Source organism: Hemitrygon akajei, chromosome 12 (assembly GCF_048418815.1).
Source record: "Hemitrygon akajei chromosome 12, sHemAka1.3, whole genome shotgun sequence".
NCBI lineage: Eukaryota > Metazoa > Chordata > Chondrichthyes > Myliobatiformes > Dasyatidae > Hemitrygon > Hemitrygon akajei.
In genome coordinates, this window is record NC_133135.1 from 54855285 (window position 1) to 54999463 (window position 144179).

Below are 144179 nucleotides of genomic sequence, written 5' to 3' on the forward strand. Positions count from 1 at the left end.
ACAAGATGATAAGAGGTATAGGTAGAGTATATAGCTGTAGACCTTTATCACAGAGCATAAATGGCTATTACAAAGGGGCATAACTTTAAGGTGATTACAGGATAGCATAGGGGGTGTCAGAGGTAAGTTCTTTATACAGGCAGTGCTGGGTGTGCTGCCAGGGTGGTGGGTTAGGCAAATACATTAGGGGCATTTAAGAAATTCTTAGGCACAAGGATAATAGAAAAAGAGAGGGTTATGTAGGAGGAAAAAGTTAGATTGATCCTAGAGTAGGTTAAAAGTTTGGTATAACACCATGGGCTGACCAGCCTGTACTGAGGCATTATGTTCTATGTTCTAAAGAGGAGCTACATTTAACAGTAACATCAATGTAAGCCCAACTCATTCTTGAACAATTGACACAACCCTGTTCACTAGGGTTTAGCAACACTATGATCACATTGATCACTAAATTAGTCATTTTCATTCTATTTGTGTCCTTTCTTGTAAAACTTCCGTTTATTTATGTTTAATTTGTCTTTTTCTTGTGAATGCTGCTTATCTGATGTTATGTGTATGTGATGCTGCTGCAAGTAAATATTTTCATTGTACCTGTGCATACATGTACCTGTACACATGATAATAAACTTAACTTTGACTTTGACAAGATAGTTGGGATATTCTCGCATTAAAGTTACTATTGTGGTTTCTCCCAGTTGGAGCATCACAAGCCAATGTTCACGTTCACAAGTGAGTGCTATTTGTCCAGCTTTCCCATCTCGCTTACGTGGAAAGAAGCGCGGCCAAATTAAGCTACTTGTCACAATGATTGCCATTGATGTAACATGCTGTCAGTGTATGGGGAAGGGTGAAATGGTGCAAGTCAATGGGGTTTCCTTGCTGTGGAGCAGCTGGATCAGGGCTAGCAATTACAACGTCTAACTCACAGAGGCTGCAATCTTTGTCAGCGCTGCTGATCTGTCAGATGGGGCTGAATGGAACCAGGTACGAACCCCCCCCCCCCCCCCATTCAAAGCATTTATAGTCACATGTAAATCACAAGGAAGTTGTGCAGATTGTCTTAAAAAATTAATTTTCCTCAAAACTATCCACCTTTCCACTATCATCATCCTTACAGTCTTTGTTTTTAACCTCAGAATTTTTTTTACTTTACAGTTGCTGAAGGGGAGAAAAGAATGGCACAATTTATCATTATATATGGCAACTTTCTTTAAATTAGTGATTCGGGATTAGTAAAGAAAAGTTTCTGAGCCAAGTATGCAGTGTATACAAAGTGTTAAATTCGTACTTCATTATCCATTTAATAAACCTCTATTTACAGAGTGTGCGCATTACTCTCAAGGCCATCAATCACTGACCATTCCCTCATCACCCTTTTCAAAGGTGATGCCAAGCCCCCTGAATTGCTACCATTCTTCAGGTGAAAAAAATTCCACAATGCTCTTTATTCAGGAATTCCTGTTGTTTGATTTGCTGATGGTGGGATTCTCATTCATCTATTATCCTTTTCCTTTTATCTGGTGGTGTTCAGGAGCTCCTGTCATTTTAGACTTGGTAGATGACTACAAATGATTTTGTAAATGAAACCCAATGTGTGCATATTGTTAGTTTGAGTGTTTAGGGTTGTGGTTGTACCAGACCAGTCAGGCGGGGTGCATTGTGCAGGACAGTGTTGAATTTGAGTGTCGCTGGTCCTGCTTTGAAGGCAATTGGACAATATCTAAACACATCTGATGTACCTTGCAGATAATGAAAAGGCTCTGAAGACTGAGAAATTGAGTTGCTCATGAATAGCGTGATCCCAACCTCTGAAAAGTTCTCGTGGTCATTGTACTTTTGTGCCTCATCTCGTTAAGTTTCTAATTAATGGTTGTTCCCAGTCTGCTGATGGCAAAAGGCCTTGCAGTAGTAGGCTGATGAATGCCAAGGGTAGACTATCAGAATCTCTGTTGTAGACCACTGTGTGAATGTTAACTGTTATAAGCCCATATCTGAATGCTTCATAGGTAAACATTGTGAAAATATCAGTCATTTCTGACCTTATGATAGAAGGAAGGTGATTAATGAAAAGCTGAAGATGCTTAGAACTCCTGTCCTGAGGAACTCCTGCACTGAGGTCCTCGAGTGGGGTGACTAACTTTCAGAAATCACAAATATATTCTCTCAAGAGTCCAGCAAGTGAAAAAATTTGTTCTTAATTGCCATTGACTTGCTCAGCCAAAGTGCTTTGTGGTGTCTAGAATGCACAATACAATTCTGCAGTTCCGCTCTTTCATTTGCCTTTTTTCTCATAGTTATGAAAAGATCTGTCTGAATCCAACTGGTCCTAGCAAAAGCTTCCTGCATTTGAATTAAACTTTCCATTTCTTAAATCTGTTACTATTCTGTGTGACATGATAAATGACCACCTATTTGGATTCCATCATTAATCTGATCATAGAACTGTCACATTTGCAATGCAAGAAATCATTGTGAAATTCTGCAGGGTTTGGCCTGCAGCAGATATGCCGGGCTGAATCTCCATTCTGTAGGAGCAATTTCACGGAAGAATAATTGCTTCCAAGCTAAAGGACTGAATAGATGTATTGTTATGGCAATAATAGACGTCATTGATTTAATTGGGGATCTAGATCTTGTCACAGTCATCTGCATGACTTAAAACTAACATTTGCTTGCAATTAAACCTCCACATGACACGTAATTTTCAAATTTTCTAGCAAGCACCAGAAGGATTCATCTGAGAATCTTCCAATTTATTCCTTGAGAACCACAGAAACTTAAGCTTTGTAAATCAGAGTGATGCCAACATGGAAATTTGTAATTCTGAAATACAAGTTATCATTTATTTGGAAAGGTCTAGTCATTAAGAGCACAAGAAACAGAACCAAGTGCAGACCATTTGGTCTGCCAATGTTTGCTTTAACATTCATTGAGATTATGGTTTAATCTTTAACTCGGTAACCCTTTATGTATTATGCCTACAATTGTCCTTAATAAAACAATCCTGCCCATCTCTATATTGAATATGTTCAGTAACAAAGTCTCTGCCCTCTTACATTGTTCACTCTAAATATTTCCCACCTTCTGAGTAAAGAAAAACCTTCCTATCTCTATTCTGAATAGCTGCCTCCTTATTTTGAGACTTGGTTCTTGATACCCTACATGAGGAAACATTATCACAGTATCTACCCTATCAAGCCCTATAAGAATTTTGTACAGTATGGTTCATTCAATCACATTACAGTCTAATAAATTCCAGGGATTATAGACTCAATTTGTTTTATCTCCTGTAGAACTAAGTCTTCCTTTCCCCACTCCTTCCCATCCCAGGATACAATCTAGTGAACTTTTGTTACACTCACCATATTAAAACTGCATCTTTCATAGATAGGGAGACAATACCTGAATATTCCACTTACAGCCTCACTGGGGCCCTTAATGCTTTCACTAACATGGTTTAACTTCTGCACTCAAATTTTCTTGCAACAAGGGCCAAAATACTGTTTATTTTCCTAAGTGCTTGCTGTACCTGCTGGTAAACATTTATAGTGTTTTACCGCATCCCTCAGAGTGCCAATGCCTCTCAGTCTAATGACATCTGTATCAAACACTCAGCTTTTCCATTTTGTTTTTGTCTGTTTTTGATTGATTACTTTTGTATTCTACTTCCTCTTTGCTTACCAACATCTTGGTGCTCTTTTGCTGAATTCTGAATGCTTTTTTCCATCCCCAGTCTACTGCTGATCCCTTTTTTTAATGTAATATCAATTTTAACTTCTTTTGTCAGCCTTGGCCAGGCATTTTCCTGTTTAATTTTTGTGCCTTAAAGGAGTATAGAATTGTTTTAGCTGTGTATTCATTCTTTAGCTGTTAGTTGCTGGTCATCCACTGTCACTCCAGCTTAATATTTCCCCAATCTAAGCTAACATTTCAGAATTCATCCCTTAGATTCAGTGATTTAGATGGAACTAAATCACTTTAATTCTTGATATAAAATTTATAATTACTGTTCTCTTTTTACTACCAGCTCTCAATTAAACCTTTGATATTGCCTTTTATAATACTGGATCTGCGATTACCTGTCCCTTGTGGACATGGTTTCATAGTTATTAGCTTGGACAAAAGTAATACAATGTCAGGCTGCTGTTAATTGACTACAACTCAGCGTTCAACACAATTATTTCCTCAGTTCCAGTCAACAAGCTCCAAAACCTGGACCTCTGTGCCTTCCTCTGCAACTAGATCCTTGACTTCCTTACTGGGAGACCAAAGTCTGTGTGCATAGAAAATAACATTTCCGTCTCACTGACAACCAACAGTGGTGCCCCTCAAGGATGCATGCTTAGCTCACTGCTCTACTCTCTCTACACCCACAATTGCGCGGATGGGCACAGCTCAAACGCCATCTATAAATTTGTCGGTGGCACAAATATTGTTGGCAGAATTTCAGATGGTGACAAAGAGGTGTACAGGAGCAAGATGGGGAAGGTGGCTGAGTGGTGTTGAAGCAACAACCTTGCACTCTCTATCAGTAAGACCAAGGAACTGCATGAGGTCCTCAGGAAGGGGAAGCCGATGGAGCACACGCCAGAACTCATCGAGGGATCAGAAGTGGAAAGGGTGAGCAGTTTCAAGTTCCTGCATAACAATATCTCTGAGGATATATCCTGAGCCTAATGTATTGATGCAATTACAAAGAAGGCATGAAAGTGGCTATATTTCATTAGGAGTTTGAGGAGAATTGGTGTGTCATCAAAGACACTTGCAAATTTCTACAGATGTATTGTGGAGTGCATTGTGACTGGTTGCACCACCATGGTGTAAAGGGGCTACGGCACAGGACCAGAAAAAACTGCAGAGAGTTGTAAACTCAGCCAGCTCCATCATGGGCACTAGTCTCCCCAGTATCCATAACACCTTCAAAAGGCAATGCCTCAAAAAGATGGCATCTATCATTAAGGCCCACTGACACCCAGGGCATGTCTTCTTCGTATTGCTACCATCGCAGAGGAGGTATACGAGCCCGAAGACACACACTTCAGGATATTTGGATACTTGGGAGTGTGGAGGAGCAGAGGGATCTGGGGGTACATGTCCACAGTTCCCTGAAAGTTGCCTCACAGGTAGATAGGGTAGTTAAGAAAGCTTATGGGGTGTTAGCTTTCATAAGTCAAGGGATAGAGTTTAAGAGACGCGATGTGATGATGCAGCTCTATAAAACTCTAGTTAGGCCACACTTGGAGTACTGTGTCCAGTTCTGGTCGCCTCACTGTAGGAAGGACGTGGAAGCACTGGAAATGGTACAGAGGAGATTTACCAGGATGCTCTGGTTTAGAGAGTATGGATTATGATCAGATTAAGGGAGCTAGGGCTTTACTCTTTGGAGAGGAGGAGGATGAGAGGAGACATGATAGAGGTGTACAAGATATTAAGAGGAATAGACAGAGTGGATAGCCAGTGACTCTTCACCAGGCCACCAATGCTCAGTACAAGATGACATGGCTTTAAGGTAAGGGGAGGGAAGTTCAAGGGGGATATTAGAGGAAGGTTTTTCACTCAGAGAGTGGTTGGTGCGTTGAATGCACTGCCTGAGTCAGTGGTGGAGGCAGATACACTAGTGAAGTTTAAGAGACTACTAGACAGGTACATGGAGGAATTTAAGGTGGGGGGTTATATGGGAGGCAGGGTTTGAGGGTCGCCACAATATTGTGGACTGAAGGGCCTGTAATGTGCTGTACTATTCTATGTTCTATGTTCAACATTTCAGGAACAGCTTCTTCCCCTCCACCACCAGATTTCTGAATGAACACTATCTTGGTATAGTTTTTTTTTGTTTCCCCCTCTCCTTTTACACAACTTACTTATTAATGTTATCTTTTTTATATATACTTGTTGTAATTTATAGTTTTTTATTATTATGTATTGCGATGTACTGCTGCTACAAAACTGCAAATTCATGATATATGTCAGTGATATTAAAGCTGATTCTAATCCTGTGCCAACAATCACTGGTCGAGGTTCAATATATTGAATAATATATTATAATTATAATTATAATCAACCTGTTCATTTCTCGCCGTCGTCTGTAAGGAGTTGCATGTTTCCCTGTGACCATGTGTTTTCTCCAGGTGCTCTGGTTTCTCCTCCACATTCCTAGGATGTACAGTTAAGGTTAGTGAGTTGCGGGCATGCTATGTAAGCGCAGTGACACTTGCTCGCTGCCCCCTGCACAATCTTTGTCTCTGTTGGTCCTTGATGCAAATAACAACTATCACTGTATGTTTCAATGTTCTATACTTGTGAAAAATTAAGCTAATTTTTCATTAATCTTGTTTATTTCTCAACATACTAACCTAAAAAATCATCTCAAATAAATTTCATGGATTTATCCTCCAAAGATCTTATTGTTTTTTATATTTTTATCACATTGATCCGTCTGTCTTGAAATAAATGCTGTCTGCTTTCAGATAAAAAGCAGTCAGTTTTTTTACAGATTTTTCCCCCTTTTCTCACTCTAATTCTAGTGTCACTCTTGGGTTTATCTGCACCATCCCTTCATCACTTTGATTATCATTACCTATTTCACAACCTTGCTCTCTGATCTTATTCTCTCTATGTAATTCTCCAACTTTCCCCTCACCAGAAATCTTCCCCACAGCCAAAGTTTTTGGGTTACTTTTATGTTATTTTTAGTTCAAAAGAGCTTTGGATTATAAGAGCAAGCATTTATAAACTTTTGAGTGTAGTTTAGACATTCTCTTAGAGTTCAGAAACACTTTGATTACTTCCAGGAGCCCATTTCATGTTTCTTTTTCCCAGAAGTTTATTTTTACAGCTCGGTGTTATCATGAAGAAGACAAATGTGCTCTTAATTAAGTGTATCGCCAGGATGCAGTAGATTTAAAGTTTCTTTCCCTTGTAACTCCTTCATCTTGTAGAGACAGATACTTTTGAGACAATATTCAATGTAACAAGAAGCAGCTTTATAGATTATATGTGATTGAACAGAGGTAATAGTTGCTGTAACATCCAAAACAAAGCAAGCGTTAGCAGCTCCTTCATGTTTGTTTTGGCCATCATAATTGCTGATTTTTCCCTTCTAAATGTTCCAGACAGGTACAATGCAAGTTCGGTCACCTCCCTTTGCAAAATCTGTGTCTCTCACCTCACAATCTCTCTTGGAATATTCTAAACTATATCGCAAGGCAAAGGTTTACTGCCACAAGCCTAAATCAGAATTAGGTTTATTATCACAGCCTTATTTTGTGAATTTGGTACTTTGCAGCAGCAGTACCATGCAAAGACATAAATTATTATAAATTATATAATAAATAATTTGTAAAAGATTTATTGAGATAATATTCATGAACCATTCGGAAATCTGTTGGTGTAGGGGAAGAAGCTGTTTCCGAATCAGTGGCTCGTGTACCTCCTCACTGATGCTGGTTGCAAGAAGAGGGTATATCCCAGATTGTGAGGGTCCTTAATGATGGATGCTGTCTTTTTGAGGCACTGAGTCCAACCTCTTGTAATCCCCACCAGCACAAGAATCATCCAGGAGCGATAATCCAATCTAATCTAAATGTTTAATTCGGTTATCCTGTCCCATATTTTGCACTATTCTTTTTCTCTTCCAACTGTTTCAATTTCTTTTCCCTGCAAATAGATCGTCCCGTCTTTCTTAGTGGTTATTATTTGTCTGAGCCTGGCACGACATTTATTGCCCATCACTAATTACCCTGAGAGAGCTGTATGGAGTCACTTCATCTTGATATACTGCTCACAACACTTAGCCTTGGAAAGGACCATGGGATTAAGACACAAATCAATGAAAGTAATATGAAATCTTTTCATACCACGAAGACATGCATTTGGGTAGTAACTAGAATGTACTGCTGTGCACAGAACGATGCTATTGTTCTTTTGTCATAGTGATCTCAAGAGATAATCAGGCAGTATCCTTCCTGAGGTGCTGAACTTCATTGTACAGACGTGGATGCATTATGCACTAAAATTACCAGAGAAATTATGCAACTTGCACTAAGTGCTGGAAGAATTCAGCAGGTCAGACAGCACCTCTGGAGAGGAGTAAGCAGTTACAGTCTTGGGCTGAAACTCTTTATCAGGACAGGAATGGAAGAGAGCAGAACAGCATCTATGCTCTGAGTGTTTTTGATGCTGCCTTCATCCAAAGTAGATATCACCCGTTGTTTGTCAACCCAAGCCCTGCTCCAGCTTGAGGTTGCTTTACAATGGGAGTTGTGCATGGAGATCCACACTGACCTGAATGGAGTCCTTTCTTGATACTCAATACCCCAAGAATGGGAAAGAAACATGATCTAATATTTCCATGTTTGGCACCCTGCCTTTGCAATGTTCCACAAGTAGCTGGTAAGGAACTGGTTTTGTATTTCTATACATTTTGTGTGGATTTTTCATATTTTGAAACTTTAATGGAATAAATAAACACACGGCCAATAAATAGGATTTGTGACAGTTCAGCCTTTCTCCAGGCCCTGTCATGCCAAAGACTAAAGTTCCTTGGTGTTTTCCTGAATTTACTAGTAAGCCCAGCATTACTGGTATCAACAGTAGAGACGAGGAAGCAAGATTGTTCAAAAATGCCAGTGCCACTTTGAGTTCAAGGGACCTTGCTCTATGCTGAGTTTACTGCTGAGCTCCACCAACTGATGTGCAAGTGTATCAGGAAACAAAGTGCTGGTGTGACTCTAGAAAGAGTAGAGATGAGCCAATTGTGACAGATTTAGACTTTCAGAATGGTGCTACACAAGCAGTTATTAACCAAAATTAGAATTATATATTAATATTCTGGTGCACTTTGAAGGTTGTGTAATGCATTAAAAAGGAATAGAAGTATGTGGTTTTTGGATTGGAAGTGAGATACCGCAGGGATCTGTTCTTAGGCTCCAGATATGCTCAAAATAAAATAATTGACATTGTGGACTAAAGCAGAATGAAGAAAGATTTCAGAAGGGACATCAGCAAGCTATGTGAATATGCAAGAACACAGCAGATGAAAAATGAGAGATCAACTACAACATGAAAGAAAGGAAAGAGTATATTTAATTAAAAGCTGCTGACTCTGAGAGAGAGATAACTGCTGTCCATGTACGTGAATTATTAAGCTTGTATGAACACCGAGCAATTACAAAGATAAGATAGTAAGTCATTCTTTACTGCCAGAGTGAAGATATATGGCTCCAATTATACAGAGCTCAGTTGAAATTACATCAGGAATAGTGTGTACAGGTCTGGTCTCCTGGCCAATAGTTTAATGTGTGATGGGAACAGCACAATTTTGGTTCATCAGTCGATTCCTCATATGGTGGATCTGCCTTATGAAAGAGATTAAGCAGACAGGGCCTTTAATCTCTGCTTAGATACTATGTATAAAATCTGGTAAAAACAAAGCAAAATATATACAGTATTTTTAAAATTGGTTTCAGTTAATAACATTTAAAGCATTGAAAAATTACACATTGTTCATGATGTTATGAATTTCCATGCATCTTTCCCTTATGTTTGATATAAAACATCATGTTTATATTAACTCATAAAACTACTTTCAGATGAATGACCTTGTTCTGTATTTACATTCCACATAGATGGTTTGCTTTACTATCACTCATATAAGATGAAATGCTACAAGAGCTTCTGCGCTGAGAGGATTATGAGTCTTTGGAAATCTTGTGATATATGGAGTTAGGTAAAAATATCACCATCACTTTTTCACCCCCCTGCCTTTGATATCTGAAATGATACCCTCAGAAACAATGCCATGAGGTAAATGAATATTTATTCCTTATACATTAAAAAACACACAGTACCTGCAACATCTGTGGTAAAATCTCTGTTATTTACTGTATCTTAATCTCCCTGTCAAGTAACCAAGATAAAAAAAAAGGCAGGAAACATATCCAGATAAGATTTCTGACTGTTTTGATACTAGGCTCATGCTTAGCCGACTAATTGGCATAATGGATCTAATATTGATTCCAATCACTGCATTAGTAGCAAATTAAAGAACAAAATTTATACTGGAGAGCTAAGGGAAAAAGAACAAAAGGTTGAGGAGAATATAAAATGAAGTAATATGATCCAAGTACTTTATTGAATATTTTTGTTCTTCTGTTTTGTAAAACACTTTTATTATCATTAATCAGATAAATGGTTTAAGGTATATACAGACAAGCCATGTGGTAATCAGTTACAGAACTCTTGTCTGTGTCAGGAGCTCTCAGGTTAGCTACAGCATGGGTAGGTGCAACAATTCTCCCTCTTAAACTGCTCCGTTTACTCCACATCCACCTATGCTACAGAGATCACCCCACAGTGACTGTCCACTGATAAATGCTTAACGCAGGAGAAACACGCTAGCTTCAACATTTCCCATCAAGTATGAACAAGTTAGTTCAAATAATCTGTCAAGTGTAAAATGGATGAAAACCAGTGGCTATCATCAAGCTAAATTTGAATTTATCATATTTTGAGGCTGACAATCCAAGCAAATCCTTTGTCATAGATAAGTGTGAATGCGCACCAGATAGTGATGCGGACAGGTTAATTAAAGACAGGGGGAAAGTGTTCTGTTTTACTCAAATAGATCATGTAGATTGTAAATGGCTGACAAAACTATCTTAGCCTGCCAGCAATAAACACTAGAAAATGCCTAAAGGCATCATTGGTTTCAGTGTTTGAAATCGATTACTGCTAATGACAGACACAGTGCTGACTGAGGTCCCCGTAGCTTCAAGCTGCTGTTGGACTAGTGAAGTACAATTCTGAAGATGAATGTAGCCAATCTAGTTTACATCAGGTCTAAATGTAATTGGCTACCACGTTGATATATAAAATGCATAATATTCTCTAGAAATTCAAGTTAAGATTTCAATTATATTGGATAAAAATAGCATTTTTAAAAGCCACCTTGATGGAGTAAAGGGATAGGTAAATAGGGGTATAGATTAGAAGGGATTAAAAGACAATGATTAGCTAATGATCAATTACCTTATAGGTACCTTATGTTGGTTGCAGTACAGCCAAAAAGGGAACCTTACCCAGCAACAGGTGATATACCAGACATTGTTCCCTAATAGCGTTAGACATAGGTCTAAGTAAAAGAATTATCTGGTCGCACAAAGCATTTTTGAGGTATAACAAAAATAAATAGGGGAAGGACAGCATTGGGGGGGGTGGTAGAATGTTGGAGAGTAGGAGCAGGTGTCAACATAAGGAACTGAGATTGTATCCAAGCTGGCCTTGGCAGAAATAATTATAACTAACCAATAATGATTTTACATCTAATTGTATCTTAGCATGTGATCGAAACTATTCTAAAACTGTATTAACTCGAGTAATTATACTATTTCCTTTAATGATCGCTGTTATAAATTGTTAAGAATTGTGCTTCGGGGGAGGGCAGTGTCCGGACTGTCTCTTTGGGAGATCAGTCCATAACTTCCCCCATAGCATGCTATGAATAAAAAGTGAAGTTTGACGAAGTATCACATGTTTTATGGTTTTATTGAATTTGTGGTACCTTGCGTTATTGCATCGGGTCAATTGCCTTTGACAACCTACTATACAATTTTAATTAATGCTTATCAAACACTTTGGATATCAGTCAGCAACAACCACATCGTCAGTAAATTGTTCTGTTGATAAACTCTGCCCTATTCTGCTTTCTGTAAAGCCTCACTAGAATATATATTCACCCACCCATGGCTAGACACTTGTAATCAGTTGATGACATTGACAAATATGCTATTTACTATCAAACCTACTAGTTATAGTCTTGAGGTTCACTGATTTTCAACCTGCTTCCTTTTTAGATTGTCTTTCTAAACATTTCTTTGAAGATTCTGCAGTAACTGTGGAAAAATATTTGCAAAAATGCCTATGTTTGAACATTCTATACAATATAGATTAAGGAATTGTGGGAAGAAATCCTTCAACTATATCCATGGAAGACAAACGCCAAAGTCTTCATTTGCTGTCACGATCTCTGTGCCTTAACCATTTGCTTTTCCAGCGTAAACCATGCTTGGTTTCTAGCTTTTCCTGCTTCCAATTGAAAGGTAATTAATTTGAAGTTTTCACGGTGGAGAATGAAACAGAGTTTATGCCTGATTTTTTTTTTATATTCCCAGCATTAGTTTATTTCAGATTTCCAACATCCGCATTTACTTTCCCGGTGAGAAAGGAATCAGACTTAAGATATCCACCAGATGGATAGTGGTAGAGGGCAAATCATGATAATTGCCCTTAACATATCAGGAAAAGAAGTAGGGTTTCCTGATGAGGGATGTCGGGCAGAAACGTCAACTATTTATTCTTTTCCATAGATGCTGAGTCATTAAAACATTTTGTATGTGCTACTCAAGAAAGATAAGATGTATATTAGTTATAATCATATAAGACAACATTAACAACTTCTATCTGAGCAATTTTGAATACTGCAATAGAATAAAGAAACATTTATTGGAAGATAAGTTGAGTATTGCATTTCATGGCAGTAGTTTGCAAGAAGTAAGGGTGCCAAGGTATTAGAAAGAATGTAATAACAGCAACTTATCAAGCACCTTCACAACTCGGCAAAGAATATCTAGAAACATAGAAAACCTACAGCACAATACAGGCCCTACTGCCCACAATGCTGTGTCAAACATGTACTTACTTTAGAAATTACCTAGGGTTACCCATAGCCCTCTATTTTTCTAAGCTCCATGTAACTATCCAGGAGTCTCTTAAAAGACACTATTGTATCCGCTTCCAATACCATCGCCGGCAGCCCATTGCGTGCACTCACCACTCTGCATTAAAAACTTACTCCTGACATCTCTTTTGTACCTACTTCCAAGCACCTTAAAACTGTGCCCTCTCATGCTAGCCATTTCAGCCCTGGGAAAAAGCCTCTGACTATCCACACGATCAATGCTTCTCATCATCTTATACACCTCTATCAGGTCACCTCTCATCCTCTGTCGCTCCAAGGAGAAAAGGCCAAGTTCACTCAGCCTATTCTCATAAGGCATGCTCCCCAATCCAGGCAACATCCTTGTAAATCTCCTCTGCACTCTTTCTATAGCTTCCGCATCCTTCCTGTAGCAAGGCGACCAGAACTGAGCACAGCACTCCAAGTGGGGTCTGACCAGGGTCCTATATAGCTGCAACATTACCTATCGGTTCTTGAGCTCAATCCCACAGTCAATGAAAGCCAATTCACCATATGCCTTCTTAACCACAGAGTCAGCCTGTGCAGGAGCTTTGAGTGGCCTATGGACTCAGACCCCAAGATCCCTCTGATCCCCCACACTGCTAAGAGTCTTGCCATTAATACTATATTCTGCCATCATTTTTGACCTACCAAAATGAACCACCTCACACTTATATGGGTTGAACTCCATCTGCCACTTCTCAGTCCAGTCTTGCATCCTATCAATGTCCCACTGTAACCTCTGACAACCCTCCACACTATCCAGAACACCCCCAACCTTGTGTCATCAGCAAATTTACTAACCCATCCCTCCACTTCCTCATCCAGGTCATTTATAAAAATCACGAAGAGAAGGGGTCCCAGAACAGATCATCGAGGCACACCACTGGTCACCGACCTCCATGCAGAATATGACCCGTCTACAAACATACTTTGCCTTCTGTGGGCGAGCCAATTCTGGATCCACAAAGCAATGTCCCCTTGGATCTCATGCCTCCTTACTTTCTCATTAAGCCTCGCATGGGGAACCTTATCAAATGCCTTGCTGAAATCCATATACATTACTCCTACTGCTTTACCTTCATCAATTCGTTTAGTCACATCCTCAAAAAAATTCAATCAGGCTCAAAAGGCACGACCTGCCCTTGACAAAGCCATGCTGACTATTCCTAATCATATTATGCCTCTCCAAATGTTCATAAATCCTGCCTCTCAGGATCTTCTCCATCAACTTACCAACCACTGAAGTAAGGCTCACTGATCTATAATTTCCTGGAGTATCTCTACTCCCTTTCTTTAATAAGGGAACAACATCTGCAACCCTCCAATCCTCCGGGACCTCTCCCATCCCCATTAGGTATTAGGTAACCTTTGGATTCAGGATTCAGGATTCGGGAACATCCTACCCCCTAACATCCAATTTCTAAATGGACATTGAGCCCATGAACATCGCCTCACCACTTTATTTTACCCTATTTATTTTAACTTAACTATTTAATAGACATATATATACCTAGAGTACTTCAGGTTTTTTTCCTCTAGAGTTATTATGTATTTCATTGCACTGTTGCTGTAAAGTTAAAAAAATTTCATGACATATGCCAGTGATATTAAACCTGATTCTGATTCTGATTTGCATATGGAGACTGTTTCATTGATGTTTCTATATGTTTGGAACAGCTATTTCAAAATGAATAAGCAAAGTAGTTGAACCTGTACAGTAAACAAAATACAACAAATCTGATTCAGCCAGCCATAGAGTCATAGAACATTACTGCACAGAAACACGCCCTTTGGCCCATCTAGTCCATACTGAACTACCAATCTGCCTAGATCCCATGGCCTGAACATGAACCATAGCCCTCCATATCCCTCCCACCCATGAACTTATTTATATTTCTTTTAAATGTTGAAATTGAACCCACATCCCCCACTCCCGCTGGCAGCTCGTTCCACACTCTCACTTCCCTCTTGAATGAAGAAGTACCCCCTTACGTTCCCTTTAAACATTTCACCTTCCACTCTCAACAATTCTAGTCTCACCCACCCTCAGTAGAAAAAGCTTGTTTGCAGTTACCCTTGCTATACCCCTCATAATTTTGTATACCTCTTTCAAATCTCCCCTCATTCTTTTACACTCTAGGAAATAAAGGCCTAACCTATTCAAACTTTCCCTATGATTCAGGTCCTCAAGGCCTGGCAACATCTTTGTAAATTTTCTGTGCACTCTTTCAATCTTATTGATTCCTTTCCTCTTGGTGGGTGACCAGAACTGCACACTGTACTCCAAATTAAGCTTCACCAACGTCTTATACAACTTCAACTTAACATCCCAACTCCTGTATTAATACTTTAATTTATGAAGGCCAATATGCCAAAAAAATCTACCTGTAGCACCACTTTCAAGAAATTTTGAATCTGCCTCCCCAGATCCCTCTGTTCTACTACACTCCTCAGTGCCCTCCTAATTAAGCAGACACATCCTCCTTTGTAACGAGCAAACACGAGGAAATCTGCAGATGCTGGAAATGCAAACAACACACACAAAATACTGGTAGAACACAGCAGGCTAGGCAGCATCTATAGGGAGAAGCGATGTCGACGTTTCGGGCCGAGACCCTTCGTCAGGACGAACCGAAAAGAAAGATAGTAAGAGATTTGAAAGTAGAGGGGGGAGGGGGAAATGCGAAATGATAGGAGTAGACCGGAGGGGGTGGGATGAAGCTAAGAGCTGGAAAGGTGATTGGCGAAAGTGATACAGAGCTGGAGAAGGGAAAGGATCATGGGACGGGAGGCCTCAGGAGAAAGGGGGTGGGTGGGAAGCACCAGAGAGAGATGGAGAACAGGCAAACAACTAAATATGTCAAGGATGGAGTAAGAAGGAGAGGAGGGGCATTAACGGAAGTTAGAGAAGTCAATGTTCATGCCATCAGGTTGGAGGCTACCCAGCCGGTATATAAGGTGTTGTTCCTCCAACCTGAGTTTGGATTCATTTTGACAATAAAGGAGGCCATGGATAGACATATCAGAATGGGAATGGGACGTGGAATTAAAATGTATGGCCATTGGGAGATCCTGCTTTTTCTGGCGGACCGAGCATAGGTGTTCAGCAAAACGGTCTCCCAGTCTGTGTTGGGTCTCACCAATATATAAAAGGCCACACCGGGAGCACCGGACACGGTATACCACACCAGCCGACTCACAGGTGAAGTGTCGCTTCACCTGGAAGGACTGTCTGGGGCCCTGAATGGTGGTGAGGGAGGAAGTGTAAGGGCAGGTGTAGCACTTGTTCCGTTTACAAGGATAAGTGCCAGGAGAGAGATCGGTGGGAAGGGATGGGGGGGACGAGTGGACAAGGGAGTCGCGTAGGGAGCGATCCCTGCGAAAAGCAGAAGGGGGGGGGAGGGAAAAATGTGTTTGGTAGTGGGATCCCATTGGAGGTGGCGGAAGTTACGGAGAATTATATGTTGGACCTGGAGGCTGGTGGGGTGGTAGGTAAGGACAAGGGGAACACTATCCCGAGTGGGGTGGCGGGTGGATGGGGTGAGGGCAGATGTGCAGGAAATGGGAGAGATGTGTTTGAGAGCAGTGTTGATGGTGAACGAAGGAAGCCCCTTTGCTTAAAAAAGGAAGACATCTCCTTCGTCCTGGAATGAAAAGCCTCATCCTGAGAGCAGATGCGGCAGAGACGGAGGAATTGCGAGAAGGAGATAGCATTTTTGCAAGAGACAGGGTGGGAAGAGGAATAGTCCAGGTAGCTGTGAGAGTCTGTAGGTTTATAGTAGATATCAGTAGATAGGCCGTCTCCAGAGATGGAGACAGAAAGATCAAGAAAGGGGAGGGAGGTGTCGGAAATGGACCAGGTAAATTTGAGGGCAGGGTGAAAGTTGGAGGCAAAGTTAATGAAGTCCTTTGTAATCTGTATTTGGTCCAAGACCTCACCCCACTGTTGTGTTTCTCTTATAGACACCGTGTCCATCTCCTGATTAAATATAGACGCAAAAATTCCATTCAAGATTCCCCCTCCCCCCATTCTTTTTTGATTCCTTGCATAGAAGACCACTCTGATCTTCAAGTGAACCAATTTTGTCCTTTGCTATCCTTTTGCTCTGAATTTATCTGTAGAAGCCCTTGGGATTCTCCTTCACCTTGTCTGCTAGAGCAACCTCATGCCTTTTTTAGCCCTGCTGATTCCATTATAAGTGCTCTCTTGCATTTCTTATTCTCCTCAAGTACCTCAATTTTTCCTTCCTACCTATACTTGCTATTCTCTTCCTTTTTCTTCATAACCAGAACTAAAATAACTCTCATACAAAGGTTCCCTAAATCTGTTATCCCTGCCCGTTATTCTGACCACAACATACAAAAGGAGTGAAAAATGGAAAGCTCCAGTATGCAACAACTTCTATTGTGATCACAGTTACTCCAGGCCAGTCCTCCAGGTATTTCAGAGTCAATGCAGAGCTGTGCCGAATTATTCTGTATCTGTAAGACGAACTGTTTTGAATTTTTTTTTCTGGAGCAACAAGATGCTGAAGATTCAGAGAATGCGGAACTTTATGTTCTGCTGAAATATTTGATGTTAAGGGTGAAATACGTGAAGTTTTCACACTTTTCACATTCACACCATCTAATTTGCTGGAGCTAGCCATCTGCACTAATTTTAGCTTTAGTAAGCCAGCAGCACATCACTTTTGAAATACTGTTATCAGCTGCAATGCTTGGCTAGTCCCTTAACTTTCTCAGGTGATTTTTTCAACAGTCCCTCGGGATTATGGATGAGTTAGTTCAACTCTGGTTTACTAGATTCTGATGGGGTTACTGAGGCCAGAGTGGAAACCGTAGACGCTTGTCTTGGTGGAGCAGGAGATACCTGATGGAGTGGACACGTGGATGGTTTGGGGGTTAGTGAGTTGAAGGGGATATGAGCATGTTCAATGGGGGCTGCAGAGGGGTGTATGGGAAAGGGAACAGAAGTGGGAGGATCAAAGATGGATTGCAAGGAGAGGGAGAGGGGAAACCTGGAGGTAAAGACTACTCAGAATTGGAAAATTCAGTGTTCATAACATTAGGTTGGAGATTATCCAAAAGCAAATAGAGTTTTTTTGTCTAGCTTTGCAGCAACATTGCAACAAGAAAGTTTGGCAAATGTGTTTGTGAAGGACACAGCCTGGTTTGATAGCAGTCTTTAAGATAGTTACTATCATTGGCAAGAAAGTGGGCAGCTTAATAATGGCAGGTGTCTCTTTCTAAGGCTATTCCTGACAAAAGCCCTCGTTTGCAGCTGCACCATGTATTGGCCTGATTTGTTTTAACACAGTTTATCAGCTTATTTTCACCCAGCATTCTGATGGCCATTGTTCATACATTCCCAATTCTCAGTTCCAACACAAAATTGGTCAGATTCTTTTCTAGGAATAGGAAAAGCTTATTACATTATTGTAGTTATGTGGTTATATACCTGGAACCAGAAGAGCACAAATTTAAACCTTAAGTAGGAATTATTAATGGATAATATGTGATTAGATGTTAATGTACAAGCTCTGAATCGACTTTAGTGAATGGAACTAAATTTGTAGAATTGTTTGTGAAGCCACCATGATCTTGCAAAGATGCAACTTGATGCTCCTTCAGGTTTACGGCTTTCAATGCTCTCTTGGCTTCTGACAATTCTGAAATTAATTTTTATCTCATTCAGATAATAGGCCAACTCATGCTGACCCTGGCTACAACTCCAGAGGGAGAAGGCTGACTGCATTTTGCTGCAGCTTAAGGAAGTAAGTTCCAGGATTGTACAATGCTGTAGATGGTCTTAATGTATGTTGAGAGACAAATACAGGCATGCATGTTGCTGGTTTCCAGGTAGAGTCTAACAGCAGAGTCCAGCCTGGCTGAGTTTTTTTTCCCATTTTACAAATGCAATCTGCTTCTACAAACACTTCACTAGTCCAACCTGTTTCCTTTCCACTTGAATGCAGATTAGTAGACTTAAGATCAGGAGCAAAAAAAAGTATTTTATTTATTATAATGTATTTAATTATTTATTTATGAACAAATATCCTAATTATTTTCTATTTTGATTTGCTTTATATTTAGAAGCTTGTAGAAATATTTTTTTGTCCCAACTTCAGCAAATGCTAAAGATCTGCTGCCAGATCTGCCTCTTCTCAAAGGTTGTCAGGGCATTCCAGTGAAAACGATTCAACAGGGTATCCACTCGAAGCCTTGCTGTGCCTTACTGGCTGTCTCCCTGGTCCAGATTAGCTGTCCACTTGCTGCCCAGGTATAGGAGGACAGGTAGAGACTGCAGCTTGATTCAGCCCAATACTTCCAAGCAATAAATACTGCAAATGTCATATCTAGTACGGAATATTAAGATCTCTACAGTCATTCACTGGGTTACAAAGGCTTGACTTATGAACATCCCTACATACGACCCGGTTCCTGTAGTATTGTTAAATCAAGATATCTGATCTACATTCATACATTTGTTCCTATAAGTAAAAGAACTAGTTTTCTCTCTCTCTCCACTTTTAGTAATTATCATTTCTTATCAGTCCCGTGTGTTTTTGATGCCATATATTACAACATTTTCAAGCTAAGATTACCATTCTTAGTGAAGTTTGTGGTATTTTCCAGCTCATGTACAAGATTGAATTTTGAATGCCTGTAAAACAAAACAAGCCTGGATGTGACTTGCATATGTCTAATACATCAAATATTCAATGGTCATGTCTCTGAGCAAAATCTATTGACATAAGATCATATTTATGCAAAACATGCCAATCACTTCTGGGGTTCCTGGTCTTCTGATTAATGATGAATGAAAGCTCCACCATTCAATTAAATGTTGTCTTTCTTGAATTTTCACTTCACCTCTCCATCTTGGTTTTGAAACCTTGAATGTATTGAATCAATAAAGTATTTCATTTCTGAGCCAAGTCTAGCACTCAAAGCTTGTGAAAAAGAGTTCCAGATTTTCAATCACATTTTGTCAAAGTGCCGCCTTACCTCAGCTGAGAAAAAACTATTTCTAATTTTTTTTAAATATTTCTCTGTTGACACAGACCCAGCTCAGAAGAGCAATAAGTACTTTGGAATCATCTGCAAGTTCTCCTCCAAGCTGCACACCATACTCAATATTTATCCAGATTGAAGATTGATTATTGTTATTCAGAACATGAATGTAAAGATGAACAAAATAATTGTCACTCTATATCAGATGCAGCATAGAAAAACACAATAAACATAAAAATCACAATAAATATGAATATAAAAGCAACCTTTTAATTGAATTGAATTGAATGATCTTTATTGTCATTATACATAGGTACAATGAAACTCTATTTGGCTTACTCTTCGGCAATTAAACAAAGCGGTAGATAAAAACAAGACAGTAATAGAAAAACGGTATTAAATAGATAAGTAGCAGAAAATAAGTTGCAGCATCACCAGAATATCACAGTAATGCACAAAGTGCCGTTAGTGCAAGTATTTGAGTCCTTGTGTGTGCTCACAGTTTCAGTCATTGTTCTGTGGGAGTGGTGTGATGGAGGCCACAGCTCTGGGGTAGAAGCTGTTCCTCAGTCTATTTGCTCTGGCTTTTAGTTTCCTGAACTTTTTGCTGGACGGCAGCGGGTCAAACAGGGAGTGGCCGGGGTGTGTGGTGTCTCTGGTTATGCTGATTGCTTTCCTCCTGAGTCTGCTGGAATAGATGGTGTCCAGTCCTGGGAGCTCCATCCTGATAATTCGCTGGGCTGCCTTCACCACGCGATGCAGGTCTTGTCGCTCAGCGGCTGTGCAGCTGGCATACCACACTGTGGCGCTGTTGGTCAGGATGGTTTCAATTGTGCTTCTGTAGAAGTTAAGCAACAGCTTTTTTGGGAGTTTGGCCTGCTTCAGCTTTCTGAGGAAGAAGAGTCTTTGTTGTGCCTTTTTTACAAGCAGCGAAGTGTTGGTGGTCTATATCAGCTGTTTTGACAACATAATTCCAAGGAACTTTAGGTTTTCCACACTGTACAAGAAACATTTGTTTAATCTTTTGTCGACTCAGTAATGTCTCACAGAGACAAAGCTCAGAAATGAATCCCTGTTTCACAAATCTGGTGTGAACCCTGTAAACAATATAACCAGTGCATGGGAGCTCAATGGACATAATTTGGGTCTCATTGCTGAAGATGTTGTCCTGAAAAATAAAGGTAACATTATTTTGCTATCCTGCTAGACTTTAATATTTGTAATACATCTCTATAAATACCTCTTCTTAATAATTTTCCTGGTGGGTTTTCTGGCTTAAGAAATATGTTTTGGCAAATCATGTATTAGTTCTTTAAATAGTAGCCAGTGTCTGTCCATCGTCATACTTTTTGATAGAGTGTCCCAGTCAACCACAACCAACTCATCCCTCATTTACATTTAAGACCCTATATTCAGATTGAACTATAGCTATCAAACTTGATTAAAAAATCATATGGTCTTGTTTCCTAATGGCTACTTTTCAAGAATGGCATTAATAAACCCCTTTTCATTACAAGATAATATTTTATGTACTGTAGTCTTTCTCTACTCAGTGTGTTTTGGTCATTTTTAAATTGGGTTATTTGAGTTTCTTGCTCTGTGGTTGCCTGTATGCAGACACATCTCAAGGTTGTATAATTTATATATTCTTTGATAATAAATGTGCTTTGAATCTTTGGATAATGAAAGTTCTTAAATAGTCTTTGCTCTACTTGATTTCTAGTCAATCTTAAGCTGAACAATTACAGATCAACGTGATACCATGTGGATGCTTCTCTTCTGAACTCCCAAATTAACGGTTACAACTATCAGACCAAGTATTGCAAAAAGAAGGCTGGCTACATTGGTAAAGTGACAGTATTTTAACCACATTTTTGACATGTAAAATAAAGCGACAAAGTTTTATTTTTATGCAAAGGGAAAAGAGAAATGACTGGTGAAAACAGCTATACTTTATCACATCTGGAAAAAACACAAATTTGGACTTCAGGAGTAGAAGTAATGAAAAAAGTCAATGTTTATCACAATCATTATAACTTTACATATAAGTACTTCTTTAATTAACCACAAATCAATCCGCTAGTGGTACTCATACCGATATTCTACTGAGTATTTCAAGATATCACACTGACTATATCATTCTCATTCATCTCAAAATATTTATCCAGTCATCCAGATATTTATCCAGTTATTTTCAAGTTATAACTGATACCCAGGTCGGTTTTATTGCAGAGTGTTTGTTTCTTTCTTGTGTTGCTCTGGACAACCTCTAATAATTAGTTTAATTTAACCCCATGTCATCAGTTTAAAATTAAACTGTATTAAACATCCACACATTGGGAATTTATATCTATTGTAAATACTGGAAGTCTGGCAATCATCTAAGTTCTAGCATCCAAAACTGCCTAAGAGCTTTTGACTCCTCAAACAATTCAACTTAGGACAACCTAGTCCTGACGAAGGGTCTCGGCAGTGCTTTTCCTTATAGATGCTGCCTGGCCTGCTGTGTTCCACCAGCATTTTGTGTGTGGTGCTTGAATTTCCAGCAGATTTCCTCGTGTTTGCAATTTAGGACAATGATGAGATCTCATGTGAAAAAATAGTTTGATGGGGCAATAGTTAAGAAAGAGCTTGCTCAAGTTAAAAATCAGGAAACTATTCCTCTTGACAAGATAACGGGACTTGTATCCACTATTTTAATTTACATTTTATATTTGATTTTTAAGTTCCAGGAAATTGTATGTTGTACTACCCAACAAAGAATAGCTCTTGAATTCAGCTATTCAGCTGTAACATTCAAACCCTGTGCAAAGCTACACAAAAGTGCAATGAAGCAATTGCTCACTATTAAACTGATTTTCTTAATTTCCATGTGTAGCTTTATCTTCTTGTGGACAATTATAGCCAAATAGCAATTGGATTGAACTTAATGTTCTAAGGCAAGTGGCTTAATCAGTGATCAGCCATTCATCCTTTTCCCAGGTTGTCAGGGGAGAAGTAGTACAAAGTAGTTTCTGGTGAAGAGAATACGAACAAGAATGGAAAGTCAGCTTGCAGACAAGTATCAAAGTAGCAAAGCACCTAACCCAGTGGACAATATTATGTGCAAGGTAACTCCGTGGTTGTGCAATATATCATTCAGCAGAGGACTATATACGTATATTTTGCAGCTGGAATTGGTTCTGCCCCCCTCCCCATGTTCACCTGGCAGAAGACCGTACACACGTGTATTTCACATGGTTGTATTCTGTATGTGTTTGTTACGTTGTAGATTCGAGGACTGGGCCCCAAGCTGCTGTGTCACCTGGGCGAGATGGCGGTGGGGAGGGGAGATATTGGGGTCGGTGTATTCCACCAGAGGCAGTGGGGTCTAAGCTGATGTCAGTGCTGCCTCCCAAGTGTTTGCTCAACAGACTAAATATTTTGTTGGGCTGGGTTGGGGGTGGTGTGGAGGGTGTCTGGACTACATACATGTATATTTTGTGCGATAAGATTTTAATGATATTCTATATGGGCTTGTTGTCTTCTGTATGTGAAGACTGGGCTTCAAGCCACACCGGTGCCTGGGGAGTGGTGGGTGTGCATTGGGGCCAGAGTGCTCCACCAGAGGTGATGTGGCATGGCATAGGGTTGGTGCTGCCACCTAGTGTTCAATGGTATGGGTTTTGTTCTCTTGTATTGTGTGATTGTGATACCATGTGTGCTTTGTATGATCTTGGTACTGTATAAGATGATGAGAGGAGTTGATCATGTGGTTAGCCAGAGGTTTTTTTCTCACGGCTGGAATGGCTAACATGATCGGGTATAGTTTTAAGGTGCTTGGAAGTAGGAACAAGGGGATGTTAGAGGTACATTTTTCACACAGGGAGTGGTGGGTGCGTGGAATCCCCAGCCAGTGAAGATGGTGGAACAGATACAATAGGGTCTTTTAAGAGATTCCTAGATAGGTACACGGAGCTTAGGAAAATAGAGGGCTATATAGTAGGGAGATTCTAGGCAGTTTCTAGAGTAGGTTACATGGTTGACACAATATTGTGGGCCGAAGGGCCTGTAATGTGCTGTAAATTTCTGTGTTTCTATGTATTAAAGCCTCTTTCTGTTTGTTAAGAAGGTATAGAGCTAAAATTAATCTATGTCAATAATACAAAAAATGCGGAGTGAATCCTAAACTGCTTTACAGCATGATTAAAACATATCTCATTCTTTAAGACTCACGTACTGAAGATAGTCTTTTAATGAATTTTATTATTATATTTCCTTTTATCTATTTGTCCCATACGAAGAACAATATGTTGCACTAACACCGAAGGATGTGCTTTGACTAGTCATAAAGCAAAGTACTGGTCAGAAAAATCTGAGAACACTTGGACAAGTCATAATATTATACTTCAATCTTTCCTTCAAGCGCATTGTTGTTTCCATAGCAGGCCGTGATACAATTAGTCAATACTGTATACTCCCCACCGCATATCTATAGGAGTTTGTCAAAGTTTTAGCTGACGTGCAGAATCTGCACAAACTTCTAAGGAAGTAGAGGTGCTGCAGTGCCTTCTTTCTAATGCCAGTTACATGCTGGACCCAGGACAGATCCTATGAAATGATAATGCCAAGGAATTTAAAGTTGCTGACCTCTGATCGTCTGATGAGGTCAGCCTGGACCTCTGGTTTCTTCCTCCTGCAGGCAATAATCAGCTCTTTTGTTTTGCTGACATTGACTGAGAGGCTGGTGTTGTGGCACCACTCAGTCAGATTTTCAATCTCCGTTGCATATGCTGCTTTGCCACCACCTTCATTTCAGCCCACAACTGTGGTGTAGTCAGCAAACTTTATTATTCATTGGAGCTTTACTTAACCACACAGTCATCAGTGTAAAGTGAGCAGAGCAGGGGCCTGAGCACACAGCCTTGAGTTACATCTGTGCTGATGGAGATCGTGGAGGAGATGCTGCTGCCAATCCAAACTGACTGCGGTCTGCAAGTGAGGAAATCAAGGATCCAATTGCATGAGGAGGTATTGAGGCCTAGACATTCCAGATCTGAGTGAAGAGCCAATGGTATCTGATGTTGACCTATGTTCAGGTGTTCCAAGCGATTGAGTAATATTGTAGCTTGCAAAAGCATATTGATGTAAATAGGTAACCATGTAATCATAGTTAATTATTTACTAACTCTGATTTTTATGGATGTTTTTAAAAGGGAAACAGTGTATTGTGAACTCAGAGTATCAAAGGTGATAGCACATGATGCAACCTTATGTTACACATTAATGTTTTGTTGATACATGTCTTCAAAAATATTCAGCCCCCACAACTATTTTCACACTTTACTCTCTCATTTTCTAAATTTAAAATATATTGAAGTAGGATATTTTGAGCTAACCTACAAAACATCGTGCATCATGTCAAATTAAGAGAAAAAAATTCCAAAACCTCTCAACAATTTACTAAAAATTTACAACCAAACTTGTGAGGTTGAATAAGTCTTCATCTCCTTTGTAATTACTATGCTAACTTCCCTCAGGTGGAATATATTACCAACTCATCCAATTTGTTGTAGAAAATTGGAGGATCACCTGTTTTCTAAGAACATAGAAGAGTACAGCAGAGGAACAGGCCATTCGGCCCACAAAGTCATGCTGAACCAGCTAAAAATCAAATCAAAAACACCCAAACACTAATCCTTCCTCCCTAAGCCATGCCCATTTTCCCTCATCTTCCTTACCAAATGTCTAAAGTGTGCCTATCCAAATGTCTCTTAAAAGCCTCCTGATGTATTTGCCTCTACCATCAAACCAGGCAGTGCATTCCAGGCACCTACAACTCTCTGAGTAGAAAACTTATACCTCACGTTCCCCTTGAACCTACTCCATCTCACCTTCAATGCATGCCCTCTGGTGTTAGACATTTCTACACTGGGATTCAGATACACTCTGTCCACTATATATACGTCTCTCATAATCTTATAAATCTCTATCAGATTTCCCCTCAAACTCCGCCACTCCAGAGAGAACAACCCAAATTTATTCAGCCTCTTGTGATAGCACAGGCCCTTTAAACCAGGCAGCAGGATCCTGGTAAATCTCTTCTGCACCCTCTCCAAAGCATCAACACCTTTCCTGTATCGGGGTGACCAGAACTGTGTGCGGTACTCCAGATGCAGCCTAAAACCAGAATTTTATGAAGTTTCAACAAAACCTCCTGAACTCAATGCTTCGACTGATAAAAGCAAGCATAAGAGTAAATACCTCCTTTCTCTATAAGGTAGATTTTCAACAGACCAAATCAAAATGAAGACAAGAGAGCATTCGAGTCCAGTAATGGAAATGATCATACAGAAGCACAAATCTGGGGAAGGGTACAAGACCAACTCAAAGGCACAAAACACACGTCAGAGCTCAGAGCAGTTCTTGTGAAAAATTGGAAAAAATATGAAACCACAGCCACAAAGACTTTGCAAAGCATCGCTTAGATTAGATTAGAAGATAAAGTAAAGATGTGGAAAAAGGTTTTGTGGTTAGATGAGACTAAAGTGGAACATTTTGGCTTCATCAATAAGTGGTACCTGTGGCATAAATCTAATACTGCACATCAGCCAGGTGACACCGTCCCTACTGTAAAGTATGGTGAAGGTAGCATCACGCTATGGGATGCTTTTCAGCAGCAGAGACTGGAAATCTGGTCATGATTGGTGGGAAGATGAATGCTGCTAAATAGATCCTGGATTAAAATCTCTGCCAAAAAGCTTAAATTGGGGGGGGGGGGGGGGTTCATCTTTCAGCAGGACGATGACCCAGAGCACACTGCCAGAGCAACCATAGAGTGGCTTCAAATGAAGAAAATTAATGTCCTTGAGTGGCCCAGTCAGAGTCCCGACTTTAAGATTCCTGTCCACCACTGCTCCTCTATTAACCTGGCACAGATTGAGCAATTTTAGAAGGAAGAATGAGCAAATATTACTCCATCATGTTGTGCAAAGATGTGGGAGATTTATCCAAAAAGATTACTGGCTGTAATAGCTGTGAGAGGGGTTCAACTAAGTACTGAGCAAAGGGGGATGAATACTTTTGAACTGTTGACATAATTAGTTTTTGAATTTTTAGTTTTTCATGCTTTATAATTTTCCCTGTTTTTTTTGACTCCAGTGAAAAATGAGCATGTGATTCACAACTAACAATTCTCGGTTAAATTGATCACAATCCCTGATTGTAATATTCACTTAGTGAACAATGGGTTGGGGGCTGAATACCTTTACAAAGTACTGTTATTTTTAAAAACCTTTGCAGGTTATTTGATGATGCAGCAGTGTAATTGCTATGCACTCTGACCTTTGTTGCCATGGAATCGTCCATTCTGCTGGATGAACATCTTGTGTTCTTCAAGTCAACATGTAACACAGTACCTGGCCATGCAAGTACTGTCTACTCTCTGAACAATGTGAATGACGTGCTGTCTGAGTCATTGCACTAATCCAATCAATAAGAGGGCAGGACGTAGGAGCAGAATTAGGTCATTTGGTCCAGTGAGTTTGCTCCGCCATTAGATCATGGTTGATTAATTTTTCCCCTCTCAACTCTGTTCTCTTGCCTTCTCCCTGTAACCTTTGACACACTTAATAATCAAGAACCAATCAACCTCTGCTTTAAATATACCCACTGACTTGGCCCCCACAGCTGTCTGTGGTAATGGCTTCACCAGCCTCTGGTTAAAGAAATTTCTCCTCATTTCTGTTCCTGTTATTCTGAGGCTGTGGCCTCTCGTCCTACTGCAAACATCCTTTCCTTCCACTCTATCCAGGCCTTTCAATAATCAGTACATTTCAATGGGACCTCCTTCATCCTACTAAATTCTAGCAAGTACAGGCCCAGAACCATCAAATGCTCCTCATACATTAATCCTTTCATTCCCTGGATTATTCTCCTAAAACTCTCCTGTGTCCTCACCAATGCCAGCACACCCTTCTTTGGATAAGGGGCCCAAAACTGCTCACATATTCCAAATGTGGTCTGGACAATGTCTTATAAAGCCTCAGGATTACACGCTTGCTTTTATATTCTAGTTCTCTTGAAGTGCATATTCTGTGTTCTCAAAGTCAACAATGTGAATGAACATTGTGCATTCTCTTGACATGACTGTACAAGTGCTGTCCACTCACAAAAACTTGCAGATTATATACTCCGCCAGTTGTTGATCAAAGAGCCATGTAGAAACGGGATCTGTAGATGTAATGGGCTTTTATATGCTTTGTAAAATGATTTGGTTGTGTTATTATAATTTTTAAATACACTTAGAAATTTTGTTTGTAAGCATCGTTTAGGACTTTAAAATTTAAAATAATCATGCTGCTTTGAGGAAGGTTGTACAATGCAGGTCCTCCCCAGCTTATGGCAAGATTCCGTTCCTATGAACCATTTGTAACCCAGTCAGCTTGCAAGTCAGAAGTGTGGTCACAAACAGAATTTCCACAGGGTAGAAGATTCCTACAGTCCGGCAGCAACTATCAAACATTCGTCACTTATTTCCCAAAAGCCTATTTGTATATCTGTACTGACCTCATTCACACGACAAGAATGTTAGCAGAAACTGATAGAAGGGTTGCTGGGAGAATGACGAGTAGGTAAACGGTACAAATTGAGTAAAGTCTAGGGCACAAGTTGTTCAGCAAACATAGACTGTTCTTGAAGCAGGAATTATCCTGCTAAGGATTGGTATTTGCCATGAGGTCTAGTTGTTTATTGTGATTTCAATCGACCGTTAATAATCAGCAGCACAGGAGATGATGTAAATGTGTCTGGATTTAGACATCTAGGATACAAGTGTTATTTCATTTGGAACAGTAAGTGAACTTGAAATCAATAATGACCTAGTGAAGTTTGTGGAAAATGTCATCATCCTAGAGACCACAGCAGACTGTTATTTTTTTCGTTAGATGCTGTCTGACCTGCTGATTTCCTCCAGCATTTTGTGAATGAGAATTAAATGAGTGATGCACAGAATAAATTGGAGGGCTACAGTCAATTCAAACTTCATTGTCAAGCTTAACCTTGTTAATTGAAGATAAAGATGCTGTTGTAATAATTTAGAGAACATTGAGAAAACTTGCTTTCCTGGCAGAATTGTACAGGTGCGAAGGTTGGACTTCAATGAAAGAGATCATGGAGATGGATCAACTCATGTAAACTGTGGTATTAGAATCCCAGGTACAGCAAGAAGCAACCATTCACCCTAGGGGAATGAAGCCTACAAATTCAAGTAGTAGCTAATACAGTATATCATAAGTATAAAATGAAGGTGAAGAATAGGGAAGGTGATTATGCTTAGTAAAATGGAAGGAAGATAGCAAAGTTGGTAAACTTATTGGATCAGAGTCACCACATTTGTGTCCCCCTGGTGTCTCTGGAATGTAGCTGGTTCTTGGATTAGCTATTTACTCAGACATCAGACGGACTGATGTTTATTTTAAAACTCTCTCTAATAAGGACTGCAGAAAATGTGACTGTACGCAGATTTGGGACAAATAGGCATAAATTTGAAAGAATCTCTTCCAATTTATCCTGCAAAAGAACTAATCCTATAGGCTTTGTATCAATAGACGGGTGGTCTATCTTAAAGATAATGAAATCGTATTTGGTAATTGTCAAAATAATACACAGATTAGTATTAAGAAAAGACAGTTTCTCATTGTAATTAAGAAACATGGGCAGCATTTTGTTTGTTCTTAGAGCAGACCTTGGTAAAATGAACTCCAGTAACTATACTTGGACTTTCATAGTTTTGTTTATAACATTGTAAATTAAACCTGCTCATTGTGTCAAAACCCAATTGGTGTTCACATTAGACTACTTAGTCTACAAACATTAGACCTCCAAACATAGTCTGTGGAGTACTCAGATTAGCTCAGTCACAATACAAAGATGTGCTGTATTTTGTCCTTTACATCATTGGTCACATAATCTAAAAGCCATGAAATTAAATAACATTATTAGCAATGGAGATGCAAGCATACTTTGGAAATTATCAGATATACTAAGGAATCTAATATTTTCCTGAGCTCTTAATACTACCTATATTTTGGGCCCAAACAGAAAAAAGAACAGCAAAATCACATTCAATAAATTTGCTCGATTTACATAGAGAATCTAAAAATAATTTACCTTGGGAGGTGGGAGGTTGTATCTGGTCTTGGGCTATAGTTTGAAATGGATAGATAAGATAGAAGTAGGAAAGTTGCTTCCATTATTAGGTGACACTAGAACTAGGGGACATTGCCTCAAGATTCAGCGGAGATTTAGGACAGAGATGAGGAGAAACTGTTTTTCCCAGAGAGTGGTGAATCTGTGGAATTCTCTGCCCAGGGAAGCAGTTGAGGCTTCTTCACTAAATATATTTAAGAAACAGTTAGATAGGTTTTTACATAATAAGGGAATTAAGGGTTATGGGGAAAAGGCAGTTAGATGGAGCTGAGTTTATGGACAGATCAGCCATGATCTTATTGAATGGTGGAGCAGGCTTGATGGGCCGGATGGCCTACTCCTGCTCCTATTTCTTACCTTCTTATGTTCTTCTATATCATTTCCTTTCTCCATCTATTTTATTATGTTCTAATATTTTACTTGGACGGTAGTGACTTCAAAATCTGGAAGTGTTCATCAATCTGTTTTCCTATAATATATCATCTGATGGTCTTTTTAGTGAACAGGGCTATCAGAATTTGAAATCCTTATTCAGAGTGGGGAAGAAAATATAAACTCCATTCCTTACACTAAAGTTGGCTCTTATTATCATGAGGTTCATACCATGGTTATGTATCCCTGTTGGATATTTAAAAGCATTGTGGCATTGACTTCAACATTCTCTTCCAAACTATATGAGAAACATCAATGGAAAATAACTGCCATTTATGCAATATTCAGCTCCAAATATTTTTAAAGGATTAATTGGTCATGATGAAGGAACCTGACGTTTGTGATGACCTGTTTTCTATCTTGGATGAGAAATCTGCCAAGTCAAATAAATCAGTCAATCACATTAGTCAGCCATCTGTTTGGATTTATTCTCATCAAAGGTCGACAACACAAAATGTTAATTCTATTTCTCTCTGCAGATGTTGCTCTTCTTGCTGAAGATGTCCAGAATCTGTATTTTTCAGATTTTTGGCACGTGTGATACTTTGTTTTTGCTCACCTCTGTTCATTACCCAGTTGAATATTGCAAGTTTACTTTCCTCTTTCATAAAAATCTTTTATCTTTTGCTTTGTAGTTATAGAACACAACAGAAACCATTGTCAATGAATGAAATAAAATATTTTTAAGTTTACCAATTTCATACCCTGATCTTAAAATATAAAATCTAGTATTTTCAACACAATCAATTCCTAGAAATCCAATAACGTTATCAAAATACCTTCTTGACTGCAATAAAAAACAGCTTAAGGAGAAAATGGTAGTTAACTTGTCTACTCTGATTAACAGAATTAGGTCCATATTCATGGTTTAGTTTGTGTTTTGCTGGGTGAAAGGAGAGGCAGGACAACAGGTAACAAAACCTGGGGTTGGGAGGGGCATCTCCAGTTGGGGGGGGGGGGCACAGTTATTCAAGCCATTGTTGAAGACAGTATTGGCTTCTACCATGATAAGACCATAGGATATAGGAGCAGAATTAAGCCATTTAGTCCACTGAGTTCCCTCGCATTGATCCATTTTCCCAGTCTCCTGCCTTCTCTCCATATCCCTTCATGCTCTGACAAATCAACCATCTATCAACCTCTGCCTTAAATGTATCCTCTGTGATGCATTGTCAACTATGCATTCAGAATCAGAATCAGGTTTATTATCACTGGCATTTTCCTCAGAACCATAAATCTGTATCTGTTTAATGAGTAGACTGGGAAAGCATTATGATATTTTTCTGTCCAAATTAAGAAATCAGACCAAACCAAATTTTGTAGAAAAGCACTGAAACAAGAAGAAATATTTTCTCCAAGAATACACAAATCTATATACAAGTACCAAAAATAAGACAGAAAATCCTTGTGATGACTAGAAATTGCAAAGCACTCTACCACAAAAGCAAAATGAAAAATTCCTTTCAAGTGATGAGAGAGCAGGATTGATTCCGTAAGCAGATAGGTTTAAGAATAAAGGATGAAAAAGGGAGGCGCTAAATCTAAGCTAATGATAACTGGGAGGGAAAAAATTAAGAATCCTTAAACAGATTCAGAATATGAGTTATTTGTACATCAATCAAAATCAAAACTGAGCTAAATAAGACCTTAGAGAGTGACATCTCCCTAAAGCAGATTTTCAGTGTGGAGAAAGTAATCTCTTGACTGCAATAAGGATATCTTGAGGGAAAAGAAAAGACACTTGTCTCACAGAGCTAAGTTTAGGCCACCTCAATGTAGCCTCTCCAAAATTAGAGTATTTACCAACTCAGTTATTTGCTCTTTTGACAAAAAGGATAATTGAATGTGAATTTATTGTGGTAAAAAGTGATTTTAAAGTGTCCATATTAAATTATGAAAGAAGAGCATAATTGGCCTAAGGGTGAAATCCCATTTCTTATATTTTCATAACTATTCCACTGAAGCAATGGAAGGGAACACTTGGTGAATGACTGAAAGAAATTGAACAAATGAATTTCTTTACTGTCATCATTAATATCACATTGTTATTGACATAAGTATTTCTTCTGAATATTAGTTCCCTTTTACTCCCAAACAAAAGCTACCCATGTCTATTTAATCTATTGCTGGCTGTAAATATACCTTCAGGCCTCTGACATATTTATATTTTATGCTAGTAACTCATCTTAATAATCAGCCTATAAGGTGCTCTGTGAGTGAAAGGGAATGAAAAGCTGTGTTCCGCAGCTCTGCTTCGTAATATCAATAGATGTTAACTAGAAGCTGAGAGGTGAGCTTGTAGAGGCTCACGGAGTTATATGGGGCAGATAGATGGTCAGAATCTTTCTCCCAGGGCAGGGGAGTCTAGAACTAGAAAGCACAGGTGAGAGGAGAGTAATTTTAATGATCTTTGATGGGATGGTAGAGGTCCATACCATTATAACATTTAAAAGACGTATGGATAGGTAAATGGATAGAAATGTTATAGAGGAATATGGGCCCAATGTGGATAAGTGGAATTTGTGTGGATGGGCATCATTACCGTGATCATTTATCACTCAATTGAGCAACACCCTTAAATTCTTAACCTTGTATTCAAATCCGTCCTTGTTACTATAACCATCACTAGCCAGAAATCTCCATGTCCGTCCACTTCTGTCTGATTGTAAGAGTGCTATCAGTGAAGACACAGCCATCTAAATACCAAGTCAGGCACTCCTTTGTTGAACAGTTCACCTTCCTTGCCCTCTTTCCCCACTGTGCCCTTCCTGTTAGTTGCTCCTTAAAATTTAAGGAGCTTGTAACCCTGTTCCAATATCTCTTCACGTGACTTGATATTTAATTTGCTAGTGCTTCTGTGAATTTCTTGGAATCTATTAGTTCATGAGAGGTACAAGTCGTGCAGTAAGAAAGCAGACAGGAAGGCTGCATTTTTATTTAATTCAGCATTTCTATAAATTGGAGCCATAATTAAAGATGAACTTTAAATTGCTTTTGGAGGATCTTTGGATTTTACTCTATCCAACAGGAATGAAGTCTGAGCTAATTGTCGAGATGATAATAAAATTTTAAAGGGAGAAGCAGCAATTTAATCAAGGCAATATTGATCAAGTACCATTCAAGTGGAGCTTGCCAAATGGAAAGTGCATACATTATCTATAAAAAAGTGGCCTTGATAAAGTTGAAATATGTTTTGATTGAATCCCATTGCTGATCTCTGGTTACATGCTACTCTTTTTGAGAACTAACTATTCCAGTGTGTTTGACTACTTCACAAAAAAAAATAAAAATATAACTTTCATTGTGTGCTGTGTCTGCGAGGCTGAGTCCGGCGGCGCCATGGAAGTCCATAGCGGGGGTATTCCCTTCTGCCACCGGCATGGGATGACGAGTCTATCGGGACTCTGAGGACTTCTGGAAACTGTGTGGTGGTTTCTTTCGAACTTACAGTCTTTTAACGTCTTTGGACTGTTTTTACCGTGCCCATGGTCTGGTTTTTTTTATCAATTATGGTATTGTTTGCACTGTTGTAACTATATGTTGTGACTATGTAGTTTTGTGCAGGTCTTGTAACTTTAGTTTATGGTCTTGTTTTGTCTGGTGGCTTTGGAGCTCATTTCCGGGGAACGTGCTAAGATGGTAGCGCGATGTTGATACGCAGCAGCCTCTCCGGACTCTGGATTGGGGATTGCCAAGCGTTGTGTGGATTTTCTGGTGTAGTCTGTTTTGTCATGTGCTTTTGTCATCTCATTCTGGAGGAATGTTATCTCATTTTTTAACTGCATTGCATTTGTGGTTTTAAAATGACAATAAACTGAATCTGAATCTGAATCTGAGGTAGACCTGATAATCGTAGATGAGGCAAACTCTAGAAAATAAGAGCCTTAACTTAGAATATTGGCATGTTGAAACATTATTGATAGCACTAAGAAATTATAAAGAACAGGAAACATTAATGGGAATAATTTTTAGGCACTCTAGTAATCATATTGTTGGATGGAATACATAAGAGGACATTAAAGGAGCAGGTAACAGGGTTAATACAGTAATTGTATAGAGCTTTAATCTTCTTACAGACTAGACAAACTAAATTTGCAGAAGTAATGCCAATGATGAGTTTACAGAATGCATTTTGATAGGATTTCTAGAACAATACATCGAGAAACTAAACAGAAAAACAGTTAAGAGGGATATGGGATTTGCAGGCCAATGAGATTAATTCTAGTGGGTATCCTGAACAGCGTAGGCGAGTCTATGACTCAAACCCCATCACTGACCACATTTTATATCCTGTGTTATTACACTATCCCCGCTGATATTCCCCTTTCTGATCCCAAGCAGACTGACCCCAGAAGAGGCTACAACTTCATTTGTCTATGTTCCTATCATCGTGAATTCTACCCTGACTTGATGTGAATCTGTTTTACTGCCATCTCTATCTTGTATTCATTTCTTTGGCCAGGAGTTTTCACCCTAAAATGTAGATCTTTTCTCTTTCTGTGAAGAATCACAGATTTATTTAGATCATCTCATTCTGGCCTCTAGCCCTCTCCAGACCTATTTTAGCTGTTCATAGGATATTGATCATCTGGACTTTTCCAATTCCTTCTGTGTCTAAGCTACCCCTTTCTGAACTTGTAGCTCTCAGTTGACGGAATATGCCCAGTATCATTGCCAAGCTCACGAGTAAGGGTGCTATTATTACACTCTGGTGAACTGATCTCTATATGGTAAAGGCCAAACACCAGCTCTAATGTGCAGCACAACACCTCCCACTGCACCTGACCCCCTACTGAACATCAGGTCACTGTCTCCCAGGTAGTCATAGACCTCATTTACATAGGCAATTTTTCATCCACTTCTTCCAGCCTTGAAGTTCCCCAACTTACTCAGTATAATTGCACCTCCTGCCCAAGATCCACGAGTGAGTCAACCCGTTGTTGCAGCCTGATTTTTCCCCAAAGAACTTTCTTCTTTTCTTGATTCCATTCTTTCTCTCCAGTCCAGTCCTTTTCAACCTGCATCTCTGAAGTCCTCTGCCATTTTGACCCTTTCCAATTCTCTTGTCCCAAATAAGCCATCATTACCATGGGCCTTTACACCCCCATCCCACATTTGAGGATCTGAAGGACTTCCTCTACTATTTTGAACAGAAGCCAAGCCAACACATTCTTTCACCTGGCTGAACTTGTCCTCATTTTTTTAAAAATTCTCTACTTGCATAGGTTCCCGTAACTACCCTTCTAAAAGCAAGTCCAAACTGCACCTTTTCCTGTTTGATTCCTATCAGAACCGTTCTTGCCTCACTTTCTAGATTGCTGTATAGGTGACCATGCATTACTGCCATTCAGATACATAAATTCACCTTAACAGAATTCCTAAAACTATGCAAATATTCGAGATACATAAGAAATTTTACTCCCATAGAATTCATGTGTGTGGGTGGGGGAGGACATGGAACATTTTAAAATTCCTTCTTCTTGTGTGATGGTATTGGGTTCACTGTCTGCAAAGCACTGAACTTAAAGGAGATTTTAAGCCCTATCTGATGTAGCTATCTACAAGTAGAGTCAGAGAGAAGTACAGCACAGGAAAGGCCCTTCAGCCCATCGAGTCCATGCTGAAACCATTTAAGCAGCCTACTCCCATCGACTTGCACTGACCATAGCCCTCCATACCCTACCATCAATGTACCTATCCAAACCTTTCTTAATTGTTGAAATCGAGCTCGCATGCTCCACTTGTGCTAGCATTCCACACTCTCAGGACCTTTTGAGTGAAGAAGTTTCCCCCCATGTTCTTCTTTCACCATTAACCTGTAACCTCTGGTTGTAGTTCCACCCAACCTCAGTGCAAGAAGCCTGCTTGCATTTACCCTATCTATACACCTCATAATTCTGTACACCTCTATCAAATCTCCTCTCAATCTTCTATGTTGTAAAGAATAAAGTCCTAAGCTATTCAAGCTTTCCTTATAACTCAGTTCCTTCAGACCCGACAACATCCTTGTAAATTTTCTCTGTACTCTTACAACCTCATTTACATCTTTTCTGTAGGTAGGTGACCAAAACTGCACACAATACTCCAAATTAGACCTCACCAACATCTTGCACAATGTCAACATAACATCCCATCTCCAGTACTCAATACATTGATTTATGAAGGCCGTTATGCTAAAGGCTTTCTTTATGGCCCTATCTCCCTGTGACACCACTCTCAGTGAATTATAGACCTGTATCCCCAGATCCCTTTGTTCTACCACACTCCTCAGTGCCCTACCACTCACTATGTAAGACCTACCCTGGCTGTTCCTACTGAAGTGCAACACCTTGAACTTGTCTGCATTAAAATCCATCTGCCACTTTTCCAGCTGTTGCAGATTCTCTCATTATAGAGAGACTGTATCAACCTAGTCTTTCAAGGTTAGTTCCCTGACTAGTTTACTTCCCTGTCCAGTCTCTGTAATGAGGTCTAGCTGCCAATATCCACTAACTGAGTGGTGGGTTCCACCCCTCCTTATCAAGGAGTAGATACTTCAAGCTAACAAAGTAGTTTAACCATAGTTTATTTTATTTTTAATGATACATGTTTTATTTTAGACCAACAGTTTTTAACACACATTTAAATCCTCGCAGAGAATTTCTGATTTATAAAAGATTTCCAAGTTACAAAACATTTATAAACTACAAAGGATTTCCCAACACAGGTACAGTATAAATCTTATGAACTAAAAGACCATACCAACAAGTCACGGATGAATGAGTCATCCGTCGCAGGTTGAGGAATGAATTCTAGTTTTTCTTCCTGTCACCTCATCTTTCTGTCATTCTCCTTGTCATTTCTAGCAATTCTTCCTAACATTTATAATGTTTTGCTACTATTTGACATTATCTGTGTGATGTTTTTCAAATACCTTTTCTTGGACAAAATAATTCACACAGATGGCCTAAAAGCTTCTGGAGACAGAGAGCCCAGACACCCAAAATTAATGCTTTGAGGGCTGACTCACTGAGTACACAAATATCCCAACTATTGATTGATAAGCTGTTACCATGTTCGATGTGCTAAATGATGAAATTGGCTTGGTATGCGTGCTTCCTTGAACTCAGTCATTCTGGTGCTGATAACATAGCCAGTGTTGTCTCATTTGAAGCAAAACAATGAACATAGCGCCATTGCTTTACACAGATTAAACAATGTAAGACTTCACTGCAAGTCTTCCCTGTTTACAAGACTTCACTGTTTCCTTCTTTACAATAAGAAGCTGAGCAAGGAACATTAGTGGGAAATTTAACTTCTTCAAAAACAACTCTGACCCTTTGGAAAGGTCATGCTACTGTGCTAGAAAGCTGAAGTTAATACTAAGCCCCTCAGGCCCCCGTAAAGTGATTATTCATTGCACTTAATGAATGCAGAGATAATTTGGCTTTGCATTATGGGAAGTCACAATACAGACCCTTTTCTAGGAATGTAACCTGTCCATAATATAGATGTCACTTCTACTGGTGTAGTTTCGCACACACTCATACAAAACTTAAATTTCATTACTTTTGCTGCAAATCTCTTCACTTTCTATTTTCACATGATCCATCTTTGATGCTTTTTTCCCTTTCTGGATTTCCATGCCTAGATGCAGGATTTCAAGCCTCTGTGTAAAAAGCAATCTTGCCAGATTGTTGTCAATGATGCAGCCTTGAAACAAAATAAATAATGGAAATTATAATAGAAAGGTAGTCATTTCATCAGACCAAGACACTTTTAAGTGCATTTAATCCCTTTTCCCATCCATTAATCCAATCTATTTTTAAATATTGACACAATTTCTGACTCAACTGCCAACTTGTACACACACCTCTATGTTCTGATCTTTTACAGATATTCCCTTTCTAGGGTTCTCAAGTATAGAAACAGTCCATTCTCAACCAAGTGTTAACCTGTTGTTTCAATTGAAGGACCTCAGACTTGGGTAGTATCATGATAAATCTGAATTTTACCTTTTTGTTAAGATCTGTTATTTAGACTTCACACTTGATCTTAATAGTAGACTTATGAACAAGGGATTCCAATGCCTTGTTTGCTCTTGAGTTTAAAACAAAATGGTTAAGTCATTTTTAAAATGATACGCAATGAGGCATACCTTTAACCAAAGACGTTGCCCAAATCTTTCCCTCATAACTTCAGTACTTCATGTTTCCAAAATTTACTGTAATAGTAATGCATTACTAAGGTAAACAAAGTGTAATAGACATTTTACAAACAGAAACTTCTACAGTATCTTTCCAATGAACAGTGATTTGGCCATTTTCTAGGAATGTTTTCTAAAGTAAACGTGATTGAATAATGTTTTACTAGGTAGATTAACGATCTCCATTTCTCCTATTCATGATTTACGTGAATTGTATGGTTCTAACTAAAATGACATAGCAGTTATGTAAAACAACTTTTTAATAGAAAAGTGCTGATCATTCTAAAGGGTATTTTGTGACCTTTCCTTACTCAGCAATTAAAGGGTAATTGTGTGGTGAACGTTTTTTGTTACTCGTGACTGTTTGAAAACTCAAAACTCAAAAGAGTGAAATGTCTTTGCCTATGACCATATTTGTTGGTCAGTGCGACAATGAGTAGAAAGGGCTGCGGCAGAAGAACCTTGTGGAACCTTTGGCTGTAGAACATTAGAACCTTGGCTGTGGGAAGCCCAGAGATTTGAATCTGGGACATGAGGGTGCAGTGATGACAGTGGGGGCAGTAGCTGTCAGGAAGGTATGCAGGAAGAGATGGCACATTGGTATGGGATGGGATCTCTGAAGAAAGCAGGTAAATTGCAAGACGGTGAAAAAGAAGTGATTTAACAGGATTTTGTTCTCAACTGTAGGCTGGCACCTGCTTCAGCAATGTATTTTAAATAGCACGTCACATTTAAAATAGTTCCTCAGTTGAGTACTCTACGACAAGCAGTGCACAGAACAGAAGCAAAGACAGAATATTGTGGATATTTGAACAGTGGCTCTCTCAGTAGTGCAGAAATTTCCAGCCATTGTCTGAGAATTCAGACTAGTTCCATAAACATAAGAGTTTGCGTAGATGCTGGAAATCCAGAGCAACATACATAAAATGCTTGAGTTTATGCTGAGTTCAACTGATCTAGGCTTGGGGGTCTTTTGTGAAGTCAAGGGAAAATACTGTTGAATTGGCAGCATAGGTGTCATGAAGGGCAAATATTTGTGTAACCAGAGGACATAATGAGTTACTAAAAAATACTTCTCATTGGCATTCACCAGAAGAAGAAGAACAGGAAGGCTGGAGAGGTTAAGGGAGGCATATGCTGGTATTCTGATGCATGTCTGTATCGGAAAGGAGGAGGTGTTACAAATATTGGAACTCTGATATGTCTATCCATGGCCTCCTCTACTGTCAAGATGAATCCACACTCAGGTTGGAGGAACAACACCTTATATACCGGCTGGGTAGCCTCCAACCTGATGGCATGAACATTGACTTCTCTAACTTCCGTTAATGTCCCTCCTCCCCTTCTTACCCCATCCCTGACATATTTAGTTGTTTGTTTTGTTTCTCTCTCTCTGCCCATCACCCTGCCTGTTCTCCATCTCCCTCTGGTGCTCCCCCACTCCCCCTTTCTTTCTCCTGAGGCCTCCCGACCCATGATCCTTTCCCTTCTCCAGCTCTGTATCACGTTCGCCAATCACCTTTTCAGCTCGTAGCTTCATCCCACCCCCTCTGGTCTTCTCCTATCATTTTGCATTTCCCCCTCCCCCACTACTTTCAAATCTCTTACTATCTTTCCTTTCAGTTAGTCCTGACGAAGGGTCTCAGCCCGAAACGTTGACAGTGCTTCTCCTTATAGATGCTGCCTGGCCTGCTGTGTTCCACCAGCATTTTGTGTGTGTTGTTTGAATTTCCAGCATCTGCAGATTTCCTCATGTTTATTCTTTAGTGTTTCAGGATTCTAACAAAAGCAAGGGAGGAGATTGTTGGGGCTCCAATAGTGATTTTGTTCTTTTTGCATCTTAATTAGTCAGAAGACCTGGGGCTAACTAATATTCAAAAATATTCTTATTCAAAAATGGATGCAAAGATAGTCTGCAAACTACTGGTGGTGAGCTTGTATCAATGGTTGGGAAGTTGTTGGAGAAGTCATTTCACAAAGTATTTTTTGTTTTGGAAGGCAAATAAATCTGTAGTATTATTGTATATAGACGGATGTCAGATTATTCATTTAAAACTTCCACTCTGAGCAGAGCATAGGGCATCTTTTGGAGTTGTTCCTGTGTGAGATTTGTTTGTTTTTGATCCGATTAAAAATGTGTTATATGTGTCCTATGAAAGATTAACCTATTCCACGTTTCTTTCCCTGCTTCTGCTGGGCAGTCTCCCATCATTTTTTCACATAACTTTCACTTAAAATTCATTCTCTTTTCAGTTGATTGCCTCTCTTAAAGAGATGTCAAAGGTCAAATTGCTAAGCAGACTTTGTTACTCATGTATATTCAATGAATTGCATCTTCCCATTCCTCTCACCTGAAAAGACATTTACTGTATCTTTTCTGTCATTCAGAGGAAGCCATCAAAACAATGTTTGTGGAAGTAGAGTTAGTTTGCAAACGTGAAGCAGATTTGTTTGAGAATATTTGCCTTATTTGTCTTCCAAAACAAAAACTACTTAGTGAAATGACTTCTCCAACAACTTCCCAACCATTGATACAAGCTCACCACCAGTAGTTTCCAGACTATCCTTGCATCCAATTGTGGAAAGCGGCCAGTGAGTGAGTGGGCCAGTGAAGGAGTGGAGCTTTGAGGCTTTGACTTGAGAGGCTTCAACGAGAAGAGGTGGAGGACGAGCTTGTACCCAATTAGTCTTTACAATGCCTCCTGAGAAGGTGATGTGCCTCTCCTGTGAGATGTGGCAGTCTTGGGGGAACTCCCCTCTCCTGCAAAGTCACATTTGCCAGAGGTGCATGTGGCTGGGCGATCTGGAAGACCATGTGAGGAATCTGGAGCAGCAGCTGGATGACCTTCGACTCATAAGGGACAATGAGGCAGTCATAGATGAGAGCTACAGGGAGGTAGTCACACTTAGGCTGCAGGAAGCAGGTTGTTGGGTGACAGTCAGAGGGGGGAAAGTGAGGGTGAGTAGACAGGTAGTGCAGAGCACCCATGTAGCCATTCCCCTGAATAATAAGTTTACCGTCCTGGATACTGTTGGCAGGGACAACCAACCAGGTGTGAACCACGGTGGCAGGGCCTCTGGCACTGAGTCTGACCCTGTGGTGCAGAAGGATGGGACAGAGAAGAGGAGAGCTGTCGTCATTGGAGACTCGGAGCAGACATGAGAAGGACACCCGCATGGTCTGTTGCCTCCCGGGTGCCAGGGTCCGGGATGTCTCTGACCAGGTGCATGACACCCTGGTATGAGAGGGAAAGCAACCAGATGTCGTGATACCTGTTGGTACCAACGACACAGGCAGGAAGAGGGATGAGGTCCTGAAGAGTCAGTTTCAGGAACTAGGCAGAAAGCTGAAGAACAGGATCTCAAGGGTGGCGTTCTCAGGATTGCTGCCAGTGCTATGTGATAGTGATGGTAAGAATTGGAGAAGATGGAAGTTGAATGCTTGGCTGAGGAGTTGGTGCAGGGGGCAGGGTTTTAGATTCTTGGATCATTGGGATCTCTTCTGGGGAAGGTGGGACCTGTACAGATTGGATGGGTTGCACCTGAACTCGAGGGGGAGCAATATCCTTGCTGGTAGGTTTGCTAGCATGGTTCGGGAGGGTTTAAACTAATTTGCAAGGAGGATGGGACCCGGAGCGATAGAGCAGTGAAAGAAGTGCAAGAAGTAAAGCCAGACCTAACATATAGAGAGGCTTTGAGGAAAGAGCAGCAGAATAAAGGGTGTAAAGGTAGAAGGGCCAAAGTGTGTGTACTTCAATGCAAGAAGCATCAGGAACAAAGGTGATGAACTGAGAGCTTGGATACATACTTGGAATTATGATGTAGCGGCCATTACAGAGACTTGGCTGGCACCAGGGCAGGAATGGATTCTCAATATTCCTGGATTTCAGTGCTTTAAAAGGGATAGAGAGGGGGGAAAGGGGGAGGAGGGGTGGCATTACTGGTCAGGGATACTATTACAACTACAGAAAGGGTGGGTAATGTAGCAGTATCCTCTTTTGAGTCAGTATGGGTGGAAGTCAGGAACAGGAAGGGAGCAGTTACTCTATTGGGGGTATTCTATAGGCCCCCTGGTAGCAGCAGAGATACCGAGGAGCAGATTGGGAGGCAGATTTTGGAAAGGTGCAAAAATAACAGGGTTGTTATCATGGGTGACTTTAACTTCCCTAATATTGATTGGCACTTGATTAGTTCCAAGGGTTTGGATGGGGCAGAGTTTGTTAAGTGTGTCCAGGATGGATTCCTGTCACAGTATGTTGACAGGCCGACTAGGGGGAATGCCATACTAGATCTAGTATTAGGTAACGAACCGGGTCAGGTGAGTGAGCATCTGGGGGACAGTGACCACCACTCCCTGGCCTTTAGCATTATCATGGAAAAGGATAGAATCAGAGAAGAAAGGAAAAAATTTAATTGGGGAAGGGCAAATTATGAGGCTATTAGGCTAGAACTTACGGGTGTGAATTGGGATGATGTTTTTGCAGGGAAATGTATTATGGACATGTGGTCAATGTTTAAGGATCTCTTGCAGGATGTTAGGGATAAATTTGTCCCGGTGAGGAAGATAAAGAATGGTAGGGTGAAGGAACCATGGGTGACAAGTGAGATGGAAAATCTAGTCAGGTGGAAGAAGGCAGCATACATGAGGTTTAGGAAGCAAGGATCAGATGGGTCTATTGAGGAATATAGGGTAGCAAGAAAGGAGCTTAAGAAGGGGCTGAGAATAGCAAGAAGGGGGCATGAGAAGGCCTTGGCGAGTAGGGTAAAGCAAAACCCCAAGGCATTCTTCAATTATGTGAAGAACAAAAGGATGACAGGAGTGAAGGTAGGACCGATTAGAGATAAAAGTGGGAAGATGTGCCTGGAGGCTGAGGAAGTGAGTGAGGTCCTCAATGAATACTTCTCTTTGGTATTCACTAATGAGAGGGAACTTGATGACGGTGAGGACAATATGAGTGAGGATGATATTCTGGAGCATGTTGATATTAAGGGAGAGGAGGTGTTGGAGTTGTTAAAATATATTAGGATGGATAAGTCCCCGGGGCCTGACGGAATATTCCCCAGGCTGCTCCACAAGGCATGGGAAGAGATTGCTGAGCCTCTGGCTAGGATCTTTATGTCCTCATTGTCCATGGGAATGGTACCGGAGGATTGGAGGGAGGCAAATGTTTTCCCCTTGTTCAGAAAAGGGCAGTAGGGATAGTCCAGGTAATCATAGACCAGTGAGCCTTACTCTGTGGTGGGAAAGCTGTTGGAAAAGTTTCTTAGAGATAGGATCTATGGGCATTCAGAGAATCATGGTCTGATTAGAGACAGTCTGCATGGCTTTGTGAAGGGCAGATCGTATCTAACAAGCCTGATAGAGTTCTTCGAGGTGACCAGGCATACAGATGAGGATAGTGCAGTGGATGTGATCTACATGGATTTTAGTAACGCATTTGACAAGGTTCCACATGGTAGGCTTATTCAGAAATTCAGAAGGCATGGGATCCAGGGAAGTTTGGCCAGGTGGATTCAGAATTGGCTTGCCTGCAGAAGGCAGAGGGTCGTGGTGGAGGGAGTACATTCAGATTGGAGGGTTGTGACTAGTGGTGTCCCACAAGGATCTGTTCTGGGACCTCTACTTTTCATGATTTTTATTAACAACCTGGATGGGGGGGTGGGGTAGAAAGGTGGGTTAGCAAGTTTGCAGACCACACGAAGGTTGGTGGTGTTGTAGATAGTGTAGAGGATTGTCGAAGATTGCAGAGAGACATTGATAGGATGCAGAAGTGGGCTGAGGAGTGGCAGATGGAGTTCAACCCGGAGAAGTGTGACGTGGTATACTTTGGAAAGACAAACTCCAAGGCAGAGTTCAAAGTAAATGGCAGGATACTTGGTAGTGTGGAGGAGCAGAGGGATCTGGGGGTACATGTCCACAGATGTCTGAAAGTTGCCTCACAGGAAGATAGGGTAGTTAAGAAAGCTTACGGGGTGTTAGCTTTCATAAGTCGAGGGTTAGAGTTAAGAGTCACAAAGTAATGATGCAGCTCTATAATCTGGTTAGGCCACACTTGGAGTACTGTGTCCAGTTCTGGTTGCCTCGCTATAGGAAGGATGTGGAAGCATTGGAAAGGGTACAGAGGAGATTTACCAGGATGCTACCTGGTTTAGAGTATGGATTATGATCAGAGATTAAGGGAGCTAGGGCTTTACTCTTTGGAGAGGAGGATGAGAGGAGACATGATAGAGGTGTACAAGATATTAAGAGGAATAGATAGAGTGGATAGCCAGCGCCTCTTCCCCAGGGCACCACTGCTCAGTACAAGAGGACATGGTTTTAAGGTAAGGGGAGGGAAGTTCAAGGGGGATATTAGATGAAGGTTTTTTACTCAGAGAGTGGTTGGTGCATGGAATGCATTGCCTGAGTCAGTGGTGGAGGCAGATACACTAGTGAAGTTTAAGAGATTACTAGACAGGTATATGGAGGAATTTAAGGTGGGGGGGGGGGATTATATGGGAGCCAGAGTTTTAGGGTCGGCACAACATTGTGGGCCGAAGAGCCTGTAATGTGCTGGACTATTCTATGTTTTATGTTCTATATTTGGTGGTCTTTCTCACACCAAGCAAGTGGGACTTCATACGTGGTTTCACATAACTCTCAAAAATTAAAGTGTAAATGCAGCAACTGGCAGGATTTTACTCGTAACACAATGACACACTTGGTCCTTCTAGAATCTAGACAAAGGATACCCACTTTTGAATGAAGTCAAATCTATCAAGGGTTTGTGTATAATTTTCTGTTGATTGCATTGTAATTGATGCCAAGATGCTTGATGTATTTATCAGTGCTGAAAGCATTCTAGTAGCATCGCATAAAAAGAGACCATTTTCAACATCTAAGACTTGAATTTTGACAATTTTAAGACCCTCTAAGACCATAAGACATAGGAGCAGAATTAGGCCATTCAGCCCATTGAGTTTGCTCCACCATTCAATCATGGCTGATCACGGATCCCACTCAACCACACACACCTACCTTCTCGCCATAATCTTTGATGCCCTGATTGATCAGGGAATGATCAACTTCTGTCTTAAATATACTCATGGACTTGGCCTCCATCGCAATCTGTGGCAGAGCACTCCAGATTCCTTCTGTATGGCTAAAAAAAATCCCTCCTTACCTCTATTCTAAAGGGTTGCCTCTTTATTTTGAGGCTGTGCCCTGTAGTTCTGGATACCCCTACCAGAGGAAACATCCTTTCCACATCCACCCTATCTAGTCCTTTCAACATATGGCAGGTTTCAATGAGATCCCCCCCCCCACCCTTTTCTAAATTCCAGTGATTACAGGCCCAAAGCTGCCAAATGCTCCTTATATGTTGACCCCTTCATTCCCAGATTCATTCTTGTGAACCTCCTCTAGACTCTCTCCAATAACCAATGTCCTTTCTGAGATATGGGGACCAAAACTGTTGACAATACAAGTGTGGCCTGACTAGTGTTTTAGGAAGACTCAACATTATCTCTTAGCTTTTATATTCTAATCTCCTTGAAATAAATGCCAACAATGCATTTGCCTTCTTTACCACAAATTCAACCTGTAAATTAACCTTCTGGGAGTCTTGCACGAGGACTCCTTGAGTCCCTCTGCACCTCTGATGTTTGAACCTTCTCCCCATCTCAATAAAGTCTGCACAACTGATCTTTCACCAAAGTGCATTATCATACATTTCCCAACTCTGTGTTCCATCTGCTACTTTTTGCCCATCCCTCCAATTTGTCCAGGCCCTGCAGCTTCCTCAGCACTACCACCTGCTCCACCTATCTTCGTATCATCTGCAGACTTTACCACAAAGCCATCAATTCCAATGTGGAAAGTAGCGGTCCCAATACTGACCCCTGAGGAACACCACTAGTTACTCGCAGCCAACCAGAAAGGGCCCCCTTCAATCCCACTCGCTGCTTCCTGCCTGTCAGCCATTCCTCTATCCATGCCAGTATCTTTCCTAGAACGACACAGGAATTTATCTTGTTAAGCTGCCTCATATTTGGCACTTTATCAAATGCCTTCTGAAAATCTAAATAAATGATGTCCACTGTCTCTCCTTTGTCCACCCTGCTTGTTACTTCCTTGAAGAACAGATTTGTCAGGCAAGATTTCCCTTCATAGAAGCCACGCTGACTTTGACTTATTTTATCATTAGTCTCCAAGTACCCCAAAAGCTCAACCTTAATAACAGACTCCAACACTTTCCAAACCACTGAGGTTAAGCTAAGTGGCCTATAATTTCCTTTCCTCTATTGTTAAAGAGTGGAGTGACATTTCCGATCTTAAGAGCTTCCATTATTTCCTGAATCATTCATTGAGTGTGTGTAATAAATACAGGTGCTTAAGGGTTAAATTTATTGTACATCATAATCCGCATTAAAGAAGAGCATTTTGATTTGAAAATTGTATACTGTATTTTAGTTTCATATAAAACCAGATCAAACTAAATATAAAGAAATTAATACTATTTTAATTTGAATAACATTGTACAGTCTGAGGACACGTTGATTTTTTTCAAACATTTTACAGATGAAAATCAAACTTTCATTGGGTGAAACATGATACAACTATTTCCTGACTGTTTTGGATCATTCTAAAAAGACATAGTCTGGAATGTGTCACGTGACTGTGGGTGCTATTCTCAGGTAATGTCATACTCCAGTAATGTCAGTAATGTCTTCAAAAAGATTTTCTATTGGCTACTCATAAACCAAGAAAGTTTAGATAAACATTGTTAGCTCTGCAAAGGGCCACTATCTTGTAACATTGCTAATCTGGGAATATAGGATAGAAAGGCTCATTACTGAATGTAGGTATGATACTCAGGAACTACACATCTCCCGTCTCAATAAATTTCAGCCCTCTCAGAGATTTAAGACAATCCCCAAAGATTCAACACTTTTAGTTATGAATCACTTCAAACTACCTTTCAGAGCCTACAGTTCTTTTTAAATGATGAGGTCTTCCTGTTCCTCAACATTCCAGTTGTAGCCAACTACAAGATGAACTTTCTCATCATTCATGCAAGGTACCTTGAGAGCTTCCATGGCTCCTTCATTTTAAAGCAGCTGCCTTGTTGTGACAAAGTTACATGGCTTCTAGCATATTCACCAGCTACAGTTGCCAAGTGTTGCTAAAATTAGATTACAGCTGAGACAAAACTGTCATTAGCTCAGTAGAGCTTAATGAAGAGATTGGTAGCATTATGTAGGATAAGGATGACTGGATGTCAACAAGTGAAGTGTATTGTGAACTGGTATAGCCCAAGACAATACAAGTTCTTACATAGTGCCAGAGGATCTGGTTAAGGCCGGTAAAAATAGTATCATTTGAGAAACAATTTCTCAGCCCTTGGCAAAAACCTGGTCAACACTGACTACAGCACATGGATCTGTTAACAATTCAACAAGTCTCCCTTTTACAGGGAATACTATTTTCTAAACTTGGTAAAAAGAGTGACGTACTGGAAAAAAATGATCCTCTGGTAACTTTTTTTCAAAAAAGGTGCCATACAGCTACACCAGTCATACATCGAATTAAATTATTTTGCAAGTAATCATCCTTCTAATTTATTCTAAGTTGCTGGCAAAAGATTAACAGTAATTGCTATCTATATGTCTTCATTAAGATAATAGTTTTAAATCTTTTCCCCACAATTCTGAAAGATTTTATTGTAAATTAATACAGTGGATTCCAGTTAATTGGGCCATCAGTTAATCAGAACAGCTGCTTATCTGCGACAACTCTTAAAGAACAAAAATAAATGGAGAAAATTATTTGGGGGCACTTGGCTGAACATTTCTAATTACCAACCATCGCGTGCACTTTGTGCTGCTGTAGGACACTACACTACACTGTGCTTAGGAGCGAACACTTCTTAAGTAGCATCAATTGCAAGCATTTGTGTTCAAAAAGCAGTGATTATTGTCACCGACAGTTGGTGAGAAATAAGCATTAAGAATTCAGAAATGTTTTCCTAACTGCAGTTTCAAGCATTCATGGCTTGGAGATGCCAGTGAAAACTAAATGATTTCACCTCTTCAAGTTAGAAACTACAAAGAATTTGAAGGTATAGGCTATTATTTTGAATGCTTCAATAAAAACGAAGATTTGGAGGATGCAATTGGCCAAAGTATTGTATGAAGGCAGTTCATTATCTGCGCTGATTTTGCTCATTTGCAGTCAAAGAAAACATGACAGCATTTACTCGAGTTCCTGTCATTAACTATTAAGAATATAGAGTTTTATAGTACTGTAATAGTATGGGCAGTGTTCTAATTTGTTCTGCATTTCACTTAAATACATAATTTGTTACTCAGTTTGTCTTTTTTTAATATATCTTTTAAACTATTTTCATGAACCAACTTATTGGGGCAACCACTTCTGCACCAAAATGTAATTGTCCCAAAGTGTCCCAATTAACTGGAAACCACTGTATATCAATTTTTCAAAGTCACAATTTCAAAAAGGCACACATATTATTCACTGTATTTTTACAATCAGATCAAAACACCTTGAGAGGCTGCATTTAAATTGATTCAAAAATTTTCTAATCTCTTTTTGTTTCTTCCAAGGGACACTCCCAGCTTAATTTATTTGGCAGGTGTTTCCACATCTGGATGCTGGAGAAATAAATTAACAAAAGTAAGTGAAATTCTTCTTTCCACACATTTTTTTGAAAAAAAAACTATACTTGCCTACTTCTAAATATAAATGGCTAACCGTGAAGCTGACAGCTTCTGCCTCAATAACTAATCGTGCAACTGAATTCTAGTCTCTGGCTTCTGTTCTCATTGTCTCACATTTAATCTTCTCTCTCTAGCTCTTGACTTCTCAAACACATTTACCTGTGAAATTCCTTTATCTTTGATTTTGCCAGAATCTGCATTGTTCAACTAAAATCTACTTTCTCAAGGCTACCTTTTTAGTCGTGATTCTTCACTTTGGTACAGGGGTGTCAAACTCATTTTAGGTCACGGGCCGGATTGAGCAAAATGCAGCTTCATGCGGGTCGGATCAGTCGGACGCGTGCGAACGCAGCTTTCGTTGCCTCCGTTTTTTCAGCCTGCTCTCATGTGTCTCAGTCTCTGCTATAACTACAAAGTGTTTCACTTTACAAATTCCGTTTCTTATGAAGAAGACTGCCGAATAAACACTAAAAACCCTGAAAACCTGGTACCTGAATAAGCTCAGCTTTCGCCATATCATACGCCATAGGCGCTTCAATTACTGGGGCCAGCTTTAATAGTAATTAGATATTATCTTGCGGGCCAAAGATAATTCCACCGCGGGCCGGATTTGGCCCGCAGGCCTTGAGTTTGACATATATGCTTTGGTAGCCTACTAGACTAATAATACTATCCCATCTCTAAAATGATAAGACAGCAATAGAGTTTAATCTTGATGTGATTGTTTACATATGATCCTTATCATTTTCTATACAATATTGTAGAAGTATATACATCTCTAATAGCCTTAACCAGAGATGTTGCTTTTATTTGAAAAATTTACAACATCTCTCTGGATTTATATTATTCTGCATGGTCAGCAGAAATGTACCCCAAGGACACCCGAGAAAGAATTTCTACGACTGTCCTTCCCACCTCAGTCTGGTTCACAAGAACATCAGTATTGAGTGCGTTGTGGGGATGGTGAACAGGATGTAAGCATGCCAAGTTCTATTAAAGGGAGGGAAACTTGTATTTTCTTTTATGATAAAATATCCAAGCCTAATGTAACCACAAATAAATGTTTCCTTTTTAAAATTATACTTGTTTACTTACTGCAGCTTTTAAAGCTTTATCAAGGTCTTCAATGATATCTGTTACATCCTCCAAACCAACAGACAGTCTGATTAGAGTATCACTGATCCCCAGTACTTTGCGCTGCTCCTTTGGGACGGATGCATGTGTCATGATTGCTCTAAGAAAGAATACAGTTCATTGTGTTGTACTGTTTTGTTAAGGATAAATTCTGTCAAAATATACAGTAATATTAAGATCCAATCTGTAAATACAGTACTTAATATTTACAACAACCATTATCACTTTTCCATATACCCAATCTCAAGCAAGTTCTTGATCTATTTCAGAATGAAAAACCAAATACTGATCAAGAACAGCATTTAACACCATCCAGATCAGAATGTCCTCTGATCTTCTCTGCACCTGTTTTATCACAGTGTCATGGCCAAAACTATACACTGTACTGTGACTCTTATTGACTTAGTTTGTACAGTCCTACCTTGTTCTTGACATCCATGGTTAATAAAGATCCAGAAGAATCTTTCATAGGGAACATTTTGGTCTGAGATACTTCTTTCTTCTCCAACTTCTTGCATAGTAGTACACTGAGTAACTCTGAAGTAGCTGTTACAAATTCACTTTTGAAGCCCTGTATCTCAGCCAGATGAAGCCGGCCTTAGTCCGTTTTAGAACACTTATCCCTAAACTAACTTTGCTTGTTTCTAAAAATAGATCAATTTTAACTAATGACTGCATCTTCAATATGCCATCATAGAGTGACCTTTCTACTGATGCAGTTTCACTTCCCCAAACTAGTTCAGTTTCCTTCCTTTCTGTTTGGACTGGTTACATACTAATTTTAACAGCTTGAGTGCTTTTTGAAAGCAGCTTTTCTACTTCTGGTCCAGATTTTGTTAGGCTATCTGAATGACTTTACTGTTACTGCTTTATTATTTTTTTCAGTTAGCAACATGTTTGTCATGTCATGCACCTCTGACTGGGAGCCTAAAATATACTTCCACCAATGCAAATGCTACTTTCTTTTGTTCCAAAGTTCAACCTTGGTCCAATTGGTTGATCTTTCAAGCCACTGAATCCTCTTCACCATTGGCATGCTTTGTTTAATCCATATTGCTACACAATTCCTTTTTTTTAAATAAAAACTTTCCTTCCACGGTCTGAGATCCTGACATAAAGAAACAGCCAATCTGGCCATCTTCAAACCTTATTTCAGTAATGGCCAGTTTATTACCATGACCTTAGTGCACTATATTTTTTTTAGAATACTAGCATTAGATGGTAAAATAAACACTTCTATATTACACTTCTCTATCCATCTGGCCAACTCTCTTGAATATTTCCAGTATTGTTTTAAACTTACAATTTTTTACTCTACAACTGCTAATTACTGTTTAGCAAACCGTGACTTACTATATTTAATCATTTTTTAACCAGCTAAAACTGCTGCTAGGTTCTCAACTCCATCCTGAATAACACTAGCAAAGCTGCCTATCGAAACTAGGTATCTAAATTAGTCAAGAAGATTACTGTGTCAAGTTAAAACAATTTTGATTCTGAATCTTCTACTAACAAACTATTGATTTAAAAAAATGAACTCTTCCTCAATTTCCTTTTGCACATTGAGACCACATATTTAAGATTATACTGAATGTTTTTCAAAATATAAATTGAAACAACTAGGATTAAATGATTCTTTGTCCTATTAAATAAAGGAACTTAGTAAAGTTTTTAGCTTTCAATCAGCTTAAGAAATGGAAGGAAAAAAATCTTACGGATGCTCAGCTAGGCTTTCGTATCCTCCCAAACTCTCGGCAAGACAAAACAGCTAAAAAGCAGAGGTTAAAAAAAACCTGGTGAGACATATGGTACAGAATATTCCCTACTGAGAACCAAAAGCTACTTATTACAAAAAGAGTGCAAGGATGAACAATGCTATATTGTTCTCTTTTCAATAATATGCTTTTTTAAAACTAAGCCTTTTCATCAGTTAAACATTTTTCAAATTGTCAATGTCAAAAATGTCATTTTTGACAGATTTCAGTTAATACATTTACAGTGACAGACTTTGTTTTAGAAGATCTAAAAACCAAATTTTAATTTATTAAATTGCTTTCCTCAGTGAATGGGAATGTTTACCAATCAGACAGTACCAATTTTAACTTGCATTTAACATAGTTAAGGGTACATTTCAATATTTAAAAAGCTAGGAAGAAATATTTTTAAGAAATCTTCTCACCCAACATTAACAACCTAGGTAAATTTATTTTCTCTTTTATTTTAAAAGTGGACTAGGTTTCAGCAGTCCTTACTTTCAGATTTTCAAGGAATATCTTGGCATTTTCCAGGTTTCCTTTAATTAAGAAAGCAATCATGCCTGAAGATCCAGTGCATTGCTGTTTTGTCACCTCGTATTGCGGATGGGAAGGGAGACCTGAAAAGGGAGCACATTTACTGAAAATATGAAGCATTTTTAAAGTACTTCAAATCAACAAATTCTATGCAGCTTTTGAGTACCATATTCTGCAGTTTGAGAATATTGCAAATCTACCCTTCAGAGTCTGGAATCATTGAGTAGAAACTGTACACCAGCAGCAAATGATAATAAAATTTTCTGTAACCCAGATCATTTGAAAGTGAGCACAGGAATCAGGGCCACACTAAATTGAAAGGATTGAGTTGAAGTGTGTCCCTTTTGTGTTGGAGGGAGCAAATGAATCAGGGCCCCGGTACGTGAGAAAGTTGTGTGACAATTACCGTAGATTCCGGATTTTAAGCCGCTACTTTTTTCCCACATTTTGAACAGCTTTGAACTCTGCGGCCTTTAATACGGAGCGGCCAATGCATGATTTTTTTTCATGCCGCCGAAAACATTTTGCCTCGTAACAGTAGACCAATAAAATTGATGAGTAGTTCACAGAGGTCCAATGAAATTGTACGATAAATCAAGCGCACTTTCACAATTAAATTATTGTAAATCAGTCATTTGTACTCACCCTCATCAACATGGAAAACACTCGAAGAAAAGCATTGTGCTGCCTTTATGGCAGTTATTTACCGTAGATTCCGGACTACAGAGCGCACCTGATTAAAAGCCGCTGGCTCTAATTTTAGAAATAAAATCAATTTTTTACTTGTAAAGGCCGCACCGGATTTTAGGCCGCACCGGATTTTCGGCCGCAGGTGTCCCACGTTGTAATATGAGATATTTACACAGAAAGATATTACACGTGAGGATTTTTTAACTTTTAATTAAATCCATATGGTAACAAAAACAAATACATATTGCAAATGCTTTTTTTCGAACCGTGCCCGTAACGTGGCTACTTTTAAATATACGTTGCGTATACTTCTTTACTGAACAACATTCCAATATCTCCTAACGACTGGTAAAAAATATATATACTGCAGCCTACCAGGAAAAGTTATTGATCGCCTTTAACTTAAAAGCAGCGTTTTCGCTCCGCCGCTCCCCCCCGCCATCCCGTTTTATCGCAAACGGCATTTAAAAGCAGCGTTCGCTCAGATCCAAAGCCGCTCCGCCGCTCGACCCCCTCCTTCCCGTTTATCGCAAACTGGTATCCCACAAGACGCGGCGAAACCGGGTGTGACGTCATAGCATCCCGCGATGTAGTACAGAAAACAAATATAGTTAAAACTCTTCTAACTTTAACTAGAAAATGAATTACTAAGCGAAAATATTATAAACTAAATAACTGCCATAAAGGCAGCACAATGCTTTTCTTCGAGTGTTTTCCATGTTGATGAGGGTGAGTACAAATGACTGATTTACAATAATTTAATTGTGAAAGTGCGCTTGATTTATCGTACAATTTCATTGGACCTCTGTGAACTACTCATCAATTTTATTGGTCTACTGTTACGAGGCAAAATGTTTTTGGCGGCATGAAAAAAAATCATGTATTAGCCGCTCCGTTTTAAAGGCCGCAAAGTTCAAAGCTGTTCAAAATGTGGGAAAAAAGTAGCGGCTTAAAATCCAAAATCTACGGTAGTTTATAATATTTTCGCTTAGTAATTCATTTGTTAGTTAAAGTTAGAACTGTTTTAACTATATTTGTTTTCTGTACTACATCGCGGGATGCTATGACGTCACACCCGGTTTCGCCGCGTCTTGTGGGAAAAATACCGGTTTGCGATAAACGGGAAGGCGGGGGGCGAGCGCATTACGCGAGCGGCATTAGATCTGAGCGAACGCTACTTTTAAGTTAAAGGTGATCAATAACTTTTCCTGGTAGGCTGCAGTATATATATTTTTTACCAGTCGTTAGGAGATATTGGAATGTTGTTCAGTAAAGAAGTATACGCAACGTATATTTAAAAGTAGCCGCGTTACAGGCACGGTTCGAAAAAAAGCATTTGCAATATGTATTTGTTTATGTTACCATATGGATTTAATTAAAAGTTAAAAAATCCTCACGTGTAATATCTTTCTGTGTAAATATCTCATATTACAACGTGGGACACCTGCGGCCGAAAATCCGGTGCGGCCTAAAATCCGGTGCGGCCTGTACAAGTAAAAAATTGATTTTATTTCTAAAATTAGAGCCAGCGGCTTTTAATCAGGTGCGCTCTGTAGTCCGGAATCTACGGTACTTAGCAGATGAGCCAGATGCTAAACTATCATAATTTTCACATAGTCCAATAGCAAATTTTTACTGTATTTATAGAATGGATTAGTCATTCCTATATACACACTTTTATATCAATAATGCATTTAGAGCAGGGGTCCCAAACCTTTTTTGCACCTAGGACCAGTTTAATATTGACAATATTCTTGCGGATTGGCCAACCCGGGGGGGGGGGGGGGGGGGGGTCGTGGTGTTCTAGTAGGGTTGCCAACTTTCTTACTCCCAAATAAGGGACAAAAGTAGCAAAGTAGCAGTTGCGCGGGCACCTGTGTGCACATGCGTGACATGTGCATACATGATGTGCACATGCATGCTATGTGCCGATTTTTTTCTCTAAAAATCAGTTTTGGCTTAATCTTCCCGATTCTGTGAAGTGAAACTACACTGTACATACATTATTTCTACTTTATATAGGCAGTGTATTTATCATATCATTCCTCCTTTAACTATACGTTAGTGTTATTTTAGGTTTTGTGTGTTATTTGGTATGATTTGGTAGGTTATTTCAAGTTCAACAGTGGGTGTGACAGGGAATGAGGAAAGGTGCAGCTGACTCATATCGTTTCATATCGCCAAATCATATCGTTTCCTCGCGGCCCTGTAGCACATGCTTTGTGGCCCGGTGGTTGGGGACCACTGCTTTAGAGTAAAACAAATAACTGAGGGAAACACATAGAAGTCATATTTCAATAGGGCTAGTTGCTTCTGCAAAAAAATGCTGTACAAACTTACTGTGATGGAAAAGTTGATCTAAAATTAGGGTCCTATATTTCAGCAAAATATACTGTGGGGAGCTTCATTCAATGGGCAAATCATGGACAATTAACAGTTACACATTCTTTTCTGGAGCAAAAACCAAAAAAGGAATAGCCACATCACCATTATGGGAAAATGAAAATATTAGATCCAAAGAGAAGGCACACAAAGTTGCCAAAAGCAGCAGCAGACCCAGGTTTAGATCCATGCAGAAAGGATCTAGAGCAGTAGCTCCCAACCTAGGGTCCACAAAGCCCTCACTTAATGATAGGGGTCCGTGGCATAAAAAAGGTTGGGAGTTCCTGATCTAGAGGGTAAACTTGTGTGCAACTTAAAAATTCACTATCAAAGCGTCTGTATATGCTTAAAAATAGAAGTTAAAATATATGCAAGTCTTTTACACTTAACATAAGCAAGATAAGCATTTACAATGGGGAACAAAGGAAATGCAGAAAAAAATCATTGTTTTTATTGTTCTCCATTCATAAAGAAGTACACATAACTTCCCAGAAACGTTTGGCAACCAAGATTCTTATGAAAGAGAGAAGTTAAGGAAACAAATATCAGTAAAAAATTAATGCTGCTGAAAGCTAAAATTGCCAGCACCTAAATCTGCATCCCGGAGTACTAAAAGGCAATAGGAAAATAGTCAATGCTGTTACGAACACCGTAACTGGGTCACTTACCAGCAAAGTTGGAGACGTCCGTTGAAGTCTGATGATACTATTTTTAACAGTATTTATTAGTAAAAATACACAAAAATAGTATCAATGCAAATATACAGATAATATACGTCGTCAATACTAAATCTAAAAGTGCAGGTATAATAATAATCAATAAGAAATAAGCTCTATCGTTGTCTGGGGATAATGTATTGTCCGATGGAAATATAAAGTTCACTCAGTTCATGCAGGCTGCAGCCATTGGGGACCGCTGTGTTGCAATTGTTGGAGAGAGAGAGAGATTTGGAGAAAACTTGCCGGCTTTCCTTTTATGATTTCGATCCGTCAGGTGTCTCGTTGTCGTGGCCGTTCACTTGTGGCCTCTCCTTTAGCTAAACCGTTCTTCCTTGGTGAGCTCGCCACCCCAGGCAAGGGAAGACGCACACGAGTCCCCACCGGCTTTCGCTATTAAACGCTGTCACGGGATTTCTAGCGTTTCTCCTGGTGCGTCTAAAGGGGTTGTTCCCCAGACCCCTCTTTTATCCTTACTCACGGGGTCTCAAATGTCAATCAGGTTGGGATGATGCAATCCCTCAACCAGACCACTCTGGTCGTCCCCTGAGGGGCTTCAATGAATAGTACAGTACTCAATACACAATTCCGTCTCCAAGAGACAATGGCCATTATCAGTGGTTCCGTTCCGCTGAGGCCTGGACACATTCCAAACCCTGTGTATTCTGCGTGTCTCTCTCTCATTTCCTGGGTCCCAGACCCGAATTAATAGCGATCTTGCGATTCTCAAAAAGGAGGGGGCGACTTTGTACCCTTCGGCCCCTCAGAGTTGCTTCACATTCATAACAATGCATTGATTGTCATCTTCCAATATTTCACAAGATATGAAATGGTTCCTGTAGATTGCGTTATAAATGAGTTTTAAACTAACAATTGTTATTAAGAGGGAATTATTAATAATCCAACAAAAATTGAGAATCTGCTACCTCTTCCAAGTTATTTTCCTATATTTAGGGTAAAATAAGTTTCATATAACCCACCTGGGAAAAAGACCTTCTCCACTCGAGGATCTGCTTCCAAAAATTGGGCTACAGCCAGTGCATTCTTGAAGTGTTGCCTCATTCGAAGAGATAACGTCTTTAATCCACGGTTGCACAAAAAACTATCAAATGGAGATGGAACAGCACCAATAGCTGCAACACAATTAACAAACCTATATCAAAAGTTGATACTACACTGGAAAGGTTGACCTTACTCCATTTTAGTATTTGCTATTCAAAATATCAAATTGAGATGTATATTAGATGGATTCCCTTCTACATCCAACTCCTTCTGACCCACTGAGGCCAGAATTGCACATGGGAGGGGAATCCTAGATTCTATATAAGCATAACATTAACTCTGTTTTCTCATTTATTTGATTGGTCTACAAACAAACTCAGTATTTTTGCTTATATTTCAATAGCTGTATCAATTAACAAAGGGCATTTAAATACAGGTGAATTTCAAATTCAATGGAAAATTCAGCTAAAATGTACAAATGTTCAGTTCCCTCTCCTAAATGGTCGTTGAAAGTACTACATCTTCCAGATAACCCTAATTTACAGCCGATCACAAATAAACCTTTTTCTCCCACACTCCATCCATGCAATTTACAACGCACTCATTTTCTCACTTTTCCCAGATTTAATGAAGGGTCTTTAACCTACATGAACTCTTCTCTCTCTCTCTCTCTCTCCACGGATGCTGCCTGATTTACAAAGTATTTCCAACCTTTCTGTTCTTATTTCAGTATGTTGTTCTGTTGCTTACGATCAGTTCTTAATAACAATTTTTAATCTCTAGATTATTCAATATCTCTGCCATTATTTTTGTAATGGTAATTACTTTTATATACTTTGCTATTTATTTTCTGCTTTTTCTTTACTTTTTCATGTATTTTTAAAGCATTTCCAAACATCATTAGATCCATTAGTACCTCCGTACAAAATGGTTAAACATGTGTTTTATATTTCATATTTTCATAATAGCATCATTGATAGCATAGAAAATCCTTACTTGGATATCATGGTTTTATATTGATGAGATGAACTATATTTTACACAGTTATAACTCTGCCTTTTAAATACCATTCAGCATGTTTCACTAATTCTCTCACTTTGGAGATTCCCTCACAGAAGTGATAAGAGTATTGACAGCATCTTGCAGATATTGTCTGGAATCTCAAAGCAGTAATGTGGAGCACAGACTGACCATAGTTTAGCCTATTGCTGTTAAATGGAAGGTTTTGTTTTAGCAAAGTGTTTTTGGATCAGGAAAAATAACAATTGACGGAGCCAATAAAAAGCTCTGTAAATGCTGAAGTTTTTAAACATTTGATGGTATCACTGACAAAAGCCATTGAATACAAATACTATTACAAATTATTAATGCTCCAGAGCTGCATAATCAAGTATGTTGTTAATATACAAGAAAATTCACAAATATATGAAAGTGGAAGATTATTAAGCTTGGGGCATTATGGAATCTATAAAAGTGTCACATTAGTAATTACATTATCAAACCTTGGTAGGATGTAAATTTACTTAACAAATTGTGCTTTAAAGTACGAAGTACATATATATCACAATATACAATGCTGAGATTTGTTTTCTTGCCGGCCTACTCAATAAATCAGAATAATAACTATAATAGGATAACCATAATTCATACAGTGCAAAAGACAACAAACTGTCCAACTACAAAAAGAAAGAAATATTAATATAAATAAACAATAAGTATCGAGAACACCAGATGAAGAGTCCTTGAAAGTGAGTCCATAGGTTGTGGGAACATTTCAACGATGAGGCAAGTGAAGTTGAGTGAAGTTATCCCCACTGGTTCGAGAGCCTTATAGCTGAGGGGTAATAATTGCCCCTGAACCAAGTGGTACAAGTCCTGAGCCTCCTGTACCTTCTTTCCGATGGCACAGGGAGAAGAAAGTATTACCTGAATGGTGGAGGTTCCTGATGACAGATACTGCTTGCTTGTGTCAACGCATTGTATAAATGTACTCCATGGTGGGGAGGGCTTTACCCATGATGAACTGGGTAAATTTTGTAGGATTTTCCGTGTATGGAAACAAAAATGAATATCAACTTGCAAAGCTTACTTAATTAACAAAGTGTGCTTTAACATTCTATAAATCATGTAGATGAATCTACAAATGAGCAGTGGAATCAGTTTTTGGCTAATGGCATGGAATAAGCGAAGCTGCTATTACAAAAGCATTTCGGATTGGTTTTTAAACTATATAAAGCTACTTAGAATTTAAATAATTGTAAATCAGTACCGTTCTGCAAGAATTTCAATTTTTCATAAATATCTTCACGGTTCATAGAAGCCAAGCCCATGACTACATCAGAATGACCTAGAGAGTTGAGGGATATATTAAAAGTTAGACAAAGGTCACACACTAGTCACATGACTTTAAAAGAAAAAGCTGGAGTAAGTATTTTAAATTTAAGTTACATAAAGCTGATGGAGTTACTGAATCAGGAAATTTCAGGGTCAAGTGGGCTTTGCATTCAAGGGCTCCTTAACAATACCAGCTGCAAAGTGGTAAATATCTTCACGGTTCAAGATCCAACTTGGAGTCCAAATCATGCAAAAGTCTGACAGGTTCACTTAATTACATTTAAGAAGACTATATTCCAGAATTTGTCATCACTATTCCAAAGACCAACACGTGAAACTTACATTGTAACAAATGGAAACAGATGTAGAAATTCCAGCCATTTTTGAAATGCCATATGCTGAGAATCAAATGTTAAAAGAGTGAAGCCAACAGCAGTTAGGCAAAAAGTACAGACATTCATGTGACTTACAGGTTAGTTATGCATACAAAGTACTTTCCTTTCACATTAGTACCAGTATGACCAGATCAAACAGAAAATGCTGGAAAAACTCAGTAAGTCAAAAAGCATCTATAGAAAGAGAAAACGTTAGTGTTTCAGGTCAGGGGCACCATCAAAGCTGAACAATAAAAGTGATCCTATTAATGGGGAATAGGATTACATTGTTACGTACCCCGTAACTGGGTGTCTGACCAGCAGAGAAAGAAGAATCCGTTGGAGTCTGGTGGTACCAAACTAAAGGTGTTTATTAGTAAACTACACAATACAATATCAAAAATGCAAATATACATATAAAACAAGTTAGCAGTAATAAACCTAAAAGTGTAGGAATAATAATAATCAATAATAAACAAGCTCTATCGATGTCTAGGGGTAAATGAATTGTCATATAAAAGTATAAAGTTCAGTTCATAAATGCTGAAGTAGTTATGGTTGTGTTGAAATCGTTGGAGAGAGAGAGAGCGTGAGAGATTAAGCAGCTGCAGTCAGCAAACCTTCCTGTTGCCTTTTGATTCCGTTGCACCGTTGTTGTGGTGGTCATTCAGCTATGACCCCTCCGTCCTTCAGCTAGACCGTTCTTCTGTGGTGGACTCGTCACTCTAGCATGAGTGGACACACACACAAGTCCCCACCGGCCCTGCTGTAACACTGAGTTTTACTGACCGATCTCCTGGTTCGGTCTCTGAAACCCCTCCACCTTTCCTGTGGGTTCCAACACTCAATCAGTGTCCACTGGTGTGTCTGAAGAGTGTCTCTCCAGACCTGTCTTTTTATCCCCACTCACGGGGTCTCAGCTATCCATCAACTCTGAATGACTGTGTCCATCAAATCAGGCCACTCCTGCTATCTCCTGAGAAATGTTAACGAGCAAAGTAGTAGAAGGTAAATAATCCTTGTAGAAGTCATAATACAGTAAATCAACAGTCTCTCTCCCCCTCTTATCTGTAGCAAATGTTCTTGCCTGGGCTTTATCTCTCTCTCTCATGAGCTGCATAACAACAGCAATAGTTCGTAGTTCTCAGGAGGGGGGTTGGGAATGGTTAAATCTGCACCCCATTGTCCATCAGGTCTGTTCATCACTCATAACAATATAAACTGGAATACAATGATTTTAGGAATAAGTGGATAACAGAGCAAGAAATTTGGAACAGGAATTCACAAATAACAGAAAATTCATTGAAGGCAAAAACCAATGGAATAGTTTTAATTCTTCTCGCCATGTGAAGAGACCTGATGTCATGGCCTGTGAGTAGGGTGCAAGAAACTTCAAGGAGGTTAAAGACACCCTGGGTGAATGGAACATATAAGAAAACATATAATACAGAAAATAAATAGGTAATTCACTTTGGTTAAAAAAAAAGGCAAAATATTTGAAAAAGATGCACTGATGAAATCTCATCAAATATAATACCAGTCTACATATTCACTCTACGTATGACAAACTTGCCCACCCAGGAACCCAGTCAGATGATTCTTTGCCGCATTTCCTATTCTGCAAGTATATCCTTCCCTGGCCTCCAGATTTGTATCTGTATACAAGATTTCACCAGACGCTCAACTGCTAAGCATATTCAAGATAGCAGATTGATGGGGGATGTCACGTGATGACGTAGGGTCGAGAAGTTGGAAATCCAGCTCCCTCGTAAAAAGTAATGAAATAGGGTTTAAATGAAGAAGAGTTAACTAATATCTATTAGAAATTACTTATAAGCAACTCGGGAGTATCTTTTGATATGGCTCCTAAACTGAAACAGAAGAAAGCTATTACTTCGAAGACTGCGCAAATCGGTGGGGAAAAAGGCCTAACCGCTTCGGTGAAGCATCGGACTCAAGTTGGATCTCCTCCCGGCAAAGTGCACGGTACTTCTGATGATGAGGGGAAGGAAGTTGTAGCAATGTCGGCGGTCTCTAAGAAGAAACGGAAGGAACGCATGCGCGAAAGTATGTATGGGAAGATATCAACAGAACTACAAAGCCTAACTACGGCTGGAAGTGAAATTGGATCGGAATCGGAAGGAGACACAGACTCTTTGGGAAATTCGGAGGAGGAAGAAAAGGAAAAGAAGAAAGAGATTAAAGGAGACATAAAAGATATCCTGAGATATATAACGAATGAATTAAAATCTATAAGAGCAGATATGATGAAAGAATCAAAAGCTACAAGAATAGATATGACGAATGAATTAAAAGCTATAAGAACAGATATAAAAAGGATACAGAATACACTTGATAATGTGGTGGAAAAACAAAAGAAGATGGAGAAGGAAGTTAAAGAGATGGAAGTAAAAGTGGAAGAAAATACTGAAAAAATAGAAAAAATAGAAAATGATAATTCTGTCTGGATAGCAGAAAGAAAACGGATGCTTGAAAAACTGGATGCACTTGAGAACTCTAGTAGACAAAATAATATTAAAATTGTTGGTCTTATGGAAGGTATAGAGGGAGAAAATCCAATAAAATTCTTTCAAGATTGGATTCCGAAAATTTTGGAAATGGAAGAAGGAAGTCAAGTAATTAAAATTGAAAGAGCACATAGAGCTTTAAGACCAAGATCTCAACAAGATCAAAATCCAAGATCAATTTTGATAAAATGCTTGGTATCAAGATAAAGAAATGATCTTGAAGGCAGCTACTCAGGGTGCCAAAGAGAGAAAAGGGCCATTGATAATAGAAGGGAAAAGAGTTTTTTTTTACCCAGACATAAGTTATGATCTTCTGAAGAGGCGGAAAGAATTTAATCCAGTGAAAAAATCTTTATGGGAAAAGGGTTATAAATTTTTATTGAGCTACCCAGCAAAATTGATAATTTTTCTGGAAAATGGAGAAAGAAGTTTTTTTGCGGAGAAATTTGTACAAGAACTACCCGATGTTCATGAAGAGGACTAATGAATTATAGAAATGCAATGGACTTATGATGAAGATTGAAATAAGGTTGGACTTGATGGACATTTATAAAGAAAAAATAGTCGAGGAGAATTAATTGGGAGTAGAGATATTAATTATTTTCTTTTTTTTTCTTCATTAATATATATATATATTTTTCTTTCTTTTTGCGGGGGAGCTGGAGGAGCTCCTGATCGACGGCTGTGAGTTTCACGTGTACAATCATGGCGATTGCCATGACCCGTAAAATGGGGGGGGGGGGTAATGTTGTGTTCTTTTTATTCGCAACATTAGTGGGGGGGTATTTTGTTTTTTTTCTTATATATTAGTTATCTTTTTTATATTTTTCTTCTTTTTTGCCTGGATGGTTGGGGAGAGACTCATAGCAACATGGAGAATTTTAAAGAGTTCCCAAGGTATTATGAATGACTAATTTGCTTAATTTATTAAGTTTTAATGTTAATGGAATTAATGGGCCTGTGAAAAGAAAGAGAGTTTTTACATATATTAAGAAAATGAAAGGAGATATAGCTTTTTTACAAGAAACGCATTTAACAGAAACAGAACATAAGAAATTAAAGAGAGATTGGGTTGGAAATGTTACTGCAGCTTCATTTAATTCAAAATCGAGAGGAGTTGCAATTTTGGTTAATAAGTCTTTACCAATTAAAATACAAAATGTAATAATTGATTCTGGGGGGAGATATGTAATTATACATTATCAAATTTTTTCAGAATTATGGACTTATATTATGCACCAAATGAAAATGATACAAAATTTATACAAGAAGTCTTTTTGAAATTGGCTGATGCACATGATAAAATATTAATAGGTGGAGATTTTAATTTTTGTTTGGATCCAGTTTTGGATAGGTCAACTAAAGTTGCTACAAAATCAAAAGTAACAAAATTAACTTTATCATTAATGAAAGAATTAAACCTGATAGATATATGGAGAAAAATGAATCCAAGAGAGAGAGATTATTCATTTTATTCAAATAGACATAAAACTTATTCAAGGATTGATTTTTTTTATTATCAAAAAATATTCAAGATAGAGTGAAAAGTGTGGAATATAAAGCAAGAATACTGTCAGATCATTCTCCCTTGATAATGACAATGATAATGATGGATAAGGAGGAATCGATTTATAGATGGAGATTTAATTCAATTTTATTAAAACGTCAAGATTTTTGTGATTTTATGAAAAAACAAATTCAGTTTTTTTTGGATACAAATTTACATTCAGTAGAGGATAAAATTGTATTATGGGAAGCGATGAAAGCATATTTAAGGGGTCAGATTATAAGTTATACATCTAAAATCAAGAAGGAATACGCAGCAGAAATAGATCAGTTGGAAAAAGATATTATAAAGTTAGAAAAAGAATCTCAAAGACACATGACAGAAGAAAAACGAAGACAACTTGTTAACAAAAAATTACAATATAATACACTCCAGACATATCGTACAGAAAAAGTAATTATGAGAACTAAACAGAAATATTATGAACTAGGTGAAAGATCAGATAAAATTCTTGCTTGGCAGTTGAAAACAGAACAGGTTTCTAAAACAATAAATGCAATTAGAACAAGTGTAAATAAGGTTACTTATAAGCCTTTAGAAATTAATGAAACTTTAAAAAAAATTTATACTGAACTATATCAATCAGAATCAAAAAATAAGATTACTGAGATAGATAAATTTTTATCACAAATAACCCTTCCAAAATTAAATTTCAAAGAACAGAAAGGATTAGATATGCCTTTTACATTAAAAGAGGTTGAAGAAGCTTTAGGATCACTTCAGAGTAATAAATCTCCAGGAGAAGATGGTTTTCCTCCTGAGTTTTATAAAAAATTTAAAGATTTATTAATTCCTCCTTTTATGGAATTAATATATCAAGTGGAAAGAATGCATAAACTCCCACAATCTTTTTTAACAGCGATCATAATTGTACTGCCAAAAAAAGATAGAGATCTTTTAAAACCAGCATCATATAGGCCTATTTCTTTGTTGAATACAGATTATAAAATAATAGCAAAAATTTTATCTAATAGAATATCTAAATATTTACCAAAATTAATACATATGGACTAAACAGGTTTTATTAAAAATAGACAATCAATGGATAGTATAACCCGGTTAATTAGTATAATTCATTTGGCACAAAAAAGAGAGGAAATGAGTGTGGCAGTTGCTTTGGATGCAGAAAAAGCATTTGATAGATTGGAATGGGATTTTTTATTTAAGGTATTGGAAAAATATGAATTAGGAAAATCTTTTATACAATGGATTAAAATTCTAAATACTAATCCTCAAGCTAAAGTAGTTACAAATGGTCAGATTTCAACACCATTTTGTTTAACAAGGTCAACTAGACAAGGCTGCCCATTATCACCTGCTTTATTTGTATTGGCTGAATTAATTAGAACAGATTCAGATATTGAGGGCTTTAGAGTTAATCAAGAAGAATATAAGATTAACTTATTTGCTGATGATGTTTTGATTTACTTAACAAACCCATTGCAATCTTTGCAAAGATTATCTTTTAGATTGGAAGAATATGGAGAAGTATCGGGTTATAAAGTAAATTGGGATAAAAGTGAAATTTTACCCCTTACCAATGGAAATTATAATCAATGCCGATTAGCAACTCAATTTCGATCGTCAATAAATGGGATAAAATATTTAGGTATTAGAGTTAATAATGATGTAAAAAATTTATATAAACAAAATTATTTGCCATTATTAAAAAAAGAGGATCTTGATAAATGGATGATATTACCAATAACATTAATAGGTAGAGTTAATGTTGTAAAAATGAATATATTTCCTAGATTGCAATATTTATTTCAAACTCTACCAATACAATTACCTCAGAAGTTTTTTCAAGAACTGAATAAATATGTAAGGAAATTTCTTTGGAAAGGAAAGATGTCAAGAATATCATTGGAAAAATTGACATGTAAATTTGATTTAGGAGGGTTACAACTTCCAAACTTTAAGAATTATTATAAAGCAAATCAACTTAGATTTATTGCATCTTTTTTTGAATAGAATTAGATAAGATAGGAGAAAATACACCAGAAGATTTTATATATAAATGGGAATCCAAATGGATACGGGAAAAAAAAGAATCTCCTATATTAAGACATTTGATTGATTTATGGAATAAGGTAAATATGGATGATGAGATAAAGAAATCTTTATTAGCAAAAAGGACTAATTCAAAATAGGCTTATTCCTTTCACAATGGATAATAAACTTTTACATAATTGGTTTCAAAAGGGGATTAAATATATAGGTGACTGTTTTGAAGGAGGTATATTGATGTCGTTTGATCAATTAAAAAATAAATATAAAATATCAAATAACACTCTTTTCTGTTATTTTCAATTAAAAGATTATTTACGAGAAAAGCTGGGACAAACAATGTTGATGCCAAAACCTAGTGAAATAGAAATATTAATTCAGAAAGGAAAAATTAAAAAATTTACATCTTGTATGTGTAATTTGATTCAAAAGCAGACAATTAAATTAGGAATTCATAAATCAAGACAAAAATGGGAATCTGATCTGAATGTTAAAATTGATGGAAAAAATTGGTCAAGATTATGTTCTGATAGTATGAGAAATACAATAAATGTTCGACTTAGATTAATACAATATAATTTTTTACATCAATTATATATAACACCACAGAAAATAAATAGATTAAATTCAAATATGTCTGACCAATGTTTTCGATGTAAACAAGAAATTGGTACTTTTTTACATTCTACTTGGTCTTGTTCTAAAATTCAACCATTTTGGATTAATTTAAGATTTTTATTGGAACAAATTATTGGAGTACAAATTCCACATACTCCATTGCTATTTTTATTAGGAGACATTGAAGGGACAATAACGAAATTTAAATTGAATAAGTATCAGAAAAAATTTATAAAAATTGCTTTGGCAGTAGCCAAAAAAGTTATTGCAGTTACTTGGAAATCTGATTTAAATTTAACTATGGATCGTTGGAATAATGAAATACATAGTTGTATTCCATTTGAAAAAATTACGTATAATTTAAGAAATGAATATGAGATATTTTTGAAAATTTGGTCACCATACTTACGAAAGATAGGATTAGATACATAGGTCCTTTGAAGATAAAATTATAGTAATTGAGGAAAGTGAAAATAAATATCAAAATTATTTTGAACTCCATGGAACATGTGGGGATCCTCCGATATCCTGGCAATCTTTCTTCTCTTTTCTTTTTTTTTCTTTTTCTTTGGTTAAGGGGAGGGGGGAGGGTTAATATCTGTGCTGCCTTTATGGCAGTTATTTAGTTTATAATATTTTCGCTTAGTAATTTGTTAGCATTTTTTTAGTTAAAGTTAAGATTGTTTAAATCAATTTATTTGTCTGTAATACATCACGGCTGCGATGACGTCACATCCAGGTTCGCCGCGTCTTGTGGGAAAATACCGGTTTGAGATAAACGCAAGGGTGGGGGTTGCTCACATGTGCCGCCACAGTGCTGGTTAAGTTTTCTCTACGCACCAAAGACACAGTGAAAGCAACGCTGTAAGTCATTAGATAATCGATATGTTGAGTTAAAACGTTAACACCGATTCTGTTAAAAGTAACGACGGTCGATAAGGTTTATGTTTTCGTTAGTTAAAGAGTCGGGATAGTTTGTATTGAAGTGTATTTAAAGCAGTCAATGGAGCAGCTAGATTCTGACTGTATGCTGCACTTTAATGTAATGTAGTTTTACCTTTGCAAGTATTCACAATGTAAATGTGATATTTAGAAGGAAACAAACACTGTACCAATCTTGTATTGTTTTATCAACAGTTTTCACCATACGTTAATGTGAAGAGTGAACAGTAAATGGTTAATCTTACTGCGACCTTGTTTTCATTGACTCCGGTTTATCTCGACGTTTACCTCGGCGTTACGTCACACCCGAGCGAGAACGTTACAATATCACTTTTCTTACCATTTCATTATTACATTTATTCTTGTAATTTCTAAAATTCAATAAATAAATATTATTTTTAAAAAGATAGCAGATTGATCTAAATTAATTACAAATGTAAAACACAATAATTAATTGCACAAATATTCACCCCTTTCAAGACACCATTTAGTAGATGCCCCTTTGGCAGCAATTACAGCCTGAGTCTGTGTGGACAGGTCTCCATCAACTTTGCACATCTGGACACTGCAATTTTTCCCCTTCTTTACAAAAATGCTCAAGCTCTGTCAGATTACATGAGGATCATGTGTGAACAGCCCTTTTCAAGTCCAGCCACAAATTCTCAATCGGATGGCCACTCCAGGACATTAATGTTATTGTTTTAAAGCCATTCTTCGGTAGCCTTGGCTTTATTCTTGAGGCCACTGTCTTGCTAGAAAACAAATCTCCCAAGTCACAGTTCTCTTGTAGATTGCATCAGATTTTCCTGTAGTTTACCCTCTACCTTCACAAGTCTTTCAGGACGGGCTGGAGTAAAGCATCCCCACAGCATGATGCAGCCACCACCATGCTTCATGGTAGGGATGGTGTGTTTTTGATGATGCCTAACATAGCATTTAGTCTGATGGCCAAAAAGCTCAATTTTGGTTTAATCAGACCATAGAACCTTCTTCCAGCTGACCTCAGAGTCTCCACATGCTTTCTGACAAAATCTAGCTAAGATTTCATGTGAGTATTTTTTTCCCCAACAGTGGCTTTCTCTTTGCCACTCTTCCATAAAGCTGCAACTGGTGAAGCACCGGGCAACGGTTGTTGCATGCGCAGTCTCTTCCATCTCAGCGACTGAAGCTTGTAACTCCTCCAGAGTTGTCATGGGTCTCTTGGTGGCCTTCCTCACTATCCCCTTCATGCACGATCACTCAGTTTTTGAGGACTGTGTGCTCTAGGTAGAGTTACAGCTATGCCATGTTCTTTCCATTTCTTAATGACTGACTTAACTTATACTCCAAAGGATAGTCAATGACTTGGAAATTTTCTTGTCCTGACTTGTGCTTTTCATGGAGTTGCTTGGAGTGTCTTTTCATCTTCATGGTGTAGTTTTTGCCAGGATACTGGCTCACCAGCAGTTGGACCTTCCAGATACAGGTGTATTTTTACTATAGTCAATTGAAACACCTTGACTGCACACGTCTCCAAAAACAGATCTCCATTTAACTAATTATGTGACTTATCCAGCCAACTGGCTGCCCCAGTGATGATTTGGTGTGTTATGTTAAAGAGCGTGAATACTTATGCAATCGTTTTGTGTTTTAGATTTGTATTTAATTTAGATCACTTTGTAGAGATCTGTTTTCACTTTGACACAAAAGAGTCTTTTTCTGTTGATCGGTGTCAAAAAGCCAAATTAAATCCAGTGTGATTCAATATTGTAAAACAATAAAACATGAAAACTTCCAAGGGGAGTGAATACTTTTAATAGATACTGTATATTTATTAAGGGAATCAAGGAATTATGGCTTTCGAGTAAGAAGTGGCAGTAAAAATACTGAATGGCTGTGAAGGGACCAGAGGCAGAACAGTCTGCTCCTACTTCAACTTTAATCATGTTCTTTGGATTGCAGTTTATCAAATAGACGGGAAAAGACAGGACCAATAAGAGCTAACAACCAATCTTAAAAAATAATCAATTAAAAGGGTAGGAATAAAATCAAGAGAACTAATGATAAAACTGCTAAAGAGAGAGTAGAGACAGAGGCTGGTATCCATCTTGACTATAGAGGTCTGATGGTCACAAAGCAGTGCAGGGAGACAAAGTTTAAAATAATGGTGCTGCGCTTAAAATATCAACTGAAAAAGAAAATACAGAATTTGTTATGCAAAGTAATGCTTTAAAAATTGCTACTCTAAGCAGAGATTTACAGCAACACAGGAAAACTGAAGGTGTGTAGCTTTTGAATAATACTTAACTATTCTAGCTCCATGAGTAATTTGACAACTGGAGTCTGAAGGTGCTGAAATTTTAGCTCTTCTAATGTTTGTAACCGTTAACACAAATAATCACTATACCAGAGCAGAATTTCTTCTATCTTCAGACATCAGATCTCAACATTAAATGCAAATGTAATGTTTTAAATTCTAGATTGTCTCACCATTCATATACTTCGTTGCAGAATACATACAGATGTCAGCACCAAGGGCCAAAGGACGCTGAAGGAATAAGAGAAAGATCATCAAAATAAACATTTTCTTGAATAGACCATGAAATCAACTGAAATTCCAAATATGGTCTTCCAAAATACTGAGAATTGTTGTGAAACAGTGGTTAAATAGGTGGCATGTTGACATATTAAAACTGCATTCACAAATCTACAACTGGAAATATTAAAAATCCTACTCAAGCATATCAACCTGGTGTTTCCTGCATTGGTTTAACAAGTAACTCCAGTCAAGTGATACAGCTGACAAAACAGTAGGTGTGGCACAGTATTAAATATTTTATCTCCTTTCTCATCCTTCCCTGTGACAAACATTTCATTTCACATCCTGAAGAAGACACCCTTTTTCTGAGTGGCAGATATTCTTAGTGCAATATAGCTACTATATACACAAGTTGCAGACCAGTAGAACCATAAGCCAGTTCAAATCAATCTCCAGATACACATATACACGAGGAAATCTGCAGCTGCTGGAAATTCAAACAACACACACAAAATGCTGGTGGAACATAGCAGGCCAGGCAGCATCTAGAAGGAGCATCTATAAGTCCTGACGAAGGGTCTTGGCCCAAAACGTCGACAGTGCTTCTCCCTATAGATGCTGCCTGGCCTGCTGTGTTCCACCAGCATTTTGTGTGTGTTGTTCGCACATATACATGTCCAGTTAAACATCAACAAAAACAAAGCTAATATCTGCACCTCAATCCATAGAAAGATGCTTTATCAATCACCTTATTGAACTCCAGTAATTCGCTCTCCAATTATTTAGCAGTCCTGGTGGTTCAGTTTCTGGTCCACCGAGAGTTGTTTGCCATCCTCCCTTTGAACTCGCCAGAACCCAGTTCCCTATGCTCCCTTTAAACTCAAAGGATTCAAGTAAAATTACTTCTACCGCTTCTCTACTATTGCTGTTCAACCTGCTAAGTTTGTCCAGTAGATTATACCTAAACTCAGAAATATAAATTTGTGAAAAGCTGGTGAAAAGGCATTATTGGCTGGGACCCATGCAAGTGCCCATGGCTACACCTTTGGTCTAGATAAAGCAAAAGAGAAGTTGTTATGGTGAAGACCTGTTGTAACAATCAGAGGAAGATGGCAGTGGTGGGGAATCAGTTGGGTCTCTTATCAAGATAAAAGTGGAGAGCCTTGATGTGGGATAGAAGTGTATGCGGATTGGATGTTACGAGTGAAAATGAGGCGGTCAGGGTTGGGGAACTGGAAGTTGAAGTTGTTGAACGTGTGAAGTGTCACTGATGCAGGTGGAAAAAGACTGAACCAAGCTGGGCAAAATGGAATCAAGATACAAGGACAGAAGTTCAGTGGAGCAAGACCAGACAGAAAAACTGGATCTACTGGGACAGTTAGGCTTGTGGATCTTAGTTTAGAGGTAGAAACAAGCAATGCAGGGTTGGGGAGCAAAGAGTTGGAGGCTGTAGAGGGAAGATCTCTGCAGATGATAAGGTTGGTGATGGTGGCCTGATGCTTCTCAGTGGGGTCCTGGTTCTGGGGCATGTGAACAAAGGTATGTGTGGCCTTGATGAGGTAGAAGTCAGTTTGTCAGACATTTATAGCTGAAAACTTTCCAGAATGTATGGATACGCTGGTGTAAGAAACATTTAAACGTTACTGCATAAATAGAAGGACGTTCAAGTGTATATATTTCTGGCAAATCCTTCAACTATTCAGGATAGCATAGCTCAATAAAATTGCCTAACTAGAATCTGATAAGCCAGAAACCAGAGTCAAAACAAGTCATACTTAACTCGGGAAAATTGTATCCATACTGTAAATGTGAAAGAATAATGTAATTTAAATGATTTGTATTACCTGGAAATAGGCAGACATGAAGGTGTTGTCCACCACCATAATGATGTCTCCACGCTCATGTACAACTTCAGCACAAGCTTTGATGTCAACAACACTCATCATTGGGTTAGTAGGAGTCTCAATCCAGACAAGCTGTAAAAATAACCATAACAGTTTAGAGATAGGGGTTTCCCCAATCTGCCTCAATCTGCTTTTTAGAGAAGGGAAAAGAAAAAAGACAACTGCTTTCTCAGTGACACCAGTAGTGAACAGCTATGGATTAGTGGAGATATTCTTATCAGTTTTTTTTTAAAATTAAGACTATTTTCCACTAATACAAGAGTATGTGGTGAAGTTTATTTCAAGGATTTTATCGTTACTTATTTTCCCATTTCCAACCTACATCCTTTTAAATCTGGTCTTAGATTTGGTGCATCCATCCTATTGCCGTCTCTATATGTTTAATGCAACGTGAGGACATTAAAAGGAAACGTCCAAGAGGGCGATGGGAAGCACTGTTATATATCCACAATGAAAGCACTATGGGTTTTCAAAGAAATTACCCCATTTGTACTTTGGGTCTGTATATTTATCACTCCTTTAGTCTGAAGAGTGCTTTTGCAGCCTGCAAAACAACAAAAGTCATGATATGTCAGTGAAAATGTAGAGAAGATGTTTCCTATAGTGGGTGAATCTAGGACCACCTCTGAATTGAGGAACATCTATTTAGAACAGAGGAATTTCTTTAGCTCAGAGAGTACGGAATCTGTGGAATTCATTGCCATGGACAACTGTGAAGACCAAGTCATTGGGTACGTGGACGTTGATCAGATCTTGATTAGTGAGGGTATCGAAGGTTACAGGGAGAAGTCAGGAGAATGGGGTTGAGGGAGATAATAAATCAGTCATGATGAAATGGTGGAGCAGACTTAATTGGTTGAATGGCCCTAATTCTGCTCCTGTCTTATGGTCTTACGATAATAAACCTGATTCTGATTTACCAGTCCTTGAATACTGCAAAATAATCATTTCAAGTTCAGAGAAGGGTTAGAGCAAGGATCAAAAATCAAGAATTAACTTTATCTGCCATATACATTTACGTGTATTAGAAATTTACAGGGTGTAACATGCAACAGAAGACAGTATCATTCAACAATTATAAAGTACAGAGAATTATATAAAAATAAATTTAGATGTTGAAGTACGGATATAGGATAAAATGTGTATAAATACATAAATACCAGCATGTATTTACAATGTAAACAACACTATATAAAGTGGTTTAAAGTGTTTATAGTGCAGTCCAGTGACAGGGGTAATAAATAGAAAGGTAGGGGGGTGGGTGAGGGGGGCTAACTAGAATGGTTGATCAGATTAACTGCCTGGGGGGAAGAAACTTTTAAGATGGCATGATGTTTTTGTTTTAATTAAACCTATAGCATGTTCTAGGAGGCAGCTTTTGGAAAAGTATGTTTGCAGGGTGGATAGTGTCCTCAATGAATTTTCCTACCAGATTCTTTGTTCTGAACACATACAAGTACCGCAGAGATGGTAGGGTGTAGCCAGTGATCTTTTCTGCTGACCTGACAGTTTTAGGTTTTCGTATATTTTGTCTATTTTTATTTCTTCTACTTTCCAGAAACAGACCAATCTAATCATACTCATTCTTCCTAGAAAATGTCAAAACTCATGTCTCCCTCATAATATTCTTTCTGAAACTACAGGAAAGAACAAATTTAATTTTCAGTGAAACTAAGTTTTGTATTTCTGGAAAATAAAACATGCCACCCTATTTTTGTTTACAAACCAATTCTATTCAACCGTCCCTTGTATTGTATTGGTCATCCCAGCATGCACCCTGCCAATCCACACCTTCAAAACGACATTTCAAACATCAATTTTAATCTTGGAAAATGGCTGACGATTTTTGAGTCCTAGTTGTGAATTCATCTTATTTTAAAGATATTGCACCATTTCACATTGTAGTTATCACAAAGAAAATTGCACAAGGTAAGTGAACTGCTCGCTGTTACGATAATTGACCACGATGGCTACAGAAAATAATCAAGATGGAAAGAACCAGATAAAAAGTCTGCACATTTTTTTTTTAATCTTGCACGAAGTTCATCTACCTTGGTGTTTGGTTTAATTGCTTCCTTCAGGCACTTCAATGATGTGCAGTCTACGAGAGATATTTCCAAACCCATTTCAGATGCAACTCTGCTGAAGTACCTGTTAGTTCCTGAAATACAGATTAACCAGATCTTAAAAACATATTGTGTAATACTATGTTTTGTTGTTAGAGCAAGATCTTATCATCCCTCCTTACACTAAAGGCAATACAGGATAACAAAATGCCATATCCTACGTCCCCAGATTCCATACTATTTTAAGCCATGGATAGTGTTTTGTGCTCCAAATGTCTACTAAACTTCAAGTGAAGGGATAGAGAGAGGAGGACTCCAATGAGTGTAGGAAGCAGTGCTCTAAGTACTGTGCATATATGTGCATGAAAAGGTGCAACATGGTGTCAGTAAATATATCTGCTTTATAATAATGGTAACTCTCACATTGAAGGTTTTATGCCAAAATAGTCTGTTTGAGACATATAAAGACCACCACTTACTGAGTAACCAGTTCAACCGACGAAACATACCTAATCAGCCAACCCTGTCCAAATATGCATTTGGACAATTTTCCTACTAAGGCAGTGAAAAGGATTTAAACGAGACAGAGGTAAATAGGAGATTGTGTGTACGTGTGCAATGAAAGCTTCCTGGACCAGTCCTACAACATGCATGGAGTATCTGGGGTTTCCGCTTTCCCTCTGGTTCCAACAAAGCAACCAAGTAACTGGAGGTGTATTCAGTTTGCCTCAACTTGGCAGGAAAGGGTGGTATGGTAGCACAGTCGTCAGCACAGGTAACCCAGGTTCAAATCCACCTTATGTCTGTAAAGGAGTTTGTATATACTCAATAAATAAGCATACCTGCTCTTCCCATTAAAAAAGACAGTAGGGTCCTAATCCTAAAATACTGGAGGAACTCAGTGGATCAGGCAGCACCTATGTAAATAATTAAACTGACGACGTTTCGAACCAAGAGCCTTCTTCAGGACTCTGGGTCAGATCTGATCTGTATATTTATTCATAAACACACCACCAAAATTCATGGACAAACATTCTTGACAGACTCTCTTGGCATCTCAGTTGGAAAGCCGGCAAGCATTTTAACTGCTTGTTAACCAAATTCTGGAATGCAAAGTATTTTAAACAGGCCTTCATAAAATGTTATGTACTTATAAATGAAAATGAATTTTGAAGTATACCTCCATATACATCGTTCATGCAAATAATGCCATCACCAGATTTCAATAAGTGTGCAATTGTCATCGTAGTTGCCAGACCAGATGCAAATGCCAAGCCTGCAATCAGAGAGAACGAAACGCCAAACATTACTGTACCAAATAATATGGAATATATACCATACTGTGCAACAGAATACTGCTGCAAAAAAAAACCAACAAATTTCCTGGCATACATGAGTGATGATAAACCTGATCCTCACATGGGCTCTATTGTGAACTGAGAGTGAGAAGAGGGCAGGGAGAGGGGAAATCATGGTTGTGAAAGGGGTTGGGAGAGGGGAGAGCGCAGGAAACAACAGACAGATATTCTGTAATGAATGATAAGCAAATCGTTTGGAATCAAATGATCTTGCCTGGTGCCTCAGGGCTGGGAGTGTCTGCACCCACACCTCCTCCCTTGCACTCATACTCTGGCACCTGTCCCACACCCCTCCCACAATGCTCCACTCTCACCAATCCCAACATCCTCTGCTCCAGCCAGATTTGCAAACTCGCTCTCTGCTCCATGTCGACAAATACAGCACTGTGCAAAAGTCTTAGGCACCCTAACTATATATATGTGCCCAAGACATTTGCACAGTACTATAAATATAGAAACAAATTTGCTGCAAATATTCAGGAAGTCAGGGCACTCCTGCTGGTAAAGAAACAGAGTTAACGTTTCAAAGCAAAGACACGCAGTTCTTTTCCTGAATGCATAAAATGTGCAGTTTCTTTTGAGTGCTGTGTCCATTTACCTTTTAGTAAAATATTACTGCAATGCTCTGTAAGCCCAAAAACTATACAAATCAAGAATGTGTTGGGTTTAACCTCTGCAATCTATGGAGAGTTATGCAGAGCTAGGTCAACGCCCAGCTACAGCAAGTCTGAGACATGTCCTCCTTTGAACTGGCTCTTCCTACATGGCTGGTTGATCAACTCCACTGACAGCTCTTTTATCCCATATGCTAGAGAATGGAGTTTAAAACTGCCAGTCCAAGATTTTTTTTAAGTTTAGAAATGTTAAAAGATAAAAATAAATCAAGATATACTGGTACATTTCCAAGATAAAATTTACCAATGGACATTAACCTTATTTTGAGGTTTAATAGGAATTATTTTACTTAAGAGCTGTAAAAGTTTGTATCTTTTTCTCTTAAGGGCTAACTATAGCTTGAATCAGATGGTGGCTATGACAATGCTGCAGAAATTCCACAACGGGCATGCAGGATCGGTTATGAAGGAAACAAACTGCGGAAGTGCATACTGCGTCCAGAGAGGGCCTCCAACATCCATAGTTGATTAAAAACATGATATTGTGAAATGTGGTTCCGGAGAAAATGCAGTGGGGAAATTAGTAGAACACTGCTGTATGACCCATGGAGAGACCAGACTTTGAAAATGTTGGAACAAGAGCAGCCCCTTCAGACTACCTTTCAACTGAAGAGTGGAACATCAAAACATTGTAGCTTTGGCCACAGTCTGCAGATTTCTACCAGATAGAACCATAGAACATTACAGCACAGAAACAGGCCTTTTGGCCCTTCTTGGCTGTGCCAAACCATTTTTTTGCCTAGTCCCACTGGCCTGTACCTGGCCCATATCCCTCCATACACCTCTCATCCATGTACCTGTCCAAGTTATTCTTAAATGTTAAAAGTAAGTCCGCATTTACCACTTCATCTGGCAGCTCATTTCACACTCCCATCACTCTCTGTGTGAAGAAGCCCCCCCCCCCCCCAATGTTCCCTTTAAACTTTTCCCCCTTCACCCTTAACCCATGTCCTCTGGGTTTTTTCTCCCCTAGCCTCAGTGGAAAAAGCCTGCTTGCATTCACTCTATCTATACCCATCATAATGTTATATACCTCTATCAAGTCTCCCCTCATTGGGGGGGACATCACGTGATGACGTAGGATCGGGACGCAGGGACCCAGCTCTCCCGTAAAAAGTTAATAAATTAATGTTTAAATGAAGAAAAGTTAGTCAATACTTTCTAAAAGTTACTTATAAACGACTCCGGACTGTGTCAAGCTATGCCTCAAGGAAGGAAGATGAAGAAAACTAATACTGGGAAGACTACGCAAGTTGGAACAAGAACAAGGCCCACATCTACCGAGGAACTGCAGTCTCAGGTACATTATATCACCGGCGATACGGAAAGGAGACTGTGGCAACATTGGCCACAGGAAAAGACCATCGTGAGCTGCGCAAACGCGAAGGATGGAGCATGCGCAAACGGGAGCAACAAGAACTACAAAGCCCAGCTACCACTGCAACTGAAAGTGTTAGCGAATCAGAGGGAGAGTCAAATCTCTCGGAAGGATCAGCTGAAGAAGGAGATAAAAGTCCTTCTAGAAATATAGAAAAGACTTTGAGGCAAATAATGCGTAAATTAGACACATTAAAAGTAATTAAAAATAATCAAAAAATACTCGAAAAAAAAATGACCAATATGGAGACTATGCTTGATAAAATGGCAAAGAGACAGGAAAAAATGGAAAAAAGAATTACGGACTTGGAAACTACAACGGAAGATATGGTTGAAAGAATGGACAAAATGGAAAAGGAAAATACTGCTTGGACATCAGAAAGAAAACAATTTATGGAAAAAATTGATAAGCTTGAAAATCTCAGTAGACGAAATAATATTAAAATTGTTGGACTTAAAGAAGATATAGAAGGAGAAGATCCAATAAATTTTTTTCAAAAATGGATCCCTAAAACATTGAAAATGGAAAGAGAAACTCCAATTGAGATTGAAAGGGCGCATAGATCTTTAAGGTCAAGACCTCGAGCTGATCAAAACCCACGATCAATTTTGATAAAATGCTTACGATATCAAGACAAAGAAAAGATCCTGAAGGCAGCTGCCCAAAGTGCCAAAAATAGAAACGGGCCACTGATGATAGCAGGGAAACCAGTTCTTTTTTATCCGGATATAAGTTACAACCTGTTGAAGAGAAAGAAGGAATTTAACCCAGTGAAAAAAGCCTTATGGGAAAAGGGTTATAAATTTACAATGCGTCATCCAGTAACACTGATACTTTTTTTGGAGGAGGGAAAAATTTTTTTTTTCCGATTATCGTAAAGCGGAGGAGTTTGTACAAGAACTTCCATCTATTCGCTAATTACATATAGAGGCTTCCAAACGTAATGGATTAAAGATGAAGATAGACCAAAGGAACAGAAGTGATGGACATTTATGGATATTATAGAAGAGTAAAGCAAAATTTTAGAAATACTAAATGAGAATAGTATTTTTTTTTCTCTTCTTATACATATACTTTTTTATGTTGCGGGGGGGGGGGGGGCTGGGAGGCTGTGGATCGGTTACTGCGGGATTCACGTGTGTAATCATGGCGGTTGCCATGACCCGTACAGCAGAGGGGGGGGGTAACGTTGTGTCTTTTTTCCACAATATTAGTAGGGGGGTATTTTCTTTTTCCTCTATATTTTAATTTTTTTCTATCTTTTTGCCTGGATGATTGGTGGGGACACACATAGCAACATGGAGATTTTTATAAAGATTTCCCAGGATACCACGAAAGTGGAAAGATTAGGTATTATTATAGATTGGAGTAATATAATAAAAAAAATGACTAATCTACTAAATTTTTTAAGTTTTAATGTTAATGGGCTTAATGGGCCAGTAAAAAGAGAAAGAATTTTAGCATATATTAAAAAAAAATGAGAACTCCGTGGGGCATGTGGGGATCTTCCAACATCCAGGCATTCCCTTTTTTTTTCTTATTTTTTTAATAGGGATGTTAGGGGGGAGGGGTTAAGGGGAGGGGGGCTGGGTAACACTTTTTTTTTCATACACATTTATACTGTAACTATTTGAAAACAATAAAAAAAGTTTATTTTAAAAAAAAAGTCTCCCCTCATTCTTCTATGCTCCAGGAAATAAAGTCCTAACCTATTCAACTTTTCTCTGTAACTCAGTTTCTCAAGTCCCGGCAACATTCTTGTAAACCTTCTCTGCACTCTTTCAACCTTATTAATATCCTTCCTGTAATTCGGTGACCAAAACTGCACACAATACTCCAAATTCGGCCTCACCAATGCCTTATACAACCTCACCATAACATTCCAACTCTTATACTCAATACTTTGATTTATAAAGGCCAATGTACTGTTACGAAGGATGAACAACTCTGATGGGCAGAAGGGTGCAGAGTCGCCAATGCCCCCCCCCCCCCTTTTTGGAGAATCGCAAATCGCTACTATTTCGATGCTGTTATCAAGGAAGTAAGAGAGACAAAGGAAATCTGCCAGGGCAGTTGTTATTGATAACAGCTCATGAAAGTTAATGAGAGAGAGACATAGCTAAGAGGTACCACAAAAGAGGAGCGGAACCATTGATTTACTGCTATTGTCTTTTGTAGAAGGATTGTTTACTTGGTACAGTTCTATTCATTGAAACCCCTCAGGGGGCAACCAGAGTGGGCTGGTTTGATGGGTTACATCATCCCAACCTGATTGACACCTGAGACCCCGTGAGTGGGGATAAAAATGAGGACTGGGGTAACACCCCTCAGACGCACCAGGAGAAACGCTAGTGAGCATCAGAACCCCCACGAGACAGGGTGGGAGATCGGAGACCGAACGAAGGGTCGGTAAATTTTAACTCACAGTGTTTTGTAGCGAGACCGGTGGGGGCTTGTGTGTGTGTCCACCCTTGCCTGGGTGACGAGTCCACCATGGAAGAATGGTCTAGCTAAAGGACGGCGGGGTCATACCTGAATGGCCACAACAACAACGCATCGACGGATCAAAATCGTAAAGGAAGGTTGGCAAGATAATAGCTGTTACTGTTCACACGTTTTCTCTCTCTCTCTCTTTCCAACAATTGCAACACATCGACAAACAACTACCGCAGCCTGCATGAACTGAACTGAACTTTATATTTCCATCTGACAATTCATTATTCCCTAGACAACGATAGAGCTTGTTTCATTAGTGATTATTATTATACCCGCACTTTTAGGTTAGTATTGCTAACGTATATTCTCTGTATATTCGCATTGATATTATTTTGTATATTTTTGCTAATAAATATTGTTGAAAATAGTATCACCAGACTCCAATGGACACTTGTATCTTTGCTGGTAAGAGACCCAGTTACGGGGTTCGTAACAGTACCAAAAGCTCTCTTTACGACCCTATCTACCTGTGACACCACTTCTAGGCAATCTTGTATCTATATTCCTAGATCCCTCTGTTCTACTGCACTCCTCAGTGCCCTACCATTTACTTTGTATGTTCTACCTTGGTTTGTTCTTCCAAAGTGCAATACCTCACACTTGTCTGTATTAAACTCCATCTGCCATTTTTCAGCCCATTTTTCCAGCTGGTCCAGATCCCTCTGCAAGCTTTGGAAACTTCCTCACTGTCCACTACACCTTCAATCTTTGTATCATCAGCAAATTTGCTGATCCAATTTATCACATTATCATCCAGATCATTGATATAGATGACAAATAACAATGGACCCAGCAGTGATCCCTGTGGCACACCACTAGTCACAGGCCTCCACTCAGTGAAGCAATCCTCCACTACCACTCTCTGACTTCTCCCACTGAGCCAATGTCTAATCCAATTTACTACCTCACCACATATACCTAGCAACTGAATCTTCCTAACTAACCTCCCATGTGGGACCTTGTCAAAGGCCTTACTGAAGTCCACGTAGACAACATCCAATGCCTTCCCTTCATCCACTTTTCTTGTAATCTCCTCGAAAAACTCTAATAGATTTGTTAAACATGACCTACCACGTACAAAGCCGTGTTGACTCTCCCTAATAAGGCCCTATCTAAATACTTGTAGATCCTATCTCTTAGTACTCCTTCCAATATATCTGCCTACTACTGACGTCAAACTTACTGGCCTATAATTTCCTGGATTACTTTTAGAGCCTTTTTTAAACAACAGAACAACATGAGCTATCCTCCAATATATGCATTAATTTGCTTAATGAGTTGCCATCCAGCATGGTATTGTGGTATGGGCATATTGTTATTTTAGAAATGATTCCACCAAAATAGAGAACAATGTCAGCCCTGGTAACAGCCTTTTAGTGCTTTAATATCCTGCCGTCTAGGCAATGCCAAACAATAAAAGAAACACCAACACTATGACTTACAGTACTTTGCTCCATCAAGTGCTGCAACAGCTTTCTCCAAACAGTTCCGTGTTGGATTTCCACTGCGGCTATATTCAAAGCCCTGTAGAGAAGTCCAGAATCAGACACGTTAGCTGTACAATAGATTCACAAAATAAAGCCTCTGCAAATGAAGCAACATAATCCTCTGACATAGGAACAAAAGCAAAACCAAAGGGTTCTTTACTGTCAACTGTTTTAGACTAAATGCAGTGAACACTACCATTGCTAGTCATTATCCTCTGAGGCTTTTTTAAAATAAATAAACACTTCTGCAGCTACTAACCCTTGCATGACACGGTTCTGAATGTGATGGGTAATTTACCACAATCTCTCTGCAAGGCTTTTAAAAAAATATATACAAGAGGAGCACCTACAACATTACACTGGGACCAGAGTAGATCTGTTATAGTATTCTTGGTAACATTCACTGGTGCATAACACTGTACTCAGAAGAAAACATCTGTTTGAGCAGCATCTGCTACGTCCCAGCTCGAGGAACCCCAGTTCAACTCTGAGCTCCTGTGCTCTGTGTGGAGTTCACACTGTGACCATGTGGGTTTCCTCCCACATCACAAACTCTTGCAGACTGGTAAACTACCGGACTCCTAATGTGCAAGTAGGTGATAGAGTAAGTTAGGAGGGGTAGAAAAATGCTGGGAATGTGAACTGACAGATTACAGGGAAAATCAATGGGGGACTATGGTTGCTCTAGGAGTCGCCATAGACCTGCCAGGCTGAATGGTAGCCTTTTATATCGTATGTGGCCATGCCAGAACCTCCAGCAGTATTCACTAGCAATAAAACTGCCCCCATGGGTCAGAGTAAAGAGGCTGCCTGTGAGGGCTGAGTGAGTGGTGCTGTTTTGGTGTGGGCTGGAGGCACTTGCCCCATCTGATTACCTGTTTGAATGCTGGAAAGCGATGCACAGTCAGCAAACGAGAAGGGGACGTGGTACTTCCAACTGGAGGTTATGAGAGAAAGTTTGGGATTTTGGTGATCTATCAGGACAAGGAGCAGCTACTTCCAGTTTCCAGCTATGGTCCACACTCACCATGCTGGACACTGGCCCAAGCTCTACATCGAGTGGTCATGCCACTTACCCAACCAAATGTCTCCAGCTCTCACTAGCAGCTCCTCTACACCAGGCTGGAGAAAGATTAGTAAATTTCAGCCAGCCACAGCAACAGGGAGGCAAAGGCTCACAAGAGGTTCCTGCCGATGTTTCCAGCACAGCAGTAAGGAGTGCAGAGTTTTGTTGCACTTCCTTGGCACAGCTACAGGCAGGGCAGGTTCCTAGTACAAAAGCACAGTCAATAGCTCTTCTCTATGCAATGCTATAATGAGCTCTTTTGGTCCCTAGAATTCACCTTCTGGGAATACGTCCTATACACTAGGCCCGAGGTTCTCAACGCGGGCCATCTGGACCCCAGGGTATCACGCTTGTTTTCAAAGAGGCCACAAGTAAAAAAAAAACAAGAAACTGGGGGCACAAGTGTTTCTGAATAAGTTTCCTGTTTTAGTGAAATATTGCTAAATATATAAATATATAAAAAAGAATATATGTAATTCAATTGGTACCCTGAATTAAATGGATGAGAAAATATGCCAGATGATGTAAGACAGGCAGCAAAACAGCTCAACCTGTGTGTGAGTGACTGAGTGAGTGTGTCTATCTATCTGTCTGTGCACAGCACGTCAATTGCTATCTCCGTTCCCGTTTTTAACCATGCACAAATCACCGTTCGCACCCCACTTCACATCAACCCCAATCACAATCTGCAAATTGGGTGGGGCTGTCTGCAGCAGGAGGCTGGTTCTGTTTGCCTTCATGAACATTCAATGACCCGCCTGCGTGTGTTACAATACTTGCAAACCGTGACATGAAGGCTGCAGTTACTGCGGGGGAGCGTCATCACACAGAAACGGTGAAACTGCAGAGGCGAGAACACGTGAAGTCTAACACTGAATCACCATGTACCACTAAATCCATCAAATCTCTGATTCTTGTCATTTGGTGAAAGGAAGTTCAATTCAAATTTCTTGATAGTATTGTAGCATTTCTAAGTGATAAGCAGCTTGAAGAACAAATTGTTACTGATAAGTCTTACATATTTTACCTGTCAGATTCTTTTAAAAAACTGAGTTTATTAAACAAACAGTTACAAGGAAATAAAAACTGCAATCTCATATTATACCACTCTCCTTGAAAAACTGAAACTTTTCAGCAGCAATATTGGACGTCGCAAGTATATTCAATTTCCTTCACTGGCCACTCTTAAAATAGAATTGCAGGACGATGATCTGATTGTACACCTTGATCATTTGAAGCAACTGCACACTGATATGGAATTTCAGTTCCGATTCCTGCTGGAGATGTGTATTCCAGATTGGGTGGTGGATCCATTTGGGGTGAATGTGAATGATGTTGAGCTGCAGAGTGATATAACAGCTCAAGTAAAATTCAAACACAGCAAGCAGAATTTCTGGATAACTAGTGATATTCAAAATAAGTTTCCACAGTTCGGGGAGAAAGCAAAATTGTTTTTAATTGGATTTCCCACCTCTTATCTAGTTGAATGTGGTTTCAGTCAAGCTCTTCACCTGCTATCAAAAGCTCATAACCCTCTAGATGTTGTGAAGAGGTGATCTTCGATAATCTTTAACAAAGTTGCAACCAGATATTCAAAAACTCGCTAGTTTGCATCAGTTGCAAGAATTTACTAAATACCCAAAAGACATTATATGAAGTGTATTTTCCATTGCTGGTTGGAAGAATATTTTATAAATATTACAAATCAAGTATCCTATTCAAAGTTTTGAATGTTTATTTTTCATATACACCTGTAACATTATATTTAACATATAATACCTATAACTTGTTAAATCATAAGTATTAGAATACTTAGAGCAGTTGACCAAAAAAACTTCAGCAACTAACAGAGATTACAGAAGGTGGGGACCACAGAGGTAAATGAAAGTTACAAATGGGCCTTGAGCAGAACAAGGCTGAGAACCACTGCACCAGGTATATTTGCCGAATCAGAAAAATATGTTCCTGCTGCCTAATAATCCTGGCACAGATACCACATGCACTGCATGTGATGTCTACATCATAGTCAAATGTTTGGTTACATGTTCTTTTTACAGTACCACAGACTGGGCTGCAAACCAAGTTGAATTCAGTACCAAATTTTACATAAACATTTAAATGACATTCTGTTTCGGAAATTGAGAGTTCTTCATTGAAATACTGCTCTCTGTCCATCTGGGCCATGCCATCTTTTCACAGTTGCCATCTAGCAGGACGTTTAGAAGTTGGAAGTCTTCAAGAACAGGTACTTCTCTTCAACTATTCATTTTCTTCAACCTGCTCAACCCTAATTACAACCTTGGTATAGCAACACTATGACTACTTTGCATTATAATGTCGTTCTTTTTGTTTATTTCTGTTTTTTCTAAAATTCTTTGTAATTCATGATTAATTTATGCTTTCCTTGTGAATGTTGCGTCTCTATTGCTATGTGCCTGTGATGCTGCTGCATGTAAGTTTTTCATTATTCCAGTGCATATGTGTACATGTGCATACGACAACAAATTTGATTTTGACTTAAATACCAACACTTAACTCACCTACCATTGTCCATGGCTCTAATAATAACTGTCGGCCTTCAGCTTTTGATACTTAAATCATGGATTGTTATGCACATGCAACGCGAGGCAATAGAAACCTACAACACTGACAAATTTTATAGGCTGATGAAGATGACAATTATATTTAAACGTGACTTTTAAAAACATGTTGCTGTTACCATGTCTACTCCAAAATTTAATGTTTGAATTTCTTCAGTCTAGCATCCACATAACCCAAGCTCCCACACTTGGTTTATGCAAATTTTATTAACAGAGATTTTGATTGCAATCTATAGTCAAACTTGTCCTTGTTTATGCACTTAGAAGATTAATTGTCTTTTCTTAATCAGCTTGGAACTACTGCCTCAAACAATGGAGTCTCTTCACACTTGTGAGCAAATCAGGAGCTGGAGCAGAGACTGGAATCACTGTAGTGCATCAGCAGAGCTGAGAATTTCTTGAGCAGTGCATGGGGGTGGGGGGGGCAAGATAATCTAGATTCCTATTCTCCTATCAGTGGAGAAGGCATGATGAATGCTTTGAAGATGAGGACAACCAGGCAGATAGTGAAGGTATCCTCCAAGTCAAAGTCACTCTCTGAAAGATTGTCCCTTTGAACACTCTTGGGAATGATGGTTCCTCAGAGAAGTGAAGCCTGGGCTGGGAGTATGGCATCACAAGTGCATGAACTAAGCAGAAGGGAAACACGAAGAGCGAAAGAACAGTAGTGACCAAGATAATTGATTGTTAGAGAAACAGAAAGGAAGTGAAGCGTCTGATGGGTTGGTGTGAGAAGAACAACCCTAGCCTAAACGTGGAGAAGACTAGGGAAATCATTATGGGCTTCATGAAGGTGCAGACCAAATATTCCCCTCTGTGAATGCATGGCTCTTCCATAGAGAGAGTTAAGTGAGTCAAGTTCCTTGGAGTTCACATCACGGATGGCCTCACCTGGTCCTTTAATATTCCTCCCTGAACAAGGCACAACAGCGTCCCCACTTCCTAAGAAGATTGAGGAAAGCGAGGCTCCCACCCCAACCCCCATCTTAATTGTGTTTTACAAGAGCACCAATGAGAACTTCCTGCCAAGTTGCATTTCCATCTGGTAGGGGAGCAGTCGAGCGTCGGATCAGAAGTCCCGACAGTGGACAGTGAGAACATCTGAGAGGATCATAGGGGTCTTCCTACCATCTACTGGAGACATTTATCAGGAGCGCTGCATACACGGGGCCCTTAGTGTCACGTTGGTTCGCTTTTCTTGAGATTCTTACACACTTGATACAAATGCAATACGCCAACTTCTGTGGGTAGAGACGATTCTTTATTTAAGCAAGTACAGGTTTTTTGGAGGATTGCTTAACAAACTTCGCTATCAAGCGATGCTCTCCAAATGAGGGAACAGTCCTTCCTTTTTATAGGGTTTTACACCACAGTCAGTCACGTATGCAAGATACAATTTTTAGCTACCTCCACAGTCATATGCCTGGCAACAGTGTTAGTACGAGACAGAGACCACTTAATCACTTAAAAGCATCTAATTTCCTGCAAGTCAACAGGAGAAATTATCCTTTAACATCTCAATAGTACTTAACAAAGACCACTTAATCACCTAAAGGCAGAGTGGCCAGCCACTCCAGAACAAGGATAGCAAGATCCTTTAGCCTCGTCCACACTAGACCAGATAAATACATAACCAAAGCCATTTCATTTCATTTTGACCCTCCGTCCACACTGAAACGGCGTTTTCCTCCCCTGAAAATGGTGCTTTTCTAAAACTCCCTCTAGAATGTGTAAATCTGAAAACACTGGCTGGGCAGTATAGTGTGTATGGGGTAACCGGAGCTTTTTAAAATTGCTGTCATGACGTGCCGGAACAGATAGTGGCGGCAGTGCAGCATTTCATTGTTTTCTTGAACTAAGAAGAGGAAATGGAAATAGTATACTGTTTCTTCTTCGCTTGTTTTCTGTAGCTGTGTCCTGCGCATGTGCCCAGTAGGAGGAGATTCGCCCAAATACTCATTTTAATGTGGAAGGAGGTGTTTTCAGAAACGTCTGGTGTAGACGCCTATCGTTTTTTCATGACACCAGCGTTTTCAAAATTCACCAGCTCAGTGTAGATGCAGCCTTAGTTCAGCATTTCTTGTGACAAGTATAATTAGATTGCCACACCCTGCATGCAACATCAGAAAGCCCACAGTGTAATTTAGCATCTAATTTCCTGCATCTCAGCAGGACAAATTAACATCTTTTAACATCTCAGTAGTATTATTCAGGATTCCACCCATCCATCCAGCATCCTCCTTGACTTTCTACCATCAGGCAGGAGACTCCGATGCATAAAAACAAGAACAGTTGGGATGAGAAACAGTTTCTTCCCCCAGGCTATCAGGCTTCTGAACTCCTGGCCGCACTGTATAAAGTGTCACTGATTAATCTGTTCCCGTACCTTACAATATTTAATACTAATGCACTTTAGTTTGTCATTTATGTGAGATTCATTGGTAGATTTTATCCTTAACTTCATAATTTATCATGTGTTATGTGTGTTACACCCTAGACTGGAGAAACGTTGTCTGGTTTCTATATTCATTATATGCATGTATATAGTTTAATGACAATAAGCTTGACTTGACTTGACAAGAATTGCCGTGGGTGTAGGCACAAATCCAAGTTGGTATTCGTTATGGTGTCAAAGTCAAGAAATCACTGAACTTCTGCATAGCAGCATAAAATTAAGAGATAAATAGCTAGAAATCCTGATTTGGTTAGAACTACCAATGCAAGTATGGATAGTGATAAGGCCTTTAGATCTATAAGGCCTTCAGTGATTAGGAATATAGAAAAAAGGTTAAAAAGCAAGGCATCAGTGGTAGTAATCACACTACTTTCAGCGCAGGTACCAACAGAAACAGATGAATGCGTAGCTGAAGCAGCAGAGCAAACGGGAGAGCTCTAACTTTGAGCCAATCTCGCTCCAACTCCATCTGTGGCCCTGTATCAAACAGGTTATGCTTCAACTTTGCACAGTTCATCCCTCCAAGCAGCTTAGCCTTCGCTCGCCTCTTCATTGTTTGCAGTGATAATTTACTACAATTTTCTTCAGAAAAGGTGTCATTTTCCTCAAATGTCTTGCCTATCGAAGTACCAGTGAGTATTCGGTAGCGCCATCTTAAACCGGAAAATGAGATGTATATGTGACATGGGTAACATAGTAATCATAGGAGACCTTAACATATAGATAGACTGGTTGACTAAAATTTGCTATAATAAGGTGGAAGACGAATTCTCATTACTACCACTGGGGAGGAGTACAGAAGCCAGAAGACTCAATGATTCAAAAACAGCTTCTTCCCCTCTGCTAACAGATTTCTGAATGGCCCATAAACACCATCTCATTTCTTCACTTGTTTTCCAGTACTTATTTTTGTATAATAATTTTATATCTTGGTACCAAACTGCTGCTGGAAAATTAACAAATTTCACAGCATTTAAATAAGTGATAATTATCTCAGTCTGATTCTCACATTAAGATGTTGAGGGGCACACCTCAAAAGCAAAAATACCACAGGGATTGTGTTGACAGAAGAAAATAAATATGGTGTGAAATAAAATTGGATTAAAAGAGTTATAGGCCTTTTTAAAAATCAAATAAGGACCAAGAAAGAAATCAGAATTGATTTAACTATGTCACATACACCAAGATACAATGAACGGCTTGTCTTGCACACTGTTCACACAGATCAGAACATTACACAGGTCCTTTGAGGTACAACAAGGTAACAATGAATAAAGTATGACCGTCTAATTCGTCATCAACATTGGGGTATGAAAGAACCTGCTTCTGTGCTTGACTGTACCATGTGACATATACAGCGTTCCAATAAACTTCTGAAACAAATTATCTCTACTGAATTTCAAATTTTTGTCTTGGAATCAATATGAAGGTCATTTTCTATCATATTTGACTCAGACAAGATTCTTCAGATTTTAAAAGCACCATCAAGTTTATCCCTCATCTATATGTCATGAAGAAAAATGTCAATCCTCCCTTCTTAACTAGTTCCTTTCCCAATGAACCTCACCTCCAGATTAATTACTGTACAAACAATGAGCTCAAATTACATTTCAAATCCACCTCAAATCTGACAATCACAGAACATCACGGTTAGACAATTCAATTCAATAGTACAAGTCAATTCAAATAAATTAATTGTACTCTACATGATTCAAGACTCCAAACAAATTGAATTTGTGGAGGTTATAGGGGTGCAATAATTGGATTAAATACAATGTTAGAACTGGAGGTTAATATGGTTGCTTGCTCCATGGAACAGAACAGTTCCAAATGTTGGTTAATATTTAAGAATTATTTTACAACTCAGCTTTTCTAATACTTAATGTGTAATCCAAAGAAAACTAATACTGAACAAAACACCTCTTTGGATGGTGACTTGAAACCCTATTTCTTTGATCCAAAAAGCAACACTGAAGCAGTTTGTACTGAAAGACGTATAACAAACCTGTATTTTTCCAATCCCCACAAATACGGATGAGTGTACACCAAAATACTGAATTTGCCCTGTGATAAAAAACAACAATTGTTGGCACACTGACTTTACTTTATGAATCACAAATTTAAAGTCAAATAAAAAATATTTTCTGGTTTGACAGACCTAACACAAATGTTTTGGTCGATCCGTGGCAGTGCATGTATTTATTTATTTATTTAGATTCAACATAGAATAGACCCTCATGTCCTTTCAGCTACCTCTAACAACTCCAATTTAAACCAAACCTAATCACAGGACAATTCACAATGACCAGTTAACCTACCCGACACATCCTCGGACTGGGGGAGGAAACCGGAGCACTGAGAAAACCCCTGCATTCCATGGGGAGGATGTGCAGAGACTTTTTACTGCAGGCGCCGAGATTGAACTCTGAACTTCGACATCTCGAGCTGTTAACTGCTCCTGGTACAGTGGCATCCCATACGTGCCCCAGTTGAATTAGTTGAATAAACCAGCACTGTGTAATCCAGAAGTTCTTCATACCTCTTAAAAGTTTGCTGAGAAAAAAAAACTTCAAACAGAATACGTGGTACCATAACTGTAGGAAGCTCTGGTGCAAACATGGCAAATGGGATTTAGAAATAATGGTGAGATTTGTTGTTCTGTTTCGCACCTTGCGGCACACTGGTGGCATTTTTGCCATTTTCGTAGCATTTGACTATTTTTCACGAGGCTGAGTTGCTAGCTTGATGCTCAGCCTCGCACAGATGGAATCAAGGAGCTGGCCAGATTCAATCTCTGGAGCATTCGCCTTGAAGTCCTGTTGATGCCACTAGACCAGCGGCCGGCATTAGTGAGAATACACCAGCACAAAGCAGTGACACAAGTACAGAAAGACAGTCTCTAACCAAAATGGATCTCAAAACATACGAGGGGTGATTGATGTTTGTGGCCTAAGGTAGGAGTCAATTTTAGAAAACCTAGTTCATTTATTTTTCCTACATTTACACACTTAGTCCAGCAGTCATGGAGCATACGGATCTCTTCTTTGTAGAATTTGGCATCTTGGACCTCCAGAAGCGGTCCAGAGCATGAGGTGATTGATAAGTTTGTGGCCTAAGTTAGAAGGAGATGAGTTATACAGCTCGCGTTACATGCATGTGCAGTTCAACTCTTTTGAGTGATTATGCAGAAAGATTGAAGTTAATCACTTGTGTTATTTCTGTTTCAGATAATTGAAAATTGCAAGTAAGAACTGTCTGAGAAAATGGACATCGGCTTTCGCGCAGTCATCCGCTACCTTGGCCTCAAGGGCTTATCACCAAAGGAGGTCCATGAGGATATGGTGGCAACACTTAGGGGAGGGTGAAAAATAAATATGCTAGGTTTTCTAAAATTGACTCCTTCTACCTGAGGCCATGAACTCATCAATCACCCCTCATAGACCACATTAGTGAACCACTGACACCCCAAAAAATGTTCACTTGAGTGGAAAAGTGGAAAGTCAATTTATTTGCAATTGCAAACCATCAGACATTATAGAGAACCATAGATTTGAAATAAAGAGCTGTAAGCTAGAGAAGGCTGCCACTTTTCACAGAAGGACATGCCTCAGCACTACAACATTGGCAGCTTTGTTTTATGTATTGAGTGCTGCATGATACATTTATACTTTAATTAATGAGAAAAGCAAAAAGTAGTTATTAATCATATAGAATTTTACAAAAGAGCTGAGTCAGCTTGGCAATGTCACCGTTGTTACGAACCCCGTAACTGGGTGTCTTACCAGCAAAGATAGAAGTGTCCGTTGGAGTCTGGTGATACTATTTTCAACAGTATTTATTAGTAAAAATACACAAAAATAATATCAATGTAAATATACAGATAATATACATCATCAATACTAAACCTAAAATGCAGGTATAATAATAATCAATAAGAAATAAGCTGTATCGTTGTCTAGGGGATAATGAATTGTCAGATGGAAATATAAAGTTCAGTTCATGCAGGCTGCGGTAGTTGTTGGACGCTGTGTTGCGAGAGCGAGAGAGAGAGAGAAAACAGTAACAGCTATTGACTTGCCAACTTTCCTTTACGATTTTGATCCGTCGATACGTTGTTGTTGTGGCCACTCACGTATGACCCCTCCGTCCTTCAGCTAGACCATTCTTCCGTGGTGGACTCAACACCCAGGCAAGGGTGGACACACACACAAGCCCCCACCGGTCTCGTAGCATTTCTCCTGGTGCGTCTGAGGGGTGTTACCCCAGACCCCACTTTTATCCCCACTCACGGGGTCTCAGGTGTCAATCAGGTTGAGATGATGTAACCCATCAAACCAGCCCACTCTGGTTGCCCCCTGAGGGGTTTCAATGAATGGAACAGTACCAAGTACACAAACCTTCTCCAAAAGACAATAGCAGTAATCAATGGTTCCGCTCTCTTTTGTTGGTAGGAGACATTCCACTCTGTGTATCTCTGAGTTGTCTCTCTCTCATTAATTTTCATGAGCTGTTATCAATAACAACTGCCCTGGCAGAGTCCCTTTTGTCTCTCTGACTTCCTCGATAACAGCATCAAAATAGTAGCGATTTGCAATTCTCCAAGGGGTGGGGGGGGGCGATTCTGAATTGGCGATTCTGTACCCTTCTGCCCATCACAGTTGTTCATCATTCGTAACACCGTCAATAGGGACACTGCATAAAAAATGCTAAAACACTACGTTGTCTAATGCAAGATGAAAAAATAAATGTAGTTTATAGTCACTGAGCAGTAGCGTAGGTTTGAATTGCAGAGCAGAATCTAAAGCACAAATCAACACCGATCCAAATTGCAAAATGTTTTTAACTGCCAAAAAAGGGCACATATCTTCAACATGCAAATTTAATGGCAAAATTGTGAATCAGAGTAATTGCGTGTTTTCTTCATGGAAGGGAACTTTTCACAGTAGGAAACTATTGCTGCTGATGTGAATAGTGGAGAATTGGGTTATACAAGCAGTGGCAAAAAGAGAACAATCTCAAGACAAAACTACAGCAAGGCATTGCAACAGATTACTCAATAATGGGTGAAACTAATTATCTATAAGCTCAGCCAGGTGTCATTTTATTTTCAAATAGAATATGATCAAACCATATTCACATGAAAATATTGAAGAATTTGAGGTACATCATCACACTCAGAGAGTTATAAATTTATTGTTCAAAAGTGATGAGTAGATAGATACTTTATTGATCCCAAAGGAAATTACAGTGTCACAGTAGCATTACAAGTGCACAGATATAAATACTAGAGGAGAAATAGAAAGAATAAAAATAAATTACCACTAACAGTCCAACAGAAGAGGGTAATCTCTTCCCTGGCTTTAGATTAACTCAGTATAAATCTTAATGGCCAAGGCATGGCCTTATACAGTGCTCTTTGGAGCAGCACAGTTGTCTTAGTTTGTTATTAAAAGTGCTCCTCTGTTCAGCCAAGGTAGCACGTAGAGGGTGAGAAACATTGTCCAGAATTGCCAGGATTTTCCGTAGAATCTTTTGTTCTACCACAGCCTCCACTGTGTCCAGTTTGACTCCTGTTACAGAACCAGCCTTTTTTTTTTACTGATTTTTAATGCATTTTCTACAACACTACAAACAAAAAAACCCCCAAAAACAAAGTAGAAAATTAGTGCAGTGCAAGATAAACATACAATAGTAATATAATACAAAATAAGATAATTGAGAAAGCACCCAAGTTGAAGTCATGTAAAGTTAGTGTCCTCCCCAAGCCCCACAACAAAAAAAACTCCAGACCAACCAAAACAAAAAGTAGAAAATATAAATCAGAACATTCAAACCCCCAAAACTGTAAATACACTTGAAAACAGAAGATAATAATGCCTACTACCAAAAAAAAGCTGAAAGCAAGGGACTGAAAAAACAATTAAGTGGAAAATTATGAAAATACTCAATAAAAGGTCCCTAGACCTTATGAAACTTTATATCCGAATTAAGAATTGAATAATGGATTTTTTCAAGGTCTAAACAGGACATGATATCGTTAAGCCATTGAGCATGTGTGGGTGGGGCAACATCTCTCCATCTAAGGAGGATTAGACGTCTAGCCAGGAGAGAAGCAAAAGATAATATTCGACATTTAGTCGAACTCAAGCGTATATCTGTCGCGCCCAAGAAACCAAACAGAGCAATTAAAGGGTTAGGTTCTAAGTGGCGATTCAGAATACAGGATAAGGTTATAAAAACATCTTTCCAAAATTTCTCTAAGCTAGGACAGGTCCAGTACATATGAATAAGAGAGGCCTCGCCACTTTTGCATTTATCACAAAGAGGACTAATATTAGGGTAAAATCGAGATAATTTAGATTTAGACATATGGGCCCTATGAACAATCTTAAACTGTAAAAGACAGTGGCGAGCACAGAGAGAAGTTGAATTAACCGATTTGAGAATCGAGTCCCAAACCTCATCTGATAAAGGGATATTTAAGTCATGCTCCCAAGCCATTCTGATTTTATCCATAGGGGTACGCCGTAAGGATACTAATTTATCACGGATAAAGGATATTAAGCCTTTACCCAGTGGATTAATAGAAAGAAAGAAATCCATAGCATTTTTCACGGGCATTTCAGAGAAGTTGGGAATTAAAGGATTGATAAAGTGTCTGATTTGGAGATATCTAAAGAAATGGGCATTAGGCAGATTGAATTTAGCAGAGAGCTGTTGAAAGGATGCAAAGCGATTATCGATAAAAAGATCTTCAAAATACCTAATGCCCTTTCTATACCAATCATAGAATGTTGAATCATACATAGTAGGTAGAAAAAGATGATTATGTAAGATAGGACTAGAAAGGGAAAAACCATAAAAACCATAAAATTTCCTAAACTGGGCCTATATTCGCAAAGTATGTCTAACAAGAGGATTAACAATTAGTCTAGACAAACTACTAGGGAGTGCAGAACCAAGAAGTACAGAAATAGATAGATCTTTAGTGGAATTCCGCTCCATTGCTACCCAATTAGGGCACTCAGATTGGCTATGAAAAAAAGACCAGAAGATAGTGCAACGAATGTTAGCTGCCCAGTAGTATAAACGAAAATTAGGTAAGGCCATGCCACCCTCTTTTTTAGATTTTTGAAGATAAACTTTATTAATTCTAGAATGCTTATTCTTCCACAGATAGGACAAAATAATAGTCTAAGGAATCAAAAAAGGTTTTAGAAATAAAAATTGGAATAGATTGAAATAAATATAAAAATTTAGGGAGAACGTACATTTTAATAACATTAATACGACCTACCAAGGACATAGATAGAGGTGACCATTGTGACAGACTCTGTTTTGTAGTGTATAAAAGATTGGCAAAATTTTCACGAAAAAGATCTTTAAACTTCTTTGTAACTGCAATACCAAGGTAAGTAAATTAATTATGAACTACTTTAAAGGGGAGGTCACGAAATGCTAATACTTGTGCTTCTTTATTAATTGGGAAAAGTTCACTCTTATGTAAATTAAGTTTATAGCCAGAAAACTGGCTAAATTGATCAAGAAGTGAAAACATTGGAGGTAAAGATGTGGACGGATTTGAAAGAAAAAGTAATAGATCATCAGCATAAAGAGAAACTTTATGCTCAACACCCCCCCCCCCCCTCCAAATCCCGGTCAATTCAGGACAGCTTCGGAATGCTATCGCCAGAGGTTCTACAGCCAAATCAAACAGAAAGGGACTTAAAGGGCATCCTTGACGGGTGCCACGTTTAAGGTTAAGTAACTGGGATTGCTGAGAATTAGTCAAACCAGAGGCGGTAGGACATAGATATAGCAATTTGATCCAAGAGCTAAAACTTTGACCAAGGTCAAATTTTTCTAAAACCACAAAGAGGTAGTTCCACTCTATACGATCAAATGCTTTCTCCGCATCGAGAGAAATAACGCATTCAGGAATCCCAGTTTAAGGTGAATATAAAATATTAAATAAACGCCGTATGTTAAAAAAAGGAAGACGGTTTTTAATAAAACCAGTTTGATCATCAGAAATAATAGCGGGTATAACAGTTTCTAATCTATGAGCCAAAACTTTGGCCAAGATTTTAACATCAACATTAAGCAAAGAGATCGGCCTGTACGAGGAACACTCTGTTGGGTCTTTACCCTTTTTTAATAAAAGAATAATACATGCCTCATTAAATGAGGGTGGCAATTTACCATAGTTAAACGAGTCAGATAGTACTGAGAGTAACTGAGGTGAAAGAAGAGAATGATTTATAAAATTCTACGGGGAACCCATCAGGTCCAGGAGATTTGCCTGAAGACAGTGCAGAAATTGCAAAAGATATTTCTTCTAATGATATAGGCTCATTAAGTTTTGCTTTAAAATCAGATGAAAGCAAAGGGATATTCAGAGTAGTTAAAAAAAGATCAACAGAAATATTCTCATTCAGAGATTCAGAGGAATAAAGCCGAGAGTAAAAATTTTTAAATACGTCATTGATTGCTGAGTGATTCGATGTAATATCCTCGTTCTCCTTCCGAATCTTTGTGATGTTGTTTAGCTTTAGAATGCCTCAACTGATTAACTAGAAATTTACCAGATTTGTCACCGTGAATATAAAAGCAACTCTTACTTTCAAGAAGTTGACGTTCAACAGGTTGAGTAGAGAGAAGGTCAAATTTAGTTTGAAGTTCTACATGCTTCTTATATAATTCAGGGTTATTAGTTTGAGCATATAATTGATCTAATTCTTTAATCTGATTAATTAGGTCTAATCGATCTACACGGGACTTTCTATTAAGATTTGCTGTATATGAGATTATTTGACCCCTCAAATATGCTTTCATGGCATCCCTGACAATCTGGGATGACATTTCAGATGACGTATTGGTGTTTAAAAAAAAAGTTACCTGATCCTTAAAAAATTTTAGAAAATCATCATCTGATAATAAAGTCGGGTTACAACGCCAATGTTTATTCCTCTGAGGGAGACCAGGAAAATTTAGAGACAAAGTAATTGGGGCATGATCAGAAATCAGTATACTCTGATAGTCACAAGAATGGACAAATGAAATAAGTTGATTATCAATTTAAAAATAGTCAATTCTAGTAAAGGTATGGTGAACAAGTGGAAAAAAGGAATAATCTCTCTCAGTAGGATGAAGGAAATGCCGTATATCAGAGATACCATAATTAGAAAGAAAAGAGTGAATAGCTAAAGCAGATTTAGTAGGTGATCTAGTAACAGGGGACGATCGATCCAAATTTGGATCTAACCAGCAATTAAAGTCACCACCCAATATAAGAGAATATGAATTTAAATCTGGTAATGAGGAGAAAAAACGTTCAAAAAAATTAACATCGTCAGAATTGGGAGCATACAGGTTTGCTAGTACAACTTTAATATTATATAATTTACCAGAAACAATAATAAAACGGCCATATGTGTCAGATATCTTACTATGGAGTTCAAAAGGAATATTTGAGTTAATAAGGATGGAAACCCCCCCCCTAGCTTTGGCCGGGAAGGATGAATGAAAATGCTGACCCGCCCACTTTGACAGAAGCCGAGAATTATCAAAACTACGAATATGAGTGAAGACCTTCCTTCTTTTAACAGGATGATTCAATCCCTTCACATTCCAGCTCACAAATTTCAGTGTATTAACCATTATCAATTGTTAATATGTAAAAGGTAGTAGGCATATATAAAATCAAATATTGCAATAACAGTCTGGGAGCAAAAATATAAACATAAATCAGTAAAATCAGGACAGAAACATGTCCTGAATAACAAGGGTAAACAGAAAAAACAATAAATAGTGTTGGAGCTGGAGAATCCACCCCACCCTCACAACCCAAAACTAGATGGCTGCCCAAAAAAGCAGCTAGCTCTACAAAAAAATGTTACCGCAAAACTAATTTCCAGTTCCGTATCACTGACATAGGCTCCGTATAGATAATATAGCAAATACTAACTAATTTATGCACTGGAGAGCAAAATTACAAATAGGAACAACTTCGTCAGAAAAAATATAAAACTTAATATAAAATTTGTTTTTAAAAAAACTAACCTACCTGCAGGAAACTATGAAAAATTGAAAGAGAAAGATAAAGGGGGGGAGGGGGAAATTATAAATTTGAAGAGAGTACATATCAGCTGTTCAAAAATACGCCAAGTCTTATACCGTAAATCAACAGGGAGGCCTTCAATAAGAAACTCCAAGCCTCCAAAACAAATTAAGACCAATTGTAGTTCTCTATAGTTAAAGTTATTCAGAAGTAGAGTAAATTACACAAGTAAAATCTAAAGTCCGCAGGGAAACATTAAATTCAGATCATCTATTGAACAAAATCGCACCGTCCAGTGAGAGATTAACTAGAACCCTTAGAATCTCAGTAGTTAATGTCTGAGTTATTCAAGTAGAGTCTGAGTTCGCAAAAAAAACTTTAATTCAACTACTTATCAGCCATTTTAGAAAATCAAACCAGGTCCGAAGAAGTCAAGATGGCTGGAAGATTTCCAACAAACAACTCAGCCTCCTTCACTGATTTAAACCACTTATATTCTACAGTAGTAAGGGTAATTCGAAGATCGGCAGGGTTACGAAGAGAAGGTTTGAATCCACGATTAAAGAGCTCTTTCATTACGCCTTTGAACTCAGCACGCATCTTCAGAACCTGGGGGGCATAATCTTCCACAAAACGAATAGTAGTATTTTGAAAAGTCAGAGTACCTCTTCGACGTGCCTCCATAATCAAACGGTTTTTCACCTGATATCGATGGAAACACAGGCTAATTGGCTGTGGTCTAGAACCCAAAATAGCACGAGGGACATAAATCCTGTGAGCCCTTTCTAGCTCAGGTGGAGTCGGGAGAAATTCTTTCCCGAAAATCTCACAGAGAAAAGAAGAGAAAAATTCAACGGAAGAGCCCTTTTTGGTGGCCTCCGGCAAACCGAGAATTCGCAGATTGCAGCGCCTGCTCCGATTTTCGAGATCCACCATTTTGTAAGTAAGTTTACTGTTTTGCTCCGTTAGGTTGGAGCAGAGTTTCTAGATGTTGAACACGGCGTTCTAAATCTTCAGAGGTTAGGTCGATACGAGATAGATGTTCAGCATGGTCATCCACTCTGGCGTTAATCTGATCCAATTTTGACTCCAGCTGACTGATAGAAGCTCTAAATTCAGTCTTGACATCCGTTAGAGTATCTTGTCGATGCTGTTCCAGGATAGAGAGAATCTCGGCCGACAGAGCCGTGGGAGTTTATTTTTTCCCTGAGTTTAGTACTTTTTGTAGCCATTATAAGATAGACGTATTCGCAGGCAGATAAAATAAAGCAAATAAAATAATGAACTAAGGTTTAAAAAGGGAGACACATAGTGCGAAGATAAGAAGTATAACAGAGCAAAAGTTTGAAGCGACTAACCAATCGCCATCTTACCAGAAGTCCCCAGTCTTTCTAATCAGTTTATTGAGCCTGTTGGCATCACCCGTGTTGATGCCATTGCCCCAGCACATCACTGCACTGGCGACAACAGACTGGTAGAAAATGTGAAGGAGAGACCTGCATACAAAGGGCCTCAGTCTCCTCAGGAAGTAGAGGCGACTCTGGCCCTTATTGTACACAGCCTCTAGTTACACCCAAGGTGCAGGACACAGGAGACTGGGTGGCAGTCAGGAAGGGGAAAGGGGGTTAAACAGCCAGTGTGCAGTACCCCTGTGACCATCCCCCTTAACAACAGGTAGACCACTTTGGATGCTGCAGAGGAAAGTCACAGCAGTCAGGTCTCTGGCACTGAATCTGGCTCCATGACTCAGAAAGGAAGGAGGGAGGAGAGGTGAGCTGTGGTGATAAGGGAGGTTCTGTGGATGGTACCTTGCATCCCGGGTGTCAGGGTTTGGGACCTCTCAGATTGAGTTCTTGGTGTTCTAAAGTGGGAGGGTGAACAGCAGAGATCGTGGTCAACGTAGGTACCAATGACATGAGTAGGAAGAGTGACTAGGTTCTGCATACAGAGTTCAGGGAGTTAAAATTAAAGGACAATACCTCCAGGGTTGTGATCTCAGGATTGCTACCCCTGCCACATGCTAGTGAGGCCAGAAATAGGAAGACCATACAGCTTATTGTGTGTCTAAGAAGTTGGTGTAGGAGGGAGGGTGTCAGATTTTTGGATCATTAGGCTCTCCTCCATGGAAGGTGGGACCTGTGCAGAAGGGACAGTTTGCAACTGAACTGGAGGAAGTCTTGTATCCTAGTGGGAAGGTTTGCTAGTGCTGCATGGGGAAGGGGTGGGGGGGGGGGGGAGGTTAAACTAGAGTTGCAGGGGGATGGGAACCAGAGTGCCAGAACAGATAGTGGAGAGGTTGGGGAGGCATGTTAATAAGGCCTCAGACAAAGTGAGGAATGTAAAGGTTGAGCACAGTCCAACTATTGTCCTGAGCTGTGTATATTTCAATGCAATAAGTATCGCAGGAAAGGCAGGTGAACTCAGGGCATGGAGCAACACATGGAATTATATTATAGCCATTAGTGAGACTTGGTTGCAGGAGGGGCGGGACTGGCAGCTCAAAATTCTGGGGTTCTGCGGCAGGGCAGGAAGGATTAAAGGAGAAGGAGTGGTGTTACTGTAGTGTTCAGACAAGACAGATTAGATTAATTCATCTCATGATACATTATGGGTGGACTAAGGAATAAAAAAGATATGACCACCCAACAGTCTGCGGGAATTTAGAGGTACACATTTGTAGAGAGATCGCAGATTGTTACGAAAAAAAAACACAAGGTTGTTATTGAAAGTGATTTTAACTTCCCATATATTGACTGGGACTCCCACACTACAAAAGGGCTAGATGGGATAAAGTTTGTCAAATATATTCAGGAAAGTTTCCTTAATCAGTACATTAAGTTCCAAGTTCCAATGAGAGAGTTTTCAATACTTGATCTCCTGTTAGGGAATGAGACAGGGCAAGTGACCGAAGATTGTGTTGTGAAACACTTTGCATCTAGTGATCAAAATGTCATTAGTTTCAAAGTAAATATGGAAAAAGATCACTCTGGTCCATGGGTTGAGATTCTAAATTTTGATGGTATCAGAAAGGATCTGGCAAGTGGGGATTGCGATAGATTTGTTTTCTGGCATAGGTGTACCTGGTTAATGGGAGGCTTTCAAAAGTGACATTTTTAGAGTTCAAAGCTTTTATGTGCCTGTCAGAATAAAAGGTAACAATAACAGGTTTAGGCAACCTTGGTTTTCAAGAGACATTGAGGCCCTGGATAAAAACAAAAGTGCCACAAAGCAGGGCTGGACAGGTAGGTACAAATGAGGTACTTATGAAATATAGGAAATGCAAAAGAACATCTAAGAAAGAAATCAGGAGGGCTAAAAGAAGGCATGGTTGCTCAACCAGACAAGGTGAAGAGGAATCCCAAAGGATTCTACAGATATATTAAGAGCAAAAGGATTGCAAGGGACAAGATTGGTCCTCTGGAATGTCAGAATGGTAATCTAGATGGTGAAGATCATAAATGGATTTGTTGCATCTGTATTACTCGGGAAAACAGACACAAGGTCTATAGAAGTGAGGCACAGCAGCAACAAGGACATAGACCCCATACGGATTACAGAGAAGGAGGTGTTTATTCTTGAGGTAAATTAAGGCAGATAAATCCCCAGGGCCTGACAAGGTATTCCCACGAATTCTATGGCAGGCAAGTGCAGGTATTTAAACCACCCTTAGCGATAGGTGGGGAACTGCAGGATTGGAGGATAGCTAATGTTGTTCTGCTGTTTAAGAAAGACTGTAAAAATAAACCACAAACTTATAGGCCAGTTTGCCTGTTATCAGTAGTGGGAAAGTTATTGGAAGGTATTCTGAGGGACCAGATATACGAGTATTTGGATAGATATGGCCTGATTAGGGACAGTCATCATGGCTTTGTGCATGGTAGGTCATGTCTAACCAATCTCATAGTTTTTTTTTGAGGAAGTTACCAGGAAAGTTGAAGAAGGCAAGGCAGTGGATGTTGTCTACATGAACTTCAGCAAGGCATCTTACAAGGTCCTTCATGGGAGGTTGGTCAAGGAGGTTCAGTCGCTCAGCATTCAAAGATGAGGTTGTGAATTGGATTAGGCACTGGCTTCGTGGGAGAAACCAGACAGCGGTAGTAGATGGTTGCCTCTCTAACTGGAGGCCTGTGACTAGTGGAATGCTACAGGGATTGGTGCTGGGACTGTTGCAATTTGTAATCTATAAGACCGATCGGGATTATAAAGTGGTTAACTGGATCAGCAAATTTGAGGATGACACCAAGATTGGCAGTGTAGTGGACAGCAAGGAGGACTATTAGAGCTTACAGTGGAATCTGGACCAGCTGAAAAAATGGGCAGAAAAATGGTAGATGGAATTTCACGCGGACAAGCGCAAAGTGTTGCACTTCAGTAGGACCAAACAGGGTAGGTCTTACACAGTGAATGGTAGGGCATGAGGCGTGTGGTAGAACAAAGGGATCTGGGAACACAGATCCATAATTCATTGAAAGTGGTGGAACAGTTAGATAAGGTCATAAAGAAAGCTTTTGGCACACTGACCCTCATAAATCAAAGTACTGAATACAGGAGATGGGATGTTGGTGAGGCCTAATTTGGAGTATTGTGTGCAGTTTTGGTCACCTACCCACAAGAAAGATGTAAACAAGGTTGAAAGAGTACAGAGAAAATTTATAAGGATGTTATCGGGACTGGAGGACCTGAGTTTAAGGGAAGATTGAATAGTTTAGGACTTTATTCCTTGGAACTTAGAAAACTGAGGGAAGATTTGACAGAGGTATACAAAATTATGAGTAGTACAGGTAAGGGAAATTAAAGCAGGCTTTTTCCACTAGAGATCATGGATTAAAAGTGAAAGGTGAAAAGTTTATGGGGAACATGAGGGGAAACTTCTTCACTCAGAGGGTGGTGAGAGTGTGGAATGAGCTACTATTGGGAGTATAAAGTTCCATTGTTTGCTGTGTAACCAAAACTATGTAGTCAGCTTTGTGTTTGCTATTTGCTACGTATGTATCCAATTTAGTAGGAGAATGAAATCTCTGTATTGTCTCTGTACTATTGAACACATCAGTGACTTAAGAATGTAGCCAAATAAGAAGATAATGGTGTGTTAATGAGAGGCTAGCTAAGAGATAACTGTGGTCAGGGATGAGATAACATGTGGCCCAAAAAGTAGATTAGAACATTATTAAGTTAATGGGTAGAAACAATAGTGGGAAGTCGGGAGCTGATGTACAGGTGATACGCAACTGTAGACCGATTGGATATGCTAATGCAACTAAACCAGGAGATTGCTATAAAAAATGCTATGTACAAGGATCGGTGGGCAATCAGTGACTAGCTCACTGACTGTCTCAGCTTTGATTTGCAAATTAAAGTTTAACACTTCTTGAAGAATCTTCTGCGTCTCCTGGTCGTTTGTGGGGCACAAGAAACCACGACACTACCAGAGCAAGTGGTGCTTGCAAGCTTGATTTCAGTGTTTAAGATAAATTTGGATAGGTACGTGGATTGTAGGAGTATGGAGGACTATGGTCTGTGTGTAGGTCGAGGGGAGTAGGCAGTTTAAATAGCTAGGCAAGGCCTAGATAGGTTGAATGACCTGCTCCTGTGCTGTATTTTTCTAAGACTCTATACAATGACGAACGGGCCCAGGTGCAGTTAGTGAATTAATTTAGTGGATAGCAGGTACAGATACCGTTAGCAGAATTGCCTTCGTTTCTTACCGATAACATTCTGTCTTTGCAATCAGCGTTTACTAAGCGCTGCAAATACTAAAATAAAAATTTAATATTGAACTCAGAATGTTAATCTTGATTTTATACAAGAACACTCCCAATAGCAGAGATCCTAATTCTCAGTCACGCAAATCAATCTTACACTATGATTTTCAGAACCAAAATTATTTCTCCGTAGCGTACTGTTAGGTCTCATTCATTATTAGACAATAGACAATAGGTGCAGAAGTAGACCATTCGTCCCTTCGAGCCTGCACCGCCATTCTGAGATCATGGCTGATCATCTACTATCAATACCCGGTTCCTGCCTTGTCCCCATATCCCTTGATTCCCCTATCCATAAGATACCTATCTAGCTCCTTCTTGAAAGCATCCAGAGAATTGGCCTCCACTGCCTTCTGAGGCAGTGCATTCCACACCCCCACAACTCTCTGGGAGAAGTTTTTCCTTAACTCTGTCCTAAATGACCTACCCCTTATTCTTAAACCATGCCCTCTGGTACTGGACTCTCCCAGCATCTGGAACATATTTCCTGCCTCTATCTTGTCCAATCCCTTAATAATCCGAGATGTTGCAATCAGATCCCCTCTCAATCTCTTTAATTCCAGCATGTACAAGCCCAGTCTCTCTAACCATTCTGCGTAAGACAGTCCAGACATCCCAGGAATTAACCTCGTGAATCTACGCTGCACTTCCTCTACAGCCAGGATGTCCTTCCTTAACCCTGGAGACCAAAACTGTACACAATACTCCAGGTGTGGTCTCACCAGGGCCCTATACAAATGCAAAAGGATTTCCTTGCTCTTGTACTCAATTCCCTTTGTAATAAAGGCCAACATTCCATTAGCCTGCTGCACTTGCTCATTCACCTTCAGTGACTGATGAACAAGGACTCCTAGATCTCTTTGTATTTCTCTCTTACCTAACTCTACACTGTTCAGATAATAATCTGCCTTCCTGTTCTTACTCCCAAAGTGGATAACCTCACACTTATTCACATTAAACATCATCTGCCAAGTATCTGCCCACTCATCCAGCCTATCCAAGTCACCCTGAATTCTCTTAACATCCTCATCACATGTCACACTGCCACCCAGCTTAGTATCATCAGCAAACTTGCTCATGTTATTCTCAATGCCTTCATCTAAATCGTTGATGAAAATCGTTAACAGCTGTGGTCCCAATACCAAGCCCTGTGGCACCCCACTAGTCACCACCTGCCATTCCGAGAAACACCCATTCACCGCTACCCTTTGCTTTCTATCTGCCAACCAGTTTTCTATCCATCTCAATATCTTCCCCCCAATGCCACGAGCTCCGATTTTACCCACCAATCTCCTATGTGGGACCTTATCAAATGCCTTCTGAAAATCGACATCCACTGGATCTCCCTTGTCTAACTTCCTGGTTATATCCTCGAAAAACTCCAATAGATTAGTCAAGCATGATTTGCCCTTGGTAAATCCATGCTGGCTTGGCCCAATCCTATCACTGCTATTTAGATATGCCACTATTTCATCTTTGATAATGGACGCTAGCATCTTCCCCTCTACTGATGTTAGGCTGACAGGACGATAGTTCTCTGTTTTCTCCCTCCATCCTTTCTTAAAAAGTGGGATAACATTAGCCATTCTCCAATCCTCAGGAACTGATCCTGAATCTAAGGAACATTGGAAAATGATTACCAATGCATCCGCAATTTCTAGAGCCACCTCCTTTAGTACCCTAGGATGCAGACCATCTGGACCTGGGGATTTGTTAGCCTTCAGTCCCATCAGTCTACTCATCACTGTTTCCTTCTTAATGTCAATCTGTTTCATTTCCTCTGTTACCCTATGTCCTTGGCCTATCCATACATCTGGGAGATTGCTTGTGTCTTCCCTAGTGAAGACAGATCTAAAGTACTTATTAAATTCTTCTGCCATTTCTCTGTTTCCCATAACAATTTCACCCAATTAATTCTTCAAGGGCCCAACATTGTTCTTAACTATCTTCTTTCTCTTCACATACCTAAAAAAGCTTTTGCTATCCTCCTTTATATTCCAGGCTAGCTTGTGTTTGTACCTCATTTTTTCTCTCCGTATTGTCTTTTTAGTTAAGTTCTGTTGTTCCTTAAAAATTTCCCAATCATCTGTCTTCCCACTCACATTAGCTGTCATACTTTTTTTTTAATGCTATGCAATCTCTGACTTCCTTTGTCAACCACTGTGGCTCCTTTCCCCCCTTTGAATCCTTCCTTCTCCGGGCGATGAACTGATTTTGCACCTTGTGCATTATTCCCAAGAATACCTGCCATTGCTGTTCCACTGTCTTTTCTGCTAGGATATCCGTCCATTTAACTTTTATTCTTTCTGTTTATCTTTCCGAAATGTCGATAATATCTAACAACATGAATGAATTTAGCATTGTAACTTTACATACAAAAGGTATTTTATGCAAAATTTCCATTTCTTCTGGTTGGTAAATTATCGGTGCCTTATATCCATGCATAAGATAACATTAGTGGCATTATTAGAAAAGTTTAAAAGGCATCCTAATTTTACTTCTGATCACGAAATATGTATTGCAAAGGCTGCGTGCACATCAGACAAATCAACACGGCGGGCCTTCCCTCCCCCACCCCCCACCCCCCACCCCCCCACTTTCATGTTGTGAACACCGGAAACAGAATTTGCCACTCACTGCATGTTTCCCAGGACCAGACTGCTTAAAGGTGGTTGACATGGAAATTGGAGGCACTACTGCCTTTGAATTCCACTGTTCGGGATCCTGCCCTGAATGAAGAGCCTGGGTGGAAAAATGTTCAAAAGGAGGTTGAAAGCTGCTCAAAGGGTCGTTTTCTTTATCCCCTGTAGACATTATCGGTTCTCTCCGGTAAACAACCTCCTGAAACAGTACTGAAAGAAGTCACCTTCCGCCGGAACACAAGATATAAGGACGATGATGTACGAACGACGGCTGCGTGACCTACTGGCGTCACCAATTTCCCCTCAGTAACCTGTAAAATGCTGCTGACCACCCCTGTTTCCTTCAGTGTGATACCATTGGCTGAAAACAATACAATGAACTCGCATAGGGGCGTTTAATAAAATTGAACGATAACAGACTGAATGTTGTGTTCAGTAGGTGGTCAAATATTACATTATCCAGCTACTTTCCATAGGTTTTTGTACATTATTTGCGATTCCAACCCTTAATGCATGAACATATGGGTGATGAATGTAGGAATCATTTCACACTGAAAATCAACCCTGCCTGGAAATTCCGAAACGCAACCTAATGCGACAAATTGTACAATCGAAAGTAATTTTAACCCTGAGAACAGTATTGCAGTCATATCTGAGCTACCGAGGGAAAATTCAATCCCTGACAATCTGGGGGAACATTTGTTTGCATGATGGCCGCTATTCTAGCGTAGAATTCACGCAAGTAACGTCAGCAATTGTGCAAGACCGATCATTTGCTTCTACATCGACTTTAACATCGTTACTTTGAATCTTAGAATATTTTTATTTAACCACGAATCCTCCAGCTGTCAACGTTGCTTATTCTGAAATTGCTCTGTTTAAAATGCCGACACCTAAACTACTTTGTTCTCATCTATGCCTTCTTACAATTTCAAACATAGTCCTATATACTGCATGGCGTCACATTTCATAGTTCACTGCTCATTAGCACCACCTATGTCCAGACTCAAGCAAAGAGTAGTTTATTCTGGAAAAGAGGACTACTCTTATCTATAGATACTGCCTGGCCTGCTGAGTCCCTCCAGCATTTTGTGTGTGTGTGTGTGTATGTGTGTGTGTGTGTGTGTGTGTGTGTGTGTGTGTGTGTGTGTGTGTGTGTGTGTGTGTGTGTGTGTGTGTGTGTGTGTGTGTGTGTGTGTGTGTGTGTGTGTGTGTGTGTGGTGCTTGGATTTCCAGCATCTGCAGGTTTTCTCTTGTTTGTGAGCAGTTTATTCTGTATCCTTTGAGCTCAGTGACAAAAGCAGAAGGGGCCTAGGGAACTCATTACGACAGATCGGGATGAAATTGCAATGGACAAAGCAGGTGGCTATCCGAAAGGCAAAGGAAATAGTGACAGTAGACATTGCACACACACACACACGTTAGGAACCACATCACCACACATTGTTCAGGATGCCAACATGTCCAGAAGAAAGATGTCCCAGAGTCAGCTCCTGCAGGCACCACGGAGGAGGCCCCAGAACCTGAGATTGTTTCACAGCCACAAGTCTCACCTGCCAAGCAGAGTGACCTCCATTGTCAGAAAAGACGTTATCCCACAAGAGTAAGAAATTCTCAGCAGCAATTAAATCTTTAGACCTGAATGAGACAATCTAAAATTTACTATGCTGTGGATGTCTGCATAATATTTGTATTGTATAGTGTATATGCGTGCCCATGTGAGTTGAGATGCATTCTATATTGATTCTGAGTTTATAGCGAAGCAGCGAGGAGTGTAGTGTATTTAATGTTTCAGTTGTCAGTGTTTCATATGCCAGGTGTTTTTCTCTTCACACTTCTGATGAAGTGCAGACCCCCAGTGCCCAGGAAGAGCAGACGCGAGTCTGTCCATTTGGGAGCTGGGGTTGGATCGATCTTCGTCTGGCATCGCGTCCACAGTGGTGGCCCTGATTTGGCATTGCCTGATGGAGTCCTTGAAGCACGCAAGCCTCTACACAACGTCAATGTGTTGATCCATGTCTTGGAGGAATGTTTCAGTAGTATTTGAGTAGTATTGTAAATATATTGTTTGATTAAGCATTCTTCATTTGTTTCAATAATTGATAGTGGCTCATCATGGCACCACACCATATGTACATGTTTCTTAAAGTAACAACGAACGTACACAAGTTATCTCCTGGTTCCCTTATTTTCCTTTCAATTAGTTTCTATATTTGGGATTTACAAAACCTAACAATTCCAGCTCGGAATGTTGGAGTTTGGGGTTCATCACTGGTGCTGTCTGTAAGGAGTCTGTACATTCTCCCAGTGACTGCGTGCTTCTTCTCTGGGTGCTCCAGTTTCCTTGCACAGTCCAAAGATGTACTGGTTTGTAGGGTAATTGGTCATTGTAAATTGGCCTGTGATTAGGCTGGTGTTAAACAGGGGAGTTGCAGGGGCTGTGGCTTGTTGTGCCAGAAAAGCCTGTTCTGCACTGGATAGACCCAGCAGTGTCTCTATTTTCTGCAAAGCTGAGGAAATTCCATACCTCCCCCCCCCCCCCCCCCATCCTCACCACATTCTACAGGGGTTGTATTGAGAGCATCCTGAGCAGCTGCATCACTGCCTGGTTCGGGAATTGCACCATCTCAGGTTGCAAGACCCTGCAGTGGATAATGAGGTCAGCTGAGAAGATCATCGGGGTCTCTCTTCCTGCCATTACAGACATTTACACAACATGCTGCACCCATAAAGCTAACAGCATTGTGGAGGACCCCACACACCCCTTATACAAACTCTTCTCCCTCCTGCCATCTGGGAAAAGGCACCGAAGCATTCGGGCTCTCACACCAGACTATGTAACAGTTTCTTCCCCCAAACCATCAGACTCCTCAATACCCAGAGTTTGGAATGACATCTACATAATTTATTATTACATTGAAATTTCCCCTCTACTGTGCCTATTGTCTTGTTTATTATTTATTTATTAATTATGGTACTGCCCTGCACTGTTTTGTGTACTTTATGTAGTCCTGTGTAGGTCTGTAGTCTAGTGTAGTTTTTGTGTTGTTTTACGTATTCTAGTGTAGCCTTGAGTTGTCTCACATAGTCTAGTGTAGTTTTGTGTTGTTTCATGTAGCACCATGGTCCTGGAGGAACATTGCTTTGTTTTTACTGTGTACTGTACCAGCAATTTATGGTCGAAATGACAATAAAAAGCAACTTGACTTAACTTGACAAGATGGATTGATTGATAGAAAAAAATCAGTCTCCAGGTGTTCTTGACCCATGCACAGTCTTATTGCTCCTTACTATCCTGTCTAAGTTCCTCTCAGACGCTCACATTACCCTGGAACATGTCTCCTCTCACTGCCATGTTCATTTCTAATCGTCAGTGTTGTCCATGAGCCAGATGAGGGCTGATTGTATTCTTCAAAGTCACTTTAAGGGCTGGCTTTTGAGGTTTCAGCTGCAAGGTTAAATGCTGATAAATGGAAGATCTGCAGTAGATCGGTACAATAACACATGCTGAAAGTGACACGTCACAGCATTACACAGGGTAACGCAACTGTGCTGTCCTGAGAATCTCACAACTGAAGATCTCACTGTTAACAGTTAACATTGCTCAGGATTATAGAATTTGGTAGTTTCCAGGCTCCAGATTAAAAAAAATCTCAATATAGCACACAGTCTTAGGTAGAAAGTAAAATAATAGTTTAGTGAAAACTCAAATATGCAGAATCATAAAAAATTGTAAAAGCAAAAAACTTATTTCAAAATAAAATGATTAAGATCAGAAATAATGAGATTTCATTCATATTTTTCAGTACTAGAAACACAATGGAGATAGAAGAGACTGCAGTTGCTGGAACCTGGAGCAATTATCTGATGTAAGAAAACCCCTTCCCCTCTTTATCTTGGCCACCCTGCTGCTCTACTCTCTGTCCACATGCAGAGGTTCAACTCAAAATGTCGACAATTTTCTTTCCTCCCACAGACACTGCTTGACCAGCTGAGTTCTTCCAGCAAACTGTTAATTGTTTCAGTACTGGAGTTTTCTTTTGCACTGTGAACTATTTGCTCACATAAGAATGGACAATCAAAACCTCTTTTTGTTCAGTTTAGTGATTTCTAATATACAAATTCTAGAAGTGCACTCTTTCACATATGTTTCAATGATGAGAATTCCACATAGCAAAGCTTCTGGGGGAGCAGAGCAGGTGAACATAAACGTCCTCCTGATTTCCATGTATAACGTCTTGGTATTTAGTGGGTAAATAATGATATTTATCTGCAAAATCCAGGCCATTGAATTTGCACAGACTCCTTCAATATCATTCCAACTCTTCTATTACTGTTCCCCATGACCCTATCATCGCCTAGTCTGTCCCATACATTGTAGGAACCTCAGATGAAGTGCTGCTCTGCTTATCGAAATGGGAGTAAGCACTGTTCAGCAGGTAGGTGACAGTATCATTGACTCCGGTGTGCTCCTGGTAGGCAAACTGTAGGGGATCAAGGGCAATCTAACTAGGGGTCAGAGGTGAGCCAGGACCAACCTCTGTAGGGTCGTTATGCTGTGTGGTCAGGACCACTGGATGGTAGTCATGCTTGGTCCTCCTTGGGTACAAGGACCACACATGATGTTTTGGATGGGCCAAAGGGCCTGTAACCTTGCTGTACTGTATTGCTCTATGGCTCTATGCCTCTAATTGGTTGATAAAGTTTGGAGAAAGCAATCTGAATGAAAATTGGTAAAAAATACACTTTTATTAATTTGTCTTCCACAGAACAGATAAAGAATTAACCTGTCTTAGAAATTGAAAAACAAGCTACTAAAGTTCAAATTCTTGTCTTTTCTCACAGAAAGCAGAGAAGGTATAAACACAGTGATAAAAGCAGTCAATCAGGCTTTTAAAACAGAATGCTACATTGAAGTCAGGCCCAGGAAAGACTGCAAGAAGGTTAGAATACAGATGAGTAGTCAAAAATTATACTTCTCAAACTCACTGAAAAATTGAGGAGGGTATTGGAGCAGGATGACATTTTTTGACAATGTTCAAATTTGCAGAGACACGCATCACAGGAATAAATAATTGTCTGATTAGATTTGGAATATGCTATGTAGGGAAATAGCTGTGCTGGTACAGTATTTCTAGTTTCCAGTGATAGAAATATGGTGGATAAAATTTTATAAAGACAGACTGCAAATTCCAATTGGAGGGAGTTCATACTTGATGAGAGGAAACTATTTACGTACTATCCTGATTGCCATCTGGGTCATGGCTGGTTAATAGTTTAGTAACACTGAGAATAAAACTACATTATGTGAGTCTTCTGGGAAAAGTTGGCTCAGAGATTAAGACAGAATTTGTCACTGTTATAATATCTGATCCCATGTGGGAAAATATTCGACAATGCAATAAATCTTATTGCTGCCAAAATTATTTTGCCAAAACTGAAAATTAACTTTCATGAGAGTAGAATCTCATTCCTTCAGATTTTAATCATTAAAGCCGCAAATAATTTTTAAAAATCTTTCTTTTTTTTCCTATTGCCTGCATTTTATTCCCACTAGTTTGTTTAAAGTGCATTATTTGCCATTGGTTAAACCAATGTTTCCCAATCTATTTTAGCCCCCCTCCCAAAGCACCATCATACTTGCCAACACCCCTCTTAGCCATAATATACTTTCGAAGCCCCATAGTATAAAATGTGAGTCCACATGACAAAAATTATTCTGCTTAAATTTTTGTTTGTTTTTAGACCTAGCTTACACAGTACCTGCTCACTGTGCAACAGCTTCAAGGATCACATTAAGCTCAATGTGATCCTTGAGCTTAATGGTTTTTAGCAAGAGTTGAAATATCTAGTGCAAATTGTGACAGGAAAAGCCTTATGTCCCCATACATAACAATATCCAAGCGGTTTCTGTTTTTTGTGAGTATGTAGTTGACTGCACAAGGTAGGAAGATGGAAATGCAATGAAAAGCAGTCTGGCTCTTCTCCAAAGACCAGGAAATTTCGTATGACAGTGTAGTCACATACCACAAAAGCCGACATTTATGAAAAGCATTTTTATTTCATCATTCTGAATTTTTATAATTTCTTGCAAGTTATTCTCCTGTTCTCCAACCTTGCAAAGAAATGGTTACTTACCCAGTCTGAAATTTCCAGATCATTCAAATCTTTGAATCAATTCTGAAAATCCTTCTTCAGTGACTGTGGGTGTAAGATGCACTCTTGCAAATCACTGCTTGTGAAAGAGAGTGCCATAGTTTCCATGCAGAGAAACTGTGAGAACATTTTTCTCCCAATGTTTTACTTATAGATTTCCAATTTTCTGATAAAAGTGGACGCTGCACTTGTTGCCTGGATTAAATTGAAATTCTCACCCTGCAGTTTCATAGGGTAGAAGCAAGCATTCAAACTCTTCATTGTTATCTTGGCATAACTGGCAAAATACTCTGCTATTTTATGGATAAGATTTAATTTTGTTGAAAGCAAATATTACAAGAGTCATGCTTGAAAAAAGTTGCTGGCTGAGGTTTTTGGGTGCAAGATGTTGATGATGAATTACACAATGAATGCAGACAGACTTGGGGTTTCTTTATTCATAAATACCACTAAACCAGTATGGCAACCTATCATACAGTATATGATGCTCCATCTGTTGCACAAGAAATCAGGTTCCTAATCGAAATACTTTTATCATCCATGTACAGTTTGAGCTCATTGTAGATTGATTCTTCATTGATATTTGTTTTTAACTTTTTACGAAAGAGAATCTCTTCATAAACTTTTCCATTTTTGATAAACTGTACATATGCCATTAGCAATGCCTCATTGTCTCACACAGTTGAGTCATCCAGTTGTATGCCAAATTCTGTTTTTTTTAGCTCTGTGTATTGTTGATACTCAATGTCTTCACTTATTTCGTCAATACGATGAGCTACAGATTTATTACCCAGAGGAATTGATTTTTAAATACTGGTATCCATTTTAAGAATAGTGGTGAGCACTTCTGATACAGCAGGCATTATTAATCTTTCACCAATTGTATGAAATTTTCCACACTTTGATATTCTTTTGTAAATGTTATAAGAAGCACTATCAAGGTCATTTTTAGCTTTCTTGACAAATGACTCAAGTGTGCAAGGCTTTTCAAATGCTTCTTCCATCTTCTGGAAATGAATAATACAAGACATACAAGAAAGTAGTCTTGTCAGGGTGTCTTTTACGGAAGTGTCCCTGTAACCTTGATGGCTTCATTAGACAGTACAGTCTTACAAATAAGACACATGGGGCATCGCTGATCTAACAGGAATAGAATAAAACCATACTGCAGGTGTGTAATATTGTATTGACACACTTCAGTAGTTTCTGTTTCTTAACATGATTAGAATTCATGGCTTCACTGCCTTCAGACTACTAGAGAGCGCACTGTACCTATTTATCAATCATTAATAGGGTTAAATTAAAATAAAAAATTAACACAAACTGGGAATGCCTATTAGATGTTGACGACATTAGCGAGTTGACACTGTCAGCCAGGTCTTATACCTCTAGTTAGAGTGCTGCTTACCACCCCCCAGATGACCCTTTGCTTTCTGCTACTGACCAATTTTTTGAACTATCCTTAGACCTATAAGCTTTTACTTCTTGCAATCAATGTGCCTTGCAGGACATTTTTAAAACATTGTAATCTATATCAAATGCTCTACCCTTACTAACCTTCCTTGCTATCCCCAGAAAGAAAAATCAATTGAGTTAATTAACGTTGACGTACATGTAATGAATAACTGGTGATTCCCTGGAAATACTCAACAGATCAGGCAGCATATATATTGAAAGAGTAGCAAAACTAATGTTTCTGAATTGTGCTGTAGTATTAACTCTGTTTCTCTCTGTACACATTCTGCTGGCTTACTTCATCATACCAGCACCTTCTATCTTTGTCTTCCGATTTTCAAAATCCACTCTGTTTAGCTTTTCTCCTTTGAGAGACTGACTTACATGGTGCCTAAGAATGGTTTCCCAATAATTATGTATGGAAATGCATCATTCCCACAGTTCCCTAATAATCAGTCAATAGATTTTATGCTATAGGTCCTGGAATGGAAAGATCACTAGGCATTGAACCATAACTGACAACTGACACTAACAGGGTCCAAATGGTGGAGTACTTGTAGAAGTAAATCAGAGGAGATGATCCAAGTTGTAGGGAAACTTGGCAAAATCCTCAGCAAAATCATAATTGTCCTTTTGAGAACTTAACCTTGCAGCTTATTGACTGGAATTGGACTTCATCTCATATTTGGTTCTGATTTACACATGTTGAAGTAGTATGTATGCCAAAGGCATGAATATTTGATTCAAATCACTAACGTATTGTATTGTTACATCTTTGAATATACCACTTTATAGAGCATTTAATTCACAAAAATGCAAAATATCTCAGAGAAACTATTCTGAGCCCAACATATGGATGCAATCATGAAGGCACACCACTGGCCACACTTCATTCAGACTGTGAGGAGAGTTGGTACTTCACCAGAAGACTCAGCAAATCTCTGCAGATGTAGTGTGGAGGGGATTCGGATTGGTTGCATCATTGTCTGTCACAGAGTCCCCAAAGCATAGGACTGCAAAAAGTTGCAGAGGGTCGAGAACTCAACCAGCTTCATCATGGGCACTGGCCTCCCCACCATCAAGAAAACCTTCAAAAGGTGGTGAATCAAGAAGGCAGCACCCATCGTGAAGGACCCTCACCAGAAGAGGACATGCCCTCTTCTCATTACTGTGGTCAGGGAGGAGATGCAGGAGCCTGAAGAAGCATAGTCAGCGTTTTAGGAATAGCTTCTTCCACTCTGCCATCAGATTTTTGAGCAGCCCACGTACCTCACTATTTTGCTCTCTGTTACACTATTTATTTGTTTTTTTATATATTTTTGCTATAATTTATAGAAATTTTTATGTGTTTTACTGTACTGCTGCCACAAAACAACATATGTCAATGATAATAAACCTGCCTCTGAATCTGACTTTAAAATACCCAGCTTATTTGCAGAGGCAACTGGTGCCATTACAACTATGAAGAAAATGTGGACCCAAATTTGTCAAAGTGGATATGAATTATAAAAGAACACCATTATTGTAAATTATTGGTTAGTATTTGATATTAACAATGCAAGGTTTTAATTATGAGCACAGAAAGAAGCTTCACAGAATATCTAAAAGGAATGTATTAATTTATAAAACGTTTTGATAAAAATTAATTTATAAAACTACCCCTTTCAGACAGTGATACAGAACCTGCAAGAGATCATCTTAAAATAATTACCAAAAGATTTAATGACAATGTTATTAGGACCCACCTCATGAGATATCTAGAAAATAGTTCAGAAGTTACTTCATTAAATACTTGAAGAAGAATAAAAACTGGAAAGTTAAATTTAAATAACAGCTTTCTCTTCTTCATCTTGTTCCAAAATAATTTGCAGTGATGTGTACTTTTGAAATATGATTACAATTTTTGTTGGAAAATGAGAGAAAGTGGTTTGCACACATCAAACACCTGTGCAACCATATAATGAGGTAGGCTTTTCTTTAAAGGTAACATTGTCTGAGAAGTAAAGATTGACTGAATTTAAAAAAAAACACTCTTGTTTTCTGTGTCTTAGAACTTGACATAAGTGGTTAACAGACAAGCTGAACTTCCCTCCATCCAAAAGAAAAGAAATATACTTTCTGCCATGCATCAGGGTTCTATAAAAGGCCTCTTCCCTACAATCCAAGATCGAAACACTGCAGAGCTGAAAAATAACTTGCACAACTCCATATTCATGTTGAACTGAGAAACATTTTGTTAATTGCAATAGGGGAAAATGAATACCTATTCACTTCAATGATATGATTCACTTAGTCTCTCTGAGTGGACAAAAATGGCAATTGCACACATTCAGAGATAGGTACAAAATCTTCACACTTTGAAGGCATTCAATTAACACTTCTTGACCAGTCAAAAATGACAAAGTGAGTGATCAATCATTTCTGACATCAACTTCCTGCATGAATATCATATGCATTATAGATCCATACCTTTGAACAGGATCTGCTGCTGTATTATATTTTAACAATAAATAATTATATCATTATTATAGTAACAAAAATGATATAACATATCAAATGTATATAGTATACATATGATATCTAGTGTAATTTATTGTTATTTTATATTTTCTCTGTGTGCCACAAGTCAGGTCCTTGATTTAACCAAGATGATGACCCCCCTTTGTTCAAAGACAGACTGCCTTGGTCTTGAAGCTTCCTGTGCTGATAGCATTATCTCTAACAGGTCCTGCATTGTTGAGCCTTCGAGTGTAGCGACACAAACCAGATCTTGCTTACTTTGTAGCTACAAATACACTTCTATCTTACTAATGCTTTTATAGTATAATATGCAAAATAAGGTTATCCTCAATATTTGCATTTCACCTGAGAATAATCAAACACAAAATAAATAAGAGGAGCTACCAATAAAGGTACGTTGTACTCATGCAAAAGATCTTTTGCAAAAATCATTCTGTCTCAATGGTACATTGAGTTACCATAGTAGACTGTGCTAATCTAGAAGTGGTTGTCGTTTAAACCTATGACCTTTGTCTTAAATGTGAGTTGGGAAGATAGATAGATATTTTATTGATTCCAAAGGCAATCGCAGTGCCACAGTAGCATTACAAGTACACAGATAGAAACATATTAGAAGAGAACTAAGAAAGAATAAAAAAAAGTTACCTTAAAAAATCAGATGTAGAAGATTTACAAGAATTCCAAGATTACACTGATAAGATGGTACTGCAGGAATTACCATAATACTGTACAGTAATGGGTGCACATTCACACCGTCCAGATAAGAAGTGATGTTAGTATTGCACAGGGTCTCTATGATAGCAGGGTTAAACAGAGTCTAAACAGAGCTCTGGTAAACAGAAGTTAATAATAGTCTAACAGGATGGGGAGGAGGGTCATCACTTTCCCGGCTATAGGTTGATTCATTATAGAGCCTAATGGCCGAGGGTAAGAAAGACCTCATGTAGTGCTCTTTGGAGCAGCACAGTTGTCTTAGACTATTACTGAAAGTGCTCCTCTGTTTAGCCAAGTTGGCATGCAGAGGGTGAGAAGCATTTTCCAGAATTTTCTGTTTAGTCCTTTGTTCTACCACAGCCTCCGGTGTGTCCGGTTTGACTCTGATAACAGAGGGAGCCTTTCTAATCAGTTTATTGAGCCTGTTGGCATTACTGGTGTTGTTGGCATCATGGGTGTTGATGCCATTGCCCCAGCAGACCACCACATAGAAGACTATACTGGTGACAACAGACCGGTAGAACATGTGAAGGAGAGGCCTGCATACTCCAAAGGACCTTAGTCTCCTTGGGAAGTACCTTCTGGCCCTTCTTGTACACAGCCTCTGTGTTGGCACGCCACTCAGGTCTGTCATCCATATGCAGCCCCAGGTACCTGAGGCCCCTCATCACATTCACATTCTCTCCATCAATAGTGACAGGGAGCAATGCAGGCTTAGCCTTCCTCAAGTCCATCACCATTTCCCTTATCTTACTGATGTTGAGCTGCAGATGATTCAGCTTGCACCATTTGTCAAAGTCCTCCACCAGGGCCCTGTATTTATCCTCCCATCCCACCTTTATACACCCAACTATTGCTGAGTCATCAGAGAATTTCTGCAGACGTGACTCACTGTTGTATCTAAAGTCCAAGGAAAACAGGGTAAACAGGAAGGAAGCCAATACAGTTTACCGTGGGACCCCAGTGCTGCTTAGAGCCATGTCTGACACACAGCCACTGAAGCCCCACAAACTGTGGTCTGTTAGTCAGGCAGTCCATTATCCAGGACACAATGGAAGTGCCAACCTGCATTGAATGGAGCTTTTACCCCAGCAATGACGGCTGTATGGTATTGAAGGCTCTTGGGACAGCAAAGAAATCATAATCCTCACAATGTTGCCCTGCTTATCCATATGGGAGTAGGCTCTATTCAGCAGGTAGATGACTGAAGGTTCAGAAGTAGAATGCTTAGATTGCCATTGCAAAGATGGTCAGTAAATGGCCTTGCATTATGCTATAATACTGTAATTCTATAAACATTCTGTGATTTCATACAAGTTATGTATATTGAAATTGACTTACAAATTTATCGACAAATTGCCAACTCATGAATAGGAATATCATTCCCTTATAACATTTGGCATGTATAATGTAAGGGTACTTGTTCCTTCCCAAGCAGAGAGCACATCACTTTCATTTTAAGTTAGGCCACCATACTACCAAAATCTCAAGACCATAGTAGACTGAATAAAGGATTATACAGATTTGGCTTCATAAGGGAAAAAAAAACATTATTCAGATTGCTGGTCAGGCAGATTTGTATTCTCATTTCCTTCTGGTCAAGATGGCACCAAGCTGTGATGTTCATCAAGGTTGTGCCTCAAACTTAATTTTTTGGTTAGGTTCATAGGGATGGTAGAGGTCAGTTTAGGATTTACGGGTAGAGATGAGGGGAGTTTGAGGTCAGGGGCCACTAATGAAGAGTTGCAGAAGGAGCTAGTAGTCAGCACCCATGTTGGAGTGCTTTATGGTTGAAGGCCAGCAACCCCAGAGGTCGGGTTGGCAGGTGCTGAGGAAGAAGACCAATGATCCCCATGGACAATGACCATGTTTGGCAGGCCCTATTAACATGGGCTAGTGACAAACCCTCTCCTCAGGTTGGCAAGTCTCCATAAGTTGGTCAGTCCGGGGTCAGAGGGCTGTGTCGGCTTGAGGCATGAGAGCCGGTGATCGATAGCCCTGACATGGGGGCAGTTGAAATTTACCAGGATGTTGCTGGGATAGAGCAATTCAGTTATGAGGAGAGACTGGAGATGCTAAGTCTGTTTTCCCAAGAGTGGAGAAGGTCAAGAAGGGATATGATTATGGTATATAAAACTTCAGCATTACATCCTTGTGTTTATATTCTCAGAGTCCCAAAATGAATGCTAACATTGCATTTACCTTCTTCATCACCAACTCAACCTTAAGGTTAACCTTTAGCAAATTCTGCACTAGGACTCCCAAGTCCCTTTGCACATGGACTTCTGAATTTTCTCCCCACCTAAAAAATAGACTACGCATTTTTCCTTGTACCAAAGTTAATTTCCTGACACTGTGTTCCATCTGCCACTTCTTTGCCCATTCTCCTAATCTGTCTAAGTCCTTCTGCAGCCTCCCTGCTTCCTCAACACTACCTGTCCCTCCACCTATCTTCATATCATCTGAAAACTGGCACAAACATGTCATTCCCATCATCCGATCATTGACATATAATGTAAAAAAAAACAGTCACAACACTGACCACTGCAGAACACCAGTAGTCACTGGCAGCCTATCAGAATGTCTCCCTTTATTCCCACTCTTTTCATCCTGCCAATCAGCCAATGTTCTATCTATGCTAGTATCTTTTCTGTCATACCATGGGCTCTATCTTGCTAAACAGCCTCATGTTTAGCACCTTGTCAAAGGCCTTCTGAAATCCAAGTACCGTAGATTCCGGACTACAGAGCACACCTGATTAAAAGCCGCTGGCTCTAATTTTAGAAATAAAATCAATTTTTTACTTGTAAAGGCCGCACCGGATTTTAGGCCGCACCGGATTTTCGGCCGCACCGGATTTTCGGCCGCAGATGTCCCACGTTGTAATATGAGATATTTACACAGAAAGATATTACACGTGAGGATTTTTTAACTTTTAATTAAATCCATATGGTAACAAAAACAAATACATATTGCAAATGCTTTTTTTCAAACCGTGCCCGTAACTTTTAAATATACGTTGCGTATACTTCTTTACTGAACAACATTCCAATATCTCCTAACGACTGGTAAAAAATATATATACTGCAGCCTACCAGGAAAAGTTATTGATCGCCTTTAACTTAAAAGCAGCGTTTTCGCTCCGCCGCTCGACCCCCTCCTTCCCGTTTATCGCAAACGGCATTTAAAAGCAGCGTTCGCTCAGATCCAAAGCCGCTCGCGTAATGCCGCTCGACCCCCGCCGTCCCGTTTATCGCAAACTGGTATCCCACAAGACGCGGCGAAACCGGGTGTGACGTCATAGCATCCCGCGATGTAGTACAGAAAACAAATATAGTTAAAACTCTTCTAACTTTAACTAGAAAATGAATTACTAAGCGAAAATATTATAAACTAAATAACTGCCATAAAGGCAGCACAATGCTTTTCTTCGAGTGTTTTCCATGTTGATGAGGGTGAGTACAAATGACTGATTTACAATAATTTAATTGTGAAAGTGCGCTTGATTTATCGTACAATTTCATTGGACCTCTGTGAACTACTCATCAATTTTATTGGTCTACTGTTACGAGGCAAAATGTTTACGAGGCGGCATGAAAAAAAATCATGTATTAGCCGCTCTGGATTAAAGGCCGCAGAGTTCAAAGCTGTTCAAAATGTGGGAAAAAAGTAGCGGCTTAAAATCCGGAATCTACGGTAGTCAATATCCATCAATTCTCCTTCGTCTATCCTGCTTATTATTTCCTCAAGGTATTCCAACAGATTTGTCAGGCAAGATTTTCCCTTAAGGAAACCATGCTGATTGTGGCCTATTTTATCATGTGCCTCCAACTGCCATGAAACCTCATCATTAACAATCAACTCCGACCTCTTCCCAGCCACTGAGATCAAGCTTATAATTTCCTTTCTTCTACCTCATTCCCTTCTTGAAGTATGGAGTGACATTTGCAATTTTCCAGTCCTCTGGAACTATGCCAGCCTCTAGTGATTCTTGAAAGATCATTACAAATTCCTCCACAATTTCTTCAGCTACATCTTTCACAACCCTAGTGTAGTCCATCTGGTCCAGGTGACTTGTCTACCTTCAGACCTTTCAGCTTCCCAAGTACCTTCTTCCTAGTAATAGCAACTGCACTCACTCCAGCCCCCTGACACTCTTGAACTTCCGGCATACTGTTAGTATCTTCCATAGTGAAGACTGATGCAAAGTATTTAGTGCCTCTGCCATTTCCTTGTTCCCCATTACTACCGGTCCAGCATCATCTTCCAGTGGTCCAATATCTACTTTCGCCTCTTTTTCACTCCTTATAAAACTGAAAAACTTTTGGTTTTTTCTTTGATATTAGTGGCTGACTTACCTTCATATTTAATCTTTTCCCACCTTATGGCTTTTTCAGTTATTTTCTGTTGGTTTTCAGAAGCTTCCCAATCCTCTAACTTTCCACTAATTTTTGCTCCATTATATGGCCTCTCTTTCGCTTTTATGTTGGCTTTGACTTCCGTTGCCAGCCATGGTTGCATCACGCTATCTTCAGAATACTTCTCCTTCTTTGGGATGTATCTATCCTGCACCTTCCAAATTGCCCCCAAAAACTCCAGCCATTGCTGCTCTGCCATCATCCCTGTTAGTGCCACCTTCCATTCAACTTTGGCCAGCTCCTCTCTCATGCCTCTGTAATCCCTTTTACTCCACTGTAATATTGATGCATCTGACATTAGCTTCACGCTCTCAAATTGCAGGGTTAATTCTATGACAATATAATCACTGTCTCCTAAGGGTTCCTTTAGCTTAATTCGTTCATATGTGCTGTGTCATATAATGTGGGTGATTGTGGTCTTTCCACAACCATGATTGTTCTTGGCAAATTTTTTCTACAGTAGTGGTATGCTATTGCATTCTTCTGGGCAGTGTCTTTACAAGATGGGTGAACTCAGCCATTATCAATGCTTTTCAGAGATTGACTACCTGACATTCAATCAAATTCTGCACTGCACAGACACCAACAGTTTCTGTAACACGATCAGGACGAAAAGAACAAGCAGAAGATGTAGAGAAAGTCAAATAATTGAAGAGGTTGGCTATCTGGGAGATGTCACCCAAGGAATCATTGTTCGTTGACACCATTGTGACTGGAAGTTCTTCTATGTTCTGTTCTCTTGTGGTAAGCAGTCCTTTTGGATAAACAACCTGTATTGAAGTCTGCTGGGCACAAACAAGTTAGCATTGTCATTAAGCTAGTTCTTGCAGAGATAATAATATTGAGGTTAGAATAGGATTACTGTAATGGGTGTTTGATAGTGCACACTCAGTGGGCCTACAGGTCAGTTTTCATACTCTGTGATATTTATTACCCCACTATAATTAAAAATCTCATCTCCATCACCTAAGTGATGTGAGAACAAATTTTCATTTGCGGAAGATCTATCACTTTTATCACTTTACCAGTATGTCAAGAACTGCGTAGAAGGTAAGAAGGTATCCTAGTTGTAAAAGACGATTAAAACATATCTAATGGAGCGTACAATAGCTAAGTATAATCAGAAGAAAGGAAACTACTGACAGCACTGACCTCTAGTGTTCATTATGGTAATGATACCCAATTGTTTTTGGTCTGATACTGTCTGAAACAGCAGTGTGTGACAAGGAGACTAAAGTTAGAACCATGAGAAGAATAGCAGTGCCACCTTGACAAGAGAACATCTGTATGAATTGGTAACAGAGTAGAGGCTGATTTATACTTCTGAGTCGCATTTACGCCGTAGGTATCGCGTACCCTACGCCATACCTAAGCTGCACCCTACGCAGTAGGGTGACGTGCACCTCTCCAGAAAAGTTACTCACACGTTACGGTGATACAGATCGCAACAACTGTGATTGGTCCACTTGGTAGCATCACACTTTCCCTTATGCATTTCCAGTTGCTTCCTCTCCGCCATGTCTGTAGGCTGTGCGTACACCGATGCAAAATAGATGAAAAATAGATACAAATCGTCAAATCTACCTGCCGACGTGCGAAAATGTTTGAAATGCATTTCCTTGTCCATGTCTCTCACGAAGAAACTCAACACAGTGACATAGAAACCCCACCGCCAACTAGCATTTTGGCGCACACCAATACATGCTCGCTATGGTGTAGAGCGACGCAGAAGTGAAAATCAGGGTTACGGCGCAGGCTGCAGCGTAGCCTGTACACACAAGTATAAATCAGCCTTAAGAAGACTGGGATTGGAAACAAAGTATTTCTATAGTGAGAAAGTCATAGATGAGTGTGCCCCCACAGAATTATTCTGCATCTTCCCTAACCAGAAGTCCTGGATAAGCCACGAGGTCCGCAATATGCTGATGGCCAGACCAGTGGCATTTGGGTTGGCAACCAAGTTAAAAATAACAGGTCCAGGTACAATCTCCGGAAAGTCATCTCACATGTGAAGTGGCAATTCTGGACTAAACTTGATCACTGAAAGGTGCCCAACAGCTATGGCAGGGCTTAACTGCTATCACCTCCTACAAAGTGAAACCAAGTGACAGGTGACAACAAGGCTTCACTCCCAGGTGAAACCTTTTTATGTTCACTTTGACCATCAAAACATGGAGGCAGTTTCACAAACTCCTACAGCTTCAGAATACCCTATGAGGCTGACGTGAGAACATCCTTCTGGAGGATGAACCCACAGTAAGCATCCAGCCTAGATGGGTTTATGGTCGAGTACCATAACACCATAAGACAAAGGAGCAGAATTAGGCCATTCTGCCCATCGAGTTTGCTATGCCATTCCATCATGGGTGATCCCAGATCCCATTCAACCCCACACATCTACCATATCCTTTGATGCCCTGACTGATCAGGAAACGATCAGCTTCCACCTTAAATATACGCACGGATTTGGCCTCCATCGCAATCTGCGACAGAGAATGCCACAGATTTAATACTCTCTGGCAAAAACAATTCCTCCTTACCTCTGTTCTAAAGGGTTGTCCCTCAATTTTGAGGCTGTGCCCTCCAGTTCTGGATACCCCCTCACTACAGGAAACATCCTCTTCACATCCACCCTACCTAGTCCTTTCAACATTTGGTATGTTTCAATGAAATCATTTTCTTCTAAATCGCAGTGAGTCCAGGCCCAAAGCTGTCAAATGCTCCTCATATGATAACCCCTTTATTCTCGGAATCATCCTGGTGAATCTCCTCTAGACTCTCTCGAATAACAACACACTCTTTCTAAGATAAGGGGCCCAAGACCTGTGCTGATAAATTGGCTGGAGTGTTCACTGGTAACTTTAATCTCTAGCTTCGGCAGTCTGAGGTACCCTCCTGCTTCATGCAGGCTTCAGTTATACTGATGCCAAAGAAGAACATGGTAATCTGCCTCAAAGACTATTGTCCAGTAGCACTTATATCCATTTTGATAAAACTTATCTACTCCAACCTGAGAAGTGTCTTGGATTCACTCCAATTTGTCTATCATAACAACAGTTCAACAGCAGATGCCATTTCATTAGCTCTTCACTCAATCATGGAACATCTGCACAGCAAAGGTGCATACACCAGCATACTATTCATTGACAACAGTTTGACATTCAATACTATCATCCCCTCAAAACTAATCAATAAACTCCAAGTTCTCAGCCTCAATACCCCCCTGTGCAACTGGATCCTTGATTTCCTCACTTGCAGACTCCAGTCAGTTCAGATTGGCAACAGCCTCTCCTCTACAATCACCATCATGAGAGAAGCACCACAAGGCTGTGTGTTTACCCCCTGCTCTACTGATTTTGTACTTATGACTGTGAGGCTAAGCACAGCTCCGAAGCCATATTTAAGTTTGCTGGTGACAGCACTGTTGTTGCCCAAATCAAAGATGGTGATGAATCAGCATATTAAAAAAAATTGGATAGGTATATGGACAGGAAAGGAATGGAGGGTTATGGGCTGAGTGCTGGTCGGTGGGACTAGGTGAGGGCAAGCATTTGGCATGGACTAGAAGGGCCGAGATGGCTTGTTTCCATGCTGTAATTGTTATATGGTTATATAAGAAGAAGATTGAACATTTGTCGGAGTGATGTCCAAGGAGATGATTGTTGACTTCAGGAGGAGGAAACTGTAAGTCCGTGAGCAAGTCCTCACTGGGGGAATCAGAGGTGGAGAGGGTCAGCAACTTTAAATTCCTTGGTGTTATCATTTCAGAGGATATGTCCTGGCCCCAGCATTTAAGTGCCATTATGAAGTAAGCACGGCAGCACCTCGACTTTCTTGGAAGTTTGTGAAGATTCAGCATGTCATCTAAAACTTTGACAATCTTCTATAGACCATAAGACCATAAGACATTGGAGCAGCAGTAGGCCATTTGGCCCATCAAGTTTGCTCTGTCATTTCATCATTGCTGATCCACTTTTCCTCTCAGCCCCAATCTCCTGCCTTCTCCCCGTATTCCTTCATGCACTGTCCAATCAACAATCTATCAACCTCTGTCTTAAATATACCTAAATACATGGTCTCCACGGCTGCCTGTGGCAAGGAATTCCACAGATTCACCACTTTCTGGCTAAAGAAATTCCTCCTCATCTCTGTTCTAAAAGGACACACCTCTATACTGAGGCTGTGTCCTCTGGTCTTAGACTCTCCCATCAAAGGAAACATCCTCTCTACATCTACTTTATCAAGGCCTTTCACCATTCAATATTTTTCAATTAGGTCACCCCTCATTCAGAATTCTAGTAAATACAGGTCCAAAGCCATCAAACGCTCTTCATATGACAATCCATTCAATTCTGCAATTATTTTTTGAACCTCCTTTGAACCCTCTCCAATTTTAGCACATCCTTTCTAAGGGGCCCAAAACTGCTCGCAATACTCGAAATGATGCCTCACCAGTGCTTTATAAAGTCTAAACATTACATCCTTGCTTTTATATTCTAGTCATCTTGAAATGAACGCTAATACTGCATTTGCCTTCCCCACCACAGACTCAACCTGCAAATTAACCTTTAGGAAATGCTGCACAAGGACTCCCAAGTCCCCCTGCGACCCATTTCCTCTCCTTTTAGGAAAGAGTCAACCATTTAATTTCTTCTATCCAAATGCATGACCATATACTTCCCAACCCTGTATTCCATCTGCCATTTCTTTGCCCTGTCTAAGTCCTTCTGCAGCCTCTCTATTTCCTCAATACTATCTGGCACTCCACCTATCTTCATATCATCTGCAAACTTTGCAACAAAGCCATCAATTCCATCATTCAAATCATTGATATATAATGTAAAAAGAATCAGTCCCAACATAGTCCCCTGTAGGGAACACCACTGGTCACCAGCAGCCAAGCAGAACAGGCTCCCTTTATTCCCACTGTGTAGTGGAGAGTATATTAACAGGTTGCATCATGGCCTAGCATGGAAACACCAATGTCCTTGAAAGGAAAAGTCCATAATTAGTAGTGGAAATGGCCTAGTCCATTACAGGTTGAGCTCTCTCTATCAACAGCATCCATCACCAGGCACTCCCCCACCCCCCACCCCCCACACAGCATCAAGGCCATGCTCTCTTCTTGCTGTTGCTATCAGGAAGAAGATATAGGAGCCTCCATACCTGTGCCACCAGGTTCTGGAAGAGTTATTACCCCTCAACCATCAGGCTCTTGAACCAGAGGGAATAACTTCCCTAGCACTGAACTGTTCCCACAACCTATAAATTTGCCTACAAGGACTCTTCACCTCATGTTCTTGATATTTATTGCCTACTTATATATTATTTTTAATCTTTCTTTTAGTATTTGCGCAATTTGTTGTTTTTTTTTTGTACATTGGTTATTGTCTGCCCTGTTGGGAGCAGTCTTTCATTGATTCTTTTGTGTTTCTTGTTTTTACTGTGATTGCCTACAAGAAAATGAATCTCAGGATTGTATAAGCTGACATATATGTAGTTTGATAAATTTTTATTGAACTTATGAGAATTCACCCTAAACATTCATTGTTTCTTATGCACTGCAATTAAGTGTCCAGGCATTTACCTCTACTACAAGCAGGGCAAGAGCAGGCGGCATATGGGAAACCACCAGCAAGAAACACACCATCCCGACTTAGAAATATAACACAGTTTCTGGCTCTAAATCTTTGATGCCCTTTCCAACAGAATTGAGGGTACCTTCAGCAGATGATAGTTCGCCATAACCTCTCAAGGGTAATGAGGGGTAGGCAAAAACAATAGAAGCCAACCTTACTAGCAATTCCCAAATGAATAAAAACAATTTGACGGCAGTGTAATTTTGACAGTGAACAAGGATAAGTTATGTACAAGTCATTCAAAAAATTATTATGCAAGATACTATGGTTCTTAACAAGGTAGATGCAGAAAGAACACACCTTCTTGTGGAAGCATCTAGAACTAGGGTCATTGTTTAAAAATAAGGATTGAGGCATTCTTTTACTCACAAGATGTGTGAGTTTTGATTCTTCCTCAAAGCACAGTGGAAGCAGAGTCTTTGATTATTTTTAAGACAGTGGGAGATGAGCACTTGATAAACAAAAAGGCATAAGATTACCATGCGTGAACAGAAATATAGAATCACATCAACCATAATCATAAATGGCAGGTTGAATTTGAGAAGCCAGTGACCTACTCCTGCTCCTAATTTGCATGTGTATTCGTGTCTTCAGTGTTCTTTTTTTCTCTTTTCAATTCACTTTAGATTTTTTTGAACAATCCTCTTTAACTGCTGGAATTGCTAACTAATAACTAGAGAATGATCTCTTTATACAACAGGGGTGAATGTAACATAATCTGTTATGCCTTTAACCTGACTGCACAGCTTAGCGTATTATACAAAGCTATTAGTGGAAACTTGAGTTTTGTGATCAACATACCGAGGAATTAGTTGGGAAGAATAAGAACATATCCTCTTCCACATTCAATGGTATTATCAACCAGGTTCCCATCTTCAGTATCTCTATCATCAATAGAAATTCAGCTGACCCAATCACACATAAGGTGTGGGTTTTGAAACAGGCCACAGATTGAGTATTTTGCAACAAATGACAACTTCTACAGAATTCTTAACCAACTTAAGTTTAGGACATGATGAAATATTGGTGTGAATGAGTAAAGTTACAAAAAGATTTAAAAAGCTCTACACCTTCTACCTAATTATGAACAATTCCAGTAGGTTAAACATGATGTAAAAATTCAGAATCCACAGCATACACTGCATCTTTCACACCTCAGGCCCATGAACTTCTATTACACAAAATATAGTAGTGTGCAAAAGTTTTGGACACATGTAAAAAATAATCTGTAAAGCGAAGGCGCTTTCAAAAATAATAAAATGACAAGACTCAAAATATCAAAAAAATTACTATGAAAACAATAAACAGTAAAAAACTAAATCAAATCAATATTTGGTGTGATGACCCTTTGCCATTAAAAACACAGCAATTCTCTTAGCTTCACTGTCATGCACTTTTATAAGAAAATTGGCTGCTAGGTTGTTCCAACCATCTTGGAGAACTTGCCACAGTTCTGCTCACTTTGGCTGTCTCACTTGTTTCTGTCTCTCCAGGTAATCCTAGATGCCTCAATGATGTTGAGGTCTGGTCTCTGTGGAGGCCATACCATCTGAAGCTGTATAAAAAATCCAGGGTGTCTAAGACTTTTGCACAGTACTATACTGTACATGGTCTGTAGGTGCATGAGAATACTCATATGAGAATTCATACGCCATATCACTAAACCATTCTTTCATCATTGTTTAAAGCCTGGCATTCCCTCCATTAATTATATAATACTTATATTAGCTAGAGTATTTTGCTCATGGGCAATTGTGAATCATGGATTATTATTCAGCTTGAATGGTATGATTTGATAATATGTTTTTTCCACCTTTTTTAGATTGGACAGACATTATCTTCAGACTGGAAATACTACAATAAATGGTTTGTCACTGAATATTCCAAATTTTGCTGTCTGTTCATTGTTGAAATCTGCAATATTGAAGCAAAGATATCAGGTTTAGTTGGAGACCATAACAGTCAGCAAGTTTCTGCTTTTGGCAACAGAACTTAGGTATTTTCTTTCATAACCTAGGAACTTGAAAAAATGAAAAGAAATTGATTAGAACAGATTACAATGTGGGTTATGTGTTGATATTGTAATATGTGGGAACAAGTGGACCGCAATATGTTAAATAGTGACCATAACTGTAGCAAATATTGGTTAATGAGCTGAAGTTCAACTCCAAACACCTGGTCTATTGGGGGTTGCGGAGAGAGTGGGAGAGGAAGTATTATCTCCATGCAGTATTGCAATCACATCCCTTAGATTAGCTTTCTTTAGACCGACAAATGTTCACGAACATAACAATGTGACTGCAGAACAGACAATTAGAGGAGCCAGAGGATAGTTTCAGAGGAGCCTTGCCCCTTTCCCTTTTCTATCAGACATGTAGACTTTGCTCCCTGTGTGGACGAAGGTGAGGAATGCAGGGAGGATGTGCAAACTGTCCCTAGTGTCATGATGCCAATTGCCATTCAAGTGGGGTGGGGCAGGGGAAATGAGAAGTGTAGTTTCTTCTGTGATGGTGTAGTTAGGGGAACAAATGCTATTATTTGCAGTGATGACAGAGTCCATAGATTGTCTTGCCTGCCTGGTGCTATGGTAAAGAACATGCCTTCAGGACCGAAGGAAAACACAGTAGGAAAGGGAGGATTCAGTTGTTACGGTCCATGTGGACACCAACAGCATAGTTAAGGCTATGAATGAGGTTCTGCTCTGGGATATTGAAACATTAAAAAGTAGAACCTCAACCCAGAGGGTAGTGAATCTATGGAATTCATTGCCACAAATGGCTAAGGAATCCATGTCATGGGATAAATTTAAAGTGGAGCTTAATAGGTTCTTGATTAGTGTGGATGTCAAATGTTACAGGGAGCAGGCAGGAAAATGGGGTCGAGGGAGTTAATAAATCAGCCATGATGGAGTAGAATCATTGGACTGAATAGCCTAATTCTGCTCCTATGTTTTATGGTCTTAAGGGTGATGTCTCTGGATTATCACATAAGTCACATGTAAATTGCCAAAGGCTAAATTGGATTAAGGAGGTAAATACAATGCATGGTTTGGGAGAAACGGTACTAGAATTGAGGAAGAACAGAGCTTTTCCATTGGTTTCACCTAAAATGTCCTAATAAAATTGCTTGGGTACAGAGTGGTTAAGTGTTCCAATGTATGAATCACAAAAGTTAGCAGGCTGGTCCAATAAGTAGTTAAACAGGCAAATGATTTTTGGGGCTTTATTGCAAAGGGGTTGGCATTTAAGAATAAGGAGATCTTTTATCTAGCTACAGTTTCTTTCATTGGTACTTGTTAATATAGTTCCTCCATCTTAGGGACCAAGCTTGTAATTTTTTCTAATTTCCTTCTAATGTCTTCACATCCTCCCTATAATGAAAGAACCAGATTTGAACACAATATTCCAAAACAAAGTTTCAGTACGATTTTCTAGCATTTGCACTGTATTTATTGATAAAGCCTATCTCATTAACTAGTTTCTTAATCAGTCTTGCTGCTTTTAATGACCTGTACATCCACAGTCACAGGTTACTTTACTCCTGAAGCCTTTTTAGAACAGTATATTGTTTTCAATGACATTACTCTTCATTCTTCCAACCAAAATGCACAGCCTCACATCTCTCCACAGTAACAAGTAACCTGCCACATTTTAATCCATTCTATGAACCTCTTTACATCCTACTGCCATCTGATGCAATTCACTACATAAGTTGTAATTAATTCAAAGCTTGCTCTTTATTGTATCTACACAAATATCAATGTAAACAATTTGTCATGAATGCTACTGTTCCCTTTGTACTGATACTCACTCAGACCACTATTCCAATTTATGGAATAAATGAAATAATGAATATCCCTTTGGCTAAACAATTGGTCCTTCTTCTCCCTGCCCCCGGCATGAGAATCTTCCTTGCAAGAATTAGTTTTCTCAGTTGCTGCTGCTTTGCATCTTCATTCTTTATCAGGTTAAACTGTTGTGTTTCAATTTTATTGGCTCTGTCCTATCTGATAAATGGGTCAGCTTTCCATTGGCTCTAGTCACTTCATTGACCCTCTCCCAAGTAACAACTTGTCCCATGTCTTTTGTCATCTTGGAATCAGACTACCGGGGTAGTTCGGTCTTGTTTAGCTAGATCAGTTAGTTGCTAGGCTCAGGTTACTTCAAGTCCGAAATACAGAATATCCTTTTCATAAATCTGTGTATTCTATCTTACAAAAGAACATCTTACAAACAAATTCTTATTTCTCTAATTCTGCAGATTATCAGTAGGGGATGATTGGGTTGACTTTTAATTGCTTTGATCCAGTTATTCCTGAGCAAAACCAATTCACAAGACAGTTTACAAAATGGAGGTTGCAGCGCAGTCTCACAAAATGGCAGCCTCCATTTCCTTCACCACATGGCAAGCTCAAAGATATTTGGGTTGTCCATTTCCACTCTCATTGACTCATTCCGGTTAAATATTTTCTTCCATCTTTTAATTCATTTATGGCAAATGCTATTCTCTTTGCAGTTTACAATATTGCTAAGTTTTATGTTATTGCAAATATAGAAATATTGATAAATTTTGAATTTCAGTACTATATGATTGAAAATTGAATATTTATGAACTACGATGCAAAAACTTTTACTGGGTTGTTTGTTGCACCTCATAAATTTAACTAGCCACATGCTGACATGAGCCATGCCTGTTCAACTTTTGGATCTTTGCCTGGGGAATTAAACCATGGTGTTCAAGGAAGTGAGTATAATTTGTCATGCTCAGAATAGACAAAGAACCATTTAATGGTGCCCTAGCAGACTGGAATACACTAAGGTGTGTCATTATTTATTTTCTATCCTCCAATTTCCTCCTCCTGAAATCCCCCTAAAATAGCATAATATTTTACTTCCCTGTTGTCACTCTCTTCTGACCAACACCCATTCATCACTCACTGATTTATCACAGAGAGAAGTATAGACAGAGTCCATAGAAGGGAGGCTCGTTCCTGTTACATGCTGAGCTGTGTCCACAATTCTCTGCCGTTTTTTGTGGTCTTGTGCTGCATAGTTGCCATACCAAGCTATTTTGTATACAGAGAGAATGCTTTCTGTGGTGCATCAATCAAAATTGGTAAGTATCAATAAGGGCATGCTGAATTTCTTTAGCCTCCAGAGGAAGCAGTGGCATTGGTGAGCTTCCTGGCCGTGGCATCAATGCAGTTGGACCAGGACAGACTATTTGTGATGTTCATACATAAGAACTTGAAGCTCTTAACCCTATCTACCTAAACACCGTTGATGTAGATGGGAAAACCGTGCCCCCGCCACTTTCTGAAGTCAGTGACCAACTCTTTTGTCTTGTTGACATTGAGGAAAATGTTGTTATGTCACCATGTCACAAAACTCTCGCTCTCGTTTCTATATACTGATTCATCATTATTTGAAATGTGGCCCACTACAGTTGCCTCAGATGCAAACCTGTGGAGTAAGAGCAGAAACTGGCCATACCAGTATGAGCATACAGAGTAGAGTAGTAGGCTGTAGACGTAACCTTGTGGAGCACCAGTGTTCAGAACAATTGCGATGCTGATGCTGCCTGTCCTTACTGATTGCAACCTAGTGATCAGAAAGTTCAGGCTCCAGTTACAGAGGAAGGGATAATTTCCCATGTTCCAGAGTTCAGTGATGAGTTTGCTTGGAATAATGGTATTAAAGGCAGAACTGAAGTCGATAAACAATACTCTGACATAGGTGTCTTTACTGTCCAGATGCTCCAGTGATGACTGTATGGCCAGGGTATGGCATCCGCTGTAAACCAGTTCTGGTAGTAGGCAAATTTCAGTGGGTCGAGATTGTCTGGAAAGCTGAAGTTGATGCCTGCCATGACCAAACTCTTAAAGTATTTCATGACCGTAGATACTAAAACCACTGGATGGTTATTCATTAAGGCGTGTTACCTTGTTTGCTTTATATGTTTATTTATTTCTCTTATTTAGAGATATAGCATGGCCCAACAAACTGCACCACCCAGCAACCCACCTGTTCAAACCTGGCCTAATCACAGGACAATGTACAATGACCAATTAACCTACTAAATGGTATCTCTTTGGACAGAGGGAGGAAACCAGAGCACACAGAGGAAACACACTCACAGGAAGAACGTGCAAATGTTGAAACATTCTTACAGAGGACCATAAGACCATAAGATATAGGAGCAGAATTGGGCCATTTCATCATGGCTGATCCAATTTTCCTCTCAACCCCAATCTTCTGCCTTCTCCCCGTATCCCTTCATGTCCTGACCAATCAAGAATCTATCAACCTCTGCCTTAAACATCCATAAAGACTTGGCCTCCACAGCTGCCTGTGACAAAGAATTCAACAGATTCACCACTCTCTGGCTAAAGAAATTCCTCCTCAGCTCCATTCTAAAAGGACACCCCTCTATTCTGAGGATGTGTCTTTTGGTCTTAGACTCTCCCACCATAAGAAACATCCTCTCCACATCAACTCTAACAAGGCCTTCTACTATATGATAGGTTTCAATTAGGTCACCCCTCATTCTTCTGAATTCTAGTGAATACAGTCCCAGAGCCATCAAAAAATGTTCTTATGACAAGCCATTCAATCCTGCAATCATTTTCGTGAACCTCCTTTGAAGCCTTTCAAACTTCAGCACAACCTTTCTAAGGGGCCCAAAACTGCTCACACTACTCGAAATGAGGCCTCACCAGTGCTTTATAAAGTCTCAACATTACATCCTTGCTTTATATTTTAGTCTTCTTGAAAGGAATGCTAGTATTGCATTTGCCTTCCTCACCACAGACTAAACCTACAAGATAACCTTTAGAGAAATCTGCACAAGGACTCCCAAGTCCCTTTGCGCCTCCGTTTTTTTTGTATTTTCTCTCCATTTAGAAATGTTAATCCTTTCATTTCTCCTACCAAAGTGCATGACTATACCTTCACGAGACTGTATTCCATCTGCCATCTCTTTACCCATTCTCTTAATATAAGTCCTTCAATAGCCTCTCTACCTGCCCCTCTACCTATCTTCATGATGTCTATAAACTTTGCAACAAAGCCATCAATTCCATCATCTAAATCATTGACATATACTGGTAGTCAACCAGAAAAGGCTCTCTTTAGTCCTATTCTATGACTTCAGCCAATGCTTTACCATTCTAGAATCGCTCTTGTAATACCATGGGCTCCTAGCTTGATAAGCAGCCTAATGTGTGGCACCTTGTCAAAACCCTTGTGAAAATCCAAGTACACAACATCAACCAACTCCAGAAAACTCGAGCCAGAAGCAAGTGTAAATGACTTCATCACAGCATTGTATGCCCTGTCAGACCACTGTGCTTAATGAAATCTGAGAGATGAGCTCATTAGAAACAGGATTGTTGTCAGGTTACTAGACACCAAATTGTCAGCGAGTCTTCAGCTGCAGGCAAATCTCATACCAGAGAAAGCTATTAGTATAGTCAGACAGAGTGAGGATGTTAGTCAAAACAGGCAGAACTCAGGCACAAAAATAATGCTGAGGTAAAGCTGGAAGCTGTACAAAAAGAAGGATGCAGTCAGAAAGACTACAGAAAGAGGTGACGGTAGAGCTCAGCCCAAATTAAACAGATAAGCGAAACAAAGGGAAGGTAAAATGTCCAACTGCAGGAGATGTGGCAAGTTTCCATTCCACGTCAAAGAGCTTTGTCCAACACAAAGTGAAATGCCACCAATACGATAGAGTTGGTCATTATAAAAATTAGTGTCACTCTAAACAACTTTCAGGAGATCAAAGACCATGTTTCAGATTAATCAGAATCAGGTTTATTATCACTGGCATGTGTCGTAAAATTTGTTAATATAGATGCAGCAGTTCAATGCAATACATGATATAGAAGAAAATAAATAAAAATAAATCAATTACAGTATATGTATATTGAATAGTTTAAAATTGTGCAAAAACAGAAATAATATATATTTAAAAGTAATGTAGTGTTCATGGGTTCAATGTCTATTTAGGAATCAGAAGGCAGAGGGGTTCTCCGGGCCCGTGCAAGCGAGCTAGCTGGAGTGTTTGCTGACATCTTCAACTGCTCCCTGCTTCAGTCTAAGACCCCCTTGTGTTTTAAGAAGGCAACGATAATCCTGGTGCCGAAGAAAAGCAGGGAGGCATGCCTGAATGACTACCGACCTGTGGCTCTAACATCAATTGCTATGAAGTGCTTCGAGCGATTGGTTATAGCACACATCAACCATAACTTACCGGTCAACCTCGACGCTTTGCAATTCGCCTACCGGAGCAACAGGTCAACGACAGATGCCATCTCTCTGACACTACATTCCTCTTTAGAACACCTGGAGAATAAAGATGCATATGTAAGGCTCCTTTTCATCAACTACAGCTCTGCCTTTAATACCATCATTCCAAATAAACTGATTCCTAAGCTCCGGTACCTGGGTCTTAGCACTCAGATCTGCAGCTGGATCTTCAACTTCCTCACAGACAGGAACCAGGCTGTAAAAATAGGGGACAAGCTCTCCTCTACAATCACTCTGAGCACCGGTGCCCCACAAGGCTGCGTACTCAGCCCCCTGCTGTACTCACTGTACACCCATGATTGTGTAGCCAAGTTTCCATCGAACTCAATATATAAGTTTGCTGATGACACCACAATTGTAGGCCGTATCTTGGGTAATGATGAATCTGAGTACAGAGAGGAAATTAAGAACCTGGTGGCATGGTACAAAGACAATAACCTATCCCTCAACGTCAGCAAGACAAACGAATTGGTTGTTGACTTCAGAAGGAGTAGCGGACCATCTACATCGGTGGTGCGCAGGTGGAACAGGGCAAAAGCTTTAAGTTCCTCGGGGTGAATATCACAAATGACCTGACTTGGTCTAACCAAGCAGAGTCCACTGCCAAGAAGACCCACCAGCGCCTTTACTTCCTGAGAAAGCTGAAGAAATTTGGCCTGTCCCCTAAAACCCTCACTAATTTTTATAGGTGCACCGTAGAAAGCATTCTTCTAGGGTGCATCACAACCTGGTATGGAAGTTGTCCTGTCCAAGGCCGGAAGAAGCTGCAGAAGATCGTGAACCTAGCCCAGCACATCACACAAACCAATCTTCCATCCTTGGACTCACTTTACACCGCACGCTGTTGGAGCAGTGCTGACAGGATAATCAAGGACAAGACCCGCCTGGCCAACACACTTTTTGTCTCACTTCCCTCCGGGAGAAGGTTCAGGAGCTTGAAGATTCATACGGCCAGATTTGGGAACAGCTTCTTTCCAACTGTGATAAGACTGCTGAACAGATCCTGACCCGGATCTGGGCCGTACCTTCCAAATATCTGGACCTGACTTGCACTACCTTACTTGCTCTTTTCTATTTTCTAATTATGATTTATAATTTAATTTACTGCAATTTGTACTTCAGCGAGCGCGGAGTGCAGAAACAAATATCGCTGTGATGATTGTATGCTCTGGTATCAATTGTTTGGTGACAATAAAGTAAAGAAGCTGTTCTTCAATCACTGAATGTGTGCCTTCAGGCTTCTGACAGACAGACATACTTCATTGATCCCGAGGGAAACTGGGTTTCGTTACAGTCACACCAATCAAGAATAGTGTAGAAATATAGCAGTATAAAACCATAAATAATTAAATAATAGCAAGTAAATTGTGCCAAGTGGAAATTAGTCCAGGACCAGCTTATTGGCTCAGGGTGTCTGACACTTCTGTACCTTCTTCCTGATGGTAACAATGAGAAAAGAGAATGCCCTGGGTGCTGGGGTCCTTAATAATGGATGTTGCCTTTCTGAGACACCGCTCCTTGAAGATGTCCTGGGTACTTTGTAGGCTAGTACTCAAGATGGGGCTGACTAAATTTATGACCCTTGGCAGCTTCTTTTGGTCCTGTGCAGTAGCCCTCCTCCCCCCTCCCCCCCCCCCCAGTGATGCAGCCTGCCAGAATGCTCTCCACAGCACATTTATAGAAGTTTTTGAGTGTTCTTGTTGACATACCAAATCTCTTCAAACTCTTAATGAAGTATAGTCACTATCCTGCCTTCTTTTTAGCTGCATTGATATGTTGGGACCAGGTTAGGTCCTCGGAGATCTTTACACCCAGGAACTTGAAACTGCTCACTCTCTCCACTTCTGATTCTTCTGTGAGCATTGGAATGTGTTCCTTTGTCCTACCCTTCCTGAAGTCCACAATCTGCTCTTTTGTCTTACTGACGTTAAGTGCAAGGTTGTTGCTGCGACACCACTCCACTAGTTGGTATATCTCGCTCCTGTATGCCCTCTCATCTCCGTCTGAGATTCTACCAATAATGGTTATATCATCAGCAAATTAATAATGGTATTTGAGCCTTGCCTAGCCAAACAGTCAATCGTATAGAGAGTAGAGCAGTGGGCTAAGCCCACACCCCTGAGGTGCATCAGTATTGATCATCAGTGAGGAGGAGATATTATCACCAATCTGCACAGATTGTGGTCTTACAGTTAGGATCCAATTGCAGAGGGAGCTTCAGAAGCCTGAGTTCTGTAACTCACCAGTCAGGATTGTGGGAATGATGGTGTTAAATGCTGAGCTATAGTTGATGAACAGCATCCTGACATTGGTGTTTGTATTATCCAGGTGCTCTAAGGCCGTGTGAAGAGCCATTGAGATTGCGTCTGCTGTTGACCTATTGTGGTGATATGCAAATTGTGATGAAGAGTGAGCTTCCTTGGAACTCTAGATTCAAATAGATAAGGCTGGTGTACTATGGTTTAGTTGCAAAATGAGGCAGTGATGTTCAAAGTTACTGGGGCAGATGTCACAGTCATCCCCGAATGTTTGTTCACAAAACTGGCAAAGAAAACAGACATTATACTAAACCCAACAAAGAAAGTGCTCATGGGGGCAGGGAAACATAAGCTGAGTGTGAAAGGAATGTTTATTACTTCCATCCATAAAAATAAGAAACAGTTAAAAGAGGATGTCTATGTTGTTTAAAATCTCTTCTCACCACATGCCATCGAGAATCTGAACCTCATTGCAAGGATGGATTTGCTAAACAATCATTAGTGACAGGAGAAGTATCCAGAGTTGCTCACAGGCCTGTAGGTGCTGAAAGAAGAGTACCTTATCCAGCTGAGGCCAGGACTGATGCCCTACACTGTGATCACAACAACGCGTACACCAGTCCCATTGACGACAAAGTCAAAGCTGGACTTAAGAGAATGGAGGTGCTTGACATCATAACTACAATGAATGGATATACCGACTGGTGTGTGGCCATTGCTCCTGCTCCCAGATGGCACAGCGAAGATCTGAGTTGATCTAACAACATTGAATAATGCAGCAAGGGAGGTGAAGTTTACTCTACTCTCTGTTGAGCACACATTAGGCATGCTGGGTAGAGCAAACTTCTTCACCAAACTAGATACAAACTCAGGGTTCTAGCAGATCCTGAGTTACAGAAGCCCACAACCTTTATCACACCATATGGATGCTATGCCTTCAAAAGACTCCCTTTTGGCATCTCATCAGTCCCTGAAATCTTTAGATAAGGATGAACCACATCTTGGAAGGACTGGAAGGATAGTCTGCCACATGGATGATATACTCATCTTCAGAGGCTCAAGTGAGGAACATGACAAGAGTGGAAGCTGCCTTGGAGAAATTGAATCAGGTGGGAATCTCCCTGAACAAAAGGAAATGTGAATTTGCAAAGTTGGAAGTGAAGATCTTAGGCCAACTGTCCTCAGAGGGAGTACAACTAAATTCAGACTAACTGGCAGGAGTCTGGAACATGGAATAACCTACAAATGTATCAGAGATCTGCAGTTTCCTCAGTATGGTAAATCAGTAGGGAAAGTTCATTCTAGATTTGGCAGAGAAAACAAAGCCACTTTGTTTTCCTCTCTCAGAGAAACATTTGGGCCTGGGACGCACCACAGGGGAAGTCATTCTCATCACTTACTCCTTGAAAATATCAGGAAATATCTAGTGGGAAGAAAATGGAAAGCAGGATTCTCCAAGCAGAACAGTAATGGTAACTGGTAGTGGATATATTAGATATGTTCAAAAAAGGTATCAGCACATTCAGCCATTTATCCTGCATATAGAACGTGGAAATGCTTTCAAGAGTAACAATATCATGAGATCTTAGGTGCAGACACAGAAGAGAAATACACAAAGAACATGATATAGTGAAATTCCAAAAGAAACATCCTCACCTCATGCAGTAGGAGATTTCAAGAGTGTTTATAAATCTATTAATTCCACAGTTAATAATCTTTATCATCAAACTCATCTTGTGTTGGCTGGAAGAGAAACCAGGAATCTCTCTGTGAATCCTAAATATGTGCTCTTCAGGTACCATGAAGGGATTTCTTTGCAAGGATCTTGAGAACATGTATTTTCTTACTGCAGTATTTCTGTTGCCAATGTTGTTTTGGGATTCAGTCTGGTAGAAGTTACATTAAATTAAGCAATGATCAGCATGACAATGAGTACTAACTATCATGCTATAGGTTGTGGAAATACTTGTAATCAATTGCTCTTAAGATGACATAACATAGTAAGTGTCCCTCCCACTCTTACAAGAATGACACAACGATTCATTAGTTATGGCAAGGTCAAGTTCCAAGAATTTCATCAAGAAGAGGACACTATTGAAGTTAGCTTTCTTTAATCCTTCATTGCAAGTCATGCCTTTCCAAAGGTTTGCATCTTTTCTGACACTGGCATTGTTAGTCACTCAGGACTAAGTTTATGAACCTGTGGATGCAGGCTAGAGATTTCTGAAGTAAATGTTCTTCTTTGCTTCATCTGTTGCTTTTAGGTTTGAACCCTTTACTGAATACTACTATAGACAAATTACAGCACTATTTTGAAGACTTCCAGTTTTACTTACTAGCACCTTGCCCAATTGTTATGATTGTTGGTGCAACTGTTCTGGAGATGCTGATCTACCATTTTCCTCTTCCTTGCATCCCATGACTGTGAATGATCTAATTTAATTAGTTTTGTAATTAATTCTTGCAGAATTGTTTTGAAGGGAAGTTTTCTGAGTTTAACAAGACCTTCACATACTGTATAGCCCATTACTTTATTTCACAATCTATTTTGTGGTTTTCTCAGTATAATACACCTTCATTAGTCATTTTTTCCTTGACACCCTGGTTGTGATCAGCTGACAGCTAGGCTCTGTATGTAGTATTGTTGTAGCATCAGTGTCGCTCACAGTCCAGATGCAATTAGCTTATTTTAGAGCTTCTTGTGTCCAACGTTCTATATATAATCTATAAAATCAAGAGGGAAGGGGATTCTTGATGACTGATGACCAGATATGCTACATGGACTTTTCAGCTCCCAGCTGAAAGCATCGCAGACATTAATAGAAATCAAACTTTCCCAGGGTAGCACTAACAGGGAGTCACTGGAGTGGTAGGGGGTGAGGGAACAGATGGAGGAGGAATGGGGAGGATTGATGTGGAGAGCAGAGGAAAGAGGAAGGGGGTTCACTGGAGAAGGGATGGAAGAAATGCTGGAAGGTGATAGGAGGAAAGGGTAAAGGGCTAAAGAAAACAAAATATGATAGGAGAGGAGAGTGGACCATGGGAGAAAGGGAAGGCGGAGAATGTTCTGGAAACCTCAACAAGATACAAGGCCAGAGTATATTTATTAAAGACCTACAGAAATTACCATGAGATTTTAAAACAGACCTACAAAGCCCTGAACTGTTCAGAGAAGTAGTCCAGATTAAGATATCCCAGTGGAAAAGACATTCTGAATCTGGGACTGATGGAAGACAGCTCATTATGATAAACTTGTGTAAAAAAGTAAAATTAATAGGATTTGGTAATGAACTTATTCACAAAGATCAGTGATGGAAAGTGAATAGGGTGATTCTGAAATCTGTTTGAATAGCATGAGAAAGTAAGTTCATCAGAGATTCTGCGGATTTTGGAAAACTTGAACAGCAACACACAAAATTCTGGAGGCACTCAGCATGTCAGACAGCATCGAATGAACAGTCAATGTTTTGGGCCAAGACTTTTCATCAGGATTGATGTGAAACTAACTAACATGAAAGTGAAATGATGTTAAGTTTTAGGGCAACTTTAAAGACCTAAAGGAAAGGTAAAATGCAAAAGTCTCAGCACAAGGTGCTGCGTTAGGTTTTATAGGTTAAGTGGTTACAATTGAGATTGCAACATGATTGCAGGAGTTCTACAGAAGAGTCCAGTATATACGAGACTAAAAAAGACAATGGTATATGGAGAGTTTATTATCACTGACACATGTTGTGAAATTTGTTTTATGGCAGCAGTACTGTAAGAAATATAAGATACAAAAATAAATAAGTAAATAGTTTAAAAGAAAAATAGCCAGGTAATATTGAACTAACAAGAATGGTCATGGGTTCATGGACCATTCAGAAATCAGATGGCAGAAGGGAAGAAGATGTTCATAAAACTTTGAGGGTGATTCTTCGGGCTCCTATATCTTCTCCTCAATGTCAATGAGAAGAGGGCATGTCCTGGAAGGGCCCCAATGACAGATGCCACTTTCTTGAGGCAATGCCTTTTGAAGATGTCTATGATGTTGTCCATTTTGGAGCAGTCTGGGATTACAATCCTCTGCAGCTTCTTGTTATCCTATGTTTTTGAACCTCCATATCAGGCATGATGAAACCAGTCAGAATACTTTCCACCATACGTCTCTAGAAATTTTCAAGTGTTTGGTGACATACCAAGTCTCCCCAAATTCCTAATGAAGTATTGCTATTGGCATGCTTTCTTCACAATTGCATCAATATGTTTGGCCCAATATAGATCCCATGAGATGTTGATGCCCCAGGAAATTGAAGCTGCTTACCCTTTTCATTGCTGATCCCTCAATGAGGACTGGTGTGCATTCTCCCAACTTCCCCTTACTGAAGTCCACAATCAGTTCTTTGGTCTTGCTGACACTGAGTGCCAGGTTGTTTTTGCAACACCACTGAACCAGTTGATCTACCTGACATCAGTACACCTCCTTGACACTATCTGATATTCCACCAACAACAGCAATGTCATTGGCAAATTTAAAAGTGGTATTTGATCTGTGCCCAGCCAGTCACGAGTGTAGGGAGAGTAAAGCAGTAGGCTAAGCACACAGCCTTGACATGCACGTGTGCTGATTGTCAGTGAGGTGGAGATGTTTTCATTGAACCACACTGCTGTGGTCTACTGAAAAGGATCATGGATCTAGTTGCAAAGGAGATACTGAGGCCCTGAAGCTTTTCGATTAGTACTGAGGTGGCCTGAGCAATAAGAAAGGAAGGTGTTTGATGTTTTGGAGGAAATAAAGGATAAATCCCCAGGGCCTGATGGAATGTATCTCAGGCTACAGCAGGATGCAAGGGATGAGATTGCTGGGTCCCTGACAGAGATTTTTGCATCTTTGTTAGCCACAAGGGACGTACCTGATGACCGGAGGAGAGCAAATGTAGTTTCTTTATTCGAGAAGGGCAGCAAGTATAAGTTAGATAATAACAATCTAGGGCATGTGAGAAAATGTTAAAGGGCAGGATCTATTTATACTTGGAAAGGCAGGGATTGATTATGGGGTCAGCATGACTTTTTGAGCATTCTCGTCTCATTAATTTGATCAAGAGATATCTAAGTATATTGCTGGAAAGACTTGGATGTGAATGTAGTAGGTATGATTAAAAAGTTTGCAATGTTACAAAAATTTATCCTGTTATCAATAATGAAGATTTCAGGTGAAAATGCCCGATGAAGTAAAAATTTCGACGGCGTATTGGCATGTGAAATTTAATCCTGGCAAATGCAAATGGTGCATTTTGGAAGGACAAGTAAGGATTGGGCATACACAGTAGATGACAGGATCCTAGGGAATGCTGATGAATAGTCCCTCCTTAGGGTACAAGCCCATTGATCCCTGAAAAAGTAAGCATAGGCAAACAGGGATCTGAAGAAAGCATGTGAGATGTTTGCCTTGGAAAAGAATATAAGAGCAAGGACGTAATTTTAGAAGTATAAAATGCTGGTTTGCCAAGTCTATGATTTTATGTGCAGTTCTGGAAGGATGTGATTCCACTGGAGTTGGTGCAAAGGAGATGCAGTAAGAATTTGCTTGGATTGGAATGCTACATAAGGAGAGAACGGATAGTCTGGGTTTGTTTTCTATGGAATGGAGGAGGCTGAGGGGTGATCTGCTAGAGGTATGCAAATAGATAAGGTAAAAATAAGAATTTTTTTTCAGTTGGTGAGAAATGGACATGGGTATAAAGTGAGATGTTTAGAGGAGATATGATAGGAGAATTTTGTTCACACGAAGATTGGCTGGAATCTGGAATCCAGAAAGGAAAGGTCAAAGGAGACGACCTGCTCATTTCAAAAAGTGCAAGAAAGGAGAAGCCTGATTTTTATAGTGAGTCAGGATGCAAGGCAAGAGAAAACACAAGCTGCAGAATGATAGGAAGCGAAACAAATTAGTGACTGCTAGGACTGTGCTAAAGGTATCCTGTAAGGTACCAATAAAATATACATCTGCAATTATTGTAGTTATTGATGAAAAACTAGCCTTTATGTTAAATTTCTATATTATTTATTCATAGAGATGACACCAAGATGATAGTGTTCTAGGACACCAAATACTATGTTCTGAAGACAATAGACAATAGGTGCAGGAGTAGGCCATTCAGCCCTCCTAGCCAGCACCGCCATTCACTGTGATCATGGCTGATCATACACAACCAGTACCCCGTTCCTGCCCTCTCCCTATATCCCTTGACCCCGCTATCTATATGAGCTCTATCTAACTCTGTCTTGAATGCATCCAGAGACTTGGCCTCCACTGCCTTCTGGGGCAGAGCATTCCACATATCCACCACTCTCTGGGTGAAAAAGTTTTTCCGCATCTCAGTTCTAAATGGCCTACCCCTTA

General features: G+C 39.5%; 1 protein-coding gene and 1 long non-coding RNA gene across 2 annotated transcripts; both read right to left on the reverse strand.

The window, feature by feature from the left end:
* Positions 1-36925: 36925 nt before the first annotated feature.
* On the reverse strand, positions 36926-40484 carry LOC140737025 (uncharacterized). The gene is made up of 2 exons (XR_012101049.1): positions 38511-40484; positions 36926-38065 (listed from the first exon to the last, which is right to left on the reverse strand). It is a non-coding gene; the product is annotated as an uncharacterized lncRNA (long non-coding RNA).
* A 6555-nt stretch (positions 40485-47039) lies between these two features.
* Positions 47040-106621, reverse strand: LOC140737026 (cystathionine gamma-lyase-like). Its single transcript, XM_073063115.1, has 12 exons — positions 106327-106621; positions 81702-81783; positions 75534-75629; positions 74339-74448; positions 72228-72359; positions 70335-70392; positions 59762-59839; positions 57471-57623; positions 52664-52785; positions 52127-52179; positions 50373-50511; positions 47040-49211 (listed from the first exon to the last, which is right to left on the reverse strand). The coding sequence occupies exons 1-12, from the start codon at positions 106501-106503 to the stop codon at positions 49182-49184; spliced, it is 1230 nt and encodes a 409-aa protein (XP_072919216.1). The 5' UTR covers positions 106504-106621; the 3' UTR covers positions 47040-49181.
* Between the last annotated feature and the right edge of the window lie 37558 nt (positions 106622-144179).

Bases quoted from the DNA above. Each gene is read 5' to 3' on its own strand.
- LOC140737026 (XM_073063115.1), bottom strand. From the start codon at position 106,503: ATGTCTACAGGGGATAAAGAAAACGACCCTTTGAGCAGCTTTCAACCT. The intron at 52,180-52,663 runs GTAAGGACTGCT...TCTGCTTTTTAG, and splicing joins TATTCCTTGAAAATCTGAAA to CTGTTTTGTCTTGCCGAGAG. The intron at 50,512-52,126 runs GTAAGATTTTTT...ATTCTTTCTTAG, and splicing joins GAAAGCCTAGCTGAGCATCC to AGCAATCATGACACATGCAT.